This window comes from Cucumis sativus, chromosome 6, assembly GCF_000004075.3.
Source record: "Cucumis sativus cultivar 9930 chromosome 6, Cucumber_9930_V3, whole genome shotgun sequence".
NCBI lineage: Eukaryota > Viridiplantae > Streptophyta > Magnoliopsida > Cucurbitales > Cucurbitaceae > Cucumis > Cucumis sativus.
In genome coordinates, this window is record NC_026660.2 from 1,858,150 (window position 1) to 1,991,551 (window position 133,402).

Here is a 133,402-nt window from a genome sequence, read left to right on the forward strand (position 1 = left end):
GACACATAAAGCTAAATGATAATAGTAAAATAAAAGCAACTCAACCGTAAAAGAAAGTCGTAGGCAAACCCAGAAATATCCTGCCAAATGAAAATAAAATAAAATATTAATGTAATTAAAAAAACGACGTCCCATAAAAATCTTGATTTCAAGTTGTTATTATGTTAAATGCACGATTTTAGGGAAGAATATAATTCAAAATTCAAAATTTGGAGATATTTCAAGGCAACTTTTCAATTCAACTCATAAAATAAATATTGATGACTATAAATAATTTAAAAATATTGAATTTATGTTAGTCATGATTTTAGGGGATGATATTCTAAAATAATTTGATATCGCTATAAAATTTAAATCCAAATTAATTTGCCAAATTTGCTTAAAACTCATTGACTTCACACCGAAAGAAACGACAATTATTGATGTTCATTGTATTGGGACCAATATAGACTAAGCTTCATGGTGTCGCTCCTTGAAAACCAAAATTATCTTTTTAAATAAAACAATGTTTGTGGGTTTTTGTGTTAATAATTATATGTTGCAGCCTATATGTGTGTATGTGTGTTGAGTGTTTGAAGTGCTGAGAAGTGGAATGATACTTTTTTGTATTTTATTTTGTGTCAAATTTAAATCATATTAATGCCTTCAATACATACGGGGTTTAAGGTATGTTTATGATTATTTTTATCATGGGTGTTTAAATTCTATATAATTGACTCGTTGCACTCTCTATTAAACCACACCTTTTTTCTTTCTTTCTTTTCTGTTTTTTTACAACATAATTAAGACTACTTCGAAATAATTAGTATAATTTTATTGTTTGGTAAAGCTAATTTATCCACATCAATTATTTGTTCGTGAAACCATAAAATTAATGTCAACCTTACCTTTGAGTTTACAGTACACTCGATCTAAGCTACATATGTTTTCATTATTTTGATTGATCTCCTTTAAATTGAGACACCATATTTAGTCAACACCGACATTTTATTTGCTATCGTTACCCTTTCTTCCTCTATTCACGTGTTAATTAAGGAACAAAAACTGGTTTTTAGAGAACAAACAAATATTCATCACTTGTTTACAAATATTATAGAGAGATAAAAACCTACTTTCGCTCAATGATCTAAATTTAACAACAAAAATTGCTATAAAATGGTCTTCCCTCGTTTTCTCATACGATAAAACCATAAGGGAAAAAAATAGGCTTAATTACTAAAAGATAAAACTAAAAAATGGCAAAAACCATTACGATTGTTTTCTTTATGTCCATTGTTGTGGTGGGATCACTGCAATTCTCTAAGGCAAAACATGACCGCTGAAAGGGATGCTGAGATTGAGATCAAATCTAATATTTTGTTTAACGAAATATCCAATCTAGAGCCTCAATACAAATCATGTGTAGAAACGTGCAAGAAAACATGCATGACAAAAGGCGTTGCTAACGAATTGTGTGATTCTATATGTGATAAAGATTGCATGAAAAATGAAGTTGTTGGTATTGTCTTCAATCTCTCGAGAAATGTTTTTTTTTTGTTATATCAAGACAATAGTTAATTTTATTGTGTGTGGTCAGTTTTAGTTGCGAGGCAAAAATTTCATGTGTCAAAATTTTAGAAGGAAAACTCATGTGTCAAAATTTAACGAAAATTTAATTGTTTATTTCTTCCAACTTTTTTTTCTTTTAATCTTTTTTTGTTTTCTTGTGTGAGTTATTTTGATTTTTTATGTGTTTGTATTGCAGAAAAAATCAAGTCCAAACTAGGCGCTTGATAATTGACCATGAATTTAAAGTTGACAGCTGGAAAATGGTGGGATCAACTATAAATGATTTGATTAATTAACATTTTAGAAAGGAAAATCTAAATTCCCTTTCATTTTCTTCATTCAATATTTGTTGTTTCTTTATACAAAGGTTCTACCTTATGTGTCGTTGGGTGCTTCTTTCATCATTATTTTCAACAACGAGATCAATAAAATTTATTTACGCGTTTGTGTTTATTCACATAATTATTTATGCGTTTTACATTTATTATATAATCCTACCATGTAGAAGAAATTTTGTGAATGTATCACATTATTATTCAAATTGCGAGCAGTTTTGTCACATGTGTGTTTGGTCAATCTCCCTGGGTAGTTTTTGATATATTATTAAAGAGATGAAGTTTGTGGTTATAGATATGTTTTATTGCTTTTTTTTATAATTACAATTATGAGATAAGTTTATTTTGAATTGGTATTTCAGATTGTCAAGAGAAAAATTGTGTTTGGATGGAAAAAAAAAGAAGAGAAAATGGAGAGGAGGAGATGGGTTGAGAAAATTAGGAAATTGGTGAGGAATATATGAAGGGAGAAATTTAGAAAAAATTGAACAGGTAGGGTTAAGAATTCATTAGTTTATTTAATGGGGGTTTTGCAAAAAAAATGTATCATCAAACAAGACATCTCTTCAATAATATATTAGGATCAAATGCTAAGAGGAATTTAGAAGAAGATGAGTTAATGGCGGACAATGAAGGAGCAGAGGTTTGTTTATATTTTAGATTTGATTTTCATGTTTTTGTTTTAAAATGAATTCATTAATCAAAATTAAATTATTTTAACACTGTAAATTAGAGCTTGTTTGTGGGTATATACTGATGGTGAATGGGAAAAATAGAGAGGAATGAGAGAGAAAGTGAGTGTTTGACATTGAAGGTAGAGAAAGTGATAAAAGAGTTTAAAAGAGAATTCTATACTTAATTATAATTACAATCGTAAGCCGCATTGAGTGCGTCTCATACACACTCATCCAAGCTAGTCTAGAGTCTCAATAAGAGTTTATATCCAAACAAGGAATTTAGTTACAGAGGAATTACAGTCCACTAAGAGATCTCTCAAATACATGCCATAATGTTACAATCGCTACTTCTAACCACCCCATGCTGCAATATATATAAAACTTAAGTATATACATTGAAACTGTTTTTCTCTCTTTCTTTTAGAATTAAAGCTCGTAAACATACTCTAACAACTGTTTAAATAAGGAATCGATAATGAATTAATAATTGAAACGTCACTATCACATATTACGATAAATCGCAAGTATTTGCCAACAAACCAGTACCATATGAGGGTCGGCCATAGCAGAGCGCCTAAATATACGGTCGAGATAATAATAGCTCGCAAACGATCAAGAAAAATCACGTGGCAAAACAAGCTCGAGTACATTTAGTACCTGCCACAATAGCGACATCCATCCAACCAACCATGGTAGAATACTAAATACACGACCGATAATAGCTCACACGATATCCATATCCACAAATAAACACGCGACTAGCAGACTGAGCTCACACATATTTAGTATCTGCCACAGTAGCAACCTGCATTCAATCCAAGCATGATAGAATACTAAATACACGGTTGAGAATAGGTCACACGCGATCCATATCGACAGGAAAACACGTGGTCAAACTAAGCCCATGCATACTTAGTACCTACCGCAGTAGCAACCTCCATATCTACGCTCCTATGTGCACATAGAGCCATCCATCATGTGGGTTGAGCTAGGCTAGAAGCCAATCACAATCCTTCATCCACGTCCTCACCTATTCTCAGGCTCCCGAATCTCTGGCCACGACCTCTTTCAGCCTTGAAATCCCCTAACAACCATAGGTGTGGCGCTACCAAAACACATTTGCATAACTTATGGGTAAATCACCAACATTCATTAAGATCACATATTTCATGTTTAAAAGTCAAACATGGTCAGAAATACATTTTCGTAAAGTCATTTTCAATCCTGAACGATCAGACACATACTTTAAGAATAGGCCATTCAAACCACCCAAGTTTAATTACAGATCAAGAGGTATCCTTTAATTTTAAACCAGTTGTCATTTAAATCATGATTAATAAGTTCGGGTTCACTCCAAAATATAAGAGTTCATGGAAACCAGAAGTCATATTTTAAAATTATTTCTAACATATAGTTCATAAAACAATCATATTGGAATTTTTTGAAATCATGGCATACTACAATAGCATACATAGATTAATAAAAAAATACTTGAAAATAACCCACTCCCAGTCAAGGACTAAATTCTCTATGATCATAAGCTTTCCCTACTTTAGTTTGATATGAAAACAATGACTTATGAGGCCACTAAGTTATCCTCACATGTTCAGATCATGACATAACTATCCCCAAAGCGTTCTATAATATCAACTCAAGCTATTTTATGTTTCAGTGACCCTAATCCTCCACTCCTCAAGTTCAAGTTGAACTACTCCCAAGATGCCTTATATAACTTTGTTCAAAATCTCTCAATTTATAATGCACTAAATATGTATAAACAGAAATATTACAAATATATAGACAGAGTTGCACAAAAGAAGAAATAATAACATAAATGAATACGGTAATCTTTAGCAATCAATTGCTAAAGGAAAACAGTAAGAAATCCTGCTAAATATTGAAAGAAAAACTTGGACAAGAGAGAGAGGAATAGTAAGGTGAAATTATTCAAAGTTCTTACCAAACAATTCTTTTAGTTTGAATTACTTTAAAAGCAATGGAGGAAATAAAAAGTTATTGAATAATTACCCAACAAACTAACATCTATGAACTGTTTATTGGTTAGTGGTTTCACCTTACTCTTGCATCTAAGGATTCTTTGCTTCGCCAAAAGCAAATTAAAGTTATTGTCCTTTCATCTCATGCTTCCTTCTTCTCCTTGTGCACAAACTATACACACAAAGAGCATCTTTATCTCTCCTTTCTTCCAACCAAAACTTTCAATTCATTTTTCCATTAAACCTCTCTAACTCTCATAGCTTTGGTCCACTTGAAAACTATGACTTTACTAAATCTTTGGACAAAAATAACTTAAAGGTGTCGTTTATGGTAATCATTATGTTTTTTTCTTTTCAAAATTAATTCTATAAGTACTTGTGGTGAAGTATATGACTCTTATAATTAAGTTGTAAATCATTGTATACCAATTCAGAGAAAATAAGCATAAATTTGTAAAACCAAATTAAACACAAAAAATGAAAAAATGTTACAAAACGTGACCATGGATTTTTGTTTTTGAAAATTAAGCATGTTTCTTAGCATTGCTTTAATGCATATTTTTTAAATAAAAGAGTTAAATTCTAGATCTACTAAAAAGTTACAACTACGTTCGGTAATCATTTAGTTTTCTTTTCTTTTTTTTTTTTGTTGGTGTTGTTGAAAATTATGTATGTTTTTTCTCAATTTGTTACATCATTTTACATATTTATTAAGTAACATAATTGAATTTTTAGTTAGGGTTCAAAACACAACAATAATATTTCTTAAAAGAAAGGTGGATCTAACAAAGACACGATGTCACTAAATATATCTAACAAGTGGGTTGACACAATAAAATATAACACTGAAAATGATAATCCAGTTTGATGCAAAATCACCTATACGTCTAGGGGCAGTGTGCCCGGTTGAAGAAAATTTATCATAATTAGATTTATTTAAAAGTAAAGGAAAAGGAAATAATAATATATAACGCTCTGAAAAATTAAGATAAATTTTGGAGATAATTCTCTTAGTTTTGTTTAATTAAAATTAACTTATTGAGCTTTATTTTGATTTCACGTAATAAGAATAATTTGATTTTGTGGACGTTGGATTTATTTAGATATTAGTTCGATGAATATTTAATTAATTAAAGGATTTAAATTTGTGGTGTTTGTTAAAAAATTTGATTTAATTCTATGCTACGAGGTTTAATGAAAAATTGGAAAAATTATTTGGTTTTATGAAATTTAAAATTTATTAAATAATTTGAATGTTATTTAATTAAATTGAGTAATGAAAATTTTTGTTGAAAATTTGATAATTATATACATATATATAATTTTATTATGGAAAATAAAAAAAATTATTATATTTGTTAAAATGTAATTATTTAAGAGGAAGATAATAAGAAATGAACAAAGTTCCCAACCCTTAGGGTATTTTTTTGTGTCACAAAGTATGAAAAGATAGTATGTCACACTTATCAGCCACCAATTAATGAGCTAAAGACGTGCAAGATAAAAACAAAAAAATAAACCTCTTCGAAGACAAGTTTTTGGACAAAAATAAAAAAATGAGTATGCGACATCACTTGAACGTTTTTGTGGGAAAAAACTTTAATGTCACTCAAAATCAAACCACCATATAGTTAGAAGTGAGTTTTCAAGACTTTATGAAACTATTGAAAATTGGGTCGTTTTTTTCTAGGTTATAGCATGGTCATTTATCAAATGTTTTGGGTGCTACCATAGTACACAACTACCGAGCACCAATCCCGACTCTTAGGCTATTTTTTTGTGTCATAGAGTAAGCGAAAGATACGATGTCACACTTATCAGCCCATAATCATTGAGCTAAAGAGGTGCAAGATAAAAACAAAAAAATTAAACCCTTCAAGGACATGTTTTTGGACAAAAAAAAAAAAAAAAGAGTATAGGGCATCATTGGTCAGTTTATGTTGGAAAAAACTTTACTATTATTCAAACTAAGACCACCAAATAGTTAGATGTAAATTTTTTAGACTGCTCAAAATTAGGTCGTTTCTTTGTAGGTTATAGCATGGACATTTTTCGAACGTTTAAGATGCTACAATATTACACAACAAACGAGCACTAATCCCAACCCTTAGGTTATTTTCTATGTCATAGAGTATGAAAAGATAGTATGCTACACTTACCAGCCCACAATCATTAAGCTAAAAAAGTGCAAGATAAAAACAAAACAAATAAAACTCTTTGAAGACATGTTTTTGGACAAAAATAAAAAAAACTGAGTATGAGGCTACTAAACAGTTGTTGGGAAAAAAACTTTAATGTTACTCAAAATCAGACCCACCATATACTACAAGTAAATTTTTGAGACTTTTTTAAACTTTTCAAAATTGGATCATTTCTTTGTAGGCTAGCATGACCATTTATCAAATGTTTTGGGTGCTACCATAGTACACGACTACCAAGCACCAATCTCGACCCTTAGACTATTTTTCTGTGTCAAATAATACGCAAAAGATAGGTTAGCAAAATTTTCAGCTCACAATCATTAAGCTAAAGAGTTGCAAGATAAAAACAAAATTAAAGAATTAAACCCTTCGAGAACATGTTTTTGGATCGGACAAAATAAAAAAAGGATTATGGGACATCATTGGTCAGTTTATGTGGGAAAAAACTTTACTATTACTCAAAATGGAACCACCAAGTAGTTATATTTGAATTTTTGAAACTTTTTGAATTTGTTCAAAATTGGGTCTTTTCTTTGTAGGCTATAGCATGACCATTTTTCGAACGCTTTGGGTGCTACCATAGTACACCATTAACGAACACCAATCACAACCCTTAGGCTATTTTTCTACGACATAGAGTATGCAAAATATATGACACTTATCAGCTCACAATCATTGGACTAAAGAGATGCAAGATAAAAACAAAAAAATTAAAGGTAATTGTAATTGATAGCCATTTTAGGAATAATAATTAAGAATATAGCAACATTTAAAAGAAATTGCAAATATAACACAATCTATCGCTGATAGACTTGTATAGTTGATAGACTCGTATGGTCTATCAGTAATAAACTTCTAACATTGATATAATTTGACAAATTTTGCTATATTTGTAAATTTTTTAAAATGGTGCTATGTACTTAATTGTTTTGAATCTAATTGCTAAATTTTCAACTATCCCTTAAAACCCTTCCATATATGTTTTTAGACAAAAATAAAAAAAATGAGTATAATTTTGATGTGAATTTTTATGTTTTTAGACATCACTTGAAAGTTTTTGTGGTAAAAACATTACTATTACTCAAAATTAGACCATAGTAATTAGATGTGAATTTTTCAGACTTTTTGATCATGTTTAAAATTGGGTCGTTTCTTTGTAGGCTATACATGGCCATTTTTCGAACGTTTTTGCTTGTACCATATAGTACACCATTAACGTGCATTAATCTTGACCCTTAGTCTATTTTTATGTGTTATAGAATATGCAAAAGATAGGTTGCCACACTTTTCAGCCCACAATTATTGAGCTAAATAGTTGCAAGATAAAAAAAAAATTAAATCCTTCAAAGTCTTGTTTTTGGTCAAAAAAAAAAAAGTATAGGGCATCACTGGTCAGTTTTTGTGGGAAAAAAACTTAATATTACTTAAAATGAGACCACCAACTAGTTAGATGTGAATTTTTGGAACTTTTCAAAACTAATCAAAATTGGGTCTTTTTCTTTGTCGGCCATAGCATGTCCATTTTTCGAACGTTTTGGGTGCTACCATAGTACACCTCCAACGGCCACCAATTCCTTCCCTTAGGATATTTTTCGGTGTCATAGAGCGAAAGATATGATGTCACACTTATCAGTCCACAATCATTGAGCTAAAGAGGTGCAAGATTAAAAAAAAAATTAAACCCATCGAGGACATGTTTTTGTGACAAAAAAAAATCAATATGGAGTATCACTAGTCAGCTTTTGTATGTAAATATTGTACTATTACTCAAAATGAGACTACCAAGTTGTTAGATGTGATTTTTTTAGACTTTTTGAAACTATTCAAAATTGGATCGTTTCTTTATAGGCGCATAACCATTTTTCGAACGTTTTGGGCACTACTATAGTACACGATTAATGAACACCAATTCTGACCCTTAGGCTATTTTATGTGTCATAGAGTATGCAAAAAGATGGGATGTCACACTTATCAGCCCACAATCATTGAGCTAAAGTGGTGCAAGATAAAAACAAAAAGATTAAACCCTTCGAGTACATGTTTTTGAACAAAATAAAAAAAATGAATATGGGGCATCACTCGTCAGTTTTTGCAAGAAAAAAGACTTTAATATGCCTCAAAATGAGACCACCAAGTAGTTATATGTGAACTTTTCAAACTTTTTGAATATGTTTAAAATGGGTCATTTCTTTGTATGCTCTAGCATGACCATTTTTCGAACGTTTTGGGTGCTACCATAGTACACCACTAACGAGCACAAATCCAACCCTTGGGTTATTTTTCTTTGTCATAGAGTATGGAAAAGATAGGATGTTACACTTATCAACTCACAATCGTTGAGCAAAAGAGTTGCCAAATAATAATAATAAAAAAATTAAACCCTTCGAAAACAAGTTTTGCGACAAAAATAATAAAATGAGTATGGGGAATAACCGGCCAATTTTTGCAAAAAAAAAAAAAAAAACTTTAATATTACTTAAAATGAGCCACCTATTATTTAGATGTTAATTTTTTAGACTTTTGATACAGTTCAAAATTGGGTCGCTTCTCCTTAGGCTATAGCTTGGCCATTTTTCGAACATTTTGGGTTTTACCATAGTACACCTCTAACGAGCACCAATCCTGATCCTTAGGTCATTTTTTATGTCATAGAGTATTTAAAAGATAGGATTCAACACTTATCAGTCCACAATCATTGAGCTAAAGCAGTGCAAGATAAAAAAAAAAAAAAAAAACTATTCGAAGACAAGTTTTGAGTCAAAAATAAAAAAATGACTGTGGAGCATAATTGATCAATTTTGTAGAAAAACCTTTAATATTACTTAAAATGAAACCATCTAGTAGTTTGATGTGAATTTTCGAGACTTTTTGAAACTTTTCAAAATTGCGTCTTTTCTTTGTAGGCTATATAGCATGGACATTTTTCAAACATTTTGGGTGCTACCATAGTATACCACTAACGAGCATCAATCCCAACCCTTAGGCTATTTTTTTGTGTTATAAAGTATGCAAAAGATATGATGTCACACTTATCAGTCCACAATCATTGAGCTAAAGTAGTGCAAGATAAAAACAAAAAAATTAAACGGTTCGAAGACAAGTTTTGGGCATAACTGGTCAGTTTTTTGTGATAAAAAACTTTAATATTACTCAAAATGAAGCCACCAGTGTTTAGATGTGAATTTTTTAGAGTTTTTGACATTGTTCAAAATTGTGTCATTTCTGTGTAGGATATAGCATGCCCAGTTTCAGAACGTTTTGGTGCTACCATACTACACCACTAATAAGCACCAATCTTGAACCTTAGGCTATTTTCGTGTGTCATAGAGTATGCAAAAAAAATGATGCAACACTTATCAGCCCACTATCATTGAGCTAAAGATGTGCAAGATAAAAACAAAAAAAATTAAATTCTTCAAGGACATGTTTTTAGACAAAAAAAAAATGAGTAGGAGGAATCACTAGTCAATATTTCTTGGAAAAAACTTTAATATTATACAAAATGAGACAACCAAGTAATTAGATGTGAATTTTTTAGAGGTATTGACATTGTTCAAAATTCGATCGTTTCTTTGTAGGCTATAGCTTGACCATTTTTTGAACGTTTTGGATGCTACAATAGTACACTACTAAAGAGCTCCAATCTCGACCTATAGGATTTTTCTGTGTCATAGAGTATGCAAAAGATAGAATGTTACATTTATCTGCCCACAATCATTGAGCTAAAGAGATGCAAGATAAAATTGAAAAAATTAAACCCTTTGAGGACATGTTTTCGAACAAAAGTAGAAAAATGAGTATGGGGCATCATTGCTTAGTTTTCGGGGGAAAATACTTTAATATGACTCAAAATGAAACCACCTAGTAGTTCGATGTGAATTTTCAAGACTTTTTTACACCGTTCAAAATTAGGTCATTTTTTCTTAGGCTATAACTTGGCCATTTTTCGAACGTTTTGGGTGCTACCATAGTACACCTCTACAAGCACCAATCCCGACCCTTAGGCTATTTTTCTATTTCATAGAGTATGTAAAATATAGGATTCCACGTTTATCAACACACAATCGTTGAGCTAAAACTGTGCAAGATAAAAAAAAAAAAAAAAAAAAAAAAACTATTCGAAGATAAGTTTTGAAACAAAAAAAAAAGAGTGTGGTGCATAACTGGTTAGTTTTTGTGGGAAAAAACATTAATATTACTTAAAATGAGACCACCTAGTAATTAGATATGAATTTTCGAGACTTGTTGAAACTTTTAAAATTGGGTCGTTTCTTTGTAGGCTATGACATTGTCAGTTTTTGAACGTTTTGGGTTCTACCATAGTACATCACTAACGAGCCTCAATCCCAACCCTTAGGCTATTTTTCTGTGTCATAAAGTATGCAAAAAATAGGATGTTACACTTATCAGCTCATAATCATTTAGCTAAAGAGGCGTGAGATAAAAACAAAAAAAGTAAACCTTTTGTGGACATGGTTTTGGAAAAAAATTTAAATATGCAAAAGATAGGGTGCCACACTTATTAGCCCATTATCATTGAGCAAAAGAGTTGCAAGATTAAAAGAAATTAAAACATTTCAAAGACATGTTTTTGGATAAAAATAAAAAAAATGAGTATGGGGCATCACTGGTAAGTTTTTTTTTTGGAAAAAACTTTATTATTACTGAAAATAAGACACCTAGTAGTTAGATATGAATTATTGAGTCTTTTTTACACTATTCAAAATTGGGTCGTTTCTTTTTAGGTTATAGCTTGGCCTTTTCTCGAATGTTTTGGATGCTACCATAGTACACCACTAATGAGCATCAATCCCGACCATTAGGCTATTTTTATGTGTCATAGAGTATGCAATAAATAGGATACCACACTTATCAGTCCACGATCATTGAGCCAAAGAGGTTCAAGATAAAAATAAAAATAAAAAATTAAATTCATCTGTCACAATTAGATGGAGTGGTTCGTCGTTGATGGAGGTCATCCTCAATGGAGGTTTGTCGTCGATAGAGGGTCGTAGTCGTGGGTCGTTGGCCTTTGACGAAGGTGGTTATGACAGATTCAACGGTCGTTCTCGTCGTGCGTCTCTGGCGCTGTTCTCGTCGTGGGTCACCGGTCGTTCTCGTCGTGGGTCATCGACCATTAAAAGTGGATAGTGAGAGGTTCTCGACCGTTGAGGTGGAGATGGTTTGAAGAAAAAAGGGATTTCGTTGAGTAAAGAGTAAAGAAAGGGATGTTGTGGAGATCAAGGGTTTAGGATTAAAAGAATACGTAATTAATAAATTATTTAATAAAAAGGTTGGAGGGAACCTAGAAGGAGGAGGGAAATTTTAGGAAAGTTTTAGCAACATCTATTTTTGTTGCTAAAACTATTTAAGCTTTAGTGACATTGTTACTAATACTTTTAATGGCGCAACTTAAAAAATTGTCGTTGATAGTAATCTTTTGTGACATATATTTTTTGCGTTGCTATAGACGAACTTTTAGTGACAAAAATGACTTGCGCCACTAAAACGTTGTCACTGAATAATGAATTTCTTGTAGTGATTTAGAAGACATCACTTATAAATAGTATAAGACTTCGAGATTAAGGACAACAACCTCTCGGTGCTTAATCTCCACACTTGTTCACCTTTCGAGGTACAAATGCTGGAAGTGATGTCTCAAAATAAGATAAAACTCTTTCTTGTGCGCGTTAGACATGTCCTTTTTACTTACCCTCTCGGGTAGTTAAAGACTTACGTTGGCCAAGTGATGATAAAAACTCAACTAACACGATAAGACTTATAAGCAAAACTTCTTATCCAAAACTTATCACTAACCTAAAGTACAAAAAACACACTAATTGATGGAGAGTAAAGACATGATGGATTGAAAAGGTATTATAACGCAATATATTGAAGAATGTAGGCCTTCATCCATTGCATAATATAAACACATATATTACAGAGAAATACAAAAGTGGAAGACAAAGAAGATGAAAAATATTACAAGTTAGGAAAAATGGAAAGTATGAAATCTTCTCCTCTTGAAAGTTAAGCTCTCACTCTATAAACTGATCAGAGAAGAAGGGAATGGTCTTTACAAGCGGAAAAAAGGTCATTCCTTCCCGTCTCTCTCTTTAGGTTTTGACATATAGGTTTCTTTGTGGTCCATTTAGACCTCTACCATGCATGGTCCATACAGGCCTCTACCATGGCCCATACAGGTCATCTCCACTCTGGTAAATGAGACTTTTTATAGGCAGCTTTTGAGGCAAAAACTTCTGTTCTTCTGAACATTTTGGCACTGTATGCTGAAAGGTATTTGTGGCATGTCACATCGTCTCCAACTACCATTCTTGTCGTCTAGCCAACTACTTCTTGCATTGCGATTTGGTCTTCTCGCCTATTCTCGCGAGAGACTCTACGATTTGCTAACTTCTTATTTTGTCCATAGATCCTAAAAATCGCATAAAACAGGCATAACACTTATGTAAAGTATATTTCTAAGTACTTAGACATTTTTAACATAATGTACGTGTTTTGATACGCTTCTTCCACATTTAGGTCTCATTATTCTATAAAAGAGGCTACAATAACTTGTATTTCTACAAGCTATCACATACCGTCTGAAGCATGGATAGTGGAGGGAAGATTTGGGGTAGTGGTGGCCGAGAAGTTGTAAATAGTTATAATATTTTAGAATATAACTATTAGTGGTGAATAACTTAAGCTACCTTTAAATCGGTAGAAATTATATTCTTTCTTATCTTGTAAACCCCCTTCATTCCAGTAACTTAAGCTTCCATTAAGTTGATTTGAGGCTCCTCTAAAGTAATGCAGTATGTTTGAAATTAACAGTCTTCAACATACTACTCACAAGAACAGTAGTCACACACACAGACGAGTGTTTGCTTCAAACTCAAAGTTTTGTCAAAATCACAATGAGAGAAGAAACAATACAACATATGTGGCAACGTAGCGGCCAATGCAACCTTGAGCTTAAATAGCACAGTAGAACAAGGTAAAGAAAAATCCATAGAATAAATCGACACAACTCTAGAAAAGGCAAACATTCCAAGTAAAACAGATTTGCAAAATAATACAAATGGTCAAAAGTATGGAGACCAGAATATTTTAAAACGTATTAGGGAGCGACCATGAAAATAGCTCAGCAGCAAGCTAGGGAACTTAACCAAATATATTTAGTCAATCAAACAAGACACGTACTAATAGATACCAAGCTCGACAATCATCAAAAGCCAACCTTTGTCTTCACCGCTTGGCCGCAGCTTACTTGTGCTTAACACCTCCTCCAAACTGGTACCATGCCCATAAAGATATCCTTTCCTAGCTCTTTTAGATTTGAAAAAGCTCAATAAGCCGAAGAACAATGAGTCTTCTTTTTGCATGCGGATGCCTTTCACGGTATATGAAAGAATTAATAGATGGAAAATGAGTTCAATTGTGCAAATGGTTTGGAGTGAGGAAGTGGAAATTAGAATCCTATTTGCATAAGAGAAGAAAAAGGACCAAAGAATGAACAAGAATCTAAGGGATTTGTGGGGTAATTGTTAAAACTTTTGTGGAACAACACTTTTCTAGCTAAGAATCTAAAGGACTAAAGTTTTCTTCATGTTCCTCCATTGGTTTGTGCCATTGTTGACCAACCAAGAATCCCTTTGTTAACTCTTTGAATAATTCCAAATTTATAGCATTAGTTCCCTCTTTTGCTAAAACTTTACTTTTTGCCACTGAGCTTCCCTAGCTGCACATGGATGGAGCCATGAGTCTTGCTAGTGAAGAATAGAACTCCGTATGTTTATTTATATAGGCTATATTATAGACAAGTTTAATGAATGCACAACTTAATTGATTATGGTTAGTAATTTACTTATCATTTTTGGTACAAAGTTTTGAATATAATTATGGGTATGTTTTAAATTTAAAAAATGTAAAAACGAATTAAAACCTACGAGGAAAAAAAGTATAAGTTCTTCTTCATTCTTTGGTCTGCCATCTCTCTTTCGATTATTATTTGATTCTATTTCTCTAAAAAATACGTCTAGGAGGGATAGGAAAAACCATATCTTTAATCCTAATATATACTTCGATAAACCAACGTGAAAAGTGTCACCACGTGCTCAAAACAACACATTTTTTTCCAATGCCCTTAAAATAGGTTAATTATATAAAGAAAAGTAAAAAGAAGTTGCCGCCCATAATAATTTCTACGGTGTGTTTAGAAACCGAAATAAAATAAATAATTTTGAATTAAAAACCAATATTAGTCTCCAAACACAAAAGTTGAGTTTGAAGTCATTTGATTTGTATATGAAAAAGGTGGTTAGGACCCATATCACTCATAGAACAACGTGATCAAATTTCAAATCTGAAATAAAAACTACTCTTCAATTTATGTTTTTTGAAAAAGTGTTCACAGGCCTCTATTTTGGTGACTCATATCCTTGATCATCTTCTTCATCCATTTCATTTCTCGTGCATAGTTTTCTTCGATGCTACAAACTGTCTCGTCTATTTGTCTATCACGATCTGCTATTTGTCGATCAAAGTTTGCCACTATTCAGTCCCGCTCCTCCTCTCTCAGTCTTTGTTGTTCAATCAAGCGGTTAGCATTTTCAAGGTCGTCCCTAAGTTGGTTAACCTTCACAATACGTGCTCAATTCAGTTAGAGTAAGATTGGATTGAGAACTAGATGTGGCCATTGAAGATGTGAGGTATGTAAAAAAAATTAATTTGAAGGTTGCTCGGATACCATGACAAATCTAAAAGATAAAGAAAATTGTTGTATTTCTTGATGATTATTTTCATTGAAATATATCAGTTTTGTACCAGTTACAAGAATGTAAATATAGTAAAATACATTCAAATCAATTTAGAATTAGAGGTCTAATTAGAGGGGAGAAGTTTAAGGAGAGATTTGTGGATTTTTTTTACATTTCATGACGTACGTTATAAAATTAAATAAGGTAAATTGTAACTTTTTTCACGTCTAAAAATGGCTTTCCAGTAAACCACTTTGATTTAAGACAAACATCTTCCCATTCTTGTCTATTATCCATGATGAACATAATTAGGCAATAATCATAAACTTACCATTCTTTCAAAACAACAATAATTAACATGTTCGAACCATACATTATTTCCATGAGTGCCCTTGTTGTATTAAAGTCATCTAATTTTGAAGTGTAAAATCATATTCGTAAACTAATTCTAATAAGGTAACAAAGATGTGTTGAAAAAAAAAAGTTAAAATTAATCACAAACATATTTTAAATATAATTATATGATGAAAGAGTGATAACACTCTAAGCTAAAAACAAATTACAATAATTTAATTATGGAAACAAAAATTAAAAAACTAAGAAAAAACAAATACAACTTTCTACACATTGGAATTAGGTCCATTGGGATGAATAGTGACAGTTTGACGCTCAGTTTCGAAGACACGATTTTTATAAATCCTATCGATGTAATCTTTGGCCTTTCTATCGATCCCCGGCTCCGCAACCCAACGGTAGCCTTTGTCCTCATCGCTTGGCCACACCTTGCTCGAGCTTGGCACATCCTCCCAATTGGTACCATGCTCATAAACATCTCCTTTCCTACCTCTTTTGGATTTGAAAAAGCTAAAGATGGAGAAGGAAGAATGAGTTTTTTTTTGCCTGTGGCTGCCTCCCATGGTGTGTAGAGATCAAGAGAAGTAATAAGATGGAAAATGAGTTCAATTGTGAGTGTGCTTGGGTTTGGAGTTAAGCGGTTGTAGGAATCCTATTTTTATAGGAGAAGAAAAAGGGTTTAAGAAGGAATAAGGAATCTAAGGGATGAAACATGAATGTGAGTTTGTGGGGTTATCATTCAAACTTTTAGGAACAACACTTTTCATTTCCTCCATTGGTTTGTACCATTGTTGACGAACAAAGAATCCCTTTGCTAAAGACTTTGAATAATTCCAAATTAATTACACTAGCTCCCTCTTTTGCTAAAATTCTACTTTCTGCCACTCAGAGAATCCCTAACTGCACATGGATGGAGCCACATGAGTCTTACTAATGAAGAATGAAACTTGTATTATTATATACACACACTGCATTATATTAACAGCTAGGTTTAATGTAATGTATTCACATATTAGTAATTTACTAAACATTTTATTAAAAAATTGAATAAAATTAGTGAATGTTTTAAATTATGTATCAAATAATTAAGATTTGTGGAAAAGAAAAAAAAGTAAATTGTCTTCCTTCTTCAATTAGAGAGACTCTTGTCTTCGGTCATTCACAGTCTCAGATAACATATTATTCAAGATATTTCGATACTAATTTAACCTCTTGATCATTACTTGTAGCATTATGAAAAGTAATTTCATCTTCCTCCTCAAAAAGCCCTTGTTCTAAACTACTTTAAGCATTACAGTGCTAGTGTGGCTAAGTAGGTTACCTCCCCTCATGTATAGATTAATCGTTGGTGACATGAGAAGATGAACTAAATTTTTCTTGGTAAGCTAATATGTTACCATCAATAGTTGATAACATTTGTAGGGATGGAGTTTCTTCTATCAGAAAGTGTGTGTAAGCAATATCAAAATGACCATAAAAGAATAATGGATTTCGCTAAGATAATTCACACACAAATCCACCCTCTATATTTGTTAATTTTAAGATTTTCATCATTCCATATGTTTTTTATGATAACAAAAAATTTCAATGGATGTTCTTAGTATTCTAATAAGTAATAAGTGTCCATACCGTAGAGCTTAGGGAGACAATTCCAATGCACTCTAAATCACTCAAATTAGATATCAAATGAAGAAATTGTTGCTGGAAGAAGACTTTAATTAAATGGTGATGATGTGACACATATGGACCAATCATATGACAATACATGTCGAATAAATTGTAAACCCTAGCAAAACCATCGATCATTTGCAAGACTCAAAGCGTGACATGTAGCCCAAAATAAGTATGACCTTTTTCAAAATTAAGAGAATGGAATTTAAATTTTTTTGAAGAAAAACTAAAATTTTTGAAAACTTAGAAAAAAATGACCACGAGCCATTTTCAATCCTATATATTCTTTTACTATATTCTTTCTTTCTTTTACTACTATCATCCAAGGGCCATTTCCAATCCTCAATACTTTTTTGTAGGCCATAGATCTCTTTAATTACATTCTAACTACTATCTCCTTGAAAAATTACAATTAATCTCCAATTGCTTAGTACCTATAGAGATTACTTTTCTTTTGTTCATTAATTTTCAAATCTCCTAATCCTCCATTATTGTTGTTCATTTTTCAAGGCTTCATTGTTTTCATAACTTTGCTTAATTTTGTGATAGAGAGATTGTCTTGAGTGTCTATAGTTGTTTGTCTGCACTTTTGGGATTGTTCCCTTTTTGTTGGTTTTCAATTAGGAATTTGTAACAAGAATGCATCTTGAGTTTGAACCCAGTGGTTTAATCCTAAACCCGAGAAAGAAAAATGATTTGACATGGTTTGATTTTAAATCTGATCTATTGAAAAAAATCAAAATATATGTTGGATCCTAAACTTGCTTGTGGTTTGACTCTTCAAGCTCTAAAGAAAAATTGTTGAATAGATTTGGTTCTCACCTTGTAGTAAAGTACTTGATCAGGAATATTGGGGAGTGGGTTAAGAATTTTGAACCGTACTCGTAAAAATAATTAGTGTTATTTCTTTTCACTCACACTTAATTATATATTTATATGAGAAGTTATATGTTTTTAGTAATTTGGTTTGATTTATTGTGTTCATTAAATAGTAGTTGATATTTTACTTTAAATTGCTTTAATTTAGTTGCAAATTTCATAACAAAAAAAGCTTTAATCTTTAAATCAACCCTATTCAACCTCTAGTGTTGTCATACATGCATGAACATGATGATACAATCTCTTAAGATGATGTGTAGATTTGAGGATCTTGAGAGTTGTTACGAAACATCCAACCAGATCAAGGCTGGGTCAAATTTATTCTCAACCTTGTCCAAAGAAAATAAGAAGAAGACGTGATAGAATTTAAAACCCACATATGAAAAGTGAGTAAAAGGAAGATTAAGTATTTAATTAAGGACCTTTGTTATTATTTTTCCAACCTCTCTTCTTGTTACTCTTTGCTCTCTTTTCATTTAAATGACGTCATTTCTTGAATTATTAATTCATTGCAATCCATGGAATCTAATTTGGTGGAGAATTTTCATTATGATCTACTCATGGACTATATTCTCTAAGATTCAGTCATGTAGATACCATAAGGGATGATATGGCTTAAGCCAATTCAATTACATTAACATTGCATTAATGCTTTCTATTTCTTTTGTTGCATAGGGCATGTAGTCTTTCCTAACTTAAATGACCAATTTAATTTAACATGTTAGGTGGAGCGTTAATATTGAGAAGGTTGAGATGTAAATGAAACTTATAAAGAAATATGAAACTAAAAGCCTAAGCTGTCACATGTGTTTTTAAATAAAAACACACTATTGGACTAAGAGATTATATGAATTTATATGAGATCTAATTAGCTACAGAAATATATAGGATTAATTATTTAGACTTCTAAAGATATTTCTTAAACAAGATTGAAGAGAAAATGTTCTCGGTTCATAGGATCGTGATGCGATTGTGATTGCATAGCCTAATATCAACATTTACCCTAAATAAAATTTAAATAATGTATAATTAGTATTGGTATATTAGTTGTATATATCATCATTACTGCAGAATTCATTCATAATCTTAAACCAATAGAATGAACTTAAACTTTAAAATGAGGGTTTAATAGTGAAAAATGAATGTTAAAAGTGTAAATTGTAGCATTGTATATAAAATCAACCTACTAAACTAAAATCAAACTCAAAATTTAAAGAGTTAAATGATCAAAAACTTGGAAACCAAACAAAAAGAATTGCCCCTTGAATTAGTGGTTTAACATTTTATCCTTTCTTGATTTGAAAGGACAGAAGAGGTGGAAGGAATTAGGTTGAGTCTTTTTTGCATGTGCTTAAAAAAATGGTTGTGATCGGAATTTTAAAGATGGAATTATTGATTCTTTATATAACTACATATAGAAAAAGAAGAATGCATAAATTAGGTTAACCTCATTGTCCCTCTTAGGAGTATGGCAAAGAATTTGAATTAGTGTATGCTTGGAGTGAGGAGGTGGGAATGGGAATAGTCTTTTCATAGCAGAAAATTTGAAGAATGAAACATAAGTTTGAAGTTTGTGGGGTAATTATTATTATTCAATCTTTAGGGAACAATACTTTTTATTTCTTTCATTGCTTTGTGAACGTTATTGACCAACAAGGAATCCTTTGCTAACACTTTGAATCATTTCAACTTTAAATTGTTATTTCCTTTGCTTATAAATTCTACTTTTCATGTATTTTCACATCTCAAGCTGCACTTCACCACATGGGTTGTCTAAGTTTTTTCTTTGGAATAACACAAGTTTACTTATAATTCTTTGTATCTCACGTTTTAGTACGAAGTATTTAAATTTCATACGTGTCAATACACGTAATTAAATTTAGAAAAATTATTTTAAATAACAAGACTTCTGAAAATATTTACAAAGATACCAAAATGTCATAATCTATATGATTCATCGTAAATAGACAGTGACATTTTGTTACATTGTGTATAGATTTGTTATATTTGAAGATAACTCTTCGATCTACTTTAAAAAATATTAATTTACATAAATGTTACAAAACCCAAAAATATATATGGCATGTGTAACAAAAAAAAAAAACAAATGTCCATGAAGCTAGTAAAAGTATTTTATAATTTTTCAGATTTGTTCTTACGTCACTTCTCTTTCTTCTCTGTGATTTCTCCTTTTCCAGATTTCTTCATCTCCTCTTCTATATTTTCTTTTTTCTACTTTTTAAACGTTTTATTCTTCTTATTAAATCTCCTATTTCATCTTTGTCATTTTTAGTATAACATTTTTTTTAAGCTATTTCACTATTGTTTCAATATTCTTCTTCATCTTTCTCGTATTCGAGAATTTTAAGATCGTTTAAATATTATTTTAAATTATCAACAAGATTGTTTACCATTGTCAACACGATCGTTTAAATTTGAAGTACTCTTTTTTCCATCGTTTAAAATGAACTACGCGATCAATTACCATAGTCAACACGATTGTTTAAATTTGAAACTTTTTTCCCATTGTTTAAAACAAACTACACGATTGTGTTGACAAATCGCATATCATGGCAACACGATCGTTGAAAACATAAGACTTTTTTCCATCGTTCAAAAGAGCTACACGATCGTGTATCATGACCTAAACAATCGTAGATCATTTATTTAGATTGTAGTACACAATTTTCCTTCAATACTTAATTCTACATCATTTTACTACACTACAAGAAAAACCACTTTAAGTACCGACACATATATAAAACATGTTGCTAAAAGTCAAAATATGCCACTAATTAAAAGTATAGCAAGCTAAAAATGTTATTGATTCTCCGTAGCTAGACATTTTAGTGGCATATCCACCGCCCGCCACTAAAAGACAACATTTAGCCTTACTAATAAGGAAGTTTGTAAAAATAACTAAAAAATTTATGATGACAGAGTCCATGTCTCCTACATTTTTTTAAATTACAAAAATAACAAATTTAAAAATAGATTATCGTCACATTTGTTAAATTTGCAATATGCAAAAAAGAAGTGTCATGAGCTGTTATTTAGACAATTCTCCTTCCTAATACGTGTTGTTATCGTTATTATTTGCCTTATGCAGTGACTTTGCAAGTTTATGACTGAAATTTAAGTTTTAGTAACATATATGATTCTTATTAAAGGTGAACCAATGGTCATTGTGCACATATCTTTTGCAACATATGTATGTGCTAGTAAAACTATTTTATTAATGAAAGAACAATATTCAATTTAATATATAAAGTTTAAAACTTTGGTATATGAATAGAATAAAACTAATCTTACATTTTGATACCCAACTTAACTTTCATCAAACCAAACAATTAACTAATTCAAATCAACAAAAGTAATATAATTATTTGTTCACATCAAACTTTAATTACTGGTTAACATAAATGGATAAATTTAGTCACAACTTCCCTTTATTATACATAACACATACTGCACAACTCGCACCAAACTCCTAACACAAAATAATCAAGGGCAAATAATGGAAATCTAATTACCTTAAATTTGTTCGTCTAGAACCTATGGGTCGAAACGGTTCGGTTTGGTTGAACAAATTTATTTAGTTCGGTTCAGTTTTAAATTGAAAACGGTTCAGTTTTACTCTTTTTCTCAATTATAAAATTATAAAAATAAATATATGGTACTTAAAAATAGTTCGGTTATGTTTCAAATTTATTTAAATCGGACCTAATCAAAATTTTATGTTTCATTGAGTATTCAGATTGGTTTTAAGAAATGGTTTGGCTTTTGCAGTTTGCATGGTCACCCCTAATTAATAAAACCTCCAATTCTACGATAGAAATAGGAAAATAACATAGAAATTAAATAAAACAATAAAATCTGAAAACACAAGAATTTACGTAGAAAACTCTCAACTTGGAGAAAAACAACAAACGAAAACAACAAACGAAAAAGAAATTCACTGTGTGAAAAACTATTAGAATCACAAACAATGATTATCTCTTTCTCAATCTTTTCTTAAACTCAAACTTTAAAGTGTTTCTAACCAACCGTTTTTAAAACAAAGTAAGTACGCTTCTTATAAAAGCTTGGATCCACACAAAATTACAAACGTATAACTTTTATAAGAACAAACGTACTCCAAAGAACAAACGAACTTGGATCCGAAGAGGCAATGAAAGTCACCAAATCTTTTAGAGCCATTGATTTGCTATAACACTATGTTGCTAATAGTAAGTTTTTGTAACATTTTTTAACATGTTGCTATAAGTTCTCTATTATTTTTCTTGTAGTTATACTATAGTTGATGTGTCTACATGCATGCATCTATGATCTACCCAACTATTTTATTTTTCCTATTTTTGTAGTTCTTTCATCTCTAGTTCTTCTTGTCACGCGATCATTGTAAAGCAAAGATGTCAACATCTTCAATTATTTAATCTTAAAATAAATAGGTTTAGAATCGTCACCAAACATACTAAAATATGATTGGTCACTCAATTTAAAAATTATTGTTCTACCCATGTTTAATTTTATGTTTGAGAGTCAATTGTGTATACTTAAGGAAGATGTTAGCACCCTACAACGTCTAAAATTGTTACCAAATTTTACTTTTTTTAAATCTAATTACAAAATCTTACCAAACAATATTTTTATTTGGCTTTCTAAAAATGTCTCATGGTTCTCAAATTGAACTGATGATTATGAGTCGCATAACAACTATTTAAAACATGGAATTTATTTTGTTTTCTAAACATAATTTCATTCATCTCAAAAATATAGAAATATCAAACTTTGACACTTTAATCTGTTAAAGAGGTTTAAGGGAAAATTTTATATAAGAGATTAATAAATTAAAAAAAAAACACTACATTTTAAATTAGAATTCTTGCTGATGCTTTGTAAAGACAATTTATTAATTATTTTTTAAACAATCTCAAAATTAAACAACTAACTTGAGGAGAAATTGCATGTATTTAAGGAATTTAAATCATAAAATTCATAAACAAACATCCTTTTTTCTCCGGCTTAAAAATTATAAGAAATTGCATCATCATCTGACTAAATAAATTTAGAAAAAAATATCGTATAACACTTTTTTTCATATCGTAAATATGACAAATAATTATGAGCTATTAGAAGACTATCCACTTTTAAATTTGCTACTTTTGTAATTTAAAAAATATTGTGATATAAATTCTATTATATATAATATATATAATATATATATATATTTTCTATTTTTTCATGCACTCCAATTTTTATACTCGTGTACAATTTAAAAAATGAATTCATTTTGTACCTATGAAATTTTAAAAATAATAATAAATAAATAAATAAAAACAAAAAATTAATGCCACCAGCCTCAACTAAATATTTATGTTTACCCATCTTCTTTTAGGTAAAGAAAATAATTCGAATGGTCTTTGATATCCTAAACTTTATATATATATGGTAATTAAGTTAATTTTAAATTATATCAAATATAGATAATAAATGATAATTTAAAATTCGCATAGAATAAGATATGTGGCAAACCAGTGTGTTCAGTGAAATACACAATGATTAATAATTGATCAATTAAGCCTAATCTAAAGAAATCAATTAACATGACACTAGACGTAACCAATTACTATTAAATTATCAAATCTAACATAAACTCAATTAATATGATAATATATCATGAAGTCCTTACAAAAATAGCAAAAAAAATTATGATAATAGATTATATGTTACTACATTTTCTAATTTGCAATCGTAACAAATTTAAAGGTCAATAACCCTATAAATATTGTCTGATAGCTATATGATTTGTAACTATTTTACAATTTTAACTATGACTTATCGATAAATGTGCAAACTTTAATAATATTTACCAATACTAAAGTTAAGTCATGGAGTTGGTGAGTCAACAACTTCTGATTTTGCTCTATCACGCCAGTGGAAAGTATACTTTTACTTTATTTGGCAGAGAAGAAAAACATATAGCTTTACACAAAGTAAATCAATGTAATGTAATTATGAGTGAGTTTTTTTCCCTTTCAGATAGTACAAATAATAACTTACAACTGAATGGGGGAAAAGCAACAGTGTAAGAGAAGAAATATACATATACAATGATGTAGTTTAGTTTTAATATAAGTTGCTTTCTAAGAGCAACAACCACCACTTTGTTGAGCTTGACCTTCCTGTTTTTGCCTTAAAATGTTCCTCTTTACTAAACTGGATCTTTCCTCCAAGAAACTAGGAACCTCCATAATCTGTACAAAAATTAAATATGGGAAGTTTCTAAGCAATAGTTTCACAACTCTCAGATTCTTGGGAGCTGCCTTTCTATGAACACAATTCTAAACATGTTCGCTTGCGAAATTTACTACAGGGCAAAATATTTGAAATCCATATCTAGAAAACTGATCCAGGATGGTTAATGGCCGAAGGAGCAAAGAAGGAAGGAAGATATTGTATAAAAACATTAAGGAAAATTACCTTTTTAGTACTTGAGTTCCAACAATATATAGTAATTAAACATGAAGATGGAAGGAGGGTAGGAAGAGGAGAGAATTTTTTAATCATTCTTTTTAATTTAAAGTATCATCTCAACCTTAAGAATAATAAAAGTAAATCGCACACTGGGACCTTTAAAGTCTATTCTTAAAAACTAAAAAATTACAAGGAACCAGAGCATCTATTTTTGAAAACTTAAGAACTAAAAAGGTAGTTTTCTTAAACACAATAACGTCAATTTATGTTTTTTCACTCATATGCCCTCCTAAATATTCACAATTAGAAAATCATACATAAAGGATTGAAAAGGCAGAATCTCGTCCCTCTCTATGGCTCCCCCCAGAACTAATCGCTATTATCTTTGGCTACAAGTTTCATCAAACAGTTATCCATTTGTATAAAAAAGAAACAACAAAACGACCATTTCTAGACTCAAACTTTTACAATTATTCTCTGTCCACCACCAACATATCACATTCACAAGTAAAATGTCATTAGTTTTCTTTTTAATGCAAGTAGATGATAACTGTTGTGTTAAAAAGTACCTTAATGGCAAGTTCTTCAAAGCATTTCTCTACATTTTCTCTGGTTTTAGCACTGCACTCAAAAAACAAAGATCCAAGCTTGTTGGCTAGTGCAATCCCATCTTCTCTGCTTACAACCCTTTCAGATTCCTGAGATTATTGCAACACGTAAAAAAGAAAAAAGTGCACTGACATTTTTCTTTTACATTTACCGTAAATCTACAGTATAGATTAATTGTACTTTCCAGATTATTGCAGGGAGGGGAAATAACAAAACAAAACAAAATGTCAACAAATATTAAATGATCCAAAATCGTATGAGATCAACATGCAATTTTCCCCAAAAATGTTAGTGTCTGATCCATCATTTTTCATCCATTATAAACGTAGGAATTCTAATTTATACATTTATAAACTGGATTGACTGGACTTACTCTATCAACTTTGTTTCCAACGAGCATCTTGACACAGTCCTGGTCTGTCAAATAAAGCTCAACTTCATTTGCCCATACATCCAATAAGTTTGCAAAGGTTTCTCTCCGAGTCACATCATAAACTAAGATCAACAAGAATACAACAATGTCAGTAAACCAAAGATAATGTTGTATGAAAAAGTGCCACTCCGGAATTCTTCACGAACTTGTGCTTTAGGATCCAAAGAATTTGGTGAGAACTAACATATTTGACAAATAACTGCCACTCTAGAATTAAATGAGAATTTGATGTGCACTGCAATAAGAAGAGGAAGTGGAAAAGAAAGAAAAAGATACGAATGAAACATAAACAACAAAGTTCTGTCCAAAAAAACCAACCAATCAGATATTTCAATTTGTAATCAAGAAACTTCACGAAAGCGTAACTGTACAACTTCAGTGTCTTCTTCATGGATTCTCATCAAATGACTGAAAGAACTAGTGCAGAGAGAATTCAAGTTATTCAACAAAAGGAATCAATGCAGAATTTCCTGTTCGGATGATTGCAAACGAGGTTTTAGAGCACAAGACGAAACATAACAAACTATCTTCTGCACATCCTTCTCCTAATTCAGTGGAATTACGAAACTCAATGGATACACTATTAGCACTTTCAAAAGAAGCTAAGTTAAGCTTCATTGTAATAACATCATTTGATATGTTTGACACATTGGATGAACACAGAAAGCTGACACTAAATCACAGAATGCATATATGTTGGAGCACAAGAGTGTTATTCGATAGCTTACCAAGAATGATCCCTTGAGCACCTCTGTAGTATGAACTAGTTAATGATCTGAACCTCTCTTGCCCAGCTGCACCATGTTAAATCTTTAGAAAGTCAGCCACTTTTTCTTTTGAGTAAAATTAAAGACGGTTGAGAATTTCATGCCCACAATCTATTAAAATATACTATTTAGTCCTTGCAAAAATATCACAACGAAATTTGATTCAACTACCTATGTATCAATATGCCGAGATCCCAAAAAAAGTGTGTATATATATATTTAACCCCAGATGTCCGATCGCAAAATTCGTCAACTATAGAGCCAAAAACAATCTTACTAAGTACATTGGACAGAAAACATGCTATAGGCTACATTCAAAACTTTAAAAGGATCGAAAAACTAAAAGATCCATTAAAAATTGAATTAAATTCATTACCAGTGTCCCAAATAGTCAACTTCAACCTCTTCCCAGCAACGGTAAGTTGCTTGATCTTGAAATCCACACCTAAAGAAGACAGGAAACACAAATTCCCTGAATAAACTAGTAATGTGAATTCCAAAAAAACAAGAGGTATAGTTTGGGGAAAGAGAAAAGGGAAGATAATAGGGGGTTGAAGGAAGAAGTACCAATGGTGGGAGAGAGATCGTGGAGAGAGGCGGAAATGAAGGTGTGGAGAAGGCTGCTTTTGCCGACGGCGGAATCGCCGATAAGGAGAACCTTGAAGGAGAGATTGAGGTGAGGGGAGGGGGATCCCATGGAGAGTTGTGTAGGTCAGTGAAAATGGAGTTGAAAAAGGGGGAAATGGGAAAGGAAAGAGAAGCATATTTTATAGATGGCTATGGCGACGTGGTTTCCTTCAATGGACATTTTGATTTGGATTGAAAGGAGAATAAAGCGCCAGATTACCTCACAACAAAACGGCTGCCTCCCTCACCAAAACGCTGTCTAAATATTTACTTCTTTTTATTCCCATTATTTAGTGAAACCTTACTATTTCCTCCATCAATATTTTATTTATAAGGTTTCACAAACACTTCTAAATGCTTAATCAAATTACTTTTTGACTCTTTCTTTAATAGTCACAAAGTAACGTGATTGTTAAATATGATTAGACAATATTTTTTCCACGACAGAAAATAAATATCGTTAATTATTATTTTATGACAACAAATTACTGTCATCATTTCTATTATAACAACTAATAACTGTCACAAATTTGTTTATTATGATATTTTTTAAATGTCAATGATATGTCAATCCTGACAGTTTTTATAAAAATAAATGTCATCTTTCAAGATTAACGACAGTTAAAAAATGTCACGAATTTGTACTTTATGACAAATTTTTCCTGTCAAATATATGTCAATCGTGACAACTTTTTTTATAAAATCAAATGTTATTGTTTCGCTATTAACGACATTTTTTTCCTGTCAAATATAGGTCAATTGTGACAATTTTTTTTATCAAAAAATTGTTATTTGTTAATATTGACAACAATTAAGGAATGTCACGAATTCTAAATATAAGGTTGTCTTCTTGTTAAATATGCATAGCTAGCTGAGTTATGAATGTCAAGGAATGAAATGCATCTTTACCCTCTTTTTAAGTGCACTTAATTTTCTTCAAATAAGTTTCCATTTCACCTACTAAATATTAGGGGGGTAAGAATATGGGTTGAACCCGAATAATCCGGACTACCCAACTCATATTATAAGGGTTTGATTGGATTAGGTTAAAATATTGGTTGGGTTGGGTCTCAGGTTGGAGGGTTGAAAAAATCGGTTCAACCAAATTAATATAATATATATATAATATATTATATATATTATTTAATAAAAAATAGGTATATAAACTTTGAATTTATTGTATGAAAATTTGAATATGTATATTTGAAATTTAAACGTAACAATTTTAAACTTTTATAACCATTAGAAACTAGAAACGAAATGAAATGAGGAAAAAAAATTATAACCCGACAACCTAACCCAATCCATATTTTACGGGTTGGATTGGATTGGATTAAAAACTAAATTCGGGTTATTCCAAATGAAAAATAATTGTAAACAATTAGACTCAAACTCAAGTGAAATCGAAAACAAACCAAACTCACTTACTATTCAAGATACAACATTCAACTACATGTCATTTATTTATATAAATAAGCTCAAAACCATTATTACTACAAAATTCTAACGTGAATGCATCCTTTAATTATCCATTTCTCCTAATTTGTTTTAAAAGTACACATTTTACCTGATTTGAAAAATAAAAACTACCATAATTTTCCAAATGACCTTAATTATGCAAGGGAATAACAATTCTCTCTTTTGGGTGTGGTGATGAATATGGTGCATTGTTCTTATAGTGATCATATTGATTTTTAAGAAGTATTCAATTTCATGGGGAATCTACCGAAAAGTCATTCGAGAAGGATTTTTCAATCTTAGGAAGATCATAAGGTACAATTCTTTGAGAAGTGAATTCAAAAGAGGAGTATCACATTCTAGGAGAAGTCCATGTGGTTAGCTGAGTTAGGCTCTGTCACACCCCGTCCTAAGATCACTTCATGCGATACATGTGGACACGTGACTGCCTAGATATTCTACGCAAGATAGCATGCAAAACGCCTAGTAAACGGAATAAACACAATCAACAAGCTTAATGCGGAAATGAGAACTCCATTTGAAAACACAACTACTTAATTGATAATGGATAAAGATTATATTTAACACAAGTACAAAGTTTCTTCAATTGAAAATAAATACAAGTCTCAAAACAATAGTTTGACTCTCCTCGTCTAGCTAGCTTCTACATGCTATGTGAGTTGATAGTGGTCACTACCAAGATGATGCGATTGATGTATGACACGTTAGGCGATCAAGATGACAAGACAAAAAGTTGGATGTTCCTCGCTTCCTCTTGGGGAGGGGGGATAAAACAAAACATTTGTAATGTTAGACAAAAACATCTAGTGAGTGGGATTTTTACCAACACATTTATTAAGTCAATTTCTGTCATACTGCGTTTCAATTCATTTCGCCAAATCATGTGATATAACTGCATTTCAATAATAAAACATTGAGTTCCAATCAAACATCTCAACGCGTTAGGCAATTAACACAATCCAAATTTTATTTACAACATTTATAAATCATATGGAAAACATTTCTTTTCAAAGCATCCATCATAACTCATATTTCATAAGCATGCATCTTGCATAATGCATCATATCGCAGAATTGCTCTATGTGTTCAATAACATCTTTGTAACATTTCCTCAACTCAAGCGTTTACCACACTTTTCTTGCTAGGTTGTAGTTGTGCAAGTGATCTCAATGCAACAACAATTCATCATCAATTCTATCACGCATAACGTGTTTTCCAATGCAAGAATCACACATGAAGCAAAGACATCTCATACATGATTAAACAACAAGTATGAGGCATCCTATTCCAAATCACACAGCAAGAATCAATAGAAATAGGGTCTTCCCAAACGCCCCCACATCGACAAAAACCCCAAACATGTTGGGAAAGGTTACCCCGACGTCTTAGTTGACGTCAGAATGTACGTTGAGGAAAGCACGTTGTAAATAATTTTTCTGACGCGGATTGCATCGACGACGGGAAAACATTCACCGGCGCACATTGACAACATGTCGAGGAAGGATATCCGCGACATGACGTTGTAGAACCCTTCCCCGACGTCACATCGAGGAAACCCTTCTCCAATGTTACATCGAGGTGAGCCTAAACTTTGTTTTCTTTTCTTTTACGTTCTGTTTTCTTTTCTTTATTTGTCATCTTCTTCTTCTTCTAGCTTGTTACATTTTGTTTCAATTGCATACTTCTATTATTCTTGTAGTTTCTTTGTGGATTTTTTTTTAACTTTGTGTTTCAGTGTGGATTTATAAACACATTTTGCGGTGCTCTAGATTAAAGCTCTTCTATGATTTGAAAGAGTACAGTGAAGCAAAAATATTGAAATGGAAAAGAAAAAGAGAAGAAAAAAGAATACTTCCAGCAGTGGTGGTGACAAAGACGGACGGCGACGGCAGCACAACAACTCTCCTCCTCTCCCTCTCTCTCGACGGCAGCACAACACCCCGTTTCGCATCCAATATGCTACGGTTTTGAAAACATCAACTAACCATATGATAATTATTTTTTCTTATTTATTGTCCATTCTTTTTATGGAGGCCTCGCGTGCTAGGAGCATGCCAACAAAGCTAATGAGGGGATGGTGTTTGATCTAAGGGTATAGATTTGTGGATCTTAACCATACTTCTCATTCAAACTTTCATATATAGTGGAGTTGTCTATGACTCTAACTTATTATTATCATTACTATTTTATTATTCTGGTTATTATTATTATTTTGAAAAAAAAATGTGACTTTGATGAAATCACTTTTTATTTTATTTTATTTTGGTTTAAGCTTCTTTTTTATTAAATTGATAATGTGGGGGCAATATATTTTATTTTATTTAATAAATTTGCTTGTTTACTAAATGTATTTCTCGTCATCATTAATTTATTAACATATAAATGGTTGAAAATTATTTCTTTACATTTTAATCATAAAAGTATTTGTTGACATTTTTATTTTAACTTGAGAGAGACATTTCTTTTAATAATATAACAATTATTTTAATAATTATAAAAATAGTATTAATAATAGTACATGTTAGAGACATTTTCAAATTTATTAAAATCAACTAAATATTTACAAAAAAAAAATATAACAAAGTTTATACACAATTAAAATCCAACATTTTGTTATACTTTATTAATTTTAGTCTTTTATAAAAAGGTTACTTCCCCTCGTGCCTGCCGACTAGCCTTAATCGGATTGATAGGGTAGTTAGTAAGTCCCATAATTTATAAGGGTTTTGATCATTAGTTAGTATATTTGATATTTTGATGTGTGTAATATTTTGTATATCAGTCAACTAACAACTAATACACAAAATCTAAAATAAGTTACATACCAAAACTTTAGTCAATGCCTGTGCTTTGAGTGCTTCCTATTCATGGACTCGAAATTATATTGAATTATTATTCATTTTCTTTTGAAGTTTTATTTTACAACTACACACGATCATCAATTTGTAATGGTTCAATTTTCATCATATACATAACCAATCTCGTATTAAAGTATTGTGGGGGCAATATATTTTTCTTTGCATGATGATGCAAAAGCTATACTTTTACAGATAACTGCCTCTTCGATCTAATTATGGAATTGTAATGAACAGGGAGTATTTATAGTCAAAGTTGCTTTAATTTTCGGGTTTGAAGATTGTGAATTTAAATGTTGCTAAGCTTTTCACAGAGAATGCTTTTGTGGCAATCCTTGTGAAAGATGAAGGATCCTTTCTAAGGCTAAAATCTGTTTGTTGGAAAATTATGAATGACATTTTTCCTACTAAATCAAATATTACTGTAGGAATCCAATCTAATTTTATGTGTGTGTTTTGTGAGAAGCACAAGGAAACAACAACACATCTCATCTGGAAGTGTCCGATTACAAGGAAACAACCCTTCAACGATGTGGTTCTTGAAGTTGAATACCAATGCTGCTTGGAGTTTTAGTTACAAAGTCAGGCAGTTTAGAATGGGTACTTAGAGATCATTTAGATTGTGTACGTCTAGCTAGATGTAAGTATTTCATCACTCAATAATCCATCGACTATCCTGATTGAATCTGATCATTTTTTAGAGTAGTTAATTGCTTAATGATAGAGAATTGACACTTCTGAAGTATCTTTCTTTATTGATGAGTCAAATGCTTGAAACAATGAAACAAGAATTTGTCTTCTTCTTTCATGTTCATCGCAACCAAAATACGTTGGCACACTCGATAGTGCACACAACTTTTGAAAAATGTCAATCTTCAATTCTTCAAACACTTTAGCTTGTTTGGTTTTTGTTGTCTGCAAGGTAATTTCTTTAAAAAGATTATGCTTGAAAGAGAACTAAACATGTCTCGCTAAAGCTGGTCCTAACTTGCTTTCTAAGTTGTTTAGAAAGCAGTCTTCTATTGTGGATTGAATAGTCCATTCCTATTACACTCATGCCAATGTGACTTCATCAAAAACATTGTTGAATCAATAATATGTTAACACTATTCAAAATTCATTTTTGAGTATAGTATTAATGTATTAGTAAGATCTCTTTCGAGTAGTATGTCAGTAATTTCATCAGTAATTCAAAATACGATTTCAAACGTTAGTGTTTCTATAGTTTATTGGCATTAGTTTTTTACACTTTTTTTTTATTAGATTTAGTGGGTAAATTAGTGAAAGTTGAATCGAAAAATAAAATATAACTAATCTAATGAAATTGAAATTTGAGAATTTACATTATAGAAACTCAACTCCCATCAATCAATGAAAATGCACTCGATCTCCATTACTAATTCCTATGGCTACTCGTTTAAACTAATAAACAAAACCCACAAATGGTTAATATGCAAACAATTGTTCTTCAAGGATAAGGATGGAACACTGCAAGAAACCTACTTCAAGACAGCACAGTTTCTAATTAACTTATCAAACATCACAATCTAAAACCAGATCACCATTCATTACACTCTACAAGAAAACAACATTCACCACAAATCCTAGCGATAAACTAAACAAGATCTTTTTTTGTTTTTTTCCCTTCTTTGGCAGAGGGAGAAATCGGATACCGTTACAAAACTTTGCATAAGATAATCTGTATTCGTGAGCCCGTGGAACGTGTCATTGCTTCAAGTAAATTTATCCATCACTTGTCCATGTGAAGGCTAGAAGAACAATAACAAGTGCAGCAAATACTGTTGCACAAGCGAAGAACCACAACACTCCGCTCTGGCCTCGATTTCTTTCATTGTCACTCTCCTGACTAGTTACCTCTATTTCCTTTAGAAGTTCTCTCACCTCATCAATATCTGCATCTTTTGCAGCTTGTACTAGTTTATTTTGAATCTTCTCCAACTTCACTAGCTTTCGACGTCTCGTGACATCTTTAGCTGACCAAATGAAGCCAGTCATTTTCCACAAGAGAATCCCAACGTATATTGCAACAACACAATCGACAGAGTAATGATGGCGTTCTCGTATTTCACGCTGAGCACTGTGTATTACGAAAAACCATACAACAGCTGAGCTAAGACCTCCATAAGCCTCCTGTTTCAATATTTCTGGTATTAAGATACTTAATTATGCTAGCCAAAAAAGAAAACATTATATCACATCAAGCAAACTGCACGATAGGGTATATACCGTCCATGCCATGGCAGTGAGGACAGCAACGAGCATGTGGCCACTGTATACAAGGTCGTTGCAGCCACCTCCAGCCTTCTTAAGCAAATTGTACCAAGAAGATCCTTCAGAGGGTGTCGGTCGAAGGAAATCTAATAAGAAGCTCATTTTACCCCAATCAGGTCTGTAGTCACCAAGAATCTGTCCGGGATCAGCTGGGAAAATAACAAATTTTATGCGTTAACAACTCAGAAAAGTGTAAGCACAACGCATAGAATAGAGAAAATTCCAGTCATTATGTGCACACTATATTCTACAAAGCAATACAAATAAGGAATTTAAAAGGTTGCTCAATAACAAATTAAATCATCTAATCTTAATGTTTGGTTCCACACTTCTAAAAGTATAAAAGGCTAAAAGCACTACAAATATTTTCTTACAAAGCAGTTTGAGTGCTTTTTAACTCTTTTCAAATCCAAAAATAAATTGCTCTTTGTTTCAACTATGATGGTTTTCAGTGGAAAGTATTTTCGGGTCAGGATAAAAGTGTTAGGCGTTTGGGTCTTGGAAATGTGCATGAAGGAAATGGAAAAATTTAAGTCACTCACCAAATGCTATGTCCTGATTTAATAACTGGCGAATTGTATCAGCATCTTCAGCATAAGGAACATAGTACTTCTGTGCCCAACGATGAGGGTATGGAGGGACTCTGAATCGAGAATAAGCACACCATGGCCTTGCAGATGGTAGAATTGTAGATACAAAAGTTATGGCTCTAAGAAGTCGACCGATTGCCATGGTGAACATATACCTTGCACCAAGTCCAAGTCCAGGAGCTTTAACTGAGTCAAAAAGCACAGAGAACGCCAACATAATGAACAACATTAGAAAATGGTGCAATCCAATAATCCGAGCTCTCAATATCTCCACGACAGCTGGAGGAAGTTTCTCGTTCAATGCCAAGAGTAGCCATTGGCCAGTATCAGGAAGAGGAGCTGCGTCACTGTCAAATGTCAAGAAAGCCACAATCTTAGAATTTTAAATGAAAATAAAACCAACAGGGAAATGAAACTACATATACTGCTAATGAGTAAAACAGTTTCACAATGTGGGTTCTGAATAGAAATAGCAACTTTCAAGTTATTAGAATAATAAAAGAAGAAAAAAATTAGTCACTTAAGCGGACTTATATTTCAGCACCAACTTTATTACTAAATTACATAGATTCGCATAAAATGCAGAACAAGAAACATATATCTCACTGTGGTAGACCCGTACAAGAATTATAATTCTGTTCTAGAAGAGCCCAAAAATAGATTTTCTGAAAGTTCCATTCTCAATTGTAAACTGTATTGGTTGTATACCAAAACAGAAAATCAATGTATGATTTAAATTCCAAAATTGGATATTAACAAAACTACTAAAGACATGCATTTTTATTTTTTTGTGTTCAGAAGATTGAAAGTACTATAAGATGCTTGCTAAAAATCCCATAGATTTGCTAGATGCTTGCCAGATTCAGTCCTCAAAACAAATAAGGACTTGGTAGATTTGTTTTAAAATATAACGGCTGCATCAACTATCAACAGATTTTCTCTTCAAATCCGATAACTATCAAGTAAAGCCGACATCGAATTTCATCCACACTCACTGCATCTCGTAAATTTCATTGGATGATGGCTTGTATTCTGAATAAGCATAGAAATTGGATCAACCATTTCAATTCTTTTTAAAAGATAAATAAAAAGAAAAGGGCATATTTTAAAAAAATTGAAAATAAGTAAAATAGTTGACTGATGCCCTGCAATTTCTAAACTAGGTTCTGTCAGTGTGTGAAAGAAAATGTTAATATATGGGTTACCAAAAATAAATTATTAGCCAAGATCTCTTTCCATTGGTGATAGAAACAAAATCTAAAGAACTTTAATACCATACTGGGACTGAACTCACAAATCTTTTACAAAGAACTAGTATGTCATTTATTATATCTCATAATTAGACAAACAATCAGGGTATAAATACCTTTTTGTTCAACTTCTAAAAAAAATTAATGTTTTTCAGTCAACGGGTTCGTGAAGTTCAAATCTGGAAACTCAAGCTCCACATACCAAAAATATCAGATCCATCCCCAAATGAAAATATTTCCAAAATCGGTGTGTTAACTGAAGCAAGCAGATCCACAGACTCGCACATAAACTTAACCATCTAATACAATTAGGAATCAATTTGAGGTTTATGCAGCTCAAAAATAAAAAATCAATCTTCTCCCCCGAAGTCCAAATCAAAGTAAAGATTGGTGCAACCCACTTCAGTTTTCAATCTACAAACACAGGAATCACAAAAGAGAGAGATCCAAATCCTTACATTACCTGTGCCAGTCGAGACCAAGGACAGCGGTGACGAATCGAACGGAGAGGGCTTCGAAGAGAAGAGTAGTGAGCATAAAGAGCATGGAGGCGAGAAATGGAATGGCGGAACGGAACTCGGAGGACCAGTGCTTGTAGAAGGGAACACGAAAGATGGCGGCAAGGGCAAGAAGAGACCAGAGAGCTGGCTGGAGACGGGAATGCCATGTGGGCGAGAGGTGGGAGAGGTAGTCGATGGAGACATATGATATGGCGATGAAGCCAAGGCCGCCGATCTTGAAGGCCGGCCACCGCATTTGGTGGTGGCGGTGGCGGACAAAGATGGGGAGGTTAGTAGTGGGTTCTTGTTAGAGAGTAAATTAGTTAGTTTTGGATGAAGGAGGTTGAGATTACAACTACATATCTTTCAACCAACCTAAATTTATTACTTATTACTAACATATCTTTTGATGAATTTACTGCTTACCATCAACTATTAATATCATCCCTAAATCTTAGTGTTCCATATTCATATTAAAGTTTCATCCATATTTGCTTATGACTTACAACATTATTATATTTTACGACTTCTGGTTAACTTTGGATGAACTTTGATTCCATCCTTCTTCTTTTTTTCACTAATAATTGGCTCTTCTTTCAATAAACAACACATGAGGATGAGATTCAAAGCCCATCACTCTTTAGTCAAGTATATAACCATTCATTGATTAAAACATAATGAATAGACAGTAATAAATTATATTTTAAAACTCAAAATACTCATGGGCTCAACAACAAGAATTTGGATCATATTTTTATCATTTGGGCTCAATTAAGTTTTTTATTTTTTCTTTTGCTTAATCGAATTTAGCCCAAGTAAATAATATTTTGATTGAACCAAAATAATTAACTTGATCCAACTATTAGGTCAAACATGTGGCATTATCAGAATTGACCAATTTATGTTTTCAATTTTAATTTGGGACACACGTCAATTATTTTAATTAGTCTCAAATTTAATTATTTGTACTTTCCATCGTTAATTTAGTAAATGATGTAACAATTTGTGATTAGTCTAAAAATTTTTTATTCAACAAACTCTATTATCATAATTTTTTTTGCTATTTTTGCAAGCACTTTTTTTAAAATAGTTTGAAACTAACGATTTAGTTGCTCAATTAACCCAATTAAGTCCACTTTACTACTTATTCAAGTATTCTGCGTTACTTCAATCTTAATTCTTTTGAACCGCTTTGCATAGCATTGAAAGAAATGCACTCTAATGAGTTTGTGGTAGTTATAGGTTGTTTATCCCAATGGGGTAAAGGGTTATAACTAATTGGTAATATGAGTTTTTATCCTAACGGAGAATTTGGGTAGTTTGTCCTAATGGGAAAATGGTTGTTTTTATCCTAATAGGGTAAAGGGTTAAATGATCTTGTAAGGACGCCCCTAATCGTATGAGTGACCCCGTAGTAGGATCACTCCTACATGTGGGGTACATAACCTAACAACCTAATAGCCGAAGTTAACAGACGTCGTAGTTCAAAAGCATGTCACAATCATCATATACATGACATGAAATGTCAATCATAACAGTCCATAATCATAATCCATAAAACATTTATAATCATCATATAACATCAATCAACTACAACATCTCATTAAGTATTTTAGATACCATCAATGCATAATCAGTAAATACATGCGGGTTCTCATATTTAGTTCGAATGTCCAATAGTAGAATCTCTTACAATATTAATGCACAGTTAGTTAACATACGACGTCTCTTAAATTTTCATTCGAATGTCCAATAATAGAATCTCTTACATGATATTAGCTAGAAAGAAAGTCGTTGACACTCCAATTTCCCTAATTAATTTGGTCCTAATCATAAAGGAAATTTTTTCAATAACTTTACTTTAACAAATCCTAAATTCAATTATATCCAAAACCCTACAAATTAACCTATAAATAAGGAAAATAATGAATATTTTTATTTAATAAAATTATCAATTACGCCCAAACAATTGGAGATCCACTAATAAAACCCTTACTTAGGTTAGGCTATTCCACATATGCATAAAATAAAATTAACAATCTTTGCCAACAAATTACTAATTTAATTACTTTAGTTTACGAAACTTACCCAAATGGAGATTGAAAAATTCTCTCAACCTTGATGAAAAAATTCACCACTTAAATCTTCAAGCGTTGCCAAAGAATCCTTCTAAAGGCATACGATCAAAATCAGTGTCAATAATAAACTTAATTTAGAGACTCAATTGATCTTTAATGAGTATTAAAATCTCAAAATAAAGATCCAAAACACTCACCTAACTCACCAATCCTAACCAAAACTGATGAGTGGCAGCAACGATCCTATAGGGGCGACAATATCTAGAGTTATCTTACGGAAGAAGATGAAAAACCTTTTCTTTTCGATTCACACATTCCAAATCCATTTATAAACCTATAACACACAAAATTTACAATCATTTTATTATTGTTATTATTCTCTCATCAAAATATATGATAAGCATATATATTTATTTAAGGGATATTTTTTAAAATAGCAAAATAAAATAAAATATTTACATATTATAATAAAATTTTAGATTCTATTACTATAATCTTCTAGCATTATCGTATATCAATTACTATCAGCGATAGAATTTACTATTTTTAAAAAATTTCCTTTATTTAAATTCTTCTTCCCTCTCTTAATTAAATTTATCATATTTTTCTATCCAATCAAATAAATCATCTCTTCCACTAAATTATCTTATTTTCCAACAATTAAGATAATTAATAAAAACTTCCAAAAAATTTGGGATATTACATGTTTTTTTCCGATCATTATATTCCAAATATAATTATAAATTATAAATTTTTCACTTACTAATTATATAATCTTCTATATAGTTAATAACATTTTCGACCGAATTTCAAAATCTTTAATTAAATATACATATCATGCCTATACATTTAATTAATGTTAATTTTCATAAGTATAACAAAACACCAAAATATTTACGGTCTGTGTAATAAAATAAAAAAGCCCACAATATTTTCATAAGTTTTAGGTTTGCCGTTAAATATTGTAGACATTTTTCATTTCTTTTTCTTCTGTTCTTCTTTGTTATTTATTCACCTCTCTACTTAATTCATATTATTAACTTATTCATATTATTAACGTATTCATATTATTACTTCTTCTTCATACTCTCATTTGCTATTATTCGTAGCTTTTTCATTTCCTCTTCTAGAATTTCCTCCTTCTTTGTCATCTCTCATGTTCTTTTTTCTTTCTTTTTTCACTTTTTCAAACTATCACTTGGTAAACGATCTTCGTCATATCTCATTTTGTCCAAGACTATATCATTTCTTAGTCTATTGTGCATGTATCTTAGTTGGAATTATATTGATTCTTTTGTATAATGGAGATTAGTTTGCGCTTATTTTCACCCTTAATGACCCTACCTAAAAATTGTCCATCAGTAACCCAGTTTGGTGAAATATTACCTATATGTTTGGAGAGTTATCTACTTGATGGAAAAAAAAAAAAAAAAAACTTCACTATATAAAGAGTTTTTAGCAATTACAGCAAAAAAATATTTATCCAATGAATTAATGTCATCTTTTTAGCGATTCATGTATAATTTTCTCTTCAGTTTGAACTTGGTGCATGTTTGAATTGGCTTTCTAAGTGTTTAAAAATGTGTTTATAAGTGCAAGAAAAATATTTATAAACAGTTAGAAAGTCAATCTAAACGAATTTTTAGATTCACTTTAAGTTTGAGCTTCTCATACTTCCATAATAACACTTCTCCAAGTTTTTTGTACGACACCCCCTAAATACATCATACTTACGACCCCTTAAATGTGAGATCGATCCTCTCACTTTCACCATACTTAGCCTCACCCTAATTACAATTTCAAAAGAGAAATTCCTGTTGAGTTCTACATTGTTTGCTGAAAACCAAACCTCAACTACAGATACAAAAATTTTAATACAATATACACTTTTAAGGTTAAGTCTTAGGCGAACTCTAAGTTAAAAATACTCAATACACACTTTTCTAATAAGAAAACTAACGCTAAAAATGAACACAAAAATCATATAAATATGGCTAGCTTTGATACGATATTGAAGGATGGAATGAATTATATCTATAGGAAAATAAATAGCATGGCACAAAATCTACAAAACCCCAGAAACAAATAAGAAAAATATATGTTGCGAAATCTATTGCGTCACGTAACGATGTGCTTAACAATGTCGTTGATATGTTATATGACAGGTTGCTTGAGTTTTGCTTGTGATACTGGAGTAACAAATATCATAATTTGTAAAAACAGAAAGAAAAAGATTTGTCCCACTAATTTTGAAAAAAATATGTTAGGATTTTAAGTTTCGTTATGGGCTCATTCATTTGATCCATTTCGGAAAGTAGGGTACTGTTGAATATGCCCAAAACACATGATATCATATTAGAAATTCATATCATTGGTTAAGTAAGAAAGCATCAAGTCTGAATTAAGATCTTGTAATTCCATATAATATTGCACAAAAACATATATATGTTGGAGTGATAGTTGTGAAGTATAAGTCAATACCATGATGGCACAAAAAATATCATGGTTCCAAAAACAATAATGATGTTAGCTTATCATTCAAAAAGGAGTTCAAAATTAAGAGTTAGTGAAATGTGTTTTTCAAGAAGATATCTCAATATTAAAATAACTTATTATATTATATTAATTGAATTAAGATGGATAGCTTTTTTGTAAAAAAATAATTGGAGATTTCTTATATATCTTATTGTATAGCTAAATGTTATGACTCACTTTTTTCTTTATGAGTGATTTTTAAAGTTGATGGTTATAGTTAGACGGTCATTTGAGGACTTTGCAAAAAGTAGTCATCAAAACTAGTCATTAGAGGTGGTGGTTGCCAAAATTGGACATCAAAGGTGGTCAATAGGATGGTACATTAGCTGGGTTGGGTCGCTTTCAATGATTTTGGACAAACACGTAATTTTGGCTTTGGATAAGTTGAAAATCAAAAGTATGCAAATAAAGCCTCCAACTGAATCCAACCCTTAAAATTCGAGTTGGATTGGAATGGGATGTTGAGTTATAGTTTTTTTTTTTTCTTTTAGTTAATGTTAAATATGTATAACATAGGATTAGTAACCAAAATTATTAAATTCAAATATACCAAAAATGTATGATATATAATACAAATTTTACACAAAGACAAATATCATAACAATTTTAAAAGAAAAATATTAAAATGTCACAAATTAATTAATCCAAACAAATCCAGCTTTAAACAAAGAAAAATGTAACGTGTATATATTTTTATTAAGGGTCAACCCAGAAGAATAACAATCCACAACTTACCATTCAAAAAAATTAGTAAAACTATTGTTTTTTTTTCTTCAAAATAACAAAACGAATAAAAATGACAATAAATAAAAATTTTCAAATACCCAAAATACTCATATATACTTGGAATGTGTCAGCTACTTTCTAACTCTAAAATAAACCATATATATAACTACACCATAATAGCTTTGGAAACACAATTACACATACACACCTGTTTAATCAAAATTCAGCCGACCCTTCATCTCCACTTTCCTTTTTCGATTCTTCATCTTCTACCTTCCTTTTTTCAAGTTCAGATCCGGGTTACATTCTATCTTCTTCAATTGAGCAAACACTAAAATTACGTGTTGAAGCGGCAAACCCTAGTCTCCATCCTCATTTTTTCAAATTTATTATACATTTACATTTGAAGTATCAATTTCATCTTCAACCACATCATGCATTTTCAAGAATAATAATAGAAACAACTTATAGTCTCATTTGAAGCATGCAAACGGTCATCTTCATTTTCCATCTTCCATCTTTGATCTTCAAGTCTACAACCTGCAATCTTCAACTCGTGGGCTTGTAGAACAAAAACCTTCACTCAAAAAAACAAAGGTACAAAAGTTACATCCTCTTTGTCTCATAGGGGAGATTTTGGCTGATTTTTTCTTAAAATTGTTTATGTTATTTAATTAATAAATGTAGATGGGATTTGAGGAGATTTTATCTAATTAAAAAACACAACATAAATCTTGAATAGTAAATCCTTTTTAAATTATTTTTTTGTATAATTAAAAAAGAGAAAGAGAAGAAGACCATGACAAATGCAAGACTCATTAATCGATTGAGAGCTACAGGGGTAACTGGAAAATGGACTAAAAAATCTGAAACAATTAAAACTTGAAGCAGTGAAGAGGAGGTATTGCATTAACAAAAAAAAAGGTAATTTTTTCAAATGCAGAATCATATTAACAAGGAATAAGAGTCTCACGATGTTACGAATGAGGAAAAACATACCAATGAAAAAATTGACTATGAGTTAAAAATTCAAAATTCAATTAAGATATAATATGAAAACTAATTTAATTTCCAAATTATTATTGGTTAAGATTAAGCCATTAAAAAATAATAATAATATGGTTAATTTGAAATTAAAAAAAATGAATAAATCGGTTAAAATCTTCAACCAAATTGCTAAATGTCAAGATATTAGGAAGAGGGTTATGATAGGGATGGATACGTTATTAACATCCTGAAATTAATCACGCAGACTCATAAGTGCATAACACAAATTAATTACAATAAAGAGACTTCTAATAAGAGCACATATATATATTGAAATAATACAGTCTACAAATGTCGATATTTTGGTATTTTATGAAATACCATGCACATGTCACACGTGCATTTTGCTATAAAAAAAAATGGTTTTGCCCTTTTTCAAAATGGACCCTAAAAACGATGTTAATTCTTTAATTATCCCTTTTATTAATTTGAATTAGGATGAGGCTCTAACCTTCACATTTTGGGTTAACGTTGAACAACTTGGACTTACTCTACTCTTACATTTTAATTTAGATTGGGTAGACAGAGTTGTTTAGGTTATCAGATTATTTGAACATTACCTCTAGTGGTCATCATTGATATTAGTTATTGGAGGAGCACCATTGAAAATATAGGAGGTTGGTAGAGTTGAGTTGAGTTGAGTTGTTTTAACCGTTGAACAGTAAATTGTATTATTGTAGCAAAACATGGGATAAAGTAATTTGTGAACCCTCATTATAATAACACATGTCCCAAATGTTGAATGAGCTACATATACTCAAAATTTCTCTCACTCGGATGCATTTATGATTCTTTATGTGTCTTCTCTACACTTAAGGCATTACACAAATATTTGTAAGAGTTGGTAGCTAGTAACTGCTCATGTTGTTCAACAAAGTCGAAGTAATTCGAGATTTTTTAACTAGATTATTTATCATTAAGTTTGAGCTTTTTCCACTTTTAGAGCTTTTTCATGGTTTGTGGTTTGTGATTACTTTTGCTAATTAATATTTTTTAAAAAATAAAATATATTAATAGCGCCCTCAAGTACTTGTAATAACAGTTGAAGTACAAACCTCTAAACCTCGATGAAAACAACCAAAATCAATAGAACTTATCAATGATTTATCAATATTGTTGTTTTGAAGATCAAAAGTTCAAACCTACTTATTTATGTTGTATTAAAAAATGTTTTAAAAAACATTTCTAGAATTTTTAACCGATTGAGTTATGGGAGAGTTAACTCTAAATTATTAGATATCAATCTGCATTCAAATAAGTAAGACTTGTAGCAATTTAAACTCAAAACTATGACAAGTTCATTATTTACACCATTCAAATGTTCTTTTTAGACAAGTATCGTGTCATATTTATAACATTATCAATTTAACTCTTAAAACTTTTAGGATAAATTGTAAAAACTATCCTTTAAAGTATAATGATCGTTGCAATTATGTCTTTAAACTATCAATTTTAAAAACTTAGCCATCAAACTTATTTAAGTGTCAAAATCAGGTCAAATTAGTCTTTCAAACTTACATATAAATGTATAAATTGTAACATTTGTAAAATTTGAGGATTAAATTTTATTTGGATCCAATTTTATCATTTATGGATTCAATTTTTACAATTATTGTAAGCCTGAGAGTCCAATTTTATCACTTGTAGAAGTTTAGGGCTTCAATTTTTAGAAGAAACGTTTAAAGGTGTAATTGCAATTACGACCATATTCCAAAAGGTGATTTTTGCCATTCATCCAAAATTTTATAAACATTCCATTTATAGACTTCTAATTAAGATGTCATGTAAAAGTTGCCCAGGTAATTCTATACACTTATATGCATAAATTAAAATGCATGAAGGAAGGATATTCGTTACTAAAACACCACGTTTAAATTGATTCACTTTATATAACAATTCATTAGCTTAATTTTTATAAATATAACAAATCACCAAAACATTAGCTTAATTTTTATAAATATAACAAATCACCAAAACATTTATGACTCATTTAACAAAGTGAAAAACTCATAAAATTCAACATTTTTCTAAATATTCGAGGCCCTTCATTTTCATCATCTTTCTTCTTTTCTAATTCTGCAAAAAAAAAATTCTTTCCATAGTCTTTTTTATTCTTCTTCTTCAGTTTTTTTTCTTTTTTCTTTTCAAGCTATTATTTGGTTCAAGATCGTTTACCAATTATAAAATATCTAATTTTTTTCAAACTGTTATTTGGCTTTCCAAAAATTTAAAAAAAAACATGAAAAAAGTAGTATATTGGATAGTCAAAAATCTAAACGATCGTGTACCAAAATAGCTAACCTAAACCATCGTGTATAAATAATTTTTAAAAAAATCGTTTATATTTGAGTAAACAAATTTAAATGATCAAATGAAACGATCGTACACCACTAAACTATCATTTTTTAAATATAAAAACTATCGCTTTCCATATATAAACTATCATGTACCAAAAAAATTTCAAAAAAAATCGTTGAGATTTAGGTAACGAAATTTAAACGATCATAATCGTTTTCCAAAATATAAATGATCATGTACCAAATCTAAACGATTGTTTTTCAAATATAAACGATCAAAAAATTTGGAAAAAAAATTCGTTGAGATTTGGCTACTCAAATTTAAACGACGATGTACCAAAAAATTGTGAAAAAAATCGTTTATATTTGACTACCCAAATTTAAACAAAATTTAAACGATCGTGTACAAAAAAAAATATTGAAAAAAAATTGTTTAGATTTGGCTTTAAAATCTAAACGATCAAATCTAAATTAAGTGTAGGAAAAATAGACAAATCTAAACTATCATTTTCCAAATATATTATGCACGCTAGATGTCAATTAATTGCAGACTACTTTTGATATTTTTCATTAAGGGCTTATGGGCTTTTCATGTTTCTTAAATTGTTCTATATCATGTAAATATTTTGACGTTTTATTATATTTTTATAAAAACCCCAATTAATTATTCTAATTTTAAACAATTATATGTTTCATACCTATTTCTAAAGCCAAGAGTCTATTTTTATTGATTTGAGAAAAAATGTTTATCAAAACACTCATCTATATTTAAATTCTTTTAATAAAAAGAGTTTAAACTACACTTCAAAAGTAACTTTTAAAGTGGTTATTAAACCCTCTCATTTCTATTAAAATATGATTTATTATTTAAATTCAACACTTAAAAATATAATTAAAACATATTCTATATCTAAAAACCACATACTTTTATGAAATTTCAAATTTTAAACTGCAGTTATCATATATTATTTAAATTAAATGATAAAACTAAACATTTAGTGGGTGAATTGAAATGTTTTCCAGGAAAAAAAAAAATCATTAACACCTACCCTACGAATTGCAATTATTAACAAAACCATAAAAGAAAAAGAAAAATATAAGAATTTAAAAAGTGAAATTTATTATTATTACTACACAACTTTTTGTTCGAAAGTCTTGTGGTAATAGGAGAAAGCAACAAAAACTAATAAAAAAAAGTGTGCTCAAAGCCATTGACATTTACATACTAAAACTCAACAATTCAATAATTTAATTTAGAGAGAGAGTTGTTATTGAGAACTTTTCAAATAAGAAAACTACGTAAAAGTGCAACCATCTAATGTGAAATGGCATACTTTTAAGGGTGAAATATTAAAGATGAATGCATGTGGTTCAACTTTACAATAATTCATTTCAAATAACAAAAACAAAATTTTACATTTTTAAATATTTATGGGAGTAGGTTTATAATTAGGTGAGTTTCTTCCCACCATGCCTTACACTATATTTAAATTTCTTTTTCTAATATCAATTTAGTCAAAAAAAAAAAAAAAGGATCCTTTCTAGAGATGTCATTATCTCAATATGATGACATCAAGGTTTTGAAAAAAATTAAAAAGCAAATGTTTGAAATTAATTAAATATTTGAAAAGGCAGAGTGAGAATAATATGTTGTATTTGTATGGTCAATATATGACCATGAAATATATAATACATACACACTCTAAGAATGTGATTATGAAATTATTTTTATTTAATATTATTTTAGAAATATTATGTATATATTAGTCAAAGAGGAAAAAGGCACAAAATGCTCATGCATTGCACATACAAAAAATAAAAAATAAAAAGATTCTTCTCAAATATTTTATTTCTTTTTCTTCTTTAAATTAATTTGCTCGTGGTCATAATCTTTTGTTTTTCAAATTGTCGTTTCACTCATTTTCCTTCCTCGAAAACTTTGCCTCATGATGCCGACGTGTCGTTTACTCTTTAGTTTAAGGCTAAGTTTATTTATTCACCAAGAGAGAAAAAAATCATCATGATTATCATGTGTTGTGGAAGAGTTTAGGCCATCCTGTCAACTATTCTATTTCTTTATTAACTCAACATTTTACACAGAGTTCACACTTAAAAGTTACATTATTTTCTTGCAATGCCTTTGTCCATCAGAGTGCTACTCCTCACATCACGGAGTTTAGGAGTGTGAGGACCTTGTTTTCATCATTCTCCTTGGCCGGTCAACAATTCATCTCAAGAACAACCTTTAGGGTTTCCCTTGTCTGACTCAGTTTTTCACTCATCATCTTCGGCCTTACCGACTGCCACATAGAAAGTGGGTTCTCTTTGAAACTGAGTTGCAACTCTTAGTGTTAAGGAGTGAAGTTTTTACCTACTGACATAGAGACACATGGCTTGCACACCGCACGAGTTCATATAACAACTCACATTTCTCTCCTTTGTTTAGCTTCTACACTTGAAAATCATTCTTTACTTGGCTTCAACGTCTAACAACCCGGGGAGGGAGAAGCTTAAAACATAAGTCAAAGACTTAGTAAGTGATGAGTTTAAAAGAAAAAAAAAATACATTTTAAGGGAATACAACAAATTTAAACAATATTAGTAACATCCAACAATTTTCATAAACATGGATTCTCATAAATGAAACTTTCATCATATTAATAAATAATCATATAAATATCAAATAAATTCATTGCATTTCAAACATCAGTACAATCACAACTCTTCGACGGAACTTGGGATTCTTTCATCGCCTAGACTTGAAATTCTCTTCACCAATGTCTCGTGATAGACTTGGGACTTCCACCAGCGTCTTGAGACAATCATGCATTTCTTAGACCTTGGATTCACTTTCTCCAGTGTCTCATTATCTAGACCTGTGATTCTCTTTCACCAACATCTCACGATAGACCTGGGATTCACTTCACCAACATCTGGCCATCAAGAACACATTTCTCACTCAAACCTGGGATTCATTTCACCAGCGTTTACCCGCTCAGACCTAAGATTCATTCCTTTTTTTGCCCTTATCTTCATTCCTTTAAAAGACTTAATAAAATTTGATCTAAGTCCTTCACCAAACTAACTTTGTTTCAAATCCTTAAAAAAAAATAAAAAATTGACTTTAAAGAAGGATGAAATGTAGCCCAACTTGTTTTTCACCATTTAGGAGATATTAAATAAATAAAGAAAGAAAAGTGGAACGAGAACTACCATCACCAACCGTATATTATTTCTCAAAGAGTGGATCCATCTCATTGCCATGAAACATGTGCCTCTAAAATTATCATTTTTCAATATATAATGGTTGAATTTACATTGATCGAAAAAAAAAATGTGTATTCAAAAGTCATTTTTTACGGGTAATTATAATTGGTGACAATTTTTAAAATAATAATTAAGTATATAACAACATTTAAAAAAAATGCACATAGAGCAAAATCTATCGTTGATAGACTCTTATGGTCTATTAATGATAGACCAATATTTGCAACATGGTTTATCAGTGACGATAGACTTCTATTATTGATAGAGTTTGACAGATTTTGCTATATTTGCAAATTTTTTAAAATGTTATATTTAATTATTTTGTATCTAATTTTTATATTTGCATCTATCCCATTTTTCATTTTGAACATTTTTCTATAAAATTTTCATAGAAATGAAAACACTCATAATCATTACACTTTCTCATAAATAATTTTATTTAAAATTTTCTTTGGTTTACTATGAGAGTTTCTATTAAAGTCAAATATATTATTATAAAAGTAGAGACATTTTTAAAAACAGCAAAATAAATGAAAATATTTACAAGTTATAACAAACTTTTGGATTCTATCAATGATAGTCTTCTATCACTATAGTATATCAATGACTATCAGTTATAGAATTTGCCAGGTTGTAAATATTTTGTAAAATTTATTATATTTTAAAATTTTCCAATAAATTTATTTTTTGATATTTTTATTTTATATTTTTTTCAAAAATATCTCTCAGAATCAATTTTTTTGTAAAGCTAAAACTTTGATATATCTATCAACATCGATATTTTAAACCTTGATTAAAACTTAAAATTCCACAAAATCTCATAAAATTTCAAAAAAAAATCTCTTTACAATATATTAAAACAATAATTAGTTAAATAAAAAAAAATGTAACTATTGAGATTGGTTGTGTTCTTGATCAATCATTCTGTGTTAATACTCAAATAAGTTTAAAACTATGGTTTTCTCTTGGGTTTAGGATTTAGAGTTTATGGTGCAAAATTTGGATTAATGAGAGTATTTTCTAACTTTTTTTAAATTCAAGGATATATATGGAATATTTTCAGTAGTTGAGGGATATTTTTTAAACAAAATTTTAATAGTTTCTATCTGAAACTAATTGTAAGGATATTTTTTAATCCTTTTTTAAAGTTTAAGGACATTTTTTTAACTCATAAATATTTAGAAGTATTTTTTGACATTTTTGTAATTTAACCTATTTAGCTCTATGATTTAATTTTGCACCCAAAAAACAAGTTGAAGGGAAGAGGGATAGTTGCAAATTTAGCAATTAGATTAAAATAATTAAGTATATAGTAACAATTTAAAAAATTTGCAAATATAGCAAAATTTGTCAAATTTTATCAATGATAGAAGTTCATCACTGATAGACCATGTTGCAAATATTGATCTATCATTAATAGACCATACGAGTCTATCAGCGATACAAGTTTATCAGTAATAGTTTTGCTATATTTGCAATTTTTTTAAAATGTTGCTATATCCTTAATTATTATTTCTAAAATGATCATCAATTACAATTACCCAAAGAAAAAGATATAGAATAGCGTACAAGAAATAAGAAATGTAAGTCAGATTTCGGTGTTTGCCTTATGGATTGAAGCATCATCCAACTTAAACGTCAAGATTTTAATTTTAAATGCAAAGTCAATTGTTTTCTAATTTATCGATTCTATAAAAGATGTGAATTAAATCGTGAAAATGTTTACACTATATAGAACAACTAATCGTCTAGATATTGGTATACGATCGTTTAGATCATGTACCAAGAAGAGAAAAAAAGATGATAGATAAAGAAGAAGAAAGAAATTCTAGAAGAGAAAATAAAAAGATTGCGAAAAAAAATTGAAAATAGGAAGAATGAGAAGCAATGATATGAAGAAATTAAAAATAAGAAGAAGAGAAGCATAAATTACAAAGAAGAATAAAAAGAAGTGAACTGAAGAATGGTCGAACGACAAATTTGGAGTTTATGAAAAAACAATTGTGACTCTATGCTTTAATTTTTTGTTTCACAGACTATAAATATTTTTGAATTTGTTACATTTATGTAAATTATCCAAAAAAATTTATGTAAATTATCCAAAAAAAATTCATAAATAATTTAGTTTTTTTTTTTTCGAGTTCTTAATTCATCTCTTAGGACAATTTTAAGTTTTGAATATATACATGAAAAGATTAAATTACACAAAATGTCTTTAAACTTTGTAGTTTATATCAAAATACCACTAAACATTTAAAACTTCAAAAAATGTCCTTAAACTTTAAAATATGGTTCAAAAATACCTTACTCTTGATTTTGGATGGAATTTGTTAAAGTTTTGTTTCAAAAATACTCATGGACTATTAAAAAGATTAATAAATACCATTAAGCGTAAACAGAGTTCAAAAGTATTTTCATTGATCCAAATTTTATTCAAAATTTCTCACCAACCAAAATTTTAAGCTAAAACCATAGTTTTAAATTCATTTGACTATTAACACAGAATGATAGATCATAAACACAACCAATCTCAATAGTTATATAATTAACAAACAGTTAACTGTCAAATAAAAAATTGTATTTGACTATTAACGCAGTGATATTATGTTAGATCTATCAGTGTGAGGTTTTTTGTATTCGACTAATTATTGTTTTAGTATGTTTCAAGTATAATTTTTTTTTTTTGAAATTTTGTGAGTTTTTGTGGAATTTTATACTTATACTGAGGTTTAAAATGTCAATGATGATGGACATAACAAAGTCTTAATTTTACACAAATTTCGATTTTGATGGATATTTTTTAAAAAATTATAAAAACTAAAAATTCAAAAATAAATTTAAGAAAAATGTTCAAAAGTAGTAAATTTTACGAAATATTTACAGTTTGTAGCAAAATTTTTTAATTTTATCACTTATAATCATTGATATGTTACAGTAATAGAAGTCTATAAGTTGTTATCATTGATAGAATCCAAAATTTTGTTATAACCTATAAATATTTTAATTTATTTTGCTATTTTTAAAAATGTCTCTAAATTTAATGTAAATAAATATTATTATTTTTCCATAAGTAAACATGTCTATTATTTATATTGTATTTTTTAGTGTCATTTTTATGTTTATTTTTTTGTCCATCGTGGATTATTCTACGATGTAATGGTAAGATTAATTCAACCTCTTCTATCAATATCGAACTTGTGAAAATATAGAAATACTGAAAGAAATATCAACATATCAATGTAAATTTAAGCTATGATTTTAACTTAGAATTTTATATTTTTTTTTTACCTTATTTAAGTTTAAGAGTATTAAGAAACTTTTTAATACTTCAAGGTATTTTGAAACAAAACTTTAACGATTTTCATTTGAAACTAATTATAAGGGTATTTTTTTTAACCCTTTTCAAAAATTCAATGGTATCTTTTGGAATTTTGAAAGACTTGATGTTTTTTTTAAGGAAAATTTTCAAAAAATAGAAAATTTTGACAAAATATTTACAATCTATAGCAAATTCTATCACTGATAGTCATTGATATGCTATAATGATAAAAGACTATCGGTGATAGAATCCAAAATTATTGTGTTATAGCGGGTAAATATTTTAATTTATTTTGCTATTTTAACACAAACTATCGAGTGTGGAGCATTTTCTAGGATTTAATAAAAAAAATAGTAAATTTTTCACTGATCTATGTTAGTTGTTGCCACGTGTCACCCTCTACTCGCCTGTCTCCTTCCCTTCTTCTTTGCTTCTTTTTTTTTTTTTTTTTCTCATTCTTCTTTTATTCTCCTTCCCTTTTCTTCTTTCTTTCTCCTTCTCATTCCTCCCATTCTCCTTCTCATTCCTCCCATTCTCCTTAGTCCTTCCCATTAAAAAAGGAAAGGAAAAGAGGGAGTTTGTTTCCTTTGTTAAGTAGATATTAAAGAGAATAGAGAGGAAGAAAAATGAGAGAAATAAAAAAAGATATTGACCATCATGGAAAATCGACCAATGGCAAGTGTTTGATCATCCTCTACGACCATTGATTAAGAGTAATAGAGGAAGACGAAGAGAAAGAAAGGGAGGTTTTTTCTCAAAACACGTGATTTTCATTAAAAATTTCCTTTGAACTCGTTGTAAAATGAAACCGACATGACAAAACATAGGCAAATTGAGAAAAATGGAAAAAAGCAATGATAAGATAGGTAGAACACACAACTTTTGAGTAGTGAAATCAAGTCCACATTTTGATAATTAGATTAGAAATCACAAATAATAATCATAGTTTTAAACCTCAATCTGTTGGCCATACTTCGTCCTCATGTAAACAAAACATGCACACGTTTCTTCTTTTCCTAATACAATTTTTCTATATTTATTTCAAAGTTTTTTATTACTTCTAAATTTATTTATTATTTTCTTTATTTTAATTAATAACTAGTAAAATTAAATGACTATCAATAGCTTGAGTTTTTAAATTTTGGGTTAATAAATTTACAAGTAGCGACTTAATAACAATCATTATCAAATAGCAGGTAATCAAATGACTATCAAAAGACTTACTAAAATTGAAAAATTAGAAGGTCTTCCGATGACAATTAGATAGCAATCACATAGCAATCAACTTTTATGCATAAGTCCATGAATCAATATGGAGAAAATGGAGAAAAAATATATTACTTGACATTTTTTAAATGTCAAGTAAATAAAATTAGTATTTACGCTTTTAATCTGTCAAGTATTTATAATAAAAAAATAAAAATTTATGTTTTTTTACTATTGGTTATTCTTGACTTTTTTTTCTACTTGACAGTTTTTATTAAAACGGTAAAAATTATCAAAACTGCAGGCGTCAAGTATTGTTAGTTTTGTAGTAGTGAATAAGAGTATTTTCGATTTTTTAGTTTCAATTCAGTGACTAGTTTTGTTACTTTTGCAAAAAAAAAAGAAAAAAATAGAAATTAAACCTTTGAGATATGAGTCTAACTTTTTCAAAAAAAATTTTCAATCATGTAATTGCCTTTTATAACTACGATTAATTTAGGGAAGTTTGCAAAAATAACAAAAAAAAATTATGATAATAAGGTTCATATCACTACATTTTCTAAATTGCAAAAGTAGTAAATTTAAAATTTGATAACCTTTTTATAGTCATCTGATAGCCCTCTAATAATTGTTTGATATCACTAATTACTTGTCATATTTGTCATATTCGCAATATGCAGAAAAAAGAAGGTGTCATTGGCTGTTTTTTTCTAAACATTTTTGTCATCTCATGCAATTTTCCATTAATTTATACTCAAATACAAAAAAACAAAACAAGTAATTAAAAAATATCAATTGCAAAACTTTATTTAGAATTAATGTGTTTGGAAGAGTTTTTCCACTACTTTATTGAATAACATTTCTATCCTAATTCCACGCAAAAAAAAAAAAAAAAAAAAAAAAACTCTTTCTTCTTTCTTTTTCTTTCCATTCTAATGGCATAATTCCTCTTCTCCACCACAAGTCGTCAATTCGTCACAGGTATCTAAAACTTAAACTTCTCGACTGTTTCTTCATTTTGCTCTGTACCTTATTTTATCTAAATCTCAAACATATTATTGTTCTTCATACAAATATCAAACACATTTTTTTATCCATCTCAACTTGAGCATCAATATAAAATCAATTTAAGCTAGTTGGTTCTTTATTGAAAATTTTGAAAGGGAAATAAAAACGGGCAAATTTGGAAATATGAGAAGTTTTCTTTATAATTGACCATTTTTTAAAAATGGTTTTAGCCATTTGTCCAATTGATTGTCTTTCTTTTCATACCCTTCTTCATAGGTTTGATGTGCTAATCATGCTTTTTTCCTTTTTTTTTCTTTTTCTCTTTTAGCATTGGATTCTCTTTCTTTTTTTTTTTTCTTTTATTTAACTTTTTCTACATGTTGCTTTTAATAATAATAATAATGATGATATTGATAATAACAACATAATATATAAATAAATAAAATAAATAAGAAATTCTCCAAAATTATCCACGATCTCCATCATTCTTTGTGTTATCTGACTACTCTAATGTTAATTGAGTTGGTGATCCTACTAATCTTTCACCTACACGATTCACACCCTCTCCCATACCACTTATTCTTAGCCCAAGAGACGGTGTAACTAGTCAACAGATAACACCAGATCCTAAACTTACTCTTAACCTCAATCCAATAACACAGCGGAAATATAAAGTACATTCAACAAATAAAACACATAGAAACTTGTAGTGTAGCCCACACTTACATAATATAAAACAACACGAGTCTGACATTGACATATAGACAAAATAGCCAACATCAGAGTTAAAGCTAACAGACTCGAACAATCCTACAATCAAGACTCCAAGCTTATGTACAACCCAAAACAATACATACTGATAGGAGACTTAAAACTATGGCACTAGCTTAATTTGGATTTCATTGCTACTTTTCCTCTCGGCAAATGGAGTCAAGTATCAATTCCACGCACTCTCCCTGGAAAGTTAGGAAACAATTTGGAAAGCGTGAGTTGAATAGCTCACTGAGTAACTATTTAAATAACTTAAACATGCTTCAGCAAATACATTAAGTAAAACAATTATAAGACTTAAGAAAATTTTCATGAAGCTCAAACATTTCTTAAAGGAAACATTCATCGACAATTTGTTGAAATAATATAACTTTAAAAACATTCTCTTTGTTGTTATATCGTATACTTCTATGTATCAATCGAGACGAATAAACTAGGCATAGAAACCATATCTCGTGATACGATACTTATAGAATGAAGAACCTAGGCATCACTAGTGTCATATCATACAGGTAGCTAGGAAATGGAAAAACTAGGCATCCGTAGAGGCTCTCATCTCAAACCTAGTCACAAATGGTGGAACAACTAGTTATCTACTGAATACCCTCACCATAGAACCTCTGTGCACATGAACTATAATATCCCTGTAGTGTTACTATTTGTATCTCATAATACACTCAGTATAAACTTAAGACATTCAAATCATAAGCTTGTGGAAATCTCATTCAGAAATCTCAAATCATACCTAAACTTGCATACTGAAATAGCTTTGCTTGTAAACATACTTTAACAATAATCTGTAACTTTCAAAAGCATTTGCATATTTGTAAGCATTTTCTAAACTTGTGCTTAAAACATAATATTTTTCTGAACTCAGTAGTAAACACTTTACCTTGGAAAAACATGTGGTTGTTGAAACTCTGTTGTGTTGAGTTTGGTTCAGACTCAGGGATAGTTGTTTGGACTCAGGGATGGTTAATCACACAATTAATTCTACACGATAAGTCGTGATCACTACATGCAGAATAGTTATTATGTACCTCTTTATCGCATATTTTCTGAGTCTTTGTTGAGTACAAGTTTTCCTATTGTTTGCCCAAGTGCAAGTGAAACAGTAGGTTTATCTGGATGATCCAGGGTCGAACACAAGGAATTGATTCAAGATATTAGTTCTAAGAATTACTTATCATCTAGGCGGTATAAAATAATTAAAGAATAACAAATGTAAAAAATGTTAGACTAAACTCAACTAATAAACTAAGCCTTGAGAGTTTGTAAAGAGGCAATAGGATATCAGAGTGGTAATGCAAACTAACTTGTATTCGAGAAATGAATGAATGAATGTCTATGCATTATTATGTGATTAAGTAGTATGATAACCTTGATGCGATACAACTTACTAAACCATACTTCTAATAAGGCTTGCTTCTCTCGAAGTCGTTATACGCCACACATGGTCACTTTCCGAGATCCATATGACTAGGTATGATTAGGCAAAAAAATATTTAGAAGATATGACTTATAAACTGTATAAAATTTCGTGATTAAAGACAATAACCTCTCTGTGTCCACTGTCCACACTTGTTCTCCTTTCGGGATACAAATGCTGGAAATGAACTCATGAAGGAAGATAAAATAAATTTCTTGCACACGTTAGTTAGGTCATTGCTACTTCTCCTCTCAGATGGTTGACGACTTATGCTGGTCAGACAATGAGAATAGCTCGACTAACGCAATATGACTTATAAGCAAAACTTTTTATCAAGAACTATAACAAATTTAAATTACAAATAACACATTGACTGAAGGAGAGTGAAGACATGATGGATTGAAAAAGTATAATGATGCAAATATTAAAGAATGTAAGCCTTAGGCCATTGTACAATATGAACACGTATATTACAAAGAAATACAAAAGTGGAAAGCAAAAAGAGAACGACAACTATTACAAGTTAGGGAGAACGGAGACTGGGTTCTCCACCACTTAGGCTCTAAGCGCTCACTTACAACATGATCGAAGAAGAAGAAGAAAACTCTTTACACTTGCGGTTCATATAGACTCTCTTTTATGGTCTATTCAGACCTACTTTGCTTGGTGGGGATGAAGTTTTTATATAGGCAGTTTTCGACGGGAAATTTCTATTCTTCTGAGATTGCAGCCTTACGAAGTCACATCAACTCCAACTACCATTTTTGTCTTCTAGTAAACCTTTCTCGCATGATGACGTGGTTCCTCCCTTGGAGATGTTAATAGCCAAATGAGTTCCCATCTGTAGCCTTTGCACGAGATGTCCTCTTCAATTCACTGTTTCTTCCTTTCTACTCATCTTACATTTAGACATGGCAATCGTGTAAAACAGATATAATGCTTATGTAAGATGTATTTTTAAATACTTATGTATTTACAACATAAGTTACGCACTTTGATCATCTTTTTATGTGTTTTGACCTTATTATTCTAATAAAAGAGGTTATAATAACAAGTATTTATAACATTATCACACCCCCAAATTTAGAATAATATTCGACCTCAAGCATCACTCTGCATTATGCTTGTCCTCAAGCATCATTCCTCCTTAAAGGCTCACTTTTCCTCTTTGTGTTTCTAAACTTCTCAAACAAGCAAGTTTTATTTGTTATTCAAGATTTACACTTATCGCATACTTCTTGCTCAAAAAATATTTCTAAGTTCACAATGCGGCAATCTTAATACTCAAAGTACCTTTATTCATTCCCCACAGTAAGTCTTACTTTCGAAATCAGAAATGGCTAAAATTGTCAAAAAAAATTGAATCATTTTATTAACAAAATAAGACTTTTTAATCAGTTTTTATTCACGGGATGGCGTTGAGTGGAAAATCATAGTCACTCTATGAGTCTGTTTCTCTCCTCAACTGTAAAACTTATCGCCTCTTATTACTCAACTCTCTGAATTATTACTTTTGAAGTTTTGTTTCTTTATTGTTGCGAGAGGAGGCAACATAGGAGTTGCTATTTGAATTGAGTGAAAGAATACAAAAAAAATTCAAAAAAAATTCACCTATTTGCTTTGTAATTTCAACTTTATTTAAAACACCTTAAGAGGATTTCCAAAAGGTTTCAAAAGTTTTAGCACGTACCTCCCACACCCCCAAATTTAGAGGTTAACAATGTCCTCATTGCTAAGAATGAATGGTAAGATTATTCATAGAAAAATTTTACAATAGCAGTTTGAGGTAAAGCTTGCTCGCCATGGGGTACATATTACAATATATTACAATGAAAATATAAAATGGAAGACAGAAAAAGGTGTTACGCCTCAGCGTATCACTTGTCATACTTTTTAGCTCTGATTTTTGCCTATTTGGTGAGGGAGAAGTGGAAGGAAAGAAATCTCTCTCTCTCTTTTGTTCTAGGTTGTCATCTAAAACTCAGAGAATGCTAGTGCCCTAAATTTCCTAGCTTGCTTCTTTGTTATCACATTGGTTGAACGCATCTCACATAGATGTAGGTGTCCCCTACCTCAAAGAAGGTTGATCTACTTCGTTCACTAGGATTTCAAAGTCACCTTGTGATAATTAAATGCCTATTAGGCCAAAAGGCAAGCCTGATTTTAAGTTTGGCTAGGGTCAACCTCGACCCATGTGGAGATCATGCATCTTGTTTCAGCATATCTCAAACCCTAAATGCTCTCTCGGATCAAGGTATGCATAAAGCCTTTGGTCTGACGTGACCCATACACATAATATACTTGTTGCTCATATCATGTTTTTCATTGCTTATTTTGGTTCTCAATTTCTACTCGTTGCTCGTATCATGCAATCTTAACTTTTTTGTTCCTATTTGTGCTAAATGTTGATTATATATCCTTTGGTCTGACGTCACCCATACACATAATATACAAAAGTTGAATTTAAAATTTTTGTCATATCCCTAATTTTTCATATATCAATGGTATGTTGCAATTATATCATCCAAATTTTTCATCCATTAATATGAAAAAAAAAAATTACAAATAAAAAAATCTCAAGTCATTTACAAAAGTAGAAAAAAAAATATTAATAATCCTTTTACAAACATTGTACTTACCGATATACTCTCAAGATTACAATGAAAACCATAGAGCTAACAAAATGAACATTTAACCTCCCCTTAGATGCGAGACTCCATCACTTTTTTAACTTAAGCTCCCCTAAATATGTGGCTATTAGGTTTTGAATAACTTAAGCTCCCCCTAAGTATGTGAGGCTTCCTACTCACTTGAAGTTGCCTTCCATCTCCTCTTATAAACTCCCTTCACTCAAGTAACTTAGACTCCCCTTAAGGGAACACGAACTCCTTTCTCATTCGAGTTGGCTTTAGGCTCCCTCTAAAGCAATGCAATATAGTTGGAATGAATGCAGTCTTCAAGAGGCTACTCACAAGAACAATAGAGACACACACAGAAGAACATTTTCTTCGAACTTATAATTCTGTTGGAATCTCAATGAAGAGTAATACAAACATGCGTGGCAACCCTAGCAATGAATGCAACTTAAGCTTAAATAACACAATGGAGCAAGGAAACAATTCACATAAACAGAATAGTTCAGCACAACTCTAAAAAAAGGCAAACATCTCAGCAAATTAGATCCATAGAATAATGTAAATATGGGAAGAAATATTATGCAAGATCCGCAACTTCAATAACAACTACTAAAACATGAACATTCTTAAACGAATCTGATGACAACCATGACAACAACTCGGCATGAGACTAGAAAACAACCAAATATATTTAGCCAACAAAAAGTCACTAACAGACATTGATAGACTTGTATTAATGTATATATGACTATAAGATAGGTAGAAAATTTTGCATTGACTTATAAATACTTTGACTCATTTTTCTACATTTTAAAGGCGTAGTTATAATTTGTGGCAATTTTAGGAATAATAATTAAATTTGTAGAAACATTTTTTTTTGATAGGTTTTGCTATAATTACAAAAAAAAAATTAAAATATCTTTATATACTTAATTATTTTGAATCTAATTGCTATATTTACTCATGTTCTAAACTTTGAAATGGATACAAAATTGACTTAGATAGGAGTTGGAGGCCACACGTAGGAGTTTTGACTGTGAGGAGTGAGTCTAAACATATGTTCTTCAAATTCAATTAATCAATAATTAAAATAATATACATTAAACAATCAACAAATTTGGTTTTGAAAAAAAAAGTAATAATAATGAAACCTTCAAAAGGACTGAGTCAGTAGTCTTCACTCCCAACCGCGTCCCCTTCTTCTTCATATGACCTTTACATTATTTTGACTCTCACAAACAAAATCACAAAACTCAGAAACTTTCCATTATTATCAAATCCTCTTCTTCATCCTCATGAAATTTCTATTTCCATGGATTCTTTCCCCTTCTTTTCCTTCATTTTCCAAATTTTTCCATTTCTTTTCCTCTCTGTTTCCTCTTTACAGACTCTTTCCATTTCCGAAACTGCAAATCAGACTCTGATTTGCAGTTTGAATGCTCGTTTTTCTTTGAATTGTTCCAGTTTTCCTTCTGGGATTCAAATTCCCTTCAACCCCAATGATTCTTATTCTGGGATTGTTGCCGGAGATGGGTTTTTTTGTGGGTTAAGAAACTTTCCGACCACCTCCAATTCCATCGTCGTTTGTTGGAGATTCTCTGTAAACGGAACAAACATGGAGACCAAAAGGGTTTACGATGGCCCAAATTTGAAGGAACTTCGAGCTGGGAATTCCCACATTTGTGGAGTTGTTAATGCTACTAATCAGCTAGAATGTTGGCAATGGCGGCGATTTGATCGAAATTTCACTTTTGATTTCTCCTCCATCGCTGTAGGTAGCGATTTCATTTGTGGGCTCTCTAACCCCGGCGTGATTCGTTGCGAGGGAACTGGGAATTCCACCGTTGCAGTCGACGGAGGTGGTAGGTACACGGCAGTCACCGCCGGGTTCCGGCACGTATGTGCGATTAATTTGAGGAACGAATTGGAGTGTTGGGGGATGGGGGTCGGAGAGAGGCCGGCAGGGGAGTTTAAAATGTTGGCTTTAGGGGATGACCGGAGCTGTGGCCTCCGCTTGAATGGGACGGCTGTTTGTTGGGGTGAAAAAAATTTCACCTTGCCGGAGAGGTTAAAAGGGGAGTTTTTTACTGTGATTGAAGCCAAGAAAAATGTTTTTTGTGGAAGTTTAAGAGGAAATTTCTCTTTACTCTGCTGGGGAAATGAAATTTTAGATCGAAATTTGTTACCCATCTTCGATTTTGTTTCACCTGGTCCTTGTAGATCCCAATGTCCATGTGGCCCATTTCCCTACACACAACAATTTTGTACTCCACCAACTATGATTTGTAAACCCTGTGAAAACAGAGCTCAGTTTCCTCCACCACCGCCGCCGTCTTCGCCACCGCCGGAGATATCCCATCATTCCTCCGGTCAACGGTGGAGTGGCGGAATGGTGGCTTTACTTGTAGTGGGGTGTGTTGGGAGTTTGTCATTGGTACTGATTTGTTCATTTTTTGTGTACAAATATTGTAAAAACAGAGTTTGTCGTGTTCATGATTCTGGCCCAATGGAGGATCCAGTCGGAACAACTGACGGCGTTGATCACCGTGAGACGGTGGTCGGTCGGCCGGGAAATGGGAAGAGGGTTTTGGAGAAGAGATTGAGCCATTTGATTAGCTTGGGAAATGGAGGGCAATTTGGGAAATTGGAGGATTTTCCTCTTTCAGTCCTTGTCGAAGCTACAAATAATTTTTCTGAAGAACACAAAATTGGAAGTGGAAGCTTTGGATCGGTTTACAAGGCTGTGTTGAATGATGGTCGTGAAGTAGCCATTAAAAGAGCTGAATTTTCATCCATTTCTTCATCAGCTTGGGGAACAAAGAGACAAGAAGACAAAGACAATGCTTTCCTTAATGAACTCGAATCTTTGTCTCGCATTAACCACAAAAACCTCGTACGCCTTCTTGGATTCTTTGATGACACACATGAAAGAATGTTGGTCTATGAATTCATGAGCAATGGCACTCTCCATGACCATCTTCACAACCTCCCCTCCTCCTCGCTTGCCACTTCTTGGGCTCGTCGCATCGCCGTCGCACTCGACGCCGCCAGAGGGATCCAATACCTCCACGACTACCTCTCGCCGCCAATCATCCATCGTGACATCAAATCCTCAAACATACTCCTCGACAACAGATGGACTGCTAAGGTTTCTGACTTTGGACTCTCGTTAATGGGACCAGATGATGGGGAGTCACATCTGTCACTACGTGCAGCAGGGACAGTAGGATATATGGATCCAGAGTACTACAGATTGCAGCAGTTGACAACAAAGAGTGATGTGTATAGCTTTGGAGTGGTGTTATTGGAATTGTTGTCGGGATGTAAAGCTATACATAAGAACGAGATTGGAGTGCCAAGGAATGTAGTGGATGTGATGGTGCCATATATAGTGAGAGATGAGATACATAGGGTATTGGATGTGAAAGTGCCGCCACCAACACCGTTTGAGATAGAGGCAGTGAAGTATGTGGGATATTTGGCCGCCGATTGTGTCATTACAGAAGGAAGGCATAGACCTTCAATGACGGACATTGTAAATTGTTTGGAGAGGGCTTTGGCTGCTTGTTTGGCTCCTACAACCCTCTCTAGATCTTCAACTGAATCATCAATGTAAAGCATTTCTTCAAATGAAATTAAATTCATTCAATATTCTTTTTTTATTTTTTTAAATCAATCCATTATTTAACGTGATATTAGAGTAGATGGTCCAATTTAACCCACTCATATTAGTACTTTTTTTATTTCAAGTGTTGGACAATAAGATACGATATTAAATTTATCTTTATCCATGGAGTTAAATTATATGGTAATGATAATTTGTGATTAGTTTCGGTAAAATCCATTGCTAAACTTTTCCAAGTTTCTTGGGAGTAACGGGGATTGTTGTTTTAATTTCCATCAACAACAAGAAACTTGTTCTAATATTTTCGGGAGGAAAAAGAAAAAGAAAAGAGAAAAGAGAATAATGTTTTGTTCAACTTGGAATATTTAATTTTAGTTTGTATAAGTTAGTATATGTGTTCAAAGCTTACAAATTCTTTAATTTGAAGTTGAAAACTACTCAATCGTGGTGTGAACTGAGGGGAAAAGAACGTTGGAGAAGCTAACTGAAGAAAATTCAAATTAAATAGAAAAGATCGAATTTGAAATTACTTTGGAAGTTGTCAACGTTAGACCGAATTCAAATTTGGGTAGATGGATCAAAATAATAATTCAAATATCACTTTCTTAATAAAAAAGGAAATAATCTTGGATTATGTTACATAAGACCTAAATTGGATCCTGTAGAAGAAAGGATTCAATTGAAATTAAACTCACTTTAAAAAGAAAAACACTCCAACTCTTTCTGTATCTCAAGATTTGTCAAATCAGAGAAAATTAATAAAACTAATTTTACTTCAACCACAAGAGTAAAAGCTAAAGTGAATTTCACTCAGACCTAATTGGCATGACTTTCTATTCTAAAGATAGAAGGTTTGATCATCCCTGTACTAAAAATAACCTACAAAATACAAAATGATTGCAAAACTGAATGACTTGTAGGTATTTTAGGATTTACAAGAACTATCAAAGGTTGTTACACGCCAAAAGGTCACTATACAAATTACAGAAGGGAAGAGGGTTATAGATAGCTACAAAAAAAACAATTCTTTGGTACATCTTGAACTAAACATTTTTGTGCAACTAACTCCAATCACCAGGATGAAAGAAAAAACTCAGTGACAAAATCTGGTTGGACAATTAAGTAGGTTGTTACTCAAACACCTAGATATTTTTCTGAAAAGAAACGAGGGTGTTTCTAGAAGGCCTAATATTGATCAAACTCCCTCAGCATCTCTCAAAGATCTTGTAAAGTTTCTCCAATGATGCAACCTGTGAAAGTCAATGATAACACATTTAATAAATACATACAGACCACCCAGTTTTCAATCCTAGCAAAAGCACACATTAAATGTAGGTTACGGTCAACAAACGAAGCACTTGGCAGGTGGTTATAACAAGAAGTCTCAAAAGAATGGTCAATTCAAATTAAATCCCTCATATCTATTTAATCTCTACAGGTATTATTAGATGTGCGATTGACTTCGGTTTTCTTATTTCAGCCATTGAAACTATTTTCAAATTTCAAGCATGAAAAACAACATTTGTCAACAAATTCAATGAAAAGAAAAGTCCTAATTTATCGAACTTCTGCCGAAGGTTTTCTCATATCTCCAACCTCAAGAAAAGTACATGTCAACTACTTTTGAGTTGCACTTACTATGATAATCACAATCAAATTTTTTTAACCATGGAAACATGCTAAGTGTGTCAAGTTCAAGATCATTATGACACAGCATCAAACGTTTTTCAACTTAACCTACACATCCTAAACCTCTAAATAGTAGGTGAACATCTCTTTGGGGGTAATTTAAAGAGGACTTACCCGAATGAAAGTACCATTTTCGCCCAGAGAATGTGGAGGCTTGAAGAACAGCTTCATTGATGGAAAGAGTACATGTTGTATTGACCATTCACGTTGAGCCCATATAGTTTCTGCCTCCGATAGTAGTTGATGATCAATTTCGTTATCCATTCCCACCTCATCATCACCTGTAGTTGTAAACATAGCAGACTCTCGTAACACAACTCGAGTTAAATTGAAGAAAATTTCTCTTAATCATTCTAAGAGAAAAAGAACCTGTCGTTTTGGTAAATGACTTCATTTTACTTGACTTACATATGAAAAGTCTTACACGTTTATATTAGTAGGAAAATACATCAAAAATATCAAACATCAATACATAATTTCACCAGTACATGACTTCATGATCCCTTTATTCATGTATCCAACTATTTGTGCATGTAATTAAATGTAACTCGTGTGTTTGAAAATGTTTATAGATTAATTTTAACACCTGTAAATGCACCCTAAAACATCATCGAAGGCTATTTATATGCAGAAGGAAATCACATTGCATATGCAAAATTACAGCACTTTTGATCAGCAGGCGTTGAGCCTACAGAGATTTCACTTAAAAAGCAGCCCCAATGCCCTGCACTTTGCATCCTTAGCCCGTGGGGGAGGCTGGTTTATGTGGTCCAAAGTAAAATTGCAATTTCAAACCAAAACAAGTGAAGGAAAAAGCTTGATTTAATAGCCAGAAACATTGAACATTTTGTAAAGATATGCATTTTCAACTCAAATAGCCAGCAATAGGAAGGTTAGGGGAAAAAACAAGAGTCGAAGTTATAGAAACTGAATTGATAGTCAAACATGCTCAAAAAGACTCACAAAATAGAGTATGACTACTTTCTGCTTGTAAACATGAAAGAGAAATGTAGCAGGAAGCTGTAAGGTATTCCCTTACTAACTTCAGCATTAATAAGAAAAGTTGCCCAAAGGATACAAGACTCGTTGAGTACAGAGAGCTTAACCTCTCCTTTCCCAAACTACTTTCCAAGTACAAAAAAACCTGCCCTAATTAACACTTCTTATACGGACCATTTCTCACTTCCATACAACCAAGTGGTCCCCCCTTATAACTAACTTTCACCTGTAGTTCCCTTTTTACCCCTTCTTGAGTATTTCAGCAGAATTGGGGACCTAACATCACCCCGGGTCAGATGAACCTTTCGCAAGGTTGAAAGTGGGGAAATGTTGTTGAAAGTCTGCAGCAATCATCCAAGTGATTTCATTGGTCAGGAAGGGCCAGCTAGCTCAAGTAACTCGGCATCCTGTGTTTAAGAGTTACGAGGGAAGCCCGCAATGTCCTTGGGTTCAGCTACCCATTCAAAGTTGTCCAATACAGGAGGTTCAGCTACCCATTCAAAGTTGTCCAATACAGGAGGTTCAGACTGAATTTGTAACGTTTTTTACAAATATTTATTTAGTTTTTTATTTTATTTTTAAAAAGGGAAAATTATCTTCCTTCATTTTAGGGATTTTATTAATCATTTAGTCGTTAGTCTCGTTCTCTCGCTAAAGGTTATTTTTAGAAGATACTTTTCATCAACGAGGATTGCAACAGGTAGAACCTTTTAACCATATTATCTTTAAAAGATCCTTTCCTTGTCCGTTTCGAAGTTCTTCCTTCTTATACAAAGGGAAGAACATTGCTCTTCAAGGTATTCTTTCTATACGCTTTCAAGCTACTATTTGTTGAAGAATCTTTTCGAAGGTAAGTTGTTAGCTTCTTAGATATTTTATGAAGATTGTTACCTTCAAAGATATTTTATGAAGATTGTTTTCTAAGATCATCATCTCCTCTATCGTTAGGATTACTCCTCTACATACTCCCTTTCCTTTAACCGTTGACCCTGTTCCCATGATTACTCCAAAGTGCATTGTCTTAACTACTATTCTCTATGCAATAAAGTTGGGGTGGCTCCACAATCAATGAGTACAATTACTTCTCTCCTCTCAATTAATCCTTTCATCTTTAACATTCCCAAAAATGAAAGCCCCTTAACTGAATTCAGAGACAAGTCCACTGCATCCACCACCTCCACGGTTTGCAATTCCATGATAGTGTCCTCTTTTGGCCCCAATCTCATGGAATACTTCCACTTCAATACCTTCCTCATCAACTACAAACATTCTCACACTTCTTAATTCTTTTTCTTTGCACTGACAACCAACAAAAGAACTTCTCATCACAGCAAAAACATAAGCCCTTATCTCTCTTGTTCTTAAATTCTACATCAAATAGGCGTCTCCCCGAATTTTCCTTTCAGTTCGCGTTTGCCGTCACATTCGCTAGGGTTATAGTACGAGTATTAGGGTAATCTACATGTTTTGACTCTCCTTGCATTCTTGTCAAAACCATTTTAGGGTTTCCTGATTGGGCGAGGCCTTCTTTCTTTTTTCTCTTTCTTTTTGCAGGTCAACTCCTTGTTTTCAATTCTTTTGACCTTTTTCATTACTTCATCCAGAGTCATGGTCTCCCAAAGTTCTAATCCGGCCTTAATCACCTCATCTAGGCCTGTCCCAAACATCTCCAATAACACCTCCTTGGAAAGATGTGAGACCGGTGCCATCATCTTCTCAAACCGTTCACAGTAGTCTTCTACTACCGTTTCCTATCAGATTTTGAGAAAACGTCCCACAAGTGTTCCTCCCCACGAAGAACGGAAACGGTTCAACAAACGGACCTTCAAATTTTGCCAATCTTTGACGATTCTCTATCCTCTTTTCCTTGGTTCAAAGCTATTCCCTCAAAACTAATCACAAATACAGTTGATTTTTCAGACTCGGGAGATTATGAATTTGAAAATACCTTTCTACTGTAAAGAGCCATGAATTCGGGTCATCTCCTCCAAAAATGGGCATCTCAACCGTTTTAAACTTGCTGCCATCGGCTACTTCCTCTGTTGCTTTGTCTTCGACTGGTTCGATCGTCGACTCTACCATTTGATATGCTCTCTTTCCCCTTTTTTGATGATGATCCATTTATGATCTCAGAAATCCCCGTTTGGCTCGTGATTATTGCTATTTCAGTCGATAATGCAGATACTGACTTCAACAGTGCTGCCACTCCCTCTTCAATTCCAGATAGTTTGTCTACGCTACTCTTGACATTGATGGCTTCTTGCTCTATTGCGTCCAACTTTTCTTCAATTATTTTATGTGCCATTTTTTCCCTCTTTGTTTCCCTCCTTGCTCAGAACGAATGCTCTGATACCAATACCTAAGGTATTCCCTTACTAACTTTAGTGTTAATAAGAAAAGTTGCCCGAAGGCTACAAGATGTACAGAGAGCTTAACCTCTACTTTCCTAGACTACATTCCAATTACTAAAAAGTCTGCCCTAATTAACACTTCTTATTCTATTTATAGACCGATCATTTATCACTTCCATACAACCTAGTGGTCCCCCCCTTATAACTAACTTTCACCCGTACTTCCTTTTTTAACCCATCTTGAGTATTTCAGCAGAATTGGGGACCAAACAGAAGCAAGACCAAGTAAGATCTGTTCTTAAAAATTCAAGCTGCTAGTCTTTCAGGAGTGACCTTAGTTGGTCTAGTTCATTGATAGATCGATGAGGATTAACAGAACCCATTGAAGCTTAGATTGTAAAGTACGAAGAGATTAGAATAATAATAGTTGGTTATGTAAGAGATCAATCTCTACAATAAAATAATATTGAAAATCAAACAATCAAGATATCAATATTGGAAAAGCAGTTACCTATATTTTCACCATCAGAATTCCCGGATAGTTTTATCCTTTTGTAGAACTGCAAGCCATCACCTGATGGATTGGGCAGCAAGGGAGGATTCATAGCATAGAAATTGCCGATGGCAGCTGAAATTGACTGGAGACAAGTTTTCTCATCCTCCCAATCAATCTACAAATTATAAGCACGGTGAGGTGTAAGGGATAAAAAGCTATGGCAGATAATGTATTCCTCAAAGAATTATTGAATTGAGAATCACTGCTTAATTGGTTTTTGAATTCCAGAAAATGGACTATTTGTTTCTAGAATTCTTGAGAAAAGAGGATGTCTAAGAGCACGGACAAGTTTGTTTTAACATATATTTTTATAACATACATTGTTTTTATGCATTAAAATAACTCTTAATCTAAAAATTTGTTTTAGATTATGATGCCAAACATTTAGGTCAAGATGTCCTAGATAGCTTTAAACTAACTTATCAATTTTTTAGATCATTTAGGTTCCGTTTGATTTTTTTTCTTTTAGTTTTCTAGAATTAAGCCTATAAATATTTCATTCACCTATAAATTTCTTAATAATCTACTTTTTAATATATAATTTACTTTATAAATTTAACCAATGTTTTCAAAAAATCAAGTCAAATTTTGAATCTAAGAAAAGTATCTTTTAAAACTAGTTTTAGTATTTTGACATTTAGCTAAGAATTCAACTCTTGGACTTAAGAAAAATGCAAAATATAGAAGAAAAAAAATGAGAGGAAATCAGCATAATTTTAATAAACATGAGATCAAAAACGAAATGGTTAACAAATGAAGATTTGATGCTTATGCATTTATGTGTATTTCACTTTCACGAGGTTCACGAACAGTATTCTGAAAAATGTTGGGCATGCATTCACCATGCTCAACTAATGCATGGCACATCTATCATGCATGCTTGACAAGTGACTAGGATGCTACTTGGATAGAATTAGAAATATTATTAGGTCTTATAAATAGCAAGCTTGTTACATGTTGAAGCCTAGGGGTAGTTGGGTAGTTTTGTAATTTACTTTACCCTAATGTTTATTCCTTTCTATTAGGCTCGTGTTGCCCATGAAGTTCCCTCTTTTGTACAATTATTGAATTTATCTCAATGTTAGATTTTCTTGAATTTATCTCCGGGAAACAAGATTTAAAGTTATTCAAGCCAACCCTCCAATTTTCACATTTTTATTCTTGTTATGCAAAGCAGCAGCATTAAATTCCATTACTAAATGCTCTATATGAATACGAAACCTACTAATGAGTACAAGACCATCACCAATAGGAGAATTAATGTGCTTTTGGATTCATACAGTGTAAACATGTAATTTCACTTATGTTGAAGGGAAATTTTGAAGTATAAGTTTGTGCTAAACGACCAATCCACAAATAGAATATTAGTAAATTATTTAACCAATTTTACGCCCAAATTAATACTTAACAAATACCAAGCATCATAAGCAAATGAATAGCTGAAACCATGACCAAATGAACAATGAAAAAATAAATTTATGGAATGACAAAAACATTGAGCATATAAGAACTTACATCATTGGCCAAAGAAAGCATAAACTCAGGAACACGGTCCATATCAGGTGTGTATTGATCAAGTACGACCGGAAGTCTAGCCAAATTCCCATTTCGGTCAATATGTATGCAGAAAAATTCCTCCAGCATTTCAGCTTTCAACTTGAGCAGTTTTGTACTCGTCTAAGAAACAGTGACAGTATTAGCTATGTAAAACAAGAAGCTATAACCGAAGAAAGCACTATTTTATGCCTTAAAAAGATATATCAGAAGCCACCACGTTACCTCAGCTACCTTCTCATTAAAATCATCATTCTCACACTCTGAATTTGCATTTTCCTCCTTCAGTGCCAAAATAAGTAACTCGAATAGAGGGGCTGGGTTGCTTAATTGTATTGCATTAAAATGAGCAAATCGACGCAAAACTTGCTGATACATGAGTTCTTTGCTACAAAATATAATGGATAGAGAAAGAAAGCAAAAGGGTACGTCATAAAACAAACATATCAAACCTATCAAACATCAGGCACCTAGTAGTCCTCCAATTATATTTCAATAATATCGTAATGGTAAAAGGGGGAATGTCAGTATTTATGAAGAGGGTGAGTCATGTAATAGTAATATGGAATGTCAGTATTTATGAAGAGGGTGAGTCATGTAATAGTAATATGGATAAGGATGCTTGGTAGTTAGGGGGAGTTAGGAGGGCTCGTAAGTTATCTACAGTTGTCTAGGTGGTTGGTTATTGGGTAGAAGTTATATGTGTGTAATAAGTTGTGGTGTAGGGTGGTTAATATTTTGTAGTGTCTTGGTTGTCTTGAGAGTGGGAGGAAGGGTACTGTACATCTGTTATACAAAAGTGTTAAACGAATAAAAGCTTCTCTTTATTTTGATTCCTATCAGCACCGTGTACATACATGGAGATGCAATGGCCAGTTTCTATATCTTATTCCATTGTGGTTGTTGATTATTTCCTTTGTTAATTCTTTCCTTTATTGTTAATATTTTCATTGTATTTAAAGATATATTTGTGTATCTATTTTTTCCTTATTTTGTATTTTCCTACTTTGTATTGGGTATTTCTTCTACTTAGCAAAATCCCTTTCTTTCTAAGTGACATAAGAGAATACATTTTACACAGAGGTTTATGATCCATCTTCTTTTCTTTTCTTTTCTTTTTTAATAAATTTTTAACTGTATCCAAAATTAGAATTCTTCAACTCATTACATTCCCACTTGTATCCAATAGGCTTTCACTCATCTCATATGATGTAATTCAAAGTAGGATTTATTTTCCAAATGTATTATCTGCCTTCAAAGGCTAAGAGATGGGGTATTTATTAAGAATCTTGAGAGTTTGTTATAAGGCAGTTATAGGAAAGTTGTTACAAAAACAGTTAGAATGGTTAACTGTTTTAACTATCTTATTCTTATTCTACTTATTACATCATCATAGCTCCTCATTTCAATCTATTTGAATCTTTGAAAATTGGGTCAACGATAGCTTACCGCACATAGGTGATTCAAAGAGACATCCAAATAAGTTATTTCAACATTGCTAATATCGGGAATTTGGGAATATGACATGTCACAAATGGTTGCAAAATCCAATGGCCAGATAGAGCAAGACTATGCCAAAAGTATCATATAGTTTAAGAAGTTTCTGCAACTTCATAAAAAAATATTGCACTATAAATTCAAACTAAACTCATTATTTGCCCGAGGAGTTTTTACCTCAAGTTCACAACATTCGCTAGATAGAGATGAGTTCCATGCTGAAGCAGTGCGAATACATCATCTGCCATTCCAATATATACGCAATGTCTAACAGTGTTAAGGAGACCTGCAGTTGGCACCAGCACTTAAAACTTGTTCGATTAATATTTCCAAAGCTTTCGTATTGTTAAAACTTCAAAAGATTCAACGAGCAAGCTACCAGCATGGCAATTCTTATCAATATCTGCAACAAGATCTTGAATGCTAGTAAGATTAGCAGATTCCTTTGGGTTCCTTCTCTGTCTTACAAAAGACCTAAAAATCCGTTTTTTGTAAAAGAGCAAGTTAATAATCCTTGCAAAAAAAGTAATAATGCTAATTAGGAGAAGTAATTCCTTATTGCTCTAGCCAAATCGTACGAAATCTTGAAGCTTTAATTTAATTATACCACAGAAGAAAGTATATTCTATTTACAATAAACAATAATTTCAATAGTGCACACTTCACAAGATGAAAAACATGAAGATATTGTTAGAAATAGTGGACTTAGCTCAAGTTGAAAGTCCAAGGAAAGTTAAGATTTACTTTGCCCTAATTTTTTATTATTTTAATAAGGCTCGTGTTGCCTAAAAATACTTCCCCCTTTGTACCTTTATTATTATAAGAAAATAATAAAAAAATATTAATATCATGATTTTTCTCTTTGTACTAGGGTTTTTATGTAAATTTGTGTTTGTTCTATGTCTCTACTTTCAATATGGTATCAGAGCGGGATATCAAAGAAACCCTAGATGATTGAGCACTTGATGGAACCCTAGTAGAGGGGACAGCTGTCGACATTAGTGCTCCCATCAGGCCTAACATCTCCTATGCTATGAGTACTGTCAATCAGTTCATGCAGACTCCTTATGAAGACCACATGGAGGTAGTTAACAGAATACTGAAGTATCTAAAAGCAACTCCGATAAAGGGTTAAGGTTCAAGAGACTAACAAAAGGTGTATTGAGGTCCATACTAACTCTGACTGGGCTAGATCTATTGTTGATAGAAAATCCACCTCGGGATACTACACTTTTTGTGTGGGGCAATCTCGTTACTTGGAAAAGTAAGAAGCAAGGAGTTGTGGCTAGAAGCAATGCTGAAGCCGAATACAGGGCCATGATTTTGGGAATTTGTGAACTGGCACCAAAAGGTGTTGTCTTATCTTCGTTAGGACTATGAGGTGCTTATGAAACTATTATGCGATAACAAAGCAACTATTAGCATTGCCAATAACCTGATCCAACATGACAGAACTAAATATGTGGAGGTTGACAAAATTTATCAAAGAGACTAGACAATGGTAGAATTTGCATCCCTTACATACCCTCAAGCCAACAGATTGCTAATATTCTCACAAAGGGACTCCTCAAACAAAGGTTCCAAAAGGTGTTGTCGGGCTGCTTTTCTTTCTCATCCAGCCTAACCCTATGTTGCCTCAGTTTCAACGTTTGCAGTTTATTCAGCCCGTAGCCCTCTTCTGTTTTTGAAGCTTTGAAGGATTGCCCCAGTTTAGTTTTGTTTGTTTTTGCTCCCCCACTCCCCCTCGTGTTTCTTGTTGTTTTTCTCCCGGTCTTTTTCTGTTTTTCTAGACCTTTGTACTAAGCTGGTCGCTTTTATTATTGTTTCTTTTAGTTTTATTTGCTAGTGCTCGGGATATGATGTTTGGCGCTAAAGGGGTGTCAACCTAGTTGAGATGTCTGAGTGCGCCTCCTGATCCCTCTAGGTCTCCTTTGTTTATTACTTTTTTTTTGCTCTCTTTGTATAACTATCTTGTACTTTGAGTTCTTATTAATAAAGAAGTTCTTGTCTCCGTTTCAAAAAAAAACAAAGTTTTGATTCATGTATTAGTAAGTTGGGTCTTTCCGACACTTTCGTCCCAACTTGAGGGGAGTGTTATAAATAGTGGGCTTAGGTCATGTTGAAAGCCCAAGGATAGTTAAAGTTTATTTTGCTTTAACTTTTTATTATTTTAATAAGGCTCGTGCCGCCTATAAGTACTTCCTCCTTTGTACCTTTATTATCATAAGAAAATAATAAGAAATATCAGTATCGTAGTTTTTCACTCTGTATTAGGGTTTCATGTAAATTTGTGTTTGTTCTACATCTCTACTTTCAATAGATATAAATAGATAAATAATATAAAAAGAAGATTGAGCATCTGAATTTTAATTGGCGCATGCATAAAGAACGGTTACTAAAACTAATTTTAGCATCATTTTGATTTCTTAAGGAGAAACTTGAACATTCTTTGACACAAATACAAATAAAAACTACTAAGACCTAAAGTAAGGAACGTAATCAGAGTTTATAGGTAGGAGTGGTATGGTATTAGCAAGGGCATAAGGGTGATTAGTTAGGGAGTTACTAGTTAGTGAATGTATTTAGTTATAAATAGAGGGAGGGGGGTTGAGGGAAAGAGAGTCGATGGTTGGATTTGGGTTACCGTACTCAAGAGTGGGAAGGTTCCAAACTTAGTTTATCATGTACTTATTGAACCTTTACATTTGAATATATTTTAGTTTTGATTCTGATTGGGTGGCACCCCAACAATATCTCATTATCATTATTTCTTATAAAAAAAATTAATAACGAGATGTTCAAGATAGAAATATCAAAAATAAAATTAGCTAAAATATCATTATGAAATAATTTTTGAAAAAACATCTCGTGAAAGAAATAAAGAAAATTTAAGTTACCTTTTTTTTCTGAAATGAGAGGGCTTTGAGATAGTTTAAACGATTAATAAATAATCAACAAAATATCAACTTGAGTACACTCAAAATGTTACATCAAAAGACAGTCTCAATGCAACACATTAACACCAACAGCTCCATAATTAAATCAAGGAGGAAAACTAAATGGAGAAAACATACCTCACAGCAGTTAAGGTAGATTCAGGGAGACCAGGCCGCTTCATTTGAACATATGCGTGCAACCTTCCAGCTGGATCTGTTGAATCTGCCCTAACCATTTTATGCACTGGAACCTTTTGCGATTTCGACCCTACATGCATTATAATAATATGACACTGAAGGAACAGATAAAAACCTAAAGCATGACCTTATAAACTACAGCGTAACACCAACGAAGACAAAATCTGTTGTACCAAACTTCGAGAAATTTTGAGAATCGTCATTGCTAAGAAGCATTTGATAGGCCTCAGAAGATTCTACATCCTATAATATGCAGTTCATGGTGGAATTTGTATCAATCAATAGCTGAGATTCAATAAATTAACAATTATAAATCAAGTTTCATATAGACAAAGATCTTCTAAAAGAACCTGTTCTTGAAATGCCTTCGTGTCATTAGAACTTCTCAATTTTGATTCAACCGCTGACTGTATCCTCTCAATAATAACTTCCTGGTTCAGGAGGCTTACCTGCATATTGATAGAGTTTTATTCTCCAGCACAATTTAACACTTCAAACAATGAACGAGATGTGTGGATTTTACAATTTGATACTCTTTAGGAGGAACTCCATTTCATAGTTTCCAGATATTTAACACTTCTTGGAAAATGAAACTGAAGTTTACGAAAAAAAGTATCAAAACTTGAAATACATTAACTCGTTGCTTAAGTATAAGTATGCAGCCTTTTTAAAGAAAACGAAAAACAAGACTTTTCAATAAAATAGTTAATGAGTCTAATGCTCAAATTATAAGTATGTAGGCTTTTGAGTTTTTTTGTATAAATATTTTATATATCATTTTAGAGAGCAGAAACTGTGGGTACCAGATATCAAGCAAACAGAAGTACCTCTTTTTTGGTCGGATGAACATTCACGTCCACATGCTCAGGCGGCAATATAATTGACATATAGATGTAAGGTTTGGATGCTTTGGGTAAAGTTGCAGCATAAACAATTTCAATAGCTCTTTTTAAAGCACTGCATTCCACCATTCTTCCTGCAATAAGAAAATTTAAATTAAAAAAATTATTATTATTATTATTAAAAAAAAGTATTAAAAATGAAAACAATTACAAGGATCCTATGCTAAACACATGAAATTAATAAAACAAAAAAAAGTCAATAAATTACTAATACATGCATAATCTTATAGGTTACTGTAAACATAATCTTTTTAGTACATTTCATTCTTCACACTTCCTCTAAGTATGAACCCAGATATTAAGCTCATTAAGGGCAAGATCATGTATCCAGTCAGATTTTTGGGGTTGTGATATCGATGTTAATGAAAATAATCATATCATAATTTGGAAGAGAAATTGGGTAACTTCCAAGATTGATCATAAGAGCTTACAAATGGGGAGACTTTTATTATTAATTTGAAAAGGAACAACATTTTAATCAGAATATTGAAAAGTTAAAGTGCAACAATCTTTTTGAAAAACTAGAGCAACTCCTCTTTGGGGAATTACAAGAAAACATCCAACACTACAGCAGATAAAAATTCATAAACCCCACAAAAAAGTTTTCAAGAAACCTCATAGAGATACTAATTGGATGCATTGCTTACAAGATAAAAAAAAATATTTGGTACCATTGATAAAGAGCACCATCGTGATCTTCTTTGCAACATAATTTGAGTTGGAAATCAAACCATCCATCTTGAAACCTGAGCAGGCTTCATCATTTTCTGAAACTTCTATTTTCATTAGATTGCGGGCAACTGATGCACCATAAACTGTACGAATGGCATCTAACCTTGAAGTTGGACCAACTGAGTGAACATCTGCTCTGGCAGCTCCATGCTAATAAATATTGTGACCAGCATATCTCAACTCAGATAGCCCATTTTAAGGCATCAAACCATCTAACCATGAAAGCAATTCCAAAGGAATAAAAACATTCAAGATTGACTAATTATGGAAATAACCTTTCTGCAAGAAAAGCTGATGTTTATATGATGAATGGCAAAACGACTTAGGAGGTCCACAATCTTCGTGTAATCATCAGATGCATTTTGTAGCGTCTTCCTCCGAGCAGTCATGTTATAGAACAGATTCTCAACCTGGAATGAGACATCCAAGAAAACAAAATCACAAATACAGTGCATAATGATGAAATTTGAAATTATGAAGTATTTATAAAAAATTGTCGCTGATTGAATTTAAGAAAACTCCTAACCTCCTGACTGTAATTAATCATGAATCATACATGCACAAAAGTCATGTTAGCATAATTCATTTAATAAATCACTGTTTGCTTCAGAAATTGTTGCCTTCCAATGAGAGTAGTCTAGACTGGTGCAATTACCGTTATCTGAGTTCCTTTTACAGCAGCACATGGCTTAGGCTCATGCTCCATCACTCCATCTCTATAGGATACTCTGTCCCATTATGTCATGAAACTCAGTAAGACAATGAAAGAAACTCACTCTCTGAACACAGTGTGAAAATAACTACATAGTACATACTACTTTAACCTGAATATTACTATTTTTCCCATACATTTACAAATCCCCGAGAAATCCAGTATGAAAAACATGAGAAGCAGAGCCATAGCTTGTAGTAATTTTACCTATAACCGTGTAGCTGTCCTTTAGTAATGGTGGTGACCGTAACATGACCTACATAGGTCATGCTCGCCAGAGCCTCTCCTCGAAATCCCATTGACTTTATGGACTGTAAATCCTCAAATGTTGACAACTTGGACGTCGTATGTCTCTCGCACAAAATGGGCAAGTCTTCATACTAGGGAACAAGAAAAAAAATGAAAATCAGAAATTTAGTACAATAAATTTCCCGAGCTCCCTCGAATTAATTATAGCCACTTCCAGTCTTTCACAAGGTTTCCCTTATTTTCTTTCTCTAATAGAATCTTAATATCATCACGGCTTTCACTCCTAGAAATTTAATAGAAAACAGAAACTTGTGAATGTAAAGCAGTATTTTGTAGCAAAAAATGGAGTTAAAGAAGAAAGAGACACGGATGCCGTGGCCGTCGTCAGAAACTTGGATGAGTTTGAGGCCGCCGTCCTTGACGACAACGTTGACGGATGTTGCTTGGGCGTCGAGGCTGTTTTCGACGAGCTCTTTAACGGCGGAAACAGGTCTTTGAATGACCTCCCCGGCAGCGATTCGATTGACGACGGACTCTTCGAGACGGAGGATTTTGGGAGGTTCTTTACAAGGAACTACTTCTTCTTGTTCCCCAGCGGTGTCCATGGGAATAATCTCGTCATTCGCATGAGTTTCCATGGGAGCTTACAGAGCAGAGATGTCTATTGTTTTTGTCTATAGTGCTTTCGTTGTGTGAAATGGCATGAAAAGCCCGCGAAAGTGAGGCCGAAGCTGAAAATGATTGTAATCAGGTCACTTTAACCAGCGGTAGTGGTAATTGTATCATTTTACGGCATGTGTGCCGGTAGAGCTAGGTAGAATGATGGGGTTATTTTATTTCTTGGATAACTTTAAAATGGCTTCACTCTCTGGATTTCTAACGTACGAACATTCATTCTAACGTTTTCATTTCAATTGAAAAATCAAATTTCGATTATGGACTGACTGTTATCGCCTCTAAAGTGCAAAAAAATAACCACAATCATCCACATAAAATTTAATTAAAAATAGTTGAAACAAAACATGCATGTTTATTCTATAAAAACTAGTTCTTAGATTTCATGCAATACCCATCCGTATATTTCAAACTCCAACCAAAACAAGAAAAAACTTCACGATTAAAGTCCCGTCGGTAATTGGCGACAAAGAATATGTAAACCCCAAGATAAGAGCCATGAAATTTAAAATTTGTAGTAGAAGAAGAACATATTTTGGAGTCCTCTACTTGGGGAAACACGCCGATGAAATTGATAGTAATTACTGATTTTGTGGTTTTCAGTCGACTTGCTCTTCTATCTTTCTTCGTCTTCCTACGTCGGACCCTAAAAAGTTTCTACTCTATAATCTTCAAGGAGATTTTGGTTGAAGGCGATTTCATAGTTCACTTCTTTTCCAATTTTCACTTGTTTGTTTTTTAAAATAACAATGAGGATGGATTATTTGGTCATTTAGGCCGAACATTTGCGTACCATTGAAGCCTACCGTGCCTTTTTGGCAAAATACAGCCTACACATCTAGCTATATAAGTAGAAATTCATAAAATAAATGTTAAATGAACCCTAGAATAAACGTCAAATGAATTTAATTACAAGGCGTTTATACTAAAAAAAATTAAGTTTACTCTAGATTCCACCATTCTCTTGTGTAGATAAAAGGTTGTCATATGCAAATTAAAAAAGATAATTTAATTTTTCACTAAGAGAACGATGAAATTAGATGTAAGCTACACCTAATCATTGCTTATTGCTTATGAATAAATAGATAACATAAAAATATTTTAAGAATACTAAGGTTACTAACTAGCCCTGGGATGATAAATATTTTGAGAGATTTTAAAATACTTTGTCATATCTTTTTAGATCACAATACTTGGAACACTTGTTTATTTATCGATAGTGTGTAAATACACTAGACTAAAAGCTTTTTATTTTAAAGAATTTCAAATTAAAGCAACAAGCTTCCAATCCAATCCATGAAGTTTTTGGTACCGTTTTCAGAGAATACACACAATTAACAGGTTAAATTTTGTAGCATTGATTTGGATCATATTGCATTTGCTATTCCCTATTTCCATAGGTCATCGAAACTAAATTGCAATTGGTTTACATTGTAGGTTTGTTGTATGCACAAATGACCTTGCAACTTTGAGTTACATCATAAAACATAGAAAACTTTCCAGGGTAAGAGACAACAGAAACCAATTAATAAGGGAATGCAAGGAAAATCGCATTTCACAACCTCAAGTGATTTCTCTACAAAATCCCATCTTCATAGCATAAGAACCAAACATCGACCCAAAAAACTTTGACCTAAAGCTAGGGATGTTTCAGATGCTTCATCATGGCGAAGCCTAACTCAAATGATAAACACAAGCACATATTTGCAAATGGCTATTTTCTAAATATAGTTTTAGAGGTTCTCATTAAGCTTCACATTCCCAAACACAATCACCACCACATCCCCCCCCCCCCAAAAAAAAAAAAAAAATTATTGTTGGAATTCTTTCCTTTTTTCTAGGCTTTTTCCTTGTTAGAATCCTAGAATAATTATGGAAAGATTATGGGAATGTATTCCTTATTTTCCTAAATCTTTTCCTTTTTTATTCCATTGTGTACTCTATTTATTCTCCCTTGTACCTATTGCTTTATTCATTAGAAAATAATAACAACACAAACAATCGTGGTTTTTCTCCCGGTACTCGGGTTTCCACGTAAATTGGTGTGAACTCGTTGTCTCTCTTTTCAAATATGGTATCAGAGCGGGACAATGAAAACACCCTAGAAACCCAAAAAAACCAAACCACTTATGAAAATCAAACAGAAGGGACAGCCATTCAATTTTAGTGCTGCCGTAGCTGCTGCCATCGATGCTCGGATGAGTGCTGTCATGGACGAATTATTAAGCCGGCTACAGAAAACGTCCGAAAATAATTTTTCGTCATTACCGCAGCCGTCCGCGCCGTCACCGGACCCACCACGCGCCGCCGCCGGACCACCACGCGCCGCCGCCGGACCACCACGCGCCTGGTTTTCTTCCTCAGACGGCGCCGAACATCCCATCTGTCCAACCCTTTTCTTCGTCCGCGGCCTATATTGCTCCCCACGCCCCGATTTATGTTCTGCCATCTAATTCCAATCGGCTACCACCGCTTCTGCCGTCAAATCTGTATGGCCAGCCACCCAATGATCCTAGCTACCATCCCGATGTTAAAAACTCTCAAATTCACTCAACATTTGAGGTTGGTGAATCTTCGGCATATTCCAACCGTAACGTGCAAGCTTCCTCGGGAATAGTTCATCAACAATTGGAAGGGCTTCGACAACAGATAGCAGCACTTGAGGCTACCTTAGGGACGACATCCACTCTACCGATGTATTCTGAGAATCCGGTAAACTCGTTCCCTAATGTATCCTCTCCTTATTTGACTAATACGGTGGCTCAGTCTTCCATGTATCATCTTTCAGGAGAAAAGTTGAATGGCAACAACTATTTCTCATGGTCTCAATCAGTAAAGATGGTCCTCGAAGGACGACAAAAATTTAGCTTTCTGACAGGGGAAATACCTCGCCCCCAACCGGGCGACCCACATGAACGATATTGGAAGGCAGAAGACTCTATTCTTCGATCCATATTGATCAATAGTATGGAACCTCAAATTGGCAAGCCGTTATTGTTTGCTGCAACAGCCAAGGATATTTGGGACACAGCCCAGACACTTTACTCAAAACGTCAGAATGCCTCTCGTCTATACACGCTGAGAAAGCAAGTTCATGAATGCAAGCAAGGAACCATGGATGTCACATCCTTTTTCAATAAGCTTTCGCTTATATGGCAAGAAATGGACCTATGCAGAGAACTAGTCTGGCGTGATCCCATCTGATGGTGTACAGTACTCGAGAATTGAAGAGAATGACAGGATTTATGACTTTCTTGCTGGTCTTAATCCTAAGTTTGATGTAGTTCGAGGGCGTATACTAGGTCAAAGACCGATTCCCTCCCTGATGGAAGTTTGCTCTGAAATCCGCCTCGAGGAAGATCGCACAAGTGCTATGAATATTTCCGCAACCCCTACTATTGACTCTGCTGCTTTTAGTGCAAGATCTTCTAACAGTAGCAGTGACAAGCATAATGGAAAACCAATTCCTGTCTGCGAGCATTGCAAAAAACAATGGCATACCAAAGAACAATGTTGGAAGTTACATGGTCGTCCCCCAGGAAGTAAGAAACGCCCTTCCAACGACAAACAGAACACAGGGCGGGCGTATGTGAGTGAGTCTGCTGAACCTCCTCAACAATCCGAACCCACACAAAAACCAAACTGATCTCAGTCTTGCCACTTTAGGTGCCATTGTCCAATCAGGTATACCTCATTCCTTCGGTCTTGTTAGTATTGATGGGAAGAACCCCTGGATTCTGGATTCTGGTGCCACAGATCATTTGACTGGGTCCTCTGAACATTTTGTATCTTACATTCCTTGTGCTGGGAACGAGACAATTAGAATTGCAGATGGCTCCTTGGCCCCCGTTGCTGGAAAGGGGAAGATTTCTCCTTGTGCAGGGCTCTCCTTACATAATGTTTTGCATGTGCCCAAACTATCTTATAATTTGCTTTCGATAAGCAAGATCACTCATGAGTTAAACTGCAAAGCAATATTCTTACCTGATTCTGTCTCTTTTCAGGACTTGAGCTCGGGGAGGATGATTGGCACTGCCCGGCATAGTAGGGGACTCTACCTCCTTGATGACGATACCTCTTCTAGTAGCATTCCTAGGACTAGCCTCTTATCTTCCTATTTCACTACTTCTGAACAAGATTGTATGTTGTGGCATTTTCGTTTAGGCCACCCTAACTTTCAATATATGAAACATTTATTTCCACATCTCTTCTCTAAAGTTGAGATGACTACCTTATCTTGTGATGTGTGTATTCAGGCCAAACAACATCGAGTCTCTTTTCCCTCACAACCATACAAACCAACCCAACCCTTCACTCTTGTTCATAGTGATGTCTGGGGACCATCCAAGACAACAACCTCATCTGGAAAACGGTGGTTCGTAACCTTCATTGATGATCATACCCGTCTTACCTGGGTCTACCTTATCACTGATAAATCTGAGGTTTCCTCTATGTTTCAAAATTTCTATCACACCATTGAAACACAATTCCATCAAAAAATTGCTATTCTTCGGAGTGATAATGGTCGGGAATTCCAAAACCATAACCTTAGTGAATTTCTTGCTTCCAAGGGGATTGTTCATCAAAACTCGTGCGCCTACACTCCTCAACAAAATGGAGTGGCCGAGCGAAAAAACCGTCACCTTCTGGAAGTAGCCCGTTCCCTTATGCTTTCTACTTCCCTTCCTTCATACTTGTGGGGAGATGCTATTCTTACAGCAGCTCATTTAATCAATAGAATGCCTTCTCGTATTCTTCATTTTCAAACTCCCTTAGATTGTCTTAAGGAGTCCTACCCATCGACTCGTCATGTTTCTGAGGTTCCTCTTCGTGTGTTTGGGTGTACCGCTTATGTCCATAATTTTGGCCCTAATCAAACCAAATTTACCCCTCGGGCTCAGGCATGTGTGTTTGTTGGGTATCCCCCTCACCAGCGTGGTTATAAATGTTTTCACCCACCATCCAGAAAATACTTTGTCACTATGGATGTTACTTTCTGTGAGGATCGACCCTACTTTCCCGTTAGCCATCTTCAGGGGGAGAGTGTGAGTGAAGAGTCTAACAACACCTTTGAATTCATCGAACCCACTCCTAGTGTTGTGTCTAACATCATTCCTCATTCCATAGTCCTACCCACAAACCAAGTCCCCTGGAAAACGTACTACAGGAGGAATCACAAAAAGGAAGTCGGTTCCCCTACTAGTCAGCCGCCGGCTCCAGTCCAAGACTCTGAACCTCCTCGAGATCAAGGTATGGAAAACCCTACTGAACCCTGTACTAAGAATATGATAAGTGAGAATGACAGGTCTAATGTTGCTGTTCTTGAAAACGTGGAAGAAAAGGACAGTGGTGATGAGATTGAGGTCAGAATAGAAACCCGTAATAATGAAGCGGAACAGGGTCATACAGGAAAATCAGATGAGTATGATTCCTCTCTTGACATTCCCATTGCTCTGAGAAAAGGCACCAGGTCTTGTACTAAACACCCCATTTGCAATTATGTTTCCTACAATAGTCTCTCTCCTCAGTTCAGAGCTTTTACAGCAAGCCTTGACTCTACCATAATACCAAAAGATATCTACACTGCTTTAAAGTATCCTGAATGGAAGAATGCTGTCATGGAAGAGATGAAAGCTCTTGAAAAGAATAGTACTTGGGACATTTGTACTCTACCTAAGGGACACAAAACTGTGGGATGCAAATGGGTGTTCTCTCTCAAATACAAAGCTGATGGTACTCTTGACAGACACAAGGCAAGGTTAGTTGCGAAGGGATTTACTCAAACCTATGGTATTGACTATTCAGAAACTTTTTCTCCAGTTGCTAAGTTGAATACTATTAGAGTTCTGCTATCTGTTGCTGTGAACAAAGATTGGCCTTTATATCAGCTGGATGTTAAGAATGCCTTTTTGAATGGAGACCTCGTAGAGGAAGTCTACATGAGCCCTCCGCCTGGATTTGAAGCCCAGTTTGGTCAGCATGTGTGTAAACTCCAGAAATCTATATATGGTCTGAAACAGTCTCCCAGAGCATGGTTTGACAGATTCACTACCTTTGTCAAGTCCCAAGGGTACAGGCAGGGACACTCTGATCATACTTTATTTACAAAGGTTTCCAAAACAGGAAAGATTGCTGTTCTAATAGTTTATGTGGATGACATTGTTTTGACTGGAGATGATCAGGCAGAAATCAGTCAATTAAAGCAGAGAATGGGCGATGAGTTTGAAATCAAGGATTTGGGAAATTTGAAATATTTCCTTGGAATGGAGGTGGCCAGATCTAAAGAAGGTATCTCCGTATCTCAAAGAAAATACATCCTTGATTTGTTAACTGAGACAGGTATGTTAGGATGTCGTCCCACTGACACTCCTATGGAATTCAACTGCAAACTAGGAAACTCTGATGATCAAGTTCCAGTTGATAAAGAACAGTATCAACGCCTCGTGGGTAAATTAATTTACTTATCTCATACTCGTCCTGATATTTCCTTTGCTGTGAGTGTTGTCAGCCAGTTTATGCAGACCCCTAATGAGGAACACATGAAAGCTGTCAACAGAATCTTGAGATACTTAAAATCAACACCTGGTAAAGGGCTGATGTTTAGAAAAACAGACAGAAAGACCGTTGAGGCATACACTGACTCGGATTGGGCAGGATCTGTTGTTGACAGAAAATCTACCTCTGGTTATTGTACCTTTGTTTGGGGCAATCTTGTAACTTGGAGGAGTAAGAAGCAAAGTGTTGTGGCCAGGAGCAGCGCTGAGGCTGAATATAGAGCTATGAGTTTAGGAATATGTGAGGAAATTTGGCTTCAGAAAGTTTTGACAGATCTTCATCAGGAATGTGAGACACCATTGAAGCTTTTCTGTGATAATAAAGCCGCTATTAGTATTGCTAACAACCCTGTTCAACATGATAGAACTAAACATGTTGAGATTGATCGACATTTTATCAAAGAAAAACTTGACAGTGGGAGCATATGCATTCCGTACATCCCTTCGAGTCAACAGGTTGCTGATGTTCTTACCAAAGGGCTTCTCAGACCAAACTTCGACTTCTGCGTTAGCAAGTTGGGCCTCATTGATATTTACGTCCCAACTTGAGGGGGAGTGTTGGAATTCTTTCCTTTTTTTCTAGGCTTTTTCCTTGTTAGAATCCTAGAATAATTATGGAAAGATTATGGGAATGTATTCCTTATTTTCCTAAATCTTTTCCTTTTTTATTCCATTGTGTACTCTATTTATTCTCCCTTGTACCTATTGCTTTATTCATTAGAAAATAATAACAACACAAACAATCGTGGTTTTTCTCCCGGTACTCGGGTTTCCACGTAAATTGGTGTGAACTCGTTGTCTCTCTTTTCAATAATTATATATGTAAAATTAAAATGGCTACTCTGATTTCTAACAGGTCTTGGAAAAGCTGTGAAAGAAGTTCAAGTTCCTCCATGACGATTATAGAGTACAGATCGGTACATAGCAGCAATGTAAAGGAAGCAGATGAGCAGTATAAGGATATCATCCATCAGTCCAAATAATCCTAGTAATGCTGCACATAAACAGTCAAGCCAAAACAGAAAAAAACAAATTCATAAGGAACCAATAAACCAACAGAAAGTACAAACAGGTAATCTGGGGTGAAAAATATATATATATTACCTTCTGGTATGATATCGATGGGACTCACAGTGTAGATTACACTTAGTACCATCTGTAAACAAATTACAAATTACAAATTAAAGCAGATATAATGACATTCAATCAACCAGAATTCAGTTATGTGTCTCTCTTGATTGTTCAGACTTCTTATGGGAAAGCAATTTTTTCATTCAGATAAATAAAAGAACAATAAAAACAGAGGATATTTACGAGTTAATTTTAATTTAAAATAACTTAAATAAGTAGTAATTGATGTTGAGAAAGTTGGGTTGAGGCATTGACTTAACTGCAATGTAAACACGTGTTCGAATGACAAGAGGAAGAGATCTCTGTGGATTGTGGAGTTCTCGAAGCAACCTCCGCAGGAGAAAAGGAAGATCCTGCAGTCGCTGTACAGAAGAAAAAATCGCAGTTCAGTATCTTAGGCTGCATTAATTAATTCTGAATATTGATTTATTAAATAAAAACCATTGTAACTAAATTTATGATAAATTTTCACAAATAGAAAAAATGTCAAACTATTTATAGAAGTAGCAAAAAGAGCATTGATAGACACTGATAGACTTCTATCAACCTCTAGTAATGATAGGCTTGTATCACTTTCTATCACTGATATAGTATAAATGATAAATATCAGCCTCTATTAATTTCTATAGCTGATAGACATTAGTCTATCAATGATAGACTTGTATTAGTTTCTATTATTGACTCTCTCAATATCTATATGGACTATAAGGAATGTAAATTTTTTGCGATAACTTGTAAACATATTGTTCCCGTGAGATTAGTTGAGGTGCACGTAAAATGGTCGGAACACTCACGAATATAAAAAAAAAAATTGTAAACATCTTGTAGTTAGATTTTAGATAATAAATAAATTAATAATCTAAACTAATAAGATTCTGTTATGTAAATATCGTTTCAACAAACCATTCATACGCACTAACTACCGCAACAGATTACCAAAAGCCCCATTAGGGGCTGTTTGGATTGATGGAATTGAAATGGGAATAACATTACAGAGAATTAATGATGCCTGAGAATAACAAGTCTGAGAATTAGATTTCTGGGAATTAAAGATGTTTGTGTTTGGTTGTGCATGGAAATGGTATTAAGAATGTATGGGAATAAATAAATAATAAAAAATAAATAGTCAAGGCACAAACTCGAGCCAAATTTCCTATGAGATGCCTCGAGATGAAAAACAGAAGGATTTAGATTTTAAAACTCGGGGCAAAGTTTCCCTGAAATGTCCCGAATTGAAAAAACAAAAGGAAAATGTTCTAAAACCTAGGGCAAAGTTGCCTCGAGATGCCCCATAATGAAAATAGAAGGATTTAGATTTTAAAACTTGGGACAAAAGTTCCTCCGAGATGCCACAAGTTGAAAAACAAAATGATTTAGATTTTGAAACTTAGGGCAAAGTTGCCCCGATATCACCCTGAGTTTGAGGGAAGGAATTGCAAACCTTCCCTTCTCAAGGGCATTGGAAATCCTCCACTTGTGTTGAATAATAAACCCTGGGAAATATCTTTTCCAAGGTAAAAAAAATATATCCATCAACCTTTGTAAGCCCATACCTACTCCCACCTTCTTTACCCACAAAAGAAACGGCCCCTTAAGGTTCTAAAAAATCAGATCCAGGCTAGAAGGGAATTTGTGTTTTTGTGATTTGATTTTACAGGAAACTAAGTAATCCTCTATCAATAAGAGATTCATTAAGTCACTTTGGAATTCTAAGGATGTGGTTGGTCTTCCACTAAATGTTGTAAGCTCTTTGGTGGTATTCTCATCCTTTGGAATGATCCATCTTTGGGTGTTTTGGATGCTATTGAAGGTGCATAAACCTTTCCCTACGCATCAATCTGGCTGATGATTTTAGCTTTTGGTCATCGGGTATTTATGGCCCATCTTCATCATCTAACCATGTTTCTTATTGGCAAGAGCTTTATGTTTTATCGTACCTGTGGCAATAACTAGATCCTCAGTGAAGACTTTAATGTTGATAGTAAAGGGGAGTAGATTTGTAGAGCCATGTATTTGTTAGATACCTAGATTAGTATGGGTTAGGGGTATAAGGGTAATTAGATATTTAGGCAGTTACTAATAGCAGTGGTTACAAATAAGAAGTGGGTGAGTGAAGAAGGGGGAGGTGGTTGAGTAGTATTCTCAAGAGAGGGGGTCCCAAGTACCATAAACTTGGATCACATTGTAGTTCTTCATTAATTCTCAATATATTTCAAATTTCGGTTCTTGTTAGGAAGTGGTGTTCTATCAGTATCCTATTAATCACTTTACTGCCACTGCAAAACAGTCCTCTCACATGGTACAGCAGCAGAGAATTTGGTTCCGACACCTTTATTGATAAATTTCTCATTTCGGATGGAATCTTATCTAAATTTGACTTTCTATCGGTTAAAGGCTGGAACAAATTGCCTAAAAAAGTTTTCCCATTTACCTATAGGCTGGAGAAGAGAAAGGGGGTCCTACTTCATTCAAATTTGCTAATACGTGGCTGAAACATATCATGATTCTGTTCTGATGTTTCATTGGCGAACCAAAAACAGCATGGTGGGTTGGATGGGTCGTGGTTTTATGCAGAGATTGAAATGCCTGAAATTATCTCTCAAGGACTGGAATTCATCCACTGACTCTAACTACAAAAGTCAGCTTCAGATAGTGCATAATAAGTCATTGACCCAAATGAGGAAAATGGGCCTTTAGATATTATTCCATCCACAGGCGCATAGCTACTAGATCTGACAATTTCCCCATTGCTGCAATGAAGAGATTATGCAGAGACAGCACTGTAAATCCAATTGGCAAGCTGATGGTGATGAAATTTCATTCTTCCATTGTCTTATTGTTGCAAAATATAGAAAGAACACAACCGTTGAAATCCTCTAGGGGGTCTTTCAGGTAAAGAGTTAAATATTGAGAAGTAAAGAGTTATGAAGTTTACGGAGTTGTGAACTCCTAGAGCGCACAATGTAAGGAGTTGATAATGTATAAAATTGATGTCTTTTAGTGGTGAGACTCACAAACTCCTGGGACCAAACAAGGAGTGGTGTTCAAAAATCCCTACTTCTCAACTCCTACTTTCAAACTCCTTGAGCCAAACATGCCCTCACAGAACGGTTAGTGTCCTTGCTGTCAGTGACATAGAAGCTGAGTTTGTAAAAGTCTTTTGTTGATTTTTACCAACTTTGTTCTCAAAAAGTTGGTAATAGATTTCTGCCACATTCCATTAATTGCTGCCTCATTACAAGCACGATGCTAGAACTCCCTTTCTCAGACTAGAAAATTCAGTGTACGATTTGTTCAATAAAAAATCTCCTGGAACACTTTCAAGGATGGCATCAAGAGGGTGTTCAATGATTTTTCTGAGAATGATATTACCAATGCTAGCCTCAACAAAACTTGCCTCTGCCTCATCCCCAAAAAGACTGATGCCAAATCAGTAGGTTTAGGCCATTCGCCTCACCACTTTTCTCTATAAGATCACTCCTACAGATTTATCAGAGAGATTAAACAAGTTCTTCCATCCACCATCACAGAGAATCATCCATTTTTGCAATCGGTCATCAAATCAATGCATCTCTTATTGCATATGAATTAATTGATGAGTGGAAGCACAAAAAAAAAAAAAAAAGGATTGTAATAAAGCTGATTAGAACATTGTCAACAATATTCTAGTAAATTATAGGCTGTCTCTCTTTAGCTAATTTATCCATTATCATCAAAGGAAAAATGTGAAGCCCCAAGTGACAAAAACTTATAGTAGGAAGGGCAGAAAGGGAACTGGTACACCTGATGGTTAGTTAGAGAAGTGGGACATGATTTGAGAGTACATGTGGCAGGGAATGATGGTGTGTTAGGAGGAATTCAGGTAGTAGCCTTTGTGGAGAAGAGTGCTTGGGCATGGTGCCCCATTATCCCCTTCCTTTTTATTCACTATTCTTGTGTTGAATTGCCTTAGTAGAACGTTGAATCTTGCTGAAAACAGAACTTAGACTAAAGGCTTTGAATTGGGGAATGATCGGCATGCTATGTCCAATGTCCATTTCCTAATTCCTACCTTCAGTTTGTTGATGAAACTATCATTATCTTCTCATACGAGGAGACATATTTAGGCCATTAACTTCAGTTTCTTGGTCCTAATTGTTCTCACTGGACATGGAATAATGCTTCCTGCCTTCTTCCTGCCCTAGCAAATCAATGCTCACTCTCTATGGTCAATTCTTCATGGAAAATCCTTTTTCATGTTCCAAAGAATATTCAACAATCACTTTTAACTAGCAGTTCATCAGAGAAATTATGTAAAAAAGAGAAATACCTGACTTAAATCAGTTGAGTTGCCACCGAAATGACGGTTATAAGTCCTAATATTGTTAAGAACCCGTGCAACCTCTGGGTCACTTTGTTGAATTGGTGAAACCTCCGAAGGAACTAATAAAGTGATTGAACGACGACATAAGGGGCATTTGCATGGGTGTAGTGGTGATCCATGATCCCAGACAAGCATTATACACTTGCCTACATATAGGGAAGCAGACAATGCAGTGAGCTTCATAGATAAACATTTCTTTTTCTTTTGTTTAAATATTTTACAAACAAATCTCATAAAAGGGATATTAATACAACTAGTAAGCAGAACTTTGTCTTCCAACATTAAAAATGTTCATGCATATCTCATGATTTAATGCATTTCTTACACAACAAGTTCCTAAAGTTGAAAATGAAACCATGAAGTTCCTTCTCTGATCCAAAAACTAGATGAACTCTCTCTTAATTGTACAGGATTAACTCCAGTGTCCACCCTCAATCATTTAGGCAGTTATTTCCAGCTGGAAGCAAATAATCTCAAAGAGATGCAATTCAATCTCAGCCTCTATTTCAGATTTTGGTTTCATTTGACCATTTGTTGAGATGCAGAGGTTCGAGAACACATTACCAAGAAACAGAAATTTCATCCAAGACTTGTCCATCGGTAAAAAATAGCTCGAAGAGACTACAATTCACGATATCGGATAACTAAGCCGTGATTAATGTGACTAATCAGGACAAAGGAAAAAACAGCAACCAGATTCCAAATTCCAAGAAACAAACCTAGTCGACAGTTGCAAAGAAATGAAATACGAAAATGAAATGGAGGAACAGAATCATTCAAAGAGAGATTAAATTATAAAAATTTAAAAAGAAAAAAAAAAGGCAGCATCAAAAGAGAAAATAAATTGAAGAAAGAGAATCAACCGCAGAACCAGTGCGAACAATTTGCTTGACAAGGGATGTTGAATCTTCCATGGCAGATTGAACAGATATCGCCCACAGGAGGGCCGTCCATATTATGAATCAAAACCTTCTAAATTGCCAAAGTGTTAATCAAAGTTTGGTGTAGAAAGAGTATGATTGTGACTTCGAAGTTCAAACCTGAGGCGCGTTTCTTGGAATGCCTTCACGGTGCTGATTTGTTGATCTTACCGATGAAGTAATTTATTGTTCTTACACAATGAAGTAATTTCACTATAGTCTATGTATTGGTCATAAACAAATAATATATCACTGGAAATTTCATCAACGATTTCTTTTTTTTTTCTCCAAATTTTGGTCCCGTGTCAACCTATAGCTCGAGACAAAGTGATCATAACTCAATTTGATGATAGGCAAGAGTATGTTAGTAACAACTGATGTATTAATTTAACTATCTAATAATTTTCTTAACTTAATTAGACTCGATATGAAGAGAACAACTTTCAAAATGGAGGAGGAAAAAGTTGGCAACAAGGAAGAAGAAATCCTTTGTATTTGATTCTTTTTATGCAACAAGGTAGTAGGACGTGTACATGAATCTCTATTTGTATTGATTTTTGAAATGTTTAATTTTTAAAATAGTTCATTTAGAAATTAAGGTGTTTGACTACGGATAAAAATACTTTTTAAAAAAATGGGGTTATGAAATAAATAATCATACAGAAAACACTATAAAACAGGCATGAAAGTTTGTGTAAGGTATATTTCTAAATAGTTATGGATTTTCAATATAAAATACACATTTTAATACTTTTATTATGCGTTTTGGTCACATTATTCTACCTAAAAAGCCACAATAAGTTGTATTTCTACAAGTTACCAATCCCCAAAGAATAATGTTTGTTCACAAGCATCACTCCACATCATGCTTGTCCCCAAGCACGATTTCTCCTTGAAGACTTACCTTCCTCATTGTGCTTCTAAACTTCTCAAAACGTGATCGAATTTTATTCGTTATTCAGGGTTTATTCTCACTGCGCATTTCTCACTATGAAGACATTTATAAGTTTGAAATGCACCAGACTTAATACTCAAAATACCCTTGTTCATTCCCTACAAATGCAATTCGCATTGGAGGATAGAAAATATATTGTTTAATTGTTTTATTTCCTCTGATGTTGTAGGTGAACACGTTGAAAATATAAGCCACAATCTCGACGTTTCCTGCATGGCGTCGGAGAAGGCGAAGCAATTAAAAATATATTTCGACCCTTTCCCTCGACGCCTTAAAGGTAAACATCGAAAATATGGAAGTCAATCCCGACGTTTGTCACAACCATATCGAGGAAAGGGAAATATGTATTTAGTTGTGTCACATTCTCCGACATTTATGTTTACAGTGTCGTAAATGATATAGTTTTGCCCGACATCAGAAACATTACGTCGGGATAGATTAAGACTACCGACATATACTTTACTGCGTCGATGGAAGGCTTGTTTTTCGACGTCTCTTTCCCAACAACAATTTATACATCAAAAGAATCCCAATTATTTATTGTAGGAAAAATCCTTATAAAATATATTAGTCCGATTAATATACTAAATATAAAGTACATCAATTAACGATACACCAAACATGAAGTATATAATACACTGTTGTACACGCCACACGATACTTTTCTTGCAACTTCTTCTATATAATTAACTAAATTATACCAAATGACATTTTTTTTCCTTTTATGGACACCATAAAAGTTACTATTAACTAAATCCACGCTAACTTTTGTAAGAGCTTCAAAGTATTATAATTACTATTTCGATTCAATTAAAACTTAATAATTATGTAAATTTTCATCAATATAACAAAATATCAAAATATTTAGGATCATTCTAACAAAATTTAAAAACCCATAAAATTGATAGAAAAATTCATATATTTCATATTTATCCTTGATACAGGGGACGATTCACCACTTCTCTTCCTTTTTCTTTGCAATTTATTCATATTTCCTTATAGATTTCTTCAGCTTTTCTTCCATATTTTTTTTTTCTTCTATTGTTATTCGTCTTCTTTTTATTTCCTCTTTCCACATTCTCTTTATTTATTACAATCCATCTTACAGAATATAAGGATCGTTTAAATATCACATTGATATGATATAAACGATCGTTTAGATTTGAATTAATTTTTTTCATCGCTAAAAAAACTACACGATCTTGTGTTATTTCCTACACGATCGCGTATCTTGATGATTTAGAAGAAAAATTACATGAAGTATTCTTTACATCGTTAAAAAGAACTACATGATCGTGTATCATTTCTTACACTATTGCATTTCATGTTCGTTTAGAAAAAGAATTACATGCATACATGTGACTGGTGTTGCTACTACTTAGACAATCATGTATCATTTTCTACACGATCATGATCGAGTGTCATGATCGTTGAGACGAAAAATTACACAAGCACATGTGGTCGATTAATTGAATGTTGGCTAGGGAATTTATAGTATATCTTATGTGAGATTTTTTCCGTTTTTAAAATTGTTTCATACAATCTCAATACTTTCTTAAATTCTTCATAAATATCTTGAAAGATTGCAATATTATCACATAATTTGGAGGCTTGAAATTTCATATCTCAAATTTTGTCACATAAATTTCTTTTTTCTTTTTCCCCTTAACCATGACTTAACCTCCTTACTATTATACAAAGTACGATTGGTTCCACTTCCAACAAACATGACCAGCCACGAATTTACAAAATTACCAAATTAAGGATTCTAAGCAATTCCAATAAATTACACCAAATATATATTTTATATATATATTTATATAGTACCAATAATTATTAATTACCACTCAACAAATTAAAAAAAACAAAACAAAAAGAAAAAAATATCACAAAATGCATTTGCAATTCAATTTCATACAGCCAGTTGAATATTGCCAAGATCAAGCTGAGCAGCAATTTCCTCAAGCTGTTTCTTAACACTCAAATCAATGAGTTTGGATCCAGAATTCCCAAACCTGACTGTGAATCCAGCCACCAAACTTGGATCAATCTGCGTCTTTATCCTCACATTCTTCGCGCCACTCAATTTCTGCACCTGTTTCGCGATTTGCGCCAAATGTTGCTGCTCCAATTGCACAACCGAACTCACCACCGCAAGCTCCGTGTTCGTTATCTTGTTATACACCAATTCAAACTCCGTAACTATCTCCTTCAGGATGTCGATTCTCTTCGCATCCACCAAGATCTTCAAGAAATTTGCTGAATGCGGCTGTAGAGATGACGAAGAAGCCATTTCATCCACCACTGCTTGTTTCTTCTCCACGCTAATCGTAGGATTCGCGAAGAAATCGAACACCCGTTGATCCGCAAACACGCTCTCGATCTTCTCCACGTCGCTGCTTGTGGCGTCAAGTGTGTTGTTCGACGCTGCCACTTCGGCTAGTGCTGCAGCGTAGCTTCCGGCGGCTGTGGCCGACATTCTTGCGCCGCCGTGAGAGCGGTGCTGGACGAGGCGGAGTCCGCGAGAAGGAAAAGTGGCGGAGAAGGAGAGGTTTACGGGAGTGGTTCGGGAGATTCGAGCGGTTGGAAGGAGCTTGGCCTGAAGAGAGGCGGTGGTTTGGTGAAGAGCGGCCATTGATGATGGGTCCGGTGAGGGATTTGTGAGTTCTGTGTGGTTTTTGGGGGGATAGGAGGAATTATTTTTTTGTGGTAAATTGAAACCTAAAGAAAGGCTAAAGGATTATGTGGTGGAGATGGAGGGCTTGGATTGAAAGGAAATAAGAGATCAACGGTCAACATTTGAAAGCTTATCTTATTGCTGTGGTTGCAAAATGGCTTTTGTTGAATTAGATAAAAGTAGACACGTGGAAGTATGAGAATGGAATAGGAAATTTAAGCCCCAAATTGAAATTTAGGGGATTTTGTTAAAACTTTATTTTAAGCTAAATTAAACAAGATGTCTAGGAGTTGATTGGTTGGATGAACTTGTGAAACTTTAAGGGTGACTTTATATTTAGTTGTTTATTCAACGTAACAAAACTATTATAATATAAAATTATTTATTATTTATTTTTTTTATAAAAGATAAATATATTGTTAAATATTCTATTTGACAAATTTTCTTATATTATTTATCCCTAAAGCTTATCGTGGTAATGATTTGCAATCCTTTTAAGCAATTTTATAAAATCAGTTTTTAGACTATCGAGTTTAAGTTTGGTTCCAAACTTTTAAAGTGATTTTGAATTATTTAGTTGCTTTTATAATGATTTAAAACTATCTAGTTCTATTAATTTAATTTTTTATTTGTGTTATTGTTCAATTATTATATATGGATGATTAATATTTGCTATGTGAGGTAAGAAAAGTATAGAATGAAAACAAAAGAAAAACCAAAACATATATATCTCATCTAATCTATAAATGTTTCATGTTTGTATATATTATCACAAAATACTTAAACTATACATTATCCATTGAAACACAAAATGTAGGAAGTTTTGCAATTTCCCCCTCTCCTCTTTCATCTATCTTTTCAGTGACAAGAAATTTCACTCTCTTTCTCTAAGCAACACTCTTTTTGTTTCAGTCTAACACTTGAGGGGATCAAATCTGCCTTAAGACATTCTAAAAGAAAAACAGTAGAGTAAATTCACAAATTACAGCAGAGAAGAAAAAAACATAATTGTAACACGAACTTAAATGGGATAGCAAGTTGGATAAAATTGTATGATAAATTTTAGAGAAAGATTACCTAAAAGAGAACAAACAGATATTGAAAACAACGAAGGACGATTAAGGCTTCAAATTTTCCTTCTAACTCCTCCTACGATCTTCACTCAAAGGAGGCTGAAATACTGCAGCAAACACAAAATAAATTATAAGAAAACAAGTAAACGACTAACCTTCAATCAACAAGAAATATGATATCTATCAACAATAACACTTTCAATGGATTGCATCAAAATGAAGCCACAATACTTTGAGGACAAGCTCCCCCTCCTTCGTTTGAAAATCATGGATATGAATACACCATAGATTAGAGAAGGGGAATTAGGAAAAATTGACCCATTTTGAAGGGGTTATAGATTTTTTGGATTAATTTTTTAAAAGTTGAGTTTTAGTACAGATGAGGTATGAAAAGTTAAAAAATGCCTTCGCATGAAAATTTTCTTTATTCTTCTTTTTTCCCCATCAAAAAATAAATTTTTTAAAAGAACTTTCTTTTTCACTATTTTCTCTCATCTTTCTATGACTTCTATTTAACTTATTTTTTAGGAAATTGACAAAAATAACACCATTTTGGTTCTATATTTAAAAAATAGCATGGTTTTTGAAAACTTGTAATCTTATTCTTTTCGATCAATCTCGACTTAGTTTGACCCTCGAGATTCTTCCCAACATTTAAAAAACTCTTTCAATGAAAATTTTTGGTCTATCTTGGAGTGCATCACTGAGATAGTGCATTTTTTATTAAATATTTGAAAATGAAGAGATATATCAAATGATTGAATACCCCTAGAATACCATCTGTTTGACATTCTCACAAAATGCGCTAAACCCTCCAAGATTTTCTCATTTTGGCCAAGAACTAAGCAAGAACACTACCGAAATCTTTTGAATTTTCCTAATTCTTGCTTCCCCAAACTTGAAGAAGTCATCCTCGAACTCAAATCGATCAAGGTGAGTTAGTTTGTTTTTAGTTTTCTAGTTTACGTTCTTAGTTGTTTAGTTTATGTTTTTATATTTTTAGTTTGAAATCTGAGGCGAGTGAGAAATCTGATATAGTTATTATTGAAATGTTGAGCTAATATGGATTGATGTTATTATTTATCATGAACTCCTTCGAAGAATCACAGCTTTTTCATGAATCTTAGTAAGTGTAGATGATGAATCTCGACCGAGATTCATGAATTTTTTCGAGATTCGATGAAGAAGTCTCGAGATCAAATGAGTTTTACATGCATTTTCTAGGGTAATCTCAGGGTCGGTTTCACCTGAGATGGAGATCGAGATTACCACACAAAATGCATGCAAAACTCTAATCTCATGGCATCCTAGTGCAATGTTGCCCAAGTTTTATTGCTTACTCATGCAATCTCGATCGATAATGCCCTAAGATTACCGAAATATTAATCCAATGAATACTTATTTTGTTCAAATTTTTGTGTTTGGAAGATGCCTCTTGTGACCAAAATCAATTCAAATGACTTCTTCCTTGCAAACTTGACTTGCTGTTCACATCTATCAAAAATCGTGTCAAGTATAAAAAATAACTTAACATCCAAGCAACTTCACATGTTTAAGAAAAATGTCACACCCCACCCTGAGCACCTACTTACTTGGACCGGGATGTGGCATGATGTCAGTTGAAATCATTCACCTCAGAAACAACTCCAACTGACCCTTGCTTGAAAACATGTTTAATAAATACTTTGGAAATCAATGTGTTACTCACTGCACTTGAATTAAGCCTTGATCGTGAGAGGAGTGCAATTATGGAACTTTACTGGAATGACAAGTTAGTTAAGGAATGTTGATTAGCTCGGTCTAAAAGGATTTAAACAATTAATCTCATATTATTATAGTCCAACATCTATAGGTTCATTATGTTCCCCTGCTGTCTCATATGGAATTAACTTAGAACAATATGTTGGAATAATTTGAATTGTTTGAATTAGGTAAAGAGAGAGAAACAGATAAATATATTTGATATAGTCATCGGTTATAAATTTGAGATAAAGATTTATGTTAAAATGTGATTTAAATATTAAAAATATGAATACAAATTCATATTCATAAGCTCATAATTGATGAAAATGGTCAAATGTGTAAAAAGTCAAAATGTTGACATTTGACTTTGAAAATTTAAACTTTGATCGGCTTTGTATTCAAATGTGATTTGAATTTCTTTAAAAAATGAATGTGTGTTCATACTTGAGAGGTCGGAGTTAATCAAGATGGACAAAATGGTAAAACGTCCAAATGTTGACTTTTAACTTGAAAAAGTAAAAGTTTGACTTTAACTTGAATTGTCAAATGATTGTATTGCTCTTTGACTAAAGTTAGTGGAAAAATCTAACCTTTTGTTGGATAATTCCACTAAGTCTTAGTAAGATAAGTGGCTACATTAAATGCAAATACTTAGCCCACTAAGTTCCATTAATGTTTAGTGGATTGTTAGGTGTTGCGATTTAATAAACTAATTACATGCAATTAGCTTACTTAAAGGCTATTTTTCAATAGTTGAAAAACTGATGCCAATTTTCTAGTTTGGAATTACAATTTTCTCTCAATAAATTACTTATCTCCTTAATCTCAAACCTAAGTTCTTCCTCTATTTTTCTATATCTCTCTCAATTTCCTTCACCTACTGGACCCCACAACACGATTCTAAGTCTGAAGAATAACTCATAAACTCTAGTGGTGGTCTAGGTTCGTGAGGAGATATAAAGAAATTGAGAAGCTACAAAGGTATGTATTCGATATTAACCCTAATTTCGTTTAATTAGGGTAGTTTATGCATAATTACTAAATTGTTTGGTTGCATTTAGAGTAAATTCAATCATTACATCCATAGAGGAAAATAAAGAAAAAGAGAACATTAAATTTGGAGAAGAAAAACAACCTTTGAAATAAGGAAAGTGGAAGAAAACGATGAGGGATAGACAAAGTTTAGAAATGATTAAGAGAGTTTTTAGAAGAAATTACCAAATACCAAAGAGAAAGAGACGTGTTATGTGTGACTGAGATAAATTAAAAAGGTGAAGATTAGGAAACCCTAATCCCCGATTTATGTTATGAAAAATTGTAATTGCTGACCATTTTAGGAATAATAATTAATTATATAACAACATTTCAAAAAATGGCAAATATAGTAAAACTATTGTTAATAGACTTGTATTACTAATAGACTCGTATGATCCATCAGTGATAAACTAATTTTTGTAACATGGTCTATCAGTGATAGATTTATATTATTGATGGAATTAGATAATTTTGCTATATTTGTAAATTTTTTAACAAACCTAATTAGTAAATTTGCGATTATTGGTTTATGTTATTTTAGGCACAAACAAGGAGTGATAATTTGGTCTACGGTAATCTAGGGCCCAAACAAATGGGCTAGACAAGGAGTAGCCCACTCCATGGGGTCCAAACAAGCCCTCAAATTTACTATTTTTCTAGTCATCCTTTTGGATGTCTTTTGCAATTTGAGTTTATTTTTATTTTTTATAGTTTGGAAGGAAATAAAATAATATTGAAAGCTGAAAGGACAAAATTCGATGAAAAGAAGAAAAAAAAAAACTAACGCGACTCTCTCTCCCCTACACATTCCCTCATTCACGCAAACCACCTAACCTTCGCGCACTCTCTCTCTCAGTTGCACACGTCTACCGCCGCTCCCAGCTCCGATTACCGCGCGTCCGCCGCCCAGTCCTACCGGCATTTCTGTTGCCACTCGCTAGGGTTGTCGCCGCTAGTAAGTCTCCTCGGATTTCCTTCTCTATCTCTAAGTTTTGTTTACTGCCAACACCTGAGCATCGCGGCCGCACTACCCAACTGCCGCGCTGCAGTCACGACCGCCATTCAGCTCTCTGCCACTGCCGTCGCCGTTCGTTAATTCTTAGTTTTTGGGGGATAATTTGAAGTTTTTTCTGGAATGATTTTGTGTATTCATTAAGTTTTGGCCTTTTGGATATTTTTATATTTTATATACTCTTTTTAGTTGATTTGCTGTATACTTTCTTAATAGTTTGATTCTATCACTTATGAGCAGTGTTTTATAAAAAAGCAAGACATCCTTTAGCATCGCAACATTTTAGGGGATAAAACAATTATCTTTCCTTTTTTTTTTTTTTGTGTGAAGTTTATAACAGAAAAGTACAATTTTTTTTTTTTAAAATATGGTATCGGTGATAAATGATATAATAAAAAGTTTAAGAGTGAAGGTTTTTGTTAAAGTTGCTTGAAGAAAAAAATATGTTTCTCTGAGAAATATTCTGATTTCTGTTTAAATAATAATAATAAAAATTCTTATTTCTGTTGAATTTCTATGTGTGTGTGTGTTTTAAGAAAACCATTGAGGCCCATGAAGGCGTGTGGAGACATTGGGGGTTGGGCCATAATTCACTATGTAAAAAGTCAAAACAGAACAGAAGGAAAAGCATCGTTGAAATTAAATTAAGGCTTCCTTGACTCACATTTACTCTTTACACTCTTCGACAGGAATTCCATTTAGTGTACCGGGAGAGACCTATGAGCATTTCAGGTTCACACGAGGAGGAAGATGATCACGGTGAGGTCTTCCTTGATGAAGCTGACATAATCCATGAAGTTCCGGTTGATGAGGAAGGTCTGTCATTCCTCTGTTGATTTTGCATTTATGTTCTTGTGAAGTTTGCTTACTAATTATTAATTATTACATTTTATGTGTTGATTTAAGATCTTCCTGATGCTGTTGATGAAGAAGGCTCTGATGACGAATATTTTGGTATGATATTTTATATACCAGTAATCTTTGCTTGCTTAATGTTTCATATTCTCGAAGAACATTTCTATTGTATTGGTTTCTTATTTTCTAAATTATGTTTTAAGGTTTCAGAAATTTATCTGAGTATTCTGCTCTGAAAATTGTTGGTTTTCAGATGAGGCTGATGATTCAGTTCACACTTTTACTGGCCATACTGGTAAGAGTATTTTAATTGTTTCTAATTTTTGTGTGCCACTACCAATTAGTTATATAGATTCTACATGGCTTTCTTTTTCTTCTTTCACTGTCTTTTTAAAGTTCATATATTAAGTTAATGAATCAACTGAGGACTATAATTACCTATGTCACGAAGGTTTAAATCTAAATGTAGTAATAGCTCTAAGAAATTTTCCTAATGGAAGTGAAACTAGCCCTTATTCATATTTATGAATGCAGGTGTCTTTTCATGCATATAAGTTAATGTGACTATTTAAATTTGTTCTTCATGTTAATGGAAGTTTATATTGGGGTATCCATTTTCAGGTGAGGTTTACACGGTGGTTTGTAGTCCAGTAGATGCCACATTGGTTGCAACAGGTGGTGGAGATGACAAGGGATTTATGTGGAAGATCGGTCGAGGAGATTTTGCACAGGAGCTTAGTGGTGTGTGCATGATACTCCAAATAGTTATACATATTTTTTGTTTTACCTTTCACTTCCAAAACCAAAAGTGTGCTTCCTATGTGTGTTCCACCTTTGCATTGGCTGAATCTATGAATTATCATAGATCTTCTATCAGTTTATCTTTAACTAACTTATTTAAGGAAAACTGCTGCAGGTCACAAGGATTCCGTGTCTAGCTTAGCGTTTAGTGCAGATGGGCAACTACTTGCATCAGGGAGTTTTGATGGAATTATTCAAATTTGGGATACTTCATCTGGGAATCTTAAATGCACACTTGAAGGTCCTGGAGGGGGAATTGAGGTAAAGCTATGATTATTTTTTATAAAACTAGTAATTTGATCAAGTCATTAGTCTTTTGGATGTGATGGTTTAGATACATGAATAATAAGTATTTGGGAGATGGTTGGAAAGCCAATGAATATTAGGAATATAGAATTAGGGAATCCCTATGATATAGGATTATAGCAAGCTAATACCGTTCTCATCGGTTGAGTGGGTATCAAGTGAGGTCAAAGGTACTTGTAGGAAACCTTGGGAAAAGAATTCTATTAATCTCCATTCTTACTCTCATTTGATCTTATTAGAATTTGTGAGCTTGGCCCTTTGGGTGTTCATGGAAAAAAGTATTTATGGAAAGCTTACCATAAATCTTTCTTTTCCTTTTTTCTTTTCCCTTGTGTATCCTATTTAAGTTCCCTCATTGTACCTTTGTAAATCATCAGAAAATAATAATATTAACAATATCGTGGTTTTTCTCTCGGTTCTCGGGTTTCCATGTAAAGTTTCATGTTTGTGTTTATTGCTTTCAATATGGTATCAAAGACGAGCAATAACGAAACCCTAGAAACCAACCTAGGAGAAACCCAGACTGAACTTAAAGCTGCCGTCGTTGCCGTGGAAGAACTATTCCAAAGGATTCAGACGCCACCAATCTATCCAATGGGCCAACCCTCACTATCGTCTGCGCACCCCTCCAGCTAGAAACCACCTCATGCGCCGTTGCCTTTTCATCTCACCGCCCAACCCAGCCTCCTCTACGTGTTGTCGTCTGTTCAACCAGCCTACCCTTCCAGTCATCTGCCGCCGAACAACAACCTGCAAAACTGTCAAATCTGTACAGCAATGCAAATCTGTCCATCGACTCTTTACAGCAACCTTTTCTCTATGGGAACGGGGCTGACCAACTCCATAACAGATCAAGGGTTGTAGCGGGTGAGTTTTGGCGCATTCCAAACAAATCGAGTTGTCGATGTATTCCAAGAATCCGGTAACTTTGTTCTCTAACTTATCGTCAAATTATATAACTGGCTCTTGGGTTCGTTTACAGGGAATTTTTCGGATGAAAAATTAAATTGGCAAAATTATTTTCTTGGTCCCAAGTAGTAAAGATGTTTCTTGAAGGTCGCCACCAGTTTGGCTTCTTAACTGGAGAGACTATACGTCCTCCACTGGGTGACGCCTTAGAACAACTATGGAAAGGGGAGGATTCACTCATTCAGTCCATGCTGATTAATAGTATGGAACCTCAAATTGACAAACCTTTAATGTATGCAGCCACAACAAAAGATTTATGGGATACAACTTAGACCCTTTACTTGAAACAACAGAATGCCTCTCGGTTGTATACCCTGAGAAAATAGGTCCATGATTGCAAACAAAGGACCCTAGACATGACTACCTTTTTCAACAAGCTCTCTCTTCTCTGACAAGACTCAAGAGATGGATTTGTGCAAAGAGACGGTTTGGGACACACCAAATGTCGGTATACAATATGCTAAACTTGAAGAGGTTGGCCATATTTATGACTTCCTTGTAGGGCTTAAACCCAAATTTGCTATTGTTTGTGGTCGTATACTCGACAAAGACCTCTTCCCTCCCTAATGGAAGTGTGTTTTGAAGTCCGTCTTGAAGAAGACTGTACTAGTGCCGTGAGTGTATTGATTACCTCTACCACTGCTCTGCTGCCTTTAGTGCTCGGTCCTCGAATCATGATAGTGACAAGAATAATGGGAAACCAATCTCTGTTTGTGAGCACTGCAAGAAACAATGACACACCAAGGATCAGTGTTAGAAACTCCGCGGTCGTCCCCCAGGAGGTAAGAAACGGTCCTCCAACAAGAAACATAACTTAGGATATGCCCACGTTAGTGAGACTACCACTGCCAACACTTCTCAATCAACTGACCTTACTACAAGCCATACCAAGACTCCTACTTTGGGTGTCATTGCTCAGTTAGGTATGCTTCAGTCCCTTGGGCTTATTAGCGTTGATGGGAAGAATTCCTTGAATCTAGACTCGGGGGCTACAGATCACTGGACAAGTTTTTTGGAGCACTTTATCTTTTATGCCCCATGTGTCGGTAATGAAAAAGTTCAAGTAGTCAATGACCCTCTAGCCCCAATTACTAGCAAAGGACAAATAGCTCCCTTTTATGATTTTGCTCTCCATAATGTTTTGCATGTGCCTAAATTGTCTTACAATTTGCTATCTATAAGCAAGATCACTCGTGAGCTGCATTGTAAAGTTATCTTCTTACCTGAATCTGTCTGTTTTCAGGACATGAGCTCGAGGAGGACGATTGGGATTGCCCAGCATAGCGGAGGACTTTACATTCTTGATGATGATACCTTCGGTAGTAGTTTCTCTAGGGCTAGTTTACTGCCTTGCTTTAGCACTTCTAAACATGATTGTATGTTGTGGCATTTTCGGTTGAGCCACCCAAACTTTAGGTATATGCAATATTTGTTTCTCCATCCTTTTTCTAAACGTGATGTCTCCTCTCTATCTCGTGATGTGTGTATTCGGGTTAAACAACATTGGGTTTCATTTTCCTTACAACCATATAAACATATACAACTGTTTACCCTTATCCATAATAACGTTTGAGGTCTTTCCAAGGTCACCACCTCATTTGGGAAACGGTGGTTTGTAACTTTCATTGATGATCATACTCGTTTTATGATAGAACACTAATATAGTGTTTCTATTTTATTGATATCTCAAACACAAATTACAATATGAAAGACTAGTGATCCTCATGAGATGAATCACGTTAACCAAAAGTCACATTCAACAAACAGTTACCTCTCCTAAACAGAAAACTTAAGAACAAAGCAATACAAAATCACAAAATGAACTTAGAACAAAAGAACCTTGCCCTCTGCTTTTCCTCTTTCTCAAGGAGTAATCCAATCATATTCCTTCACCATAATCTTCATGCCTTTCTTCCCTCCCCAACTTCCTATTTATAACCATCTAACTGCCAACAAATCTAATTACCCTTATACCTCTGCCCTATACTAATCTAGGTATCTAACATCTTACTTAGGTCTATTACCGATAAATCCGAGGTTTCATCTATTTTCCAAAACTTCTACGACACCATTGAAACACAATTCCATACAAAAATTGCAATTATTGGGAGTGATAATTTATGGTCTGGAATTTCAAAACCATAACCTTAGTGAATTCTTAGCCTCCAAGTCCCTTATGCTATCTACTTCCCTTCCTTCGTACCTGTAAGGAGATGTTATTCTTACAGCAGCCTATTTAATCAATAGAATGTCTTCTCGTATCCTCCACCTTCATACTCCCTTAGATTGTCTTAAGCAGTCGCTGCAGTCCTACCCTTCTACTCTTCTAATTTCTGAGGTTTCCCTCCTTGTGTTTAGGTGTACCACTTGTGTCCATAATTTTGGCCCTAATCAACCATGTGTGTTCGTTGGGTATCCCCTTCATCAATGCAGTTATAAATGTTTTCATCCGTCGTGTAGGAAATACTTCGATACTATGGATGTTACCTTCTGTGAGGACAAACCCTACTTTCTTGTTAGCCATCTTCAAGGGGAGAGTGAGTGAAAAGTCTAACAACACCATAGAACTTATCAAACCTGCTCCTAGTACTGTGTTTGACTTCGATCCTCATCCTATTATCCTACCTACAAACCAAGCTCCCTGGAAAACGTATTACATGAGGAATCTCATAAAGGAAGTTATGTCCCCTACTAGTCAGTCGTTGACTCCTGTTCAAGATTTTGAACCTCCTCGAGATCAAGGTATGGAAAACCCTACTGAATCTTGTACTAATAATAAGATGAGTGAGAATGTCAGGTTTGATTTGCCGTTCTTGAAAAATTGGAAGAGAAGAACAATGGTGATGAGACTGAGGTCAGAGGAGGAACCAGTAATAGTGAAGATGAACAGGCTTGCCCCTTAGGGTGTTTATGGAAAAAAGTATTTATGGAAAGTTTACCATAAATTTTTCTTTTCCTTTTTTTTCTTTGCCCTTGTATATCCTATTTAAGTTCCCTCATTGTACCTTTGTAAATCATCATAAAATAATAAAACTAACAATATCGTGGTTTTTCTCTCGATTCTCGGGTTTTCACGTAAAGTGTCGTGTTTGAGTTTATTGCTTTCAATAGGTCTATTGTTTTGTGGGGATGAGAAAGCAATGTACTTTTAGGGGATAGATCCTCTGCTTTGTGTTTTCTTGTTTATGACTTATGTTTTATTAAAAATTGCTGGATGGTTAATGTCAATGTTCGTGTAAGGAGCTGTTTATCTCTTGGGCCAACTCTCATTTGTTTGATAGACAACAGATATCGTGGCTCTCTTATCTTGAGGAGACTGAGTTTAGATGATGGAGAAGATATTTTAGTCTTTGGACACTTGATCCCTCTAGGGGTTTTTCTTGTAGCTCTTTGTTTTGTTATTTGTTGAACCTTTCTTTGTCTAGTAAGTCTGTATTGTCCTCTCTAGATGTTGAAAATCTTAAAGAAGGTTAAGTTCTTCAGTTGGGAGCTATACATGGAAATGTTAATATACTTGATGGGCTTTTGAGGCAGTTGCACTTATTGATGGGTCCATTTTGTTGTATCCTTCCTCGGAAAAGTGGGGGAAGATTTGGATCATAACATTTGAAGTTGCAAGTTTACTCAATCTACTTGGATTTGCTTTGTTGTTACATTTATTGTCGCATATTTGAAGACACATGGATTACATGGAGATTTGCATGGAGTTCCTCCGTTGCCCTTCTTGGGATAAAGGGAGTTTTTTTTTTTGGTAAGCTGGGTATGTGTTATTTTGTAGGGCCCTTTGGGTAAAAAAAAAAACATTGAGCAATTGTATCTTTTGTGGTTTAGAGGGGCGTCCTTGTGATGTTTAGTTCATTGTTAGATTTTATGTTTCTCTCTAGCTTTTAGGCATCGATGATGTCATAATTATACTTCAGGTCTTATTGATTTTTATTGGAATCTCTTCCTTTAGGGGACTTCTTTCTGTGGACTTGGTTTTTTTTTAAAAAAAAAATTATTTTTCTTTCCTTTGTTATGCTTTTTATACTTTTTTTCTCATTGATTGTTTTGTTCTTTATAAAATAAATAAATAATTAGCATTGTGTATTTCAGTGGGTAAGGTGGCATCCAAGAGGACATTTGGTTTTGGCTGGTTCTGAAGATTCCACCGCTTGGATGTGGAATGCTGATAGAGGCATCTATCTTAATATATTTTCTGGTCACGGTGCTAGTGTTACATGTGGTGATTTTACTCCGGATGGTATTGAACTAATTTTCTTCTTTTATTTCTTCCTATCCCAAGTAATTAACTAATAGATTCTGTGATCTATACAATATTCTAATAATTCTGCTAAGCAAATTACTTATAAAAAGAAAATATATTTAATAATTAATGAAAAGCTTCTCCTTTGGATCATTTTGAATTAGCTCGGTTGAAGCTTTTTGGTGCTTCCTATTTAAGCTGATCGTGAGTTTCTTTTAGCAGCATATTTGCTTCAATTGAACCTTCTATTCACGCATAGATTTTTATTGTCTTTATTTTGGTCCTGTTGTGGTTATTGTACTTTATTTTTTTTTATTATGTTTTCTATTCTTTCGGGAGTTTGTATCTTTCAGCAGTAGTCTCTTTTATTTAATGAAATTTTTTGTTTCTTATTATAATAATAATAATAATAAATGAAAAGGATCAATATCTAATCTAAATTCAACAAGAATATATACAAATCTACCCTCTTCTTTCAAGGTGGATTGTATATGGACTATGGAGTACAATCCAATCTTGGATTTGAATTCATGCCTTTTTTTTCTTTCTAATGACCATGATGATATTAAGAGCTTTTGTTGCTTCAGGTAAAATTATATGCACAGGTTCTGATGATGCAACAATGAGGATATGGAATCCAAGAAGTGGTGAGAATATTCATGTCGTGAGGGGTATGTCAGAAACTTGTTCGTATGATTCATTTTAAATTAGTCCTTATAAGTCATAAATTTGTTGAAATTTTATACTCAGGAGAGGTTAAAGTGGAAATCCTTTGACTGATTTTGGATCTTGACCATCAATCTTTTGTAGTTTACTATTTGGGAGTAAAATTTCAATTGGACAGATGATGTATTGGTTAGGAGGTTTCTAGAATTTAGTTTCCAATAATTGCCAATTTGTGAAAGTTAGGTGCAGCCTTATTCCAACTGCTTCTGAATATGTAAGCTCATAACGAGCTCTTATAAACATAAAGGATGAATTTGCTGGTACGAGAGACTGAAGTGCAAAAGATTAGGGGTGTTTGACAACTTGGGTAATTTGGGAGAGGTGGGTTGAGTGGGTAAAAAACCCAATTCATTGTTTGGTTCACCAATAATTAAAGAGGTTTATTACCTCGTTATTTGCATCAACTCACATTTCTTACTAAAACACTCATATTTCTCACTTCGTTATTCGTGTCAACTCCCCCTATGACTTCCCTGTAATTATTACTAACTCAACTCAACTCTTAGTTTTATCGCTAACCAAATGCCTCGTTAGTGATAGACTTGCTTGATTTTGAAATTGAATCATTCTTTCGAATTTTACAAATGATACTTTCTTGCTAACTTTCTTTTATAAGAAACAAATTTTATTGATGAATGAAATTACAAAAAACGGCCGAAGCTGGAACCAAAGGAGTTGCATAATATTCCTCCAATTGGTTATAAGGTTAGAAAGGGTGCAGGAAGTGAAGAATGAAGAAAATTTACATCAATCCATAGCATGAAGGATAATAATGTTGAAATAACTATCAAAATAGTTTCCTTTGTTTGGAAAAGTCACATGTTTCTCTCCTTCCATGTGATCCATAAAAAGGCCCGGGTCAAATGCTTCCAAATGTCTTGGTGGGACCAACCCTAGTAGACTTTCAAATGGCGTGACATTGGACTTCCAATAACCGAAATGTGGCGTGACCCTCATTTGCCAGCCCACACATGCGCTTCCTTCGGTGTTCTTGCTCGCTACCCATGCTGGGAGGTTGGTGTGGCCACATTGATGCCGCCAGTTGCGATATCCCGAAATCTGGTGGCAAATCGACGGCTGATGATGGTGCTGTAATTCGTGAGCAGCCTTACAAATACTGCCAATGTGGAGACAAGACCATGCATGGAAAATTGCTTTTCTAATCTTTCTGTCCTATAAAAGAAATAAACTAGATTTTCTGATAGGATATAATTTTTTTTGTTAAGTTTTGTGATCTTGTATTTTTTACTCCATCTAGTTTGAGTGTTTGTCAAAAGTCAAAACCTTGTAACCTTCATACTTCTATAATCTATTTAAGGCTATTTGTTTGATTCCTCATCAGCCTTGGCCCTATGCCATTAGGTCAAACGATTAGAATAATATCTACATACTATTTTTGAATCATCCTCAAAGCAAGGAATTAAAGTAGTGGTACGCTTCTTTCAGAATTTTGAAGATGTGGCTGTGTAGTTGGAGTTTTTACTCAATATCTTGATCATTCAAGAAGGGAACTCAACTTCAAGGGTAGCCTACAATACCAACAAATACTTCAGCAGGGAGTAAATGTATCATGAGCTTGTTGAGGATTTACTTTGAGAATGTTAGCCAAGGTTTGGTGGAATGACGTAGGTTTTCTTATTAGTGCATGGTGATGTGTGATGTGAACTCGCTAAACCAGAAATGGAAATTGAGAGTTTCAAACCCATGGCTCAACCCTAATGTCTGGACTGCCTTCGTCCTGGCCTATTCATCTTGTTAGGTACTTAAGCACCTTGGAGAACCACACTCCAAAAGCCAGCTACTGGGGTGGGAGAGCCAAGCAACTTAAGTACCACATTGATCATCCCATTCTAACACATGTGGGACAAAGACATACCATACTATTTTGGTTCCTAACAGATATTTCTTTGAGCTTTATTGTTAACTCTCTCGTGGTTGATTTAATAGGTTCAGTTTCCTCCACCCTTGAATGATCTTTGAAGATCAAAAGTTTCCTTTGGGTGCTTAGTCCTAGTGCTATAAATACGGTTGATTGGGTTCAATGAGAAGTACCTTACGTGCATCTTTCTAGTTACTTGGTGTCTCATGTGTTGACATCATGCCGAATCTCCAGCTCACTTATTTGCTCATTTGCAAATCAATTCTAACATGTTTTGGAGGCTTTTGGTTAGTCCCTAGTATGTCCTAAGTCTATTTTTGACCTATTCCTTTATTGTGGGGCATCCTTTTGGTTTTTCTAAAAGGACATGTTGGTTGGCTATTGTGCGATTGTTCTTCTAGATCCTTTGGGGGGGGGGCACATAACAGATGTCTTTTTTGGAATTCCTCTTTTGATTGTTTTATGGATTTAGTTGTATCAAATGCTTTTCGTTGTGCATATCTGTGCATCCTTTTGCTCATTATAGTTTATTCTTTTTCCTTTTCAGTTGGAGAGTTTTCTTGTAATCACCTCTAGGTGTGGGGTTTCCTTTTATTTCATTAATCAATAAAAATTCTCTTTTTTTTTTAAAAAAAAAAAAGTGGCTCAGCATGGTTAGGCTTAAGATTCTTTATATCAATGGAAATCAAGCATAACTACCGTAGTTGTATCATCTTTTTCTACGGACCAAACATACTTGAAACTCCATCCTACAGGCTGCACCTCTTCTTTCCAGTATTGAGTATGCTTTGAATACATAACTTGATCTTTTTTGTTCTTGAGAGTGCCATGTGAAAAGAGCTTGCAAATTCTGGTTACAAAAATAACAATGAAGAATCAGTGGTTTGTTTATCTTGGCTTCTGTTTGTTTCCTTGCTTTTAGTCTTCAAATGGTGATGATTTTATATTTTTGCACTATTCAGGTCATCCCTATCACACTGAAGGATTGACTTCTCTAGCACTTACTTCTGATTCAACACTTGCTCTTACTGGTTCAAAAGATGGTTCTGTTCATATTGTGAACATAGCAACTGGAAAGGTTATTTCTACGATTTATTTAGATGAGCTTCTTTTGTCTAGTTAGCAGTTATGTAAATGGGGATGTTGGGGGGTTCTTTCCAATTAATATAACCCATCCCTTGATCTTTCTTGTCTCACAAAGTTGATTGCATTTGAATGAACAATTTATGCCACATTTTGGATTTCTTTTTGTTTGAAAGACATTGATTGAGCAACTAGATTGTATATTACATAACCATTGAGAAGAATAATTATAGTTTAGTTGAGTGAGAACTACATAGTTAACGGTTATGACATTAGTTTTTATATGTTATGGCATGGTGGGAACTAGTTTATATAGGAGCTGAAGCGACCTATCATCTTGATTTTTGAAAGCTTAAAAATTGTATCTTCTTGAAACATTGCACAACGATTTGTAAGAACTTTCTTGGGCTTCTGGCTCACTTTATGTGTCTGTTTTCTTTAAAAACTTGGGACAGATCTTCTGTCTTTTACCAGACTTTATTTAGTTATTTGTTCATGTCGAACTAGATATCAGATATGTGTAATGTGCAAGATATTTTGTATTTGTCTTAGTATTGGGGGAGTTGGACCAGAATTGTTGATAAATGCCAGCAGTTGTAGCTCTGTTGATTAGCCTTGCAGCAAAGTTTAGATCCTTACTTTTCAATTTCCATGCGTTAACCATTGTGGGTTGGGCTATTGCAATTGCTTGTAATGCTAAATGTTGTAGGGTCAATGAAAGTAATGTAAGATTACTTGAGGTCTGGATATCCACAATGATTAGGAAAAATAAAAATAAATTGACATTGCTTTCAACCGTGGATGCAAATTTCTGATTTTTTGATTACTTAATGATGCAATAGATAGATTGAAATGAAGACACATTATTTTAGGCGTTTTTTATATAGTTAGTTGCTTGGATCATGTGTGTTTTTTATGGCCGTGGACTTCTGTTTTGTATTACTGTTTCTCATGCAAAAAACTTGCTGCTTTTGACAGGTGGTGAATTCTCTTGTTTCCCATTCAGATTCAATTGAATGCATCGGTCTGGCACCAAGGTATTGTGATTTGTTTTTATATAATTTTCTATCACAAGTTAGAGTTTTCAGAAAAGAAATTATGATTTATGAAAGCATATACACTGTAAAACGAATAACCAAATGCCTTCGACGTGTCACTAAATTATTAAGGACGTTGAAGTTAGTGCAAAATGTTATAGACACTTTCTTTTCTGTAAGCCTAATAAATGTTCTGATTTTTGAAATCTTGAACTGCAGCTCCCCATGGGCTGCAACTGGAGGAATGGATCAAAAGCTCATTATCTGGGATCTTCAACAATCAACGCCACGCAGTACATGCCAGCACGAGGTCTATTGACTACTTGTTTGTGTTTACAAGTCCATAAAATACTATCTAGTTTATCACTGATCTCACTGATCTTCATAATTCTTCGTTAGTGTAGACTGTAAGTAGAATTGACTAGTAGGGTTTGGCTTGTTTAAGCATAAATATAGCTTCCTTTCATCTTGGACAGGATGGAGTAACATGTCTTACTTGGATTGGCACGTCGAGATACCTTGCTACTGGATGTGTCGATGGTCGAGTACGAATATGGGATAGCCTCTCTGGAGAATGTGTAAAAACCTTCTCCGGGCACTCTGATGCCATCCAATCTCTCGCGGTGTGTGCCAACCTTGAGTATCTTGTTTCTGTTGCTCTTGACAATACAGCTCGGATCTTTGAGATTGCAGAGTATCATTAAGTAGGATGTTCGTATTTGAATGTCACAAGTTTTGGTTCCTAATTGTACAAGTTTATACTATTCTATGAGTTTGTCTATACAAGCAATTGTATGCTTATTCTCGTCAGTGTGGTTGCGTATTTTCTCGTCTCTTTTAGATATTTAGTCTTTAAGTTAAAGAACCTATGATTTTTAAGTATTGGATAATGTAAAATTTTGAATAGAAACATTGAAAATTATTAAGTTTGAAATTTGGTGGCTTTAATCTCAACCATCTCTCACTTGCACATAACGAGAGATGTCCACGTGGTTGGGATGCCATTATCAGTCCCTATTCTTTCTCCCCATTTCATTTCGAGGATCGAGGCAGAATTTCCTCGTGGGATTAGGTGTTCTTCTCCTTTAGATGAAGCAATTGAGATATGAATTTTCGAGATATTGAAGGTAAGAAATTAGAATTGTTTTCTAACCAATATTGATAGTATTGATATGTTATAGTTAGTATTGATATGTTATAGTGATAGAATTTAAAATTTTGTTATAGTTTATAAATATTTTAATTTACTTCGTTATTTTAAAACTGTCTCATAGGCAAATGCATAGCATCATCAGAGGACTTCCAAATTTCTGTATTATATATATATATATATGTATATTTATATTTATAGTTTAAACATTCAATTTCTGTATTATATATATATATATGTATATTTATATTTATAGTTTAAACATTCAATTCAAACATATTTATTACATTGAGATTTAAATAGTAATAGTTACACATTAATTAAAATAATAAATAAAAAGCAAGGTCGGTATAAGGGTAAAATAAGAAAAAAAAGGAAGTTTTAAGTTTTAACATAGTTGAAAAATGATTATTTCACAAATATATATATTTTATACCTAGACTTTGGTGGACAATTTTAACCTTACTACTTATTATCTCTCTTATTAAGATTTCAATCTTTCTCCATTTGTTATCTTGTAATTAATATTTGAGATTATGCTTTAATATATTAATATTATATGGTATTTATCTCTGCAATCTAGATATGAAGTATATGTTTGCAAAATAACCAAATGATATATGACAATAAAATTGTATATATTTCAAATAAATCTCGTATATATTTAATAAGAAACATCTGATATTACAATTATGTATTAAAAAGTAATCCACTGAAATAGAGAACACAGAATTTTGCTATTATAATTATGTATTAAAGTCAAAATTCAAAATTGGATTTACAAACGAATGAAAATATCTTGAAATTTACTTCAATTGGTGAGTTTGAAGATATTGGAAAAAAAACTACAATAATTTTTCATATATATAACTTTTCATATTTGTGATTTCTATATTTTAAAATAAAAAGCCAAATTAATAGAATATACTTTTATGCATTATTTATGAAAAAATATCATTTAAGTGAACTGATGTTCATGCCACGGCACCATCCCATTGATAAATTGAACATCTCTAACATTATCAGTACAACACAAAACACATCAAATATTGAGGTTCAAATATTCCCGTAAAAGATTAAACCACTATTAACTCGACTCTAGTTGTTACGCTCACTTCACCAAAACTTTCAAAGAAAACATGCCACCTTTAGCCATCCAAAATTAATATATTGTTTGTTGGGACTTAAGATATGTAATGGAAGTCGGAAAATTCAATCTTAAAATCTAAAACTGGACTATAAAAAAAGAAATCAATTTTCCAACCAAAAAGGACCGATGTCATTCCTAAATAAACAAGAAAACTCATAATAATTAATCCATTAGAGTACAATTCGGTACGGAACTTTAAACTTTTTCTCTCTCAAAACCAACTGGCGGAGGAAGGTGCCGTTCCCTCAGCAGAAACTGCTGGCGGCGGCGGAGGTGCTGCTGCGGCATCCCATCCATCTGCTGCCAAAGCAACTGGAAACAAAGGAAAACAATGGTGAGAGAGTGCGTACAAATACATGTAGGAAGCATCTTACAACTCCTGGTAAAGGATGTCTAAAGATGCAAAAACAATGTAATGCAAAGAACGGGATTGTTTGGCAGTATTAGGTAGGTAGAGAATAATCAGAAACTTCATACGGAAAGCAGACAAAATGACTTATCTAGCCTAAGAGGAAACAGTTCTCCAAAGAGACCAAAACATGTTTACGTGAATAAGCATACTAAAGGCAGACAGCTCTATTCAAATAAAGAATTAAAAACAAAAGCTTATATTCAACCTGGCTCTGGAGCCCATTCAGCACCGGAAGCAGGTACAACAGGCGCAGGAGAAGGAATTGCATCTGCAGCACCCCATTGGGCATCGGGAATTTGTGAAGTCCATTGGTCTGAGGTAAGTGGAGCAGCACTATAGTCAGCAATGCCAAAATCTGCGGGTGGAAGAGCCTCTTCCTCTTCTGGCTCCTTAGCCTCCTCAGGTTCACGATAGAAAAACAAATCCACCTATGCATGGAAAACCGTTCCCACAAATAATTGTTAATTGAAAACTAAGTCCAAATGTTGTTTCTAAAGTACCAATAGAAAATTGCAACAAGATCTTTTACCATCACATCCCATTTGTGGCCAGCACGAATTGTCCCACGCATTTGTAGAACCATCCTTGCCAAAAGCCAGAACAAACATCCTATGCTATGTTTTCCCTTGTTGTTGGCCGGGATTCCAATATCAACATACCGCATTGGAGAATCAGTGTCACAAAAGGCTATTGTGGGAATGTTACCAAGTGCAGCTTCCTTAATTGGCTGCAAGTAAGAATCAACAAGGCTACGTCAATAAACAAAAGCATCAAGTGAATCCAAACACAAATAAATCAATGGAGCAGGCATGAACGGTATCATAATTGACAATATAAAGCCACCATTTTTCTTGGAGCTAAATTTAAAACCATGAACTTATCTTGATTTCTAAATTTAAACACCTGATGATCAGTTCTAGGATCAGTAAGTATAAGCAGGCGTGGCTCGTTGAATGATGTCTGAAGCTGGTTGGTGAATGTTCCAGGAGTGTGCCTCCCAGCAATAGCATGAGCACCAGTGTGCTGAGCGAACTTCAAAACAGCCCTCTGACCATAGGGTCGAGCAGACTGAACAATGATATCTTGAGGATTCTCAATACCCACAATAACTCTTGCAGCCAGCTGAAGTTTCTCCCATGTTTTCCCAAGGTTAATGATGTAGATTCCTAATAACAAAGTAATACTTTTTATAAATAAAAAAAACCACACACAACCATAACTCAACAATTCAAATAAGCTAACATCAACACATTATATAGACAAACCCCATTGAGCCCTCCCTTTAAGCAAAGCATTCGAAACGTGTTAATCATCATTCTGCGACAAAACTCAAAACAGCATCAAAGTACTTAATGCTGTTCTGAAAATTTGGAGAAAAAATCCAAAGAAAATGAAGAAAATTTTAAAGAGATAAACAGAAGAATAGCCAAAGACTGGAACTTCCGAACTAAAATATATATGATTCCAATCACAATAAAGTCGAGAAATTCTTGAAAAAGAAACTAAAGAACAATAACAACCCGCTCATTAGAACTTTAAATATCAGTCAAAGCGAAATCGCCGATAAAAAGGAAAAAACAGAACACAGAACTTGGAGCAACAAACCAAGGAAGATCTAAAGGAAACATACCATCATTTCGGCGCTTAAAAACATATCGTTCCATTTGAAAATCGCAGTTTTTTGTGCCAAGATGAACTTCGGCAGCCAACATCATCTGAATGTCGGCCTCCTTCTGTGAGAGTTGACGAGGCGGTGCAGCTCCGGTCGCCATGGCGGAATCTGGGAATCGATGAAGTGAATGAAAAGAGGATTTGGAGCTCTTCGGCGGCTGCAACTGAAGAAGGTTAAGAGGAAGACTAATATTTATGCATAAAAACCCTAGATTACTAAATTACTATAATGCCCTCGACTATAAATTAAGTTAATAAATTCCTTCTTCCTTCTTCCTTCTTCCTTCCTCTCATGTCTACCAAAGTATGGAGGTGTTAATTTTGTAGAAATTGTTTTTTTCTCAAGAAAAGAAAAATGGTGGAAACATGTCAAGATATAAATAAAATTTTGATTTCTTATGAATATTTTTAAAGATTTAAAAAAACACATTTAATGGTTTTTCAAATGGTTGTGAGTTGTGTTACATTATAATGGCAATTTGATTGTCGATTTTGAACTCATGAACTCATATAAATGTTTATGGAAATATCAACATGTTTAGAGAAATTTAATATTATTTTATATACAAATCCCCACCAAGAGAAAGAGGGGTCTGCATGGGCAAGTCGAACGCTTGTATGGATCAAAGGCTTGAGTAGGTCAATTCCTAGTGAGTAGCGAAAAAGAATAGCCTTTATGCCGGCTTTGATCAATTGCAAAAGTGAGAGCTTGACTCTTGAATAGGAAAGGATCTGTACCCTATAACTTATAAAACTTGTAATATTTTTCATTCTCTTTTCTCTCCATTTTTATACTTCGTTGTAATATATGTTGTTCATATTGTGCAATGGCCTAAGGCTTATATTTTTTTATACATATGTTACATTTTTAGACCTTTTAAATCTGTCATCTCTTGACTTCTTACTTGTTAATGTGTTATTAGTAGTTAGGTTTATGATAAGTTTTTGATAAGAAGTTTAGCTTATAATTCTTTATCGCATTAGTTGAGCTATATTCATCGTCTGGCCAGTGTCAATCGCTAACTACCCGAGAGGAAAAATAGCAATGATAAGACTAATGTGCATAAGGAGGAATTTGGCAACAAACTCCACTTTAGCCAGATAACTTCCAACACTTGTATCTCGAAAGGCGAACAAGTGTGGACATTAGGTGCCAAGTTGTTGTTGTTCTTAAACGAGAAGTTCTATAAGGTATTATAAATTATTCCTTCTAGATATACCTCGTCTAATCAAGCATAGTCATTTGCATCCCAAAAGGTGAGCAAGTGTGAGTCTAAACACTTCGAGAGAAGCTCGCCTTAATCATGATTTGGTTACACAAGTATCAAAGCTCTTGCATTACTTAATCACTAATAATGCATAGACTTTCCTTCACCTTTTTCTCGCATATAAGTTGTTCCACAATTCTATCCTACATTCATTCATCCTTTACAAACTCTCTAACGTACATAAGTAGTTTTAGTCTTGGTTCTAATCCTTTTATACTTTATTTAATCAATTCTTTTATAATTCATAGATTATGAGTAATTCTTAAAACTAATATCTTGAATCAATTCCCTGTGTTCAATCCTGAATCATCCAAATAAACTTATTGTTTATTGTACACTTGGACAATCAGTAAGAAAACTTGTACTCAACGAAGACTTAACTATTATGTGATAAAGAGGTACATAGTGAGCATCTCGCATGCCATGATCATGGCCCATAACTTACCGCATAAAATTAACCACGCAATACAGAAAGATATAGTGAGCATCTTACGTGGGATGAACATGCTTTGTGACATATTGCGTAGATTAAAACTACGCAATATGAATGTGAAACTACTAAGTCCAAACCAAAAATAAACCCAACCAAGTCAGTCCACTCATCCCATCACTTGGTTTTTTTCAAGAGAAGAAGTCAGATGTTGTTCGTCAACTTCTCGAGATAATAAGTTACAAAGAACCCGTTAAGCATGGGTAGAAAGGGGTTTGGCGACAAGCTCAGTTCTAGAGTTTGTCCTCTATCATTTGTGACGTTAGACACTGAGAGGTTGCTCGCCTTAATTAGAAGATTGTTATGTAATCCCTATCGCATTAAGAACCACCACTTGGTTTAATCATCTACAACGCAAATATCTTTGTTCATATTTCTTTAACACAAGTTAGTTCGTTTTTCACAAACACACATTTCCATGTCACCTTCTACATAATCTCTAGTGTAAATAGTATCTATAATACATGTACATATACTTTTACTTTATACTGTATAGATATTGTATTCCACTTGAATGAAGAGTAAACATTATAGCTAAAACTTGATAGAAATTCCTTGTGTTTGACTCTAGCTTACCCAGGAAACCTATCGATTCGCTTACACATAGGGAAGCGATAGGAAAACTTGTACTCAACATAGATACAATAGTTACGCGAGGAAAGGAGTGTAACTTTTATTGCACAATATTGACTTAGAGACACAGTGAGCATCTCACATGCAATGGTCATGTTTGCTGTGTTACATAGCTGCATATATAGAACCTCAATGACACACCAACAAACTAATTGATACTGCGAAGAGAGGTTTGCAAATTATTAAAACAATAAATCTAACTTATACACACTAATCACGCAAACCCATGCAATAACATAACAAACATCACTCACTGGGCTTTTTGGTTCACCATTTCCAAATGTTTCTCACTTTCCAGGAAGAGATGATGATCCTTTAACTTGGCTTCCTACCGCTAGTCTACCGTGTCGGTCAGTTTTGTTGTTTAGCACTTGTGCATCTAGTGGTTAATAGTTACAAGTTTAGCACTTGTGCATCTAATGGTTAATAGTTACGAGTTAAGTCAGTATATTGTAAATATGTCTACAGGTGAAAATGTTGAACATGTCTTAGTGACATACTTGTCAAGTTGCTCTTGTCTTAGGATTACATAGAGTTAGTTTGTAATGTTAACAATGTTTTATCTTAGCATCAAATCATAAACTTATACTAGTGACTTGTTAAATCTATAAAACACTGTTGTAAGTCATAATGACCCACTGACTAGATTATGAAGATTAGTAAAATTACGTATAAGATTTAGTTGTTCAGTTGAGATAGGGTAGGAAGATGTCATCAAGTAGCTAGAGACGAGATTTGTTTGCTTCACACTGCCTCCTAGCCGAAGAGTAGGTAGTCTGGGAAGGGGTGTGACAAAACTACACTTCATTGGTTCGAAACTTGGAAATTTAGGGCCATGGATGTGAGTGACATACAAAAAATATGCAGTTTAGTCAAAAGTATTGATGTAAGCACATCGAATCTGGTGTTGTAGTCGCAAGAGATAAATTTTCATAACAGTAAACAAAAAGTAGTATAAAAAGCTCATATAATAAACTAAATCTCTCTAAATCAACTTTATACAATTCAAAGGCACGTGCTTGCTCATTTTGCACAACTTAGGCCATCTCGAATTTGAAATATCAAATAAAGTTACACTTTTACTTAAGAATGTATCAAATTGTAGAGTAAAAACATGCACCTTGTGACATGAATCACTATGTTTTCCCAACTCCCTTTTCTATGTCATCCTCGAGATGGTAGACATATTGAGTTACGTGACTCAAGCCACTCTCACCCATATAAATCAAAGGATGACACTTGTGAACAAAATTTTGTATAAAACTATATCACAAAATATATAATCTCTCTTTATAATTAATACCATTAACTAAATAAACTAGCATTCTATAGAATGACCATTGGTAACTTGACTTCAACCATGAATGAGTTATGAACTTATGTCTATAAAACATTCCTTCGATTTGTACGAGTGAGAGTGTTCGAGACTAAAAGATCTATGGCTTAAATCTTTCCTACCTCCATTTGTAGTAAAAAAATGATTGAAGAAGAAAAATACTCTTCTCCATCGAACGAAGAATGTAAGAACATGAGATGAAATTAATTTTGATAACCATAATATATGGATACTCATAACTACATATGTCCACATCATTAATTAACTAAACTTGTTTTGTGGGAATATTTTGATAAATATGTTTGTTTGATAAGAGTTGTATTATAAGAGTGTCTTAAATTTATATAATGTTTAAAAAAGTATTCTTATAACTATTGATTAATTTTATAATAAGGTTATGAAAATTATGATTATGAATAATGGCGAATACTACAAGAAAGTGATTGAATAGACCCTAAATTTAAGTTCTAAGTAAAAAGATGTGTGAAGGTGTAGGATAAATGGAGTGGGGTGCGAAGGATAGGGCTAAGCATAGCAGCAATAGGCGCGAGGCAGTCGATCTATGCCTTTGCCTCTCAGTCTCTGATTCCCTTCTCTTCCATTTTCGCTTTCTCTCCCTCTCTCTCCTCTCTCCATTTCTCTCTCTCAGGCAAGCCTTCTTCGATTTAATTTATTTTCTTTTTTCTTTTTGCTTCCTACTTTGAATATGCTACGAGCACAATAACAACAACGAACTCTTTTTCTTTCATCTTCATGTTTATTTCCTGCTAGGATTTCTGAGTCGAGGAAGTAGTCTAGGGTTTCTTGATCTTCGGTTGCTCCTTTTTTTTTTTTTTTTCTTTTTTCTTCTTTTGCTTTGACATTCGTTTTTTATTGGTTCAATTGTGAACTCTTTGTGATACTCTGATTTGGGGTTTTCTTAATTTTTTTGTTTTTGGCTTCTGCTTTGTGATTGGTCAATTTCTCTATTGTTTGGGTTATAAGCGTGCATTGCGTAGGACATTTGCTGTTCTCCTTGATTTAATTTAATCTCGGATAACTTTTACTTTGGAAAGCTGGTATTTTTCGTCTCTCATTGCAATTTAAGCTGAAATTCTTTGCGTTCATTGGAATGGACGAGTTGCTCTTGTAAGCCTCTGGAAATCTTAACATGGGTTTCGTTATTTTTGTTATTTGTTATTTTTTTTGCTGCAAGCAGTTTAGGATGACTGAACCATCAAAAGTTATTCACGTCCGAAATGTTGGCCATGAAATATCGGAGGTCAAGTCTCTCTCTCTCTCTCTCTCTCTCTCTCTCAAGTTCAAATTCAATTGATAACTTTGAAATTTAAAATAATTTCTGCAAATGTATATTGTTGAATGAGCTGTTGTCATGCCACATGCCAAGTTTGATGTCTTACGACTGTTTATTTGAATTTTTCTGGGTGTGTGAAGTAGTGATACTCTGATAATGGGTGGTTCATGCTTCACTTAAGGCTAAGCTACCTTGTAAATATGATTAACCCAAGTCAACGTTTATGTTAAAAGCATTCTTATTTATTGCAATTTAATGCCTGCTAAAGTTCAGAACTTTTGATAGTTTTTTTTTACACGTATCTATCTCAACTTGACTTGGTGAAATGTACATCTTTCTATAGCTCTGATAGTCTTTATGCTCTTTTGACCAATTGGAGAAATCTTTTGTAACTCCTTTGGTTTGGACTTGTCGCCCTACTTCTGTATTAGAAAAAGAATTTAGGAGCGCTGTATATTGTATTAGACGTTCTTAATCTGCAAGTGCAATTTCATTTGTGTTGTGATGCCACTAAGCAGGGAATGAGAGAAATCTCCAAGAGCTCTCAAGCTGAATCGTTACCAATGTTTCCAAAGTATAGCCATGCAGGAGACTGACCCTCTATTTGTAGATGCTTCAAGCCTACTTATCCAAGTTAACTAACTAACACTAATCAGCAATTTCAAAGAAATTTCCTAACTCCCCTAAGTGCTTTGAAAAGCCCCTCTCAGTGTGCGATGGTGTGCACCTGTACATATCAAAACTAACTTCCTACTCTCTTATTTAGTTTTCCTAACTTTTAAGGAAGAAACACACAAATATTTTTTAAAGATATTCATTCTTTCCCTAAAATCTCGAATAGAAGCTATATTCTCTTAAATTCCATTTTGCTTATTTCGAACTCTATTGAATGGTGGCTCAGGCTCTATATTGTGAAATTTCAATTCAACTTTTTCTTGTATTATTAAAGAGTTAACATGTTTATCTTTGCACATCTCTCATATCTCCTGACTTTTTAAAAAAATCTCTGTACACTTTTTACCTTCTTGCAGAACGATTTGCTTCAGCTATTCCAGCCCTTTGGTGTCATAACTAAGCTTGTCATGCTTCGTGCTAAAAATCAGGTTTGCCTTCACTTTGATTCAGTGATATGTCTAAAATTTTTTTATATCTGAGCTAAAATGGAGTATTCATTGTTTTGTCATTGTGTGATGAATTCAGGCACTTATGCAGATGCAAGATGTTCCCTCAGCAGTTAATGCTTTGCAGTTCTTTGCTAATCTTCAACCAAGCATTAGGTATCATTATGCTGTTAAAATGTATCCATGCAAGTTTGATCGCCTTTTTTCTGTAGGTATTATCATAACTTCAGTGGTATTAGCATGAGGAATAGAGGCTGGATATGTAATCTGTTAAATAGGTAGGATGCTGAAAGTTGTGGGTCTTAATATTATTCTATAACTGAGAGCGTTTAAGTACGTGTGTGATCTATTACTTAGGAAGGAGGACTATGGTAGAGAGAGGAGTTGGTTAGATCTCACCTTAGAGGAAAGTCTGGAATCTCTTGAATCACCCCCTTGACTTTGTAGGTTTGTTGCTCCACTAAGCAACTGAAGTTCTTGATAGTGTTTTCATTATTTGTTTATTTTGTTTTTTCAGATTAGTGCTTACTTAAGTTTATTGGCTTTAGTGTTATTTCACCAGTTTTTGGTTATGTTTTGATACATTGGTACTCTTTTAACACGAAGAGAATATAGTAGAATTATATTAATCAATTGGGAGAAGTTGAATCAGTTGTTTAAAGAAGGAAGGGTATAAGGTCAGCAAACAAGCAGAAGGAAGATTAAGAGTATAGGATTAACTAACAAGTACCTCAAAAATTTGATTAATTTCTATTAGGAACTTTGAGAGCCTATAATTAGGCTCTTTTAGTCAAACGGTTGTGGCATTTTTACCAGGACAGAAGTGGCATGAGGTGATTTGGATTAAGTTTGGTCCGTGCCCTTTTGAATGGATATGGATTGGGGTTAGTGGCACTTCCAGGTTCCTGTGGAGAGGGATTGCTGGGGAATTCCCCCTTTGGGCTTAATTTATTCGTTGTCGAATCGGGATGGAGGGATTCTCTTGTCTGAGAAGATTGGTGGTTGGTGTCCCCTTTGTTTTGCTTTTACAATTTCCCCATTTTCCCATTGTCTTCCTTGGAAAACACCTTGGTGGCTATCGTTCTAGCTCATTCTGGCCCCACTTTGTGGTTCCACTGTTCACTATCTATTAGAGAAACGACAATATTGTTGATCTTCTTTCTTTGTTAGGAGAGTCTCAATGGGGAGAAGGGATGTTAACTATTGATGTAGACTCGGGTCTTTCATGCCATTCTTTTTTCCTATGTCTCGTCAACCTCTTTCCCTTGAGAGATTTAGTTTTTTCCCTGACGTGGAGGATGAAAATTTCTAAGAAGGTGAAGTTTTTTGTCTTGTAGGTTTTTCATAATAGGATGAACATCTTGGAAAGGCCAAGGGTATCAAGGAAGATGCCTAATTAGTTGGGGCTATGATGTTTTATTTTGTGTATAAGGGTTATTGAGGATCTTGATCAAATCCTTTAGAGGTGCGACTATGCTTGTGTTATGTGGACTGTGGCCTTGTTTTTCCTTTTAGGAGTCTGGTTTTGAGTTGGCTAGATAGCACGATTGCATAAGATGATCGAGGAGTACCTTACTCATGCTTCCTTGAGGGAGAAAGGAAAGTTTCTTTGGCATGCGAGCGTGTGGGCGATTTTGTGGGGTCTTTGGGGAGAGTTAATAGAATCTTTAGAGGGAAGGAGTCTAACTTGGGTCCCTTGTTAGGTTTCATTTTCTTTGTGAGTATTGGTTACAAAGCTGTTTTGTAATTATTCACTTAGTTTTATCAGGCTTGATTGGTGACCTTTCTTGTAGGTTGTTCCGTTTTCTTTTGTGGCCTTTCCGTTTTTGTATTATTTCATTTCTACCCAATGAAAGCTTGGTTATTCATAAAAAGGAAGAAAATAGTGTTGTGCTCATAATTTCATTTGCATCCCTATCTAAAATTAATTTCAATTGGGTTGTGCATGTGGATGAATTCTAATTACCATTACCCACGAGCAAAAGAATGTGCTTTGGCTATGGAGTAGATTTGTTCCTAGGGGAGCCCATAAAGGGTACAAGGTATAACAGTATCATCATCATCAGATCTCACCTTGGTCAAGGGCTTCTTGTTGCCCTTAATGGAGATTCGATGTAATTGTGGGAGTTCAGTGATTCTCAACCTGGGTGCAATTAAGGTGGATTGCTGGAAGTTGGTCACAATTTAATGTTCTTTTAAGTTTTGAACTTTTTGTTATTTACAATAGGTGAAAAGTTACATACCTCATGTGAGAGGTGAAAGGATGGAATGTAGCACAGCCAGACATGATAATGTACCACATCTATCCCACGGTATTGGCAGTGCTAGTGGCAAATGTATCAGTTTTTCCTATTTCATATGGAATACCTGGGCCGTTTAGTCTTAGTTCGAGAGGGGTAGTTGTGAATCCTTTGAAATAGCAGCTATGGAACAATTCTTGTTGAGGAATAAAATGCTGTATAGTTTTTGGCCTCAATGCATATTATTGTGAGTTTGTTGCCAATAATGGTATCGTTACATTTCCTTTGGCTTAGATGTTTATGAACAGACTTCAATTTGAATGAGGCTGCAGTTGTTTCTCAATTGTCATGGCCTGATAATACCAATATTTATCTGCACACTCCCTCAAATGCGGAAGGGAACCAACCACAATTTCCTAGTAGTTCCTTTACCACCTCAGGTCACATCTGATATGATTCAACCTGCCGGTGCTGTGGATCGTCCCTACGAACATGAGAACCCTATCTTGATTTGTTGGAAAGATGTTTCATCTAAAACACAACTGGTGAGCATGTTTCAATTAACATGCAATTTTGGAGCATGTCCTAACTTTCACCTTCATGATATGGTGGCTCTTTAGGGGCAGAATAATCACATTCTCTGATTTTGTAAGTACACAATGGTAAGAGGGAGGCTCCGGGCTTTGCATGCGCATATGTTAAGTAGTTTGGATATTGACATATGTGGGGTTTATTCTAAGAGTAATTGAGTGAGAAAGTATCTCAGCTAAATATTAAGGATGACTGTGGAGATACGGGGTGTTCTTTTGGCAGTTGCTTAGATATTGAGTCAATAGAATTAGGGATCTCTACAATCATCCCATGGCAATGCCTATTTTTTCCTCTGGTAAATAAATTGAGTTCTATAACTGCTTCTCATCCAAATTTAGTTTTACATGAAGCATTTGATGTTTGAATTCTTTTCTGTACTTTCTTCAGGGGGAGGAATGTTTATGTCCAGTTTTCATCACATCAAGAGCTAACTACAGCAGATCAGAATGCTCAAGGACGAGGAGATGAGGTTTGTAACTATTTACCTGAATTTAAAGAAGGATAATGCCTTAGTAGTTATAATGATGGAAACTCTGGAATGACTGAGGCAGGATGGGACCTCGACAAATTTGCCATATAGTGATTTTAAAGAAGGATAATGCACAATTTTTGTGTTGAACACCCAGTACACATAATACCATATGCAGTTTTTCAGATATGTACAAGCATGATTTTTTTTTTTTCTTTCAGGGTGATCCTATTTCTAGCCCTCATAAAAAAAAATCATTTTTTATTTTCAGCCTTCTATTATGCAGAAATCTCTCTTACTTCCACGAGTATGGTATTCGAAATATATTTTAGGACAATGCTTGTTGCCTTCAATCCCCTTCCTTTTTGGGTGTTTTTAGTTTATGTATTTTACCTTAGATTTGTTGAGGATTTTATTAGATGAATTGAGTTTGGACTTGCAACAATTCTCTATCCATGATCTGAAATTTATGAGATTTTAATGAAATTTCCTGGTGGGCCTTGTATATTCTTTTATTTTATGGTTATTCATATAACTTATGTGCATATTTTTGGAATAAATGTCAAATTTTTTGTTGAAGACCTAGTTCTTCATTTGCTTGTCTGACTGTAGGCATCCATTCCGTTTTATTTTTTTTAAAATTTTGAGTATCAATTATTTATTATAAAATGATGTAAATGATTTATATGGAACCTAATCAAATATGGTGATACGGGAAGCGTGGTCCTAATGTCATACACATGCACTATTATTTTTAACTTCTCATGTCAAAATAATTGTTGACAGCTTTACATGTTAGGCTTCTTAATGAGCCCACATATGAAATTAGTGGAATAAAGGAAATAGTTGATTAAGTTCGTTTTGTTCAAACAGAAATCTTTTAGTATTATTAGAAGTAATGTATTTGCTACTGCTAATCAGTTTCCATTACCCAACATCTTGCTCTGCGTCTTAGCCAGATTGCTGATACTCTATAATTTTAGAAGAACATGTATAATATTTTTGGATTTCTTTTTCTTCACAATTTATTTCCTTCTCTCTCATCCTTCTTCATGTGAATACTCTTGGTCACTCTCTGGAGCAGCCAAATCGAATACTCTTAGTCACAATCCATCACATGCTATATCCCATTACAGTGGAAGTGCTGCATCAAGTATTTTTCCCACATGGATTTGTGGAGAAGATCGTGACATTTCAGAAGTCAGCTGGTTAGATTAAGTTCTCTCTCCTCCCCCCTTTCTCATACCATCACTTTATGCATGAATATGTTGAAAATCTATTCTATTGGAATGTTCGCTCTTTCCTTTTTTCCCTTCTCGAGTTGAGGGTGAGCCTTTTTTTTGTGGCAGCAGTATAGGGTCCTCAAGTCAAAATTAAGCCCTTCATCTAGAACTGGTTGCTAAATACGTTGCTGCTTTCTACTTGAAGTGTTTTTGCTTTTTAGTGAGTTTTCATACATGTGCATGAATATCTATTGCATTTATGTAGGTTTTCAGGCTCTCATTCAGTATCAAACTCGGCAATGTGCTGTTTCTGCAAGGACTGCACTACAGGTAAATACTCTCTTTTCTGTTGGACTAGTCAGTTTGAACTTCATACTTTCCTTGAGAGGTTTTCATCCTTGTTTATTTGCCTTAAGAACAGAACACTTGTGCTACTCTTGTAGGGACGTAATATATATGATGGTTGCTGTCAGCTAGACATTCAGTTCTCCAAGTAGGTTCTATAACTAATCATGATATGCTTCTGACCTTTTCCATCTTTGCTTTTATAATTAGAGATTATGGTTTCATTGTGCAGTCTTGACGAATTACAGGTGAACTACAATAATGAACGTTCAAGGTTTGTAGCAAAGTGAATCTTCAATTAGTTGTTTCTTTATTATTTATTATTTATTTATTTTTATATCTTGGATTGCATTAATATGGATATTTTTTCTCGATGTTTTTCCAGGGATTTCACCAATCCTAGCCTCCCTTCTGAACCAAAAGGCCGGTCATCTCAAGTATGTACCATCACATTTCTTATAATGTTTGCCCCTCTCCTTCCTGAAATCTTAATTTCCTTATCTGGATGTGTGATAGCCTGGTTATGGTGATACGGGAGGGATGTATCCACTTCAACCATCTGGAGCGAGACCAGGTGCCTTAGTTTTCTATCATATAATGGATATATATATCTAAATATATATGTTACTTCGCATTTTTATGTCTTTCGTCATCATGCACCCTTTTTTTCCCAGAACACAATATACTTATGTACATTTTTTTTTCTTCCTTTTTTTGGTTCCAGTTGGATTCTCACAGGTGTGTATTGTTCCTGTTGAACTATGGTTGAGATGATAGAAGAGTATAAGCACCTATTAGATCATTTGTCCATTATCAGGGGTTTTTCCTTTCCTTTTGGAATAATATAGTAACCCTACACTATAATGATCGTACTTGCCATGAGATCCTTTAGCTTTGAGATCTGGGATTTTATTATAAAGATGGATATAGTTGACCATATCAGGGAGTTCTTAAATTAATTTAAAATTTAGAAATTTGTCTACAGACTTGAGCGTTGTAGTTGATGTCCGTAATGTATCTTTTTTACTTGATTTTTAGATGGCCAATGCAGCCGCTGTTGCTGCTGCATTCGGAGGAGGTTTGCCACCTGGTGTTAGTGGAACGAACGACAGGTGTACAGTCCTTGTGTCCAATCTGAATCCTGATGTGAGTAACATTTCTTTATTCTTTGTTACATTCCTGCTCAAGCTTTTATTATGATGGTTGTCCCCACCGTTAATTTTTCTTCTTTTCTTTTTTAATTACAGAGAATAGATGAAGACAAGCTTTTTAACCTTTTCTCCATTTACGGTAACATTGTAAGAATTAAGCTTCTCCGGAATAAACCTGATCATGCACTTGTGCAGATGGGAGATGGGTTCCAGGCGGAATTGGCTGTACACTTTTTGAAGGTTTGGTGTTATTACATTTCTCTCGTGCATGGGGGTTTATTTTCTGCTGATGTATGAGGTTTTATTTTATATTTGAGCTTAAAGAATTATGACGAGTTTAAACTACTACGTTCATGAGGCCATTTTGCAATTTAGCAAGCATGAAGCATCATGAAGCAGACATACTGATGAATAAATTACATTATAGGAATTTGAATATGTGAACACCTATTTTGGTTTCTGCCTTTCTGGATAAGACCCAAAAGCTTAAAACATGCAAAAGCATTGGTATATTGGTTTCTGTAGTTTTATTTTTACGTTTATAAGAGTAGTATCATGGATGGAAGATTTTTGTTAGCAGCATTTGAAACAGAAAAGGGGGGAAAACAAAATACAAATTAACAAGGGGATATAAATACATCCCAATGAAGTAAAAAATTGTTAGAAGTATAAATAGCAAACAAGGAAGACAAAGAACACTAAAAGGAAGCTTTAGTCTTGGCTAAATCTAAGCTTCCCTCTAAGGTAAGGGCTTAGATATTTCGTATTTTTCAGCTACTTGTTTGGAAGGCCGTACTTTATCTATTGAAGCTTTAATTTTGTTTAAGGGCTTTTGGTTTCTCGGGTGACAAATGCCTCAAGTACTTTTGAATTTTATGTAGGGAGCGATGTTGTTTGGCAAGAGATTGGAGGTCAACTTCTCAAAGCATCCTAACATTACGCAAGGGGCTGACACTCATGAATATGCTAACTCAAACCTTAATCGTTTTAACCGAAATGCTGCAAAGAACTACCGCTACTGCTGCTCCCCGACAAAAATGATCCACATATCATCTCTATCTCAGGAAGTGACTGAAGAAGAGATAGTTAGTCTCCTTGAGGAACATGGGCCGATTGTCAACAGCAAGCTCTTTGAGATGAATGGTAAGAAGCAGGCACTCATCATGTTTGACACTGAGGAGCAGGCGACTGAAGCTCTTGTTTGCAAGCATGCTAGTTTGCTTAGTGGGTCGATCATTCGCATTTCATTTTCCCAGTTGCAGACTTTATGAGGTTAACAACGGCATTAAACAAGTAAGAAGTGATGGATTCTTAATGCTTAATTGGGGTTGAGGATTCATAATTTACGAGGATTTAAAAAAAATGGAGATGATGGCGCATACTGTCTTAATTCTTGTAACAGTTAATTTGTGTTTGGATTTTTTTCGTGGGATTGTACTTCTGCTTTGTTGTTGTCTCAATTCTTCTCTTCTCATCTCTTCTCATCTCTTCTCATCTCTTCTCTTGTTGCGCTTATGGAAATCATTCTTAAAACTTCTCGATGGAGTTAGATTTTCATTTTATGTTGTCAGTTTTGAAGAATAGGAAGAAAGAGGGAAAACTAACCTGCCTTTTTTCAGTTGAGGATCTCCTTGTTAGGTGCGGTGCTATGTACATGTCTTGTCTTGTAATTTCTGGGAGATCAGGCCATTGGCTCTTGTAATTTCAGTTCATAGTACTCTTTTATCTCTTCTACCTAATTTATTGATGAACACTTTGCCCTTGACAAATTTTTTGTCCAATTCTCTCCTTAGCCTTTGACAGACAGATAAAAGAAATAGCTGTTCAATGTATGTATTCTCCCTCTCTCCCTCCTCCCTTTCTCCCTCTCTTCTCTCCCACAGTATTCTCTTTCTCATTCTCTTTTCCTTGCTTATCTTCTCTATCTCTCTTTCTCCCACCTTATTCCCTCTCTATCCCACTTCCCCTCTTTCTTGTGCCTCTCTTTCTTCCTGTACTTGAATATGCTAATATGTTAAAGAGTTTAAATAATTATCCTGAGTTTAGTTCTCTACTTTTTGGCTAGTCGTGTTGTAACGACCTGTTTCAAGTTGAAGTCATTGCTTAAATTAAAAAAATATATATCTTTTTAGCACCAAAAGCATGCAAAAGTTTAGATAATTTTATATAAAAATGATGAAGACAAGAAACAAGTACTTAAGTAATTATATAAATGAATTAATGGTGTTAAATAAATTCAATTACCATCCAACCTGGAGGTTCATTGCATTCGAAAATCATAAAAGTAAAAACAAATGATTCTGTCGGCTTGTTCATGCGTTTGCATGAAAAAGAGTGTAACCCACCACTAGGTATTACCGTTAATTTAGAACTGTTATCATCAATACAAAATCATTCTAATTTAATCAAACTCAGTCATTGAATGCATCTCCGTTCTTACTTACTTGTCTCGAACTATCTCCGTTCTTACTTACTTGTCTCGAACTACTTAGAGCTTACTTCTTTCATTGCAATTATATCTCAAATTCAACTTAGAAAATAACAAAGTTAGTAGTGAAACTACTAAGTCCAAACCAAAAAAAACTCCAACCAACCCGTCATGTAGGAACACTTAATTAACTAATCACAATGAATTGTGCATTAATAGTCAAGAAGATACAAAACATTTATTAATTTTAGAATTAAGGCGAGTGACCTTCCAACGCCTTTGCCATACTTGTTTGCCTTTCGGAATCCGCTATAATTTGTATTTGATCAGTTTGTTTGTATTACATGTAACTTATTCTTAATTAAGGCAGACAACCCTTAGTGGTTTCGCTACACACATTAACATCTCTACAACTTATGCGAATGATGAATTTGATGATAAGATTGTATTGCTACAATCTCCTCACCGCTCAGTTAAATGCATGTTTTCACTTGTCAGGTAATTGCTATTAGTATCATTGTCTCTCTCTAATACACAATGTTTCGCCCGACTCTACTTCTTTTTGCTCATTATCCTGCGATTAGATCATGTAAAACACGATAAAACATGGATAAGTTCTTTTGCAATACGCGATACACAAGTTAGTCAAATTCTCTACTATTTCCAAAGTTTTCTTCTATTATTTTAGATAAAAAGCTACAATAACTTGTATTTTTATAAGTTATCAACAATATCAGTTGACTTCAAGCCATCTCTCGAGTTGAAAGTAGGTGGTTCGAGAGGAGGGTTGATAACGCGCAAAATTGCTTGTTATTATAGCCATTTTTATTAGAATAATGAGGTCAAAACACATAAGAAAATGATTAGAACGCGTGACTCATGTTAAAAATTCATAAATATTTAGAAATACAGCTTACATCAGTGTCATACCTGTTTTACGTGATTATCATGTCTAAATGCAGGATAAGTGGGAAAAAAAAGAAAGGAGCAAATCACAGAGAACATCTCGCGCATAGGCCACATGATGAAAACTCGCTTGGCGGTTAATAACCCAGGTGAGGAAACATGTCATCATGCGAGGAAAGCTCACTAGAAAACAAGTATCGTAGTTGGAGTGATGTGACCTCAAAGGAATAGAAGTTTTCCACTGAAAAGCAGCCTATACAAACACTTCGTCCTCACCAAGAGAAAAAGGAGGTTTGAATGGACCATTATAGGCTTGCATGAGTCCGTTTAGAGAGCTTGTAGCTGGGATAGAGAAGAAGAAGAAGGCTACTCCTTCGGCCGATCTCCTAATTTGTAACATTGTTCCATGCCCCCTGTCCCTCATTTAAGTTTACATTCTTTATATTGTATGTTGCACATATTGTATATTGCCCTACGACCTACATTCTTGTATTTCTTTAAACACACATAACGTCTCAATCCAGCATCTCTATACTTTCCATGATCTGTTAGTGTATCCATTGTAGCTTGAGTAGATGATAAGTTCTTGATAAGAAGAATTGCTTATCAGTTGTATCGCGTTAGTTGAGCTAATTGCATTGTCGAACCAACGTTCATTGTCAACTACCCGAAAGGGAAAGTAGCTAGTTGGAACCTAATTAACCCGAGCGAGGAAGATTTCCATCTCTCCTTGCAAGGTTATTCCTAACATTTGCATTCCAAAAGGAGAGCAAGTGGTATTGAGAGGAAGCAATCCTTAATCGCAGAAGCCTATATGAGTTATAAGTAAATCCTTCTAGATATAACCCACAAAGTCGTACTTAGTCATATGGATCTCCAAAAGCGACCATGTGTGGCATATAATAATTTCAAGAGAAACATGCCTTAATCATAAATAGGGTTTAGTGAGTTACGTCGCATTAAACTCATCACATTATTTAGTTGCATGATAACATGTAGACAGTCTTCCATTCCTTTCTTTGAGACAACTTAGTTTGCATCATCACACCTTCTTCTAAGCCTCGCTTTACAGACACTCGCTGTGTAGTTAGCAAGTCTTACATTTGTTATTCTTTAATTCTTTTAATTCACCTAAATGATAAGTGGATCCTAGAACTAACTTCTGTAAACGATTTCTTGTGTTCGACCTTGGATCACCCAAATAAACTTGTTGTTTTGCTTGCACTTGGGCAAACAGTAGGAAAACTTGTACTCAACGAGGACTTATGCTTCACGCAATGAGAGACACATAGCGAGCATCTTACATTCTATGATCATGACCCATGACTTACGCTTAGAATTGAAGCATGCTATACAGAGAGTTACGGTGAGCGCATTACGCACAATGACCCGACTCAACGACGTATTGCAATTGCGCTATACACACACGAAATTATTAAGTCGAAACACAGACAAGCAAGAGTCTGACACTATCACTGTCTATTAGTGACAAACAGTGATAGAGCACTATCACTGTCTACTGATAGAGTACTATCACTATCTACTACTATATAATAAATATTTCAATCCTTTGCCCTCATCTAAAAAATAGTAAATTATAGAAAATAAAGTTTCAATAGTAATCATCAATAGTTTTTATCACTAAAATAGAAGGTAGACAAAAGATCATAGTGAAAAAAGGTCAATGACTTAAATGACAACATGGTATTAAGTTTAATCAAGTCTTATTAATAGCAAACTATAGATTCAAATTTTAATTTTAATAACAAAAGCATCTCTTCTACCCATTCATAAAAGAAGAATGAGGATGGAGTAGGATGTAGATTGTTACACTGTTTGCTTTGCTAAGAAAAGAAGAAAAAAAAAAGAAAGATGAATCAACTTGTTATATACCGTAAATAGTTTATCAAATTCTTCTATTTTTAAACATTTCTCTTCTTTATTCCATATAATGTATTATGTACTGAATCAACTTTTAAATATATTTAAATGTTACCATATGAATCACTATACTATTTTAAACATTACTAGTGAGGTACAATGCCATATCATGAAACTAATATAGAATAAAGTAAATACTCTACGAGATCACATTTTCCTCCATGAATTGAGTAGGTTTTTGGTTGTTGTCTCGTGTTCGTTTCTTTTGTGTCAATGTTATCTATATGATCTCAGTATATAATTGTCTAAACCTTTACTCGCCACCAAACAAGAGGTAGATTTGGAAGTCTTGGATTTTGATTAGATTTGGAGGATATGTATTGATTTTCACTCATACTCTTAAGAAGAGTATACGTGCTACGAATTATGAAGTTGATCTTTAAAATAATCTTTCTAACTGAAAGTCACTTGTTGACAAAAATATAATGAGAAATTAAGTTTTAATATATTTGAAAATATTTTGGTTCAAAAAGCTTAAAAGTCACCTACCATTTTCTAAAGGTTTTTTTTTTTAAACAATGTATAGCAAACCAACAAAACATTTACACGCATAGAACAATTTTGAAAACAGACAAAGTTCAAAGGCACACAATAAAAGATACCAAAAATGTTTCAGTTAACACCGGATTAATCGACCACACACACGTGTAATTTTCTTTTAAACGATTATAATACGCCATCGTGTAGAAAATTATACACGATTATGTAGATAGTATCAATACCAGCCACACATGCGTATAATTCTTCTTCTAAACGATCACGATATGCAATCGTGTAGTTCTTTTTAACGATAGAAAAAATGCTTCATATAATTTTTATTCTAAACGATCATGATATGCGGTTGCGTAGGAAATGATACACAATCGTGTGATTCTTTTTAACGATGGAAAAAATGCTTCGAATAATTCTTCTTCTAAACAA

General features: G+C 33.4%; 8 protein-coding genes and 1 long non-coding RNA gene across 19 annotated transcripts; 3 read left to right on the forward strand and 6 right to left on the reverse strand.

Annotated features, from left to right (window-relative positions):
- Positions 1-12,622: 12,622 nt before the first annotated feature.
- LOC116404703 lies at positions 12,623-14,373 on the reverse strand. Its single transcript, XR_004217710.1, has 2 exons — positions 14,002-14,373; positions 12,623-13,194 (listed from the first exon to the last, which is right to left on the reverse strand). It is a non-coding gene; the product is annotated as an uncharacterized LOC116404703 (long non-coding RNA).
- Positions 14,374-24,358: 9,985 nt separating this feature from the next.
- LOC101212460 (ras-related protein RABC2a) lies at positions 24,359-27,577 on the reverse strand. Its single transcript, XM_004138328.3, has 6 exons — positions 27,278-27,577; positions 27,087-27,155; positions 26,672-26,737; positions 25,884-26,005; positions 25,471-25,599; positions 24,359-24,681 (listed from the first exon to the last, which is right to left on the reverse strand). Exons 1-6 carry the CDS (start codon positions 27,405-27,407, stop codon positions 24,571-24,573), a joined length of 627 nt encoding a protein of 208 aa, XP_004138376.1. The 5' UTR covers positions 27,408-27,577; the 3' UTR covers positions 24,359-24,570.
- Positions 27,578-33,039: 5,462 nt separating this feature from the next.
- On the reverse strand, positions 33,040-36,691 carry LOC101212215. Of its 2 annotated transcripts, none has more exons than XM_011658161.2 (4): positions 36,262-36,691; positions 34,506-34,900; positions 33,919-34,112; positions 33,040-33,822 (listed from the first exon to the last, which is right to left on the reverse strand). In XM_011658161.2, the coding sequence occupies exons 1-4, from the start codon at positions 36,468-36,470 to the stop codon at positions 33,415-33,417; spliced, it is 1,206 nt and encodes a 401-aa protein (XP_011656463.1). In that variant the 5' UTR covers positions 36,471-36,691; the 3' UTR covers positions 33,040-33,414. The 2 variants fall into 2 exon arrangements, with proteins under 2 accessions (XP_011656463.1, XP_004138375.1); XM_004138327.3 differs by having other exon boundaries at positions 36,267-36,677.
- A 23,146-nt stretch (positions 36,692-59,837) lies between these two features.
- Positions 59,838-62,284, forward strand: LOC101212056 (serine/threonine-protein kinase-like protein CCR4). Its single transcript, XM_011658162.2, has one exon. It carries the CDS (start codon positions 59,935-59,937, stop codon positions 62,236-62,238), a length of 2,304 nt encoding a protein of 767 aa, XP_011656464.1. The 5' UTR covers positions 59,838-59,934; the 3' UTR covers positions 62,239-62,284.
- Positions 62,285-63,035: 751 nt separating this feature from the next.
- On the reverse strand, positions 63,036-90,513 carry LOC101211816 (DNA mismatch repair protein MLH1). 9 transcript variants are annotated; one of them, XM_031888091.1, is made up of 19 exons: positions 90,386-90,512; positions 90,209-90,314; positions 89,292-89,491; positions 85,243-85,344; positions 76,581-76,753; positions 76,317-76,389; positions 75,937-76,071; positions 75,601-75,811; positions 74,855-75,003; positions 74,378-74,476; positions 74,201-74,270; positions 73,968-74,097; positions 71,273-71,367; positions 71,071-71,179; positions 69,622-69,784; positions 69,358-69,519; positions 67,798-67,957; positions 64,051-64,217; positions 63,036-63,497 (listed from the first exon to the last, which is right to left on the reverse strand). In XM_031888091.1, the coding sequence occupies exons 2-19, from the start codon at positions 90,297-90,299 to the stop codon at positions 63,453-63,455; spliced, it is 2,334 nt and encodes a 777-aa protein (XP_031743951.1). In that variant the 5' UTR covers positions 90,300-90,314; positions 90,386-90,512; the 3' UTR covers positions 63,036-63,452. The 9 variants fall into 9 exon arrangements, with proteins under 9 accessions (XP_031743951.1, XP_031743950.1, XP_031743954.1 ...); XM_031888090.1 differs by having other exon boundaries at positions 90,209-90,317; positions 90,386-90,508; XM_031888094.1 differs by lacking the exon at positions 89,292-89,491 and having other exon boundaries at positions 90,386-90,513.
- Positions 90,514-92,962: 2,449 nt separating this feature from the next.
- LOC101211740 (ATP synthase subunit delta, chloroplastic) lies at positions 92,963-93,945 on the reverse strand. Its single transcript, XM_004138325.3, has one exon. The coding sequence runs from the start codon at positions 93,853-93,855 to the stop codon at positions 93,133-93,135; it is 723 nt and encodes a 240-aa protein (XP_004138373.1). The 5' UTR covers positions 93,856-93,945; the 3' UTR covers positions 92,963-93,132.
- Positions 93,946-98,490: 4,545 nt separating this feature from the next.
- On the forward strand, positions 98,491-111,610 carry LOC101211245 (angio-associated migratory cell protein). Its single transcript, XM_004138323.3, has 12 exons — positions 98,491-98,703; positions 99,450-99,576; positions 99,667-99,714; positions 99,869-99,910; positions 100,237-100,356; positions 100,532-100,677; positions 105,787-105,934; positions 106,525-106,608; positions 109,505-109,620; positions 110,604-110,662; positions 110,882-110,972; positions 111,139-111,610. Exons 2-12 carry the CDS (start codon positions 99,480-99,482, stop codon positions 111,364-111,366), a joined length of 1,179 nt encoding a protein of 392 aa, XP_004138371.1. The 5' UTR covers positions 98,491-98,703; positions 99,450-99,479; the 3' UTR covers positions 111,367-111,610.
- Positions 111,611-112,938: 1,328 nt separating this feature from the next.
- LOC101211495 (40S ribosomal protein SA) lies at positions 112,939-115,239 on the reverse strand. The gene is made up of 5 exons (XM_004138324.2): positions 115,005-115,239; positions 114,278-114,540; positions 113,904-114,101; positions 113,580-113,802; positions 112,939-113,274 (listed from the first exon to the last, which is right to left on the reverse strand). The coding sequence occupies exons 1-5, from the start codon at positions 115,144-115,146 to the stop codon at positions 113,174-113,176; spliced, it is 927 nt and encodes a 308-aa protein (XP_004138372.1). The 5' UTR covers positions 115,147-115,239; the 3' UTR covers positions 112,939-113,173.
- Positions 115,240-119,270: 4,031 nt separating this feature from the next.
- LOC101210828 (polypyrimidine tract-binding protein homolog 3) lies at positions 119,271-128,975 on the forward strand. Of its 2 annotated transcripts, none has more exons than XM_031887301.1 (15): positions 119,271-119,421; positions 119,971-120,033; positions 121,098-121,169; positions 121,267-121,343; positions 124,406-124,487; positions 125,572-125,695; positions 125,976-126,040; positions 126,154-126,203; positions 126,288-126,329; positions 126,441-126,492; positions 126,572-126,629; positions 126,780-126,793; positions 127,094-127,201; positions 127,303-127,446; positions 128,088-128,975. In XM_031887301.1, the coding sequence occupies exons 2-15, from the start codon at positions 119,977-119,979 to the stop codon at positions 128,475-128,477; spliced, it is 1,335 nt and encodes a 444-aa protein (XP_031743161.1). In that variant the 5' UTR covers positions 119,271-119,421; positions 119,971-119,976; the 3' UTR covers positions 128,478-128,975. The 2 variants fall into 2 exon arrangements, with proteins under 2 accessions (XP_031743161.1, XP_031743162.1); XM_031887302.1 differs by lacking the exon at positions 119,271-119,421 and adding an exon at positions 119,806-119,830.
- Positions 128,976-133,402: the final 4,427 nt, after the last annotated feature.

What these genes read in the sequence shown, in the direction of transcription:
- LOC101211495 (XM_004138324.2), bottom strand. Translation starts at nt 115,146, where the DNA reads ATGGCGACCGGAGCTGCACCGCCTCGTCAACTCTCACAGAAGGAGGCC. An exon ending in GCCACAAATGGGATGTGATG is followed by an intron (nt 113,803 to 113,903) that starts GTAAAAGATCTT and finishes TTCCATGCATAG; the next exon opens with GTGGATTTGTTTTTCTATCG. An exon ending in TGAATGGGCTCCAGAGCCAG is followed by an intron (nt 113,275 to 113,579) that starts GTTGAATATAAG and finishes CTTTGTTTCCAG; the next exon opens with TTGCTTTGGCAGCAGATGGA.
- LOC101212460 (XM_004138328.3), bottom strand. Translation starts at nt 27,407, where the DNA reads ATGGGATCCCCCTCCCCTCACCTCAATCTCTCCTTCAAGGTTCTCCTT. An exon ending in CGATCTCTCTCCCACCATTG is followed by an intron (nt 27,156 to 27,277) that starts GTACTTCTTCCT and finishes TGTCTTCTTTAG; the next exon opens with GTGTGGATTTCAAGATCAAG. An exon ending in TTGAAGAACTTGCCATTAAG is followed by an intron (nt 24,682 to 25,470) that starts GTACTTTTTAAC and finishes ATTTTTGTACAG; the next exon opens with ATTATGGAGGTTCCTAGTTT.
- LOC101210828 (XM_031887301.1), top strand. Translation starts at nt 119,977, where the DNA reads ATGACTGAACCATCAAAAGTTATTCACGTCCGAAATGTTGGCCATGAA. An exon ending in GACATTTCAGAAGTCAGCTG is followed by an intron (nt 125,696 to 125,975) that starts GTTAGATTAAGT and finishes GCATTTATGTAG; the next exon opens with GTTTTCAGGCTCTCATTCAG. An exon ending in CAAAAGGCCGGTCATCTCAA is followed by an intron (nt 126,493 to 126,571) that starts GTATGTACCATC and finishes GATGTGTGATAG; the next exon opens with CCTGGTTATGGTGATACGGG.
- LOC101212215 (XM_004138327.3), bottom strand. Translation starts at nt 36,559, where the DNA reads ATGCGGTGGCCGGCCTTCAAGATCGGCGGCCTTGGCTTCATCGCCATA. An exon ending in AAATCAGGACATAGCATTTG is followed by an intron (nt 34,113 to 34,505) that starts GTGAGTGACTTA and finishes TTATTTTCCCAG; the next exon opens with CTGATCCCGGACAGATTCTT. An exon ending in TCACTGCCATGGCATGGACG is followed by an intron (nt 33,823 to 33,918) that starts GTATATACCCTA and finishes ATATTGAAACAG; the next exon opens with GAGGCTTATGGAGGTCTTAG.
- LOC101212056 (XM_011658162.2), top strand. Translation starts at nt 59,935, where the DNA reads ATGGATTCTTTCCCCTTCTTTTCCTTCATTTTCCAAATTTTTCCATTT.
- LOC101211245 (XM_004138323.3), top strand. Translation starts at nt 99,480, where the DNA reads ATGAGCATTTCAGGTTCACACGAGGAGGAAGATGATCACGGTGAGGTC. An exon ending in CTCTGATGACGAATATTTTG is followed by an intron (nt 99,715 to 99,868) that starts GTATGATATTTT and finishes GTTGGTTTTCAG; the next exon opens with ATGAGGCTGATGATTCAGTT. An exon ending in TTTTGCACAGGAGCTTAGTG is followed by an intron (nt 100,357 to 100,531) that starts GTGTGTGCATGA and finishes AAACTGCTGCAG; the next exon opens with GTCACAAGGATTCCGTGTCT.
- LOC101211740 (XM_004138325.3), bottom strand. Translation starts at nt 93,855, where the DNA reads ATGGCCGCTCTTCACCAAACCACCGCCTCTCTTCAGGCCAAGCTCCTT.
- LOC101211816 (XM_031888091.1), bottom strand. Translation starts at nt 90,299, where the DNA reads ATGGACGGCCCTCCTGTGGGCGATATCTGTTCAATCTGCCATGGAAGA. An exon ending in GAACACGTGTTTACATTGCA is followed by an intron (nt 76,754 to 85,242) that starts GTTAAGTCAATG and finishes CTTGTTCCCTAG; the next exon opens with TATGAAGACTTGCCCATTTT. An exon ending in TTCTGATGGTGAAAATATAG is followed by an intron (nt 64,218 to 67,797) that starts GTAACTGCTTTT and finishes TTACAACTACAG; the next exon opens with GTGATGATGAGGTGGGAATG.